General features: G+C 39.4%; 1 protein-coding gene across 3 annotated transcripts; it reads right to left on the minus strand.

The window, feature by feature from the left end:
• Window positions 1-2,129: 2,129 nt before the first annotated feature.
• Window positions 2,130-96,591, minus strand: Sec24d (SEC24 homolog D, COPII coat complex component). Of its 3 annotated transcripts, none has more exons than XM_063260709.1 (23): window positions 96,453-96,591; window positions 94,399-94,557; window positions 83,565-83,694; window positions 81,529-81,677; window positions 79,712-79,999; window positions 79,190-79,320; window positions 74,251-74,362; window positions 66,267-66,394; window positions 44,458-44,596; window positions 41,489-41,604; window positions 35,038-35,162; window positions 29,316-29,507; window positions 28,283-28,376; window positions 20,376-20,492; window positions 19,597-19,767; window positions 16,742-16,838; window positions 16,464-16,609; window positions 14,802-14,940; window positions 13,995-14,113; window positions 10,638-10,817; window positions 8,435-8,626; window positions 6,275-6,364; window positions 2,130-3,198 (listed from the first exon to the last, which is right to left on the minus strand). In XM_063260709.1, the coding sequence occupies exons 2-23, from the start codon at window positions 94,514-94,516 to the stop codon at window positions 3,058-3,060; spliced, it is 3,114 nt and encodes a 1,037-aa protein (XP_063116779.1). In that variant the 5' UTR covers window positions 94,517-94,557; window positions 96,453-96,591; the 3' UTR covers window positions 2,130-3,057. The 3 variants fall into 3 exon arrangements, with proteins under 3 accessions (XP_063116779.1, XP_063116780.1, XP_063116778.1); XM_063260710.1 differs by lacking the exon at window positions 96,453-96,591 and adding an exon at window positions 95,603-95,849; XM_063260708.1 differs by lacking the exon at window positions 96,453-96,591 and having other exon boundaries at window positions 79,190-79,317.
• Window positions 96,592-144,179: the final 47,588 nt, after the last annotated feature.

The raw sequence follows: 144,179 nt of genomic DNA on the forward strand, positions 1-144,179 counted from the left end.
GATTTTCGTGTACTAAGCTTGGATGCCACTGATTCTGGAAATGATGTTTATGAAGCTGTAGTTTTGGGAACTGGGAGAGGTTAGCCTGGATAAAGCATAATAGGGACATACATGAGATAGCCTTTGAACTGTCTGAAAAATCTCTTATCCAGTGAAGAAGGAACTACCCTTTGGCCATAAAACACAGAGCGTTTGCACCTACCAAAAGGAGTTTTCAGAGAAATAGCCTGCTAAATAAAATTTTCTAACAGAATTGTTCCTAGATGTCTGCTGGGGGAAGGAGACATCTCACTTTCTCAGGCCAACGCAGGAGACATGCGCAGAGCTGAAGACTGAGGACCTCTGTTCTCTGTCAGGACTGGTCAGCGTTCCATTTCTGTGTTTTTAGCAATTAGAATCTGTGTAATTCAATACAAGCACTATTTCCTAGAGAATTGCTTTCTGAGTTTACTGACTTCCCTTTCTGGAAGCCTTAAACAGTGGATACTGCCTCCTGGTGGAACTCAAAATTCAGTTTCACTTTATCTTTCCATAGTCAAAAATAGCAATCTAAAATTTGTCTTTGCTCGCATTATTTTAGTAGAAAAACATTCTTCCATATGGTTAAACATACAAAAAATTAATAGGCCATTCTTATTCCTGTCTGCTCTCATTAGGTTAGATTTCTGGGGAAAGTAAAGGCCCTGCTGTTTTAATAAACTCAAAAAAAAGTATCTTTCTGAGTGAACTATATTTTTTCATAATGGTTCTTCATTTGAAATAAAAGTTCTTTTGTATTTATATATGTATATGTACACATACATACATACCTGTACATACATGTATTTATGTATATATGTAAGTGCTGGTTTTTAACATTTGTCTGAGACTATAGGTTTCTCATTGGTAAGTTTACTTTGATTTCTGAAACTTACTGAACATTTATGTAGCACAAAGATTTTTTGTGGATGTCAATATACTCATTATAGCAGTAAACACGGTAATACTAGTTTTCATAACCCTTGGCAAAGTTAGTTTAAAACCCTTAATTAAGTAACAGTAGTGAATGCTTAGTTATACTGAGTGTGAGATACTAATTGCATTTATTACCTTAATCCTTGAAACAACTGAGTAGGAAACTGGGAAGCACAAGTGTGTTTTCCTTGTCTTGGTCACGGATCCCACAGTGGAGCAAGACTGCTGGTTCTGCAGCCTGTGCTGTCAGCCGCCAGCCTGCTGCCACTCAAGGTTTGAGGGTGGGGAGCGTATTTCATACCTTGTGCTTTTCTCAAGCATTCCCACAATTCACTGGATTTTTCCCACTGTCAGAATAGTTTGGGGTTATGTTTGCTTTCATCCCACTACAGATTTATAATGATGAATGCTTAAATTCTTTAATACCTGTTGTTTGCAGGAAGCATTTCCTACGTGAATATTTGGTTTTTGGACACAATTCTTGGACCTTATGGTTATTAAACTTATCCACGAGGGCTGGGGATATAGGTCAGCAGCATAAGTGCCTGCCTGGCAAGTGCTAGGTCCCGAGTTTCTCGGTACCAAAAAACAAACAAACTCATCTGTGCCAATCTGAAGCATCCTGCCAGTTGGTGAATATGGCTGGGATTTGTTATTCTACTCAACTTCATAGCATCTACTAATTTATAAACAATCCTTTTGAGCCCAGTAATCCTAGACAAAGTACTTAATTGCTTACAGATGTCTCTTCATATGTAAATGAGGCTATAGGATTAGTTTTGTTGTAAGGACTAAATATAAAAATGCTTACAGAACATTCAGAAAGTTCTTGGGACATGATATGAACTCGATTATGCATTAGCTGTTATTTAGCCATATTGTGGTACAATTGAATAGTGCAGATACAGGACACGTGTCACATCTCTGAAAACCATTCAGAGAGGTATATATATCCACCAATAATGGTCCTGTGTTGCCCTTATATTTTGCCTGAAAGAAGATACATACTTCACTGATACTTCCTAGATTTATTACCTAACACTTCTCAACTTTGAAAAACAGAAAATTTTATTATCCTGCTTTTTTGTGATCCATCCAAATTTTTTTTTTGCCAATTTTTACTATCCTTATTGTTGAAATCTCAAAATATGTAAAAATCAGTGGTTCTACACAGAGTATATCAAGTGATTTATTGATGCTGGTTAAGATCCATTATATACAAGTAGAAACTGTAAAATTGTACAAAGAACTATTATGAATATTGATAGTTTTATAGACCAAACAGCTGGAAAATAGTTTTGACATAGACAAAGTAGAACAAAAACTGTTCTATCAGATTCCAAGGTTACTAAAGGTTTGCTATGCAAACTTTAGACTGAAAATGTGTTTAGAGGATTTATATGGTTTAAAAATTAGGTAAACTGTAAAAATCGTTTTCTCCCTTTGTGGCAAATGGGAGAGGAACCAAAACAACTTTGTACCTCAAATCTACAGTTTGAAAAATAATTTATGTCTAGGACAAAGAAAGAATGTTGAGAATGTAAAGTATATATTATTGTTTGAGTCTGCAGTGTCCCGGAAAGTCTCAGGTTTGGGAGGTGACTATGTCATGGGATGCTGGTCCACTGAAGGGTGTGTGGTTGACCTGGACAGGAGATGTGGTTTGGCTGGAGGAGCTGGCTCACTGGGAACATGACCTGATCTCCCAATTCCTGGCCACCAGGACTGAAGTAGCTTTCCTGCACTGAGCCCCTCTGCTGTGCTGCTTCTGCCTTGGAGGTGACCACAATCATGAACTGTAAGTGCTGGGCATCTTGTCCCAGCAACAAAGAAAGGGACTAAGATACCACACTTTTCATGAAATGCAAACTGAGTTTTAGAAATTAAAAATTTTGTGCAGTCAGAAATAGACCGTTCTCTTTAGGGTACAACTGTACCTTCACTGGCTTTATACTTTAGCACCAAAGCTGAAGTTCTAAATGCCATCTTGGAAAGCTATTCTGAAAATGATCAGAAAAAGAAAATTAGCCTACTATCATGGGCAAAATTAGGCACCAAGAAGGAGATTGTCTCCAGAAATGCGACATCAGCAGCAGAGACGATTCAGTTAAGCAGCTGAGATATTTCCTTGTGAACACAACGAAGGAAATCCATATAAGATGATCCTCCGTAAAGTCCTTTGTCTTCTACCAGGAACTGTCGAAAAACCATTTCTGGCTGTTCTCGCTGTTTTACTATCGTGAGCTAGGAAAACATAACAGCAGCTGGTTACAAAGATTTCCTCAACTTTGCTCCAATTTCACCAAACAGTATAGGATGCCTATTACATGTCTGAGGCCTCGGAGGATGACGCAGAAGTACCTGCTGTCCGGAGTGGAAGAGTTACCCCAAACCACAAAACCATCACCCTCAATTTTAAGTGGCAAAAATGAAACACTGGCAGAATATTTTGGGAAAGCCTTCCCACTGGAAGCCACTGTCTCCTAAGCCTTAAATCATGGTGGTGGTAAGAGCATTCCATATTGGAATACCATGCACCAGGAATACAGGTGTGAGTGGTGTATAAACTATCAGGCTTTTATTTGCTGTTTTATTTGCTTTGCAGTGTTAGAGATCAAATCTAGGGTTAACACATGAGGCAGACACTGCCACTGAGCCATATTCCCAGCCAGGCTTACCACAGGCTTTGAAAAGGCAGCAAGCGACTAGGGACAAGTTAACGTAAACATGAGTTTGGGCCTTTGTGGGAAATATGGTAGAGGGAAGGTGCAGGAGAGTGAAACGAGGTAGCTGACTGGTAGCAGATGGCATAACATGCAGGGGAATGATGGAACTGGACGGGAGGCCGCTGGAGTCTCCAGGTGGGAGAGGACGGCACTGGAGGTGGGAAGCGGGTACACTGAGGTGCTGCCGAGGTGACACAGGCAGGACCATCCTGCCCATCATCCTCCAGGGCTGTGCTGTCAATACTATAGCTACAGCTGTGTGTGCTACTGGACACCTCAAACGTGGCTCCTCCAAATTTAAGTTACATCATAAATCTAAGACAAAGGATTTCTAAAACTTCACAGGAAAAAGAAAATGGGAAAAAACTCAGTAGCTCTGTAAACCGATTCCAAATGGAAACAGTGACATTTGCTTCTGGTGAGAGCACGCAGGGTCACTGCAGGTCCTGTGCGCAGAAGACCTGCAGCTTCCAGCCCCTTCCCCTTGGCGAGGAAGAGTGTGTGATTGCTAAGAGAGGGTCCGAGCCTCCCATTTTCACATCATGCTCTTCAGTAACGTGTGTTTCCTTTGGCACTGGCCCTTGGCTGATAAGCTTTACACTGCTCCTGACCTGGTAAAAATTGTAATAACATAGTAATCACTGCTCCTGCTACCACTGCACTCATAACTCTATGTGGATATGCCTTGATTTTTCCCTTTATTGTATCATTTCCACTTTTTGTCCTATTCATCTTGACTGTGTCGTTTCCTTCGTGTGGTTGCTTCAAATGTCAGAGAAAAAGATGTAATACTATGTGGAACGTGGCATGCTACAGCCCTCGGCTCAGTCCCCACATGCCTTGGCTTTCAGAGGTCCTGGAAGTGGCACCGGAATCACGGAAAGCACAGCGGATTCCGCTCCTCCAGGGAGAACGGCACTGACCCCGTCATGGAAATGTCTCCAGAGGAATGTTTAAGTGTCACATCCTGAAGGACCTGAAGGAAGGCCATGTGCTTAATACTTTTGTTTTATGCATCTCTTTTGATGTGCTACTGTCTTTCTCAAGACACAAGCGGCAGCAATGTGGTCCAGCCTCAGTGACTTGATAGTGATTGCACAGAATGCAACATTTGGAGGGAAAGATTGAAGTTCCAGTTTATTTAGAATGCACTTCGTGGGAATTAATGGGAGGAAGTTTGTAATTGCTTATCTTGTGGAACATTTTCTGTCGCTGCCTTTCACTTGTTTCATTTTCACGTGGTGCTCACTGTATAACTTCCCCTGAGGAACTCTGACTACCACCTGAACTGTGGTAAGGAGAACAGGGAGTGAATTTCAGCTCGGGGAGACAGATTTCAGATAAAATAGCTTTAGGTATCGGGCTACCGCCTGAGTCTGCAAAGTGACACTGCCGACCACCTGTGCCAGAACATACAGAAAGTCTGCGGGAAGGTCATGGGAGAGTGGATCCAGGGAAGTGGCTGGTGGGCTGTCCTGCTGCACCTACACCAATGTGTTCTCCTGAGGGGTCTCTGGTCATTTTCCTCCCTGACATTTCTGCAGGGAGGGACATGGTCCTCCTCAGGGGACAGAACGTTGAAGTGATCACTGCTGGCCTCTTTCCCTACTTTCCATGAGCCCAAAGGAAGTCCTGACTAATGCAAGTGGCCCAAAGGTTACCAGAGACCACAGATGCATCCATGAGCTTCACAAACCAACCTCATCTCTCATTGTCTGACTCGGGGAATAGTTTAAATGAGGACAGTGATCAGAGTGGTCTAGAAGGGAAATAATGAGTGGGAAAAGAAAAGTGAGGAAGAATCAAGAGCACAAAATATTTTGGAAGCTGACAGAAGAGATAACTTGAGGAAAGAGGTGGTCAACCTTGTCAACACCGCTAAGGATATTAAGACTGTTATCTTCAGCATTTTGGCAGTTTACACTGAAGTGGAGAGGGGAAGAAGGTACAAGCAGTTGGCAGAGACGACTCTTTCAAGAAGCTGGTGGTAAAATGTCTCTGGTACGTTGCTGGTGTTCAATCAGTATTTGTAGGATAAATGAAAAGAAAGAATTTTAGAGAAACGGAAGCTTTAACGAAGCTTGTAAACTATGGGAAAGAGCCTGTGGGGAGGGAATAATCCAGAAGGGAAGGAGAGATCAACACTTGGAGCACAGAGATGGGACCAGGGCCTGGACGCCCTGGATACCACCCCAGCCAGCCAGCACCAGCACCAGCACCAGCACCAGCATGGCGGCCGACTGGTGGATGAGGTGGGCGAGGCCGTGCAGCACTGCTCCCGGCTGCCTTTCCGTGGGATCAAACTGATCACGCCTCAATGAAAACGGTCACAAAAGAGGACTTTCAGAACTGCTTCAAAAACATGCAGAACAATGGGATAGATTGAAGCAGGGGACCTTATTTTGAGAGGGATGAATGGCAACATGTCTCTTCCTATAATATACCTTTTAGATTAAACACTCATCACATATTTCAATCACACCTTGTATCAAACACTTATGTAGATCACATGAAAATGCAGGACATGCATTTTTAAGGTCTTTAATTAAATAGTAAAATTAAATAGTAAATGAAAGGCATATGCTCATTTTTACCTTCATTGAATATGGCCACTTCTCCTGGATAACATTCATTATCATTCTGAGTTGTTGAGAATACGGATTTCCCACTTCAGGCAGCAGTGTCTAAATTTAAGAAAATTAAAGATTCAGTACAGTTTAAAGTATTTAGATGGAAGCAGCAATATGACATTATTAGAATGTTGTAAACATTCATCTGTTACCATCTAAACTATTGACTTAGGTCATTTACCTAAAAACTCGAAATGTAGAAAATGAACTACAAATTACTCATTTTTATTGACATCCATTCTCACCAATGATCTCTTGTTTTCTGCAAATAAAAATCTTTCTCTGAAATTTGATACATATATATCACTGAAATGACACAACAGGTAAACATTTTATGCAAAGGATGTCTTTGGACCATTTCCCATAGATTACTCCATCTTCTAGCTGTACATTCCAAAGCTGCGTTGTGAAAGAAAATACTGAACTTTATCCCATCTGTTGCAAGACTGATTTATTACCTTGTTTGGAAAATGCTATCCAAGTGCCACTGTTCCAACACTAAAACAAACTACCAAATGCTTATTTGTCAAGGGGAATGTGATCTCATAGACCTCCTTGAAATCTGGTTAGTAGTTTACAAAGCAGTCCAGCTGCATATGGCTTGCAGGAGATGTAAAAGATCAGCACTAGGGTTTCTTTCACTAAGGTGAATAAAACGCTAATGCTTCAAAAAGATTACAAGATTCAGCACATCATTTGCAAGTCAGTTACTGGGAATCTGAGTGAGAACATTCGACTATGATGACTTAAGTCTCAGGGAAAGTCAGTACCAGTGTATTTCACAGGAGTTACAAGAAAAGCAGGGTATTCATAGTCACACCTGTCTCCTTTGCTAGTACAGTGGATTCTTCTATCCAACAAGTAATAAATTGTTCCACATTTGGTTTTTAATTGTGATTCAGTTTTATGAGGAAGGTAAAGAGGTTTGCTGATACAAGCACAAACCTGCCGGTCTACTGCTTGGTGGTGAACAGACTGCTATTTTGTATCTATGTTCAGTTCAGCAAATATGTATTCAACTTTTACTATGTCAGTATATTATTATATAAAAAGGAAGTGTCCTTAAATTTTATATAAACATTCTCAGATTCAGTTCTTTGCCCACTGAATTTTATTTATAATTCTTAAAAAATTACATTATCATTCCTTAATTTCAACTGGGTGCAGGCATCTTACTGTTTCAAAGCTTCTTAATTTAAAAACTAATCTCTTAATGAGACATAGACACCCTTAATTCTTTCACAAATATACTTTTGATATTCATAATTGATACACAGCTTTCTAAACTGAACACTTAACTCTGTAGCATTAAAATTTATTCCTGTTCCTTCAACAAGATGCTGTAGATCTTTACGTTATACATGCATACCAGGAATTAGGTGCAACACCTAGACTGAAGCCACCCTGCCATAACGTAAGCAGGGCTTTGGAGAGCTCTGTAGAGTCCTGTGGAATCCACCTTGAGGCAAAGGAAGTCAATTACCGTCACCGTCATGGTGCCCACAAAATAATGACCCACAAGAAGTTCTGCAACAGAAGTTGACCTTCAAGAGAATTATAACTGCTGAGTTTTCCTAATATACTTTAAAAATAGACATTTGTGTTGCCACGTCAAACTCACACTTTCATCTGTTGTGACTGCAACAGAAAGTATATAACCTGTTTTTGTGAGATCATTACTTTGTAATTCCTCAATCTGATTTAGTCTGAAGTCAAAGACCTAAGAACGATTTCTGCATTCTTGTGGGTAGTCAGCTCAGAACCCAGCATGAATCCTGATGTTTGAATCTAAATCCAGTTTCCACCTGTGCCACTGCTCCCTGAAGGGACTGTTCTCTGGTCTTGCAGTAGTGCATCTGTAAAACTGAGACATCCAGATCACCAATGTGTTTGAGAATGGTGTGTCAGTATTTACAGCACAGTGACCAACTCATAGTAAATAATCTGCAAGTGTCAGCAATTTTTATTCAAGTCATGTATTTTGGCTAACACTTTACCCAAAATAAATCAGATAATTATTTTCTCATTATACATATAAATATTTTTTATATTTTTAAATATTTTTTAACATAAGATTGCCATGAAATTTATTTACTTACCATAAATCAGTGAAAACATACTTACCATATCTGTGTTGACGTGTGCAAAAGATGGCACATTAAATATTCCCTGGATCGCTTCGGGCGGGCTACCCACTCCCAGCCACAGGAATGTGTTCAGACCGTTGGTCAGGAGGAAGATGCCTTCTTCTGAGAGGCGAGACTCGGAGCAGCGCACAGCAGCAGGCAGCGCTGCGCTCTTCACGTCTAAGGTGTGCTGTGGGCAGAGCGGAGGGTCATGAGCGTCTTCCTCCCTCCTTCCCTTCTTTACCCTTCGCTTCTCTTCCCCTTCCCCTCCTTTCTTCTCCCTCTCTTTTCCTTCAAGTGCTTCTATGTGCCAGGTGTTGTTCTACTGGTTGGATAGAAATCTCTGTGCCTTGTGAAACTAGCAGTTTTTTGGAGGAGGAGGAGGTGAGACGTAATAAAATAAGTAAAATGCACAGAACTGTGGATCGTATTAGGCGCTATAAAGGAGCACTTGTGAAGCTGTGGCAGGAGGATCACCGCGGGTTCAAGGCCCGCCTGAACCACACTGCAGGCACCCACCCGGGAAGGGTGGAACCAGAAAGGTGGGAGGGAGTGCGTCAGCGGTGGGGGAATGGCGTTAGGGTTTCAGCGGGGATAGTCCGGAGACGCTTGGTGGGAAGAGAACTCTGAGTGAAGACCCGAGGAGAGCAAATGAGCTGTGGGATCTGTGGGGGAAAGCATTCCACAGAAAAAGTGACGGCGGAGAGAAGCTGGGGGCCAGGGCAGAAGGCATTTCAACAGAGAGTGTTAAACGGGACAGAAGCTGTGACAAGTCAGAATAGAGGACACACTTTCAAGTACACAGACACAAATAATAAAGAGGACTGACGCTCCCCTTGGGTTTATCAAGAGGTGATCCCTGGCCGCCTTCCAAAGAACTTCAGTGGAGTGCTCACGTTCTTACCCGTTAGAGTTCTCGTTTCTCTGCCTACAAATTGTTGGCAAATTAATTTTATCTGAACACAATCATTTGTAATAATTTACTTCTAACCTTCATATTGATTGAAAGAATTAACAACTTTTTAAATTTCCAACCTAACTTAAAGACTACACTGCACGTCCTGCTCTTTCTAAGAGGCTGAGTAGGCTTCTGTGTACCTCCCAACAGCCTTCCTCACTTTCCCTGACTGTAGGCAGTCAGGTCCCTGGGAAGAGGAGCCTCGTCACCGGACACAGGGGCACTCAAGGTCTCAAGGATCGACTTCAACAAAGTAGAGCTCCCTGTCATGCCGACGGCCAGGGGAAGGGTGGGCGGGCCTCCTGTACAGTGTAGAGACCCTTAAATGTAAAGCCTGATTACACTGGAGCAAGGCTAACTATAACCGACCTGATTAAATGTGGTGACCCTGAGGCATTACTGTCTAAACATAAACACGTGTGCCAATGAGATCCCATACGTATGTTGTCTTCCATGGTGTAGAGTTCATCAACAACTGAAACAGTTTGCTCCAACTGAGTTACAGACTTCTCAATGTGTCTGCATAGCTAAAGGATGCAGCTCAGGAGTGAGGCAGAGAAGCAGTCACTGAGCCATCCATTGAAGTAGGGGCTCCCAATCCCCTCTCCCCGCCACTCTGCCTACACACCAGTATACATATGCAACTTGTTCAGGGCGCCTGGGCTCTAATCCCATGCTGCATATTTTGAAGGCATTTATGACTCTGAATTTCTTAACAAAAGGTTTAAGCCCAAATGCCCATCAACCAATGAATGGATGAAAAATGTGGTTCCTTTATACAACAGAGTATTACTTAGCTATAAAGCAGGATAAACTTGAGACATCTCTAGGGTAAATGGGTGAACTTCAAGACCATTTTCTTAAGTGAAATAAATTGGACACACATGTATTTTTTCTCTGATGTGAGAAGCCAAAAGTGCAAACAAGGACCAAAATGTATAACAGATATTGTGAAATAGGGCAAGAAATGTTCAGTTGGGGAGAGGAACTAGGAAGCAGGCAGGGAAAAGAAAAAAATGAGAAAAGAAGGAAAAAATGGAAACCAATTTTTTTTTGTGAATAAGGGGAAGAGGGATCAAAGGGAAAGTAGGGGAATGGGAAAAAAACCAAGCTGTGTCATGCACAGGTACGAATTCCCTATGATGAATGAGATCACTACGAACATCTCCAAGGTACTCATAAAACTAACATGCAGAAAAGGGTAAGAGAGGACGCTCTTCCAGACTCCCTGGGAAATGCTTACTACTGGCAGGAGCTGTGGATAGAAGAAAAGCTGCGAGTCGGCCACGCCCATGGTCATGACCAGCTGTCTCTGGTACGCCCGCTCGTCTATGGAGATCTCTGGTCTACTGAGCAGCACACAGTTTTTTAACAAGCAATTCATGTACAACGGCAATACTTTCATGGAGTCTGGGAGAATAAGCTGAAAAAGAAAGATACCTGTTTCATATGCTTGAAAAGGATGTTAGGTTTTATCCATAAACATCATTTGCTTTTGAACTTGGGAAGGTATGTATGTTGCTCTCGTCTCTACTCTGGCTCACGGGTCCTCATTCAGCTGCTAAAAGCGCGGCCCATCAAGACACACTACAGACTAGCAGATGAACAATGCTGCAAGGCACCTGGACAGTTTAAAACATTCTAACAAAAGCCTGTTTTACCGAATCTTTGGTCCAGTCCTTGTCAGTAGAATAGCAAGTAACAGAATTCACCTGCCACCTCCTTCCTTTAACAGCATAGGTCAGTGAAAAAGAAAATATCCTCACAAATATACACAGAATCATATGATAATTTGAAAACATATTCCTGAAATATCTGGTGTACAGATACATGATTTCTTTTTAACTACACATCTGAATGATGGAAAAGAATGAATACTTAAGAGAATCCACAATGAAAAGAAAATTTCAGGGCTCTGTTGGATTTATTCATTGTCTTAACATCATACATCTTTTACTGTGATCTAAGTAGAAACTATGTATAAGGTACAACTTGCTAACTGATGCCTGCAACCATGTATCAGAAATATTCTACTTTACAATTTGTTTCCCTGTTTCTAATTTTTCAAAGAATAGTTGAACATGTTTCCTCATAAAAGAACAGTTCTTCCTAACTGTAATTTTTTTCTCTAGCATAAAACATTTTCATTTGATCACATTTAGTACTGGATTACTTTCTCATCCAACAATAACTATAACCCAAACTGCAGGATCAGATTACAGACATGCAATGCTCTGGCTCCTCCACAATGAGATTATTCTTGGTAAGGGCAGTTTGTGTAAGGATGTAGAAGGTCACATCTAGTTTGACTGAATTTGGAAAATTCTTCATGTTTCAGAATGACAGTCATACCAGACAATAACAACAACAACAAAACAACTGTCACTCTGTAGTTACAGTCGTTTGACATGTATCTTGAAGTTACTGTACTCCCAAATAATATGACATGTTTAAGCTCAGAACTGTGAGCTGTTAGATTTAAAGTAAGTAACAATCCTCCTAATAGGAGCCTAAAATGTGGTTTGCCATTGTTTCTAGCCAGTCATAACCTAGACCAACCGCATGCCCCTTGGACCGGGTACATCACGGAACTGCCCTCCCTAAGTGTCTTCTTGTTTCCCGCAGTCTTCACGCTAGCTCATCAGAGCAGCTCTGCTGAGGCCCAGTATCACACGATCAAAGTATGCGGCTCCTGGATGGTCCTGCTTGGGTCAGGGAAACGTGGGCTTTATGGTAAAATGGTGATAGTTCTTTAGGAACTTTCCCACAGATACTACATCCTGTAAGTGAATCCTCGGAAAGTATTGAGTTTGTAGTTACATTTTCTGAAGAGCATTTGGTTCTAAGAATTCTGTGTTTTCAGTTCATGATATGTTAATACAACATTATTTTTACCCATTTATAATCTTTACATTTTCTAGGTTCCACGGTGGTATCTAAATTACATCATTTCAAAAAATTATCACTGGTGAAGGGTGCACTTGAAATGTACTAATGGAGGAAAAACTCACACTGTGAGACCTGGAAGAGCCTCTGTGTACTCATCCAGAATTCTGCCACCATAATGTTTTTACTCAAGAATAATTAAACCACCTAAGCAGACGGCCTAGTTGTAAGACAATGCTGTTAACTTTGGAATCAGAGGGAACTGACAGATTTTACTATTTTTTCTTTAACAGGCAACAGAGTTGTTTTTCACTTAAGAGTTTTGAGTCTAATCGTTTTAACATGAGCAAATAAACTTCCAGAGAAGACACTAACTATACCTGTTCCACTTCAGCTAATCCTTCTGAAGGGTGAGATACTCCAGAGACAGAATAATGTCTTCCAGAGCCTAGAAGCAAATAATAAAAAGGGGACGCAGTCTCGCGGCTGGCCCACATCCAGCCTGGTTTGCAGGTGCAGCTGGTAGGCTTTGTGTAGTTTACACAGGCACACTGTGCAACAGAACTGATATTTGAGTTTACAAAGTGACAAATTTTCTGAATAATAAAGACAACTGAATTCGGTACTCATACAGAGCAAACTTTGCTTAAAGCATCATCAACACAGGAGATGAAAGACTAGAAGAAAAATCACTTTTTTTCTCTGTTTTTTTGAGACAAGATCTTGCTATTTGGTTCAGGCTGGGCTTGAGTTCACTTTCTGAGACCCAGCCTGTTCTCGAATTTGCACCGATCTGCCTCTCTCAGCCTCCCGAGAGCTGGGATCACAGGAATGCACCATCACGCCCGGCAACACATCACTTAGAAGTGTAATTAAGTAAATGCTTTTAAAAATTTTTCCTTTTCCAAGATTATGAATTTGAACCCCAAATTTATCTGCAACATGTTTCGTGCTGAAGGCTTCCTTTGAGGTAGGCTTTCAGATTCTTCTCAGTAATTGTTTCTGACAATGAACAGGCTGAACATTCTCTCATTCATTGTTCACCGCCTTCTCTCAATCAGAGCGCACTACTCATATGTTCCGTACATAACTACTAGAACTAGTGTCTATTTGTATTGACATGGGACAGTATATGAAAGAAGAAATGAAACATAAATGAGGACTTCAGGTTTTACTTTCTTGAATAGAAGTCTAAATGAGTATCACTGAAAGAATTTTCCAAAATTTCAAATCACTAGATGATGGCCAGAGACAATCTTTAAAATCTCTTAATACCTATTTATTACTTTTACATAGAGGACTTCCAATATTTATATTACATTTATGCTTATAAAACACAATGTTATTACTGCCATCAGCTCCTGTCAACATTGTTAATATGCCTAAAATGTATATAAACATATACATTTCACAACAAAATATCCATGACTATTTACAAAAGAAAATTCTGTTTTGACACTCCTTACATATAACACACTTCTGTTTATACGGAATGTAACGAGTGGCACCTGAATATGTATACACATTTTTGGTTCAGACACCCGGTCAAGGGCAGTTTTTAACACCAGCTATGAAGTATCACAGCGTACCCAAAGCCATGTTCTTAGTCTTTCTGGCTGTAGTTAGCTGCACAGACCTGAGCGCCTGCAGCATCCTCGGCCTCCTTCATGCTGCTGGTTTGAACCTTCCACACCAGGCACTGTATGTGGCTTACCTGTCTTGCGATAGTGGAAGTCACACAGTACTTCCGGTAACACGCCAACATGTGGGCAGTCTGATTGACCAGAATTTCCCGGATGACCTTCAAAGGCTGGTGTAAAACTGCTTTAAAGGCTGTATGTGGAAAACATTAGTAAAACAAACATCAAAAATTTAGAAACTGATCTCTTCAAATAAAAAAAAAAGAGAACAAATTACTACTATAGTCAAGCCACTCAACCAGAACAGCAGCACTAAAAACGTGTTAGTCCTCTGCAAGTGATCTACTACTAATAAACCATGACGGGGGGAACAACAGCCTGCCTACAGCAAAAGGTTATACTGGCCAAGATTTATCTGTATGATATTAGAAAAAGAATTCTATACACAGGGAAAAGAAAGGTCACTTGTTGTTTTCTGATGTCCTGAATTCCTATGGGCTGAACTACTACTACTTCTATATTTAGGTGTACAATCTCAGAAAGAAAGCAAAAAAAAAAAGTCACTTTTACCAAGATATGGGGTATGGAGGTCAATCCAAGGTCACGGACAGTCTCCCACTTTCCACAAGTGGCAGAGGGCACACTCCTACACCAAACAAGGGCTTAGGAGCACCTTCTGAAATTTCAACTCCAACTTCCCAGTAGGGAGGAAACTTTAACTCAATCTGTACAGTCCAGACCTGGACTGAGCCATTCCATTTAATAATGGAGTTAGAGACCCTAAAGCACATAGTACTTTTCAGACACTGACTCAACTGACCAGCACGTCTTGACTGAATTTAGGCAAGGTTTACTAACCTACGGGCTTAGCAAAGCGTTACCTGACTTGGCAAAGAAGTTGATGAGGGCATCTGTTTCACAGCTCTTATAAAGATCGGCTAACTGGGAGCTGCAGCTCAAGCCAAGATTGTGAATCCGAAGTCTTCTTTGGCCACCGACGGTGGTGTAAAGCACAGCACACTGCAGGAATGACACGGAGGTTGTGTTTTCCTGGTTAGCACCAACGACATATCCACCCAAGGTAGGCTGGTCGTACTTGCATTTACAAAACAGCGTGCACAGATAAAGGATCCCTAAATGTTTCTACTAACCTTTTCTACGATTTATTGTCATTAAAGATTGAGCAACGACAAGAGTAATGACCAGTGCATCGGCTGGAGTTTTCTGCAGCATTTCCCTGGTTTAAATTATTGGGCTACTCGCACATAAATCTTTGTTCATACTTTCATAGTCTCAGATTTTATACTCATTAAAATTCTTCCTCAACTTCCTGCCCACCTCTCCCCACCTTTAAGTGTGATGCTGTTGTAACTTAAACCTGAAGCCCCCCTCTCCACACCCCTCATGTGTTCACAGCAGGGCCTTTGAAGGATGACTGGACCATGGGGTGCTGCATTCATCCACGCAGTAACCCATGGAAGCATGCAAAGCTCCATGTGAGGTTAGGACGCGGGGCCTGGTGGACAGGAAGGTCCATCTCTCTCCCCTCCCCTCCCTTCACTCTCTGCTTTGTGGATGCCATGAATCTATTTCTCTAGCAGACTCTTCTACTGTGATGTTTCTGTCTCACAGTCAGCTGGCCATGGATGGAGTCTTCTAAACCTGATGAGCCGAACTCAACCTCTCTCTTTAAGTTGTGGGTGTCCAGTTTACATCTCAGCAATGAGTGACTAAGTGACTAAGGTGGATGCTGATGTCTGAAAACTAGACCATTTGACATGTGTTATTGTTTTAGCTAAAACGTAGCTACTCATAAATTTTATGTATTATAATGCAAAATCCTATTCCACTTGCTTATGATACAATAAAGTGCTCTACCTGGTGTTAGGGCTGAATTGTGACACTCCAAAATTCAAGATGAAATTCTAAACCCCCAGTCTTCAGAATGTAACTGTATTTAAAGACAAGGTCTTTAAAGAAATAATAACTAAAGTAAGGTCATTGGGGTGTCCTTGCGGAAGGCAGCCTTTCAGAATCTGCCAGGTAATAGTGAGAGACAGGAAGAGATGAAGACATGGAGAAAAAGATCACCTCTTAAGTTGAGAGACCCCAAAGCAGTTCTTTCCCTTATGACCCCCAGCAGCCCTAGGCTTGGACTTCCAGATCCACAACTGTGGGAAGAAGTTCCACCGCTGAAAATGCCCAGCGTCATTACGGCATCCTTAGCAAAGCAACTCACGTGGCAAGAGCAGTGTTCCCCGAAAGGAGTGAACGAATGTGGAAAACCTGCTTTCCAGGGCCCCCGGTACTCCACGCAAGCTTGCTGGGTGCACACGCAGGGACACCACCGCCACGTCACGTGAGTGGCCCAGCTGCATCACACAGAAGCCACGCACTGGCGCGCTCCAGCCCAGTGACTTCTGTCTTTGGAGAAAGAGCTGATTTCCTTAGTAGAGACTATACATTTGGTGGTAGTGTTTTAGTCTCACACTGACCACTGTAAGAAACCAGAAAGCAAAAGATGACGATAGAGACGCGGTCACCTGGATGAGGGCTCCGCTGTCCTCACTCAGCCTGTCGTCGTGCTTGAACTCCACCGTCACCGCCTTGTCGCAGTCAATGGCAGCCATTTCCACGTCAGTGGTGTTGTTCATACAAACTCCACCAAAGAAATCCGTGGCCCTGAAGCCTAAACAAAATGGAAAAGGGGTATTTGGCTTCTCCATATTTTGCTCTTATTTTTTTTTTCTTGTCCTGTTATTTCATTGGTAGAGCGAAAAAGTGCAAAAAGAGACTTGAAAATGGTATAAATGACAGTTACCTGTACTGGTACGAACCCTCATAATGGCATCAAAGCCTATTTTCTTTTCAATGTCATTTCTGAGGTCACTCAAAAATTGTTGGCTGTCCAAATGCATCTAAAAAATAAAGTAAGATCAGTGCCCACTAGATGGCAGCAAAATATTTAAAATAACAATTGTTTTTAAATTTGACTAAAAACTGTTATTTCTAATCTCAAAAAATTATGTGCATAACTTAGGTGTCTTTGGTTAAGGAAAATATAGGATCTTTGGACAGTGATGCTTAAATTTCCCAGTGAAATGCATCTTTTATTTTCTTCCATTTTTGTAATCTTTGAGAAAATCAATTACTGATTTTACTTTCCAAATGCGAAAACAGAGTATAAATAATCCCCTCAGGGGCTTAGTCTGAGAGCCTAAGACCCAAACATTTCATTTAACAAGCTGGAGAAACCCTGAAAAGTGGGTCCTTTCATCTGACCACATTTGGAAACTGAGTCGGAGGACATGTCACACATTAGCAAAAGCCTTTCTCTCAGCCTTGCTAGCGCCTCTGCTCTCCCTGTGTTGGTGACAGCTGCTCACAGTCCCTGAGCAGGCGACCATAACGCAGTAAGCCCGGATGCAGTGCTGCTCTGTGCGTTCACAGGGAGGGGCCCAAGCCGATCGGCAGCTTCCAGAGTGTTTGTAAGATCTTGTCAGGAAGTCGCTCTTTTTCTTTCTGGTGGTATTGGGGATAGATCTGGCCCTTTTTATTTACTGATTTTATTTTATTTTTAGAACTGAGTTTTGCTAAATTGACCATTCTGGGCTTGAATTCAGATCCTCCTGCTTTAGCCTCTCCGGGTGCTAGGATACAGGTGTGAGTTGCCACATCTAGCTTGGGAGGCTCTTAGAGAAATTCTCACTACTATATTTGACAAGTAGGAGAGAGGCAGACAACATACATCCCTTCCTATTCCCCTGACACAAAGGGGAGGAAGGAAAAATCAAATGGAAACCACAAGCAGTCTTTGTAATAAACTTCAGTTGTTTACATCCAACTGGATGTCTGCAAAGCTTTTGACCATCATTTTCCATTTCTTCCTTGTAATATTATTGACAAGACACTTAAAATCTTTGCTTCTGAAGCAGAGAAAGAAATGCTAGAGTAGGACTCAGTTTTACAATAATGAGTAGAAGATGCGTCGATGAACAGCAGCATAGCCACATCTAACACTCTTAATACTCTTGGACTATAAAATATTTTAGGGGGTTTGCTTCTGTTCGATCACAGCAGGATTCCCTTTTATAACACTAAGGAGTCAATAATAATCACTGGTGTTGAGGTACAAGGCATTTATTGCATGGAAAGGACACAGGGTTACCTTGTAATTCAAAGACTTGAAAAGTTCGTTTCCCTGGCCAGGAAAGGAGCTAACACTGTCATCACGGAAGACTTTTCTGTACCTCAATCTCCAGGATTTGGGCAGGAAGATCTCACTTTCTAGCATGCCTAAAAATACATACGTATATCAGGAAGCCTTCAAATGGCTCTTAAGAAGCCAGGCATGGTGGCTCATGCCTGTAATCTCAGCATTCAGGAGGCTGAGGCAGGAGGACTGTTGCAAGTTTCAGGTCAGCCTAGGTTACAAAGTGAGCTTAAGCCAGTTTAAACTGCACAGTGAAGCCGTGTCAAAAAGCCAAAAAAAAAAAAAAAAGGTTCTTAAAATTTTATTATAAAAATTAACTCATAATTAATAGGTTTCAATATGACATTTCCTTCTATGCCTATGTTGCACTTTAAATTTCTTCCACCCTTACTACCTTTTCTTGCCCTCCCTTTTAAAACATTTTGTTCACTTTTTGTTGCTGTTGTTACTGTGCAGCAGTCTTGCTATTTAACTCAGGTAGACCCTGAAGTAGCTATTCAGTAATCCAAACCGGCTTCAAATTTGTGGTTCTCCTACTTCTGTCTCCAAAGTGCTGGGATTACAGGCTTGCACCACCCACCTGGGCAATCATTTCTTGTTTTTGACAATGGCAGAGTTTGAACCCAGCACTGTGCCTGCTGGATAAGCTCTCCACCATTGCACTGTACCCTCAGCCCAACTTTAAATGTTTTGAATGTATTTCATTTGATATCTTTAGTCTTACTTTTTAAGTACTTTATAATGTAGACAAGTATAATTTTATCCATGACAAATAAAAATAGATGATGATTAACCAGCAGTCATTTGTGTTGGGTGAGTGCCCCTAATGACTCCTGTTCCACAGGGAGATGAAACATAAGAGGCCCACCGGCCCTCCTCCTCCCCTTCCTCCTCCTGGGGAGCCGAGTGACTGATCTGATTAGTGAGTCTGAAAGGGACCGGGTGGGACTGCCTGCCTGCACACACCGTCTGCCCCTCCAGACAGTAAGCTTTCAGTTACTGTCTGCAGAAGAATCATGAGACCGCCCACACTGTGCCAGGCTGGAGGCCCCCATCATGTTCAGGGAGGACTCCGAGGAAGCCACTTCCTGCGAGCTGGAGCTGATGCAGTACTCACATTCTGATCCTCTCTTGAACCCCTGCTTCCATTGAAATGTAGAACAGAGGGGTGTAATGAATTGTTCACCCCAAATTCCAACAATCTGAAATGTGCGGCTACCTTTTCAAACATTGTTTTAAGCATACTTTACGTAGTATGGCAGCTTAGACTGATATTTACTTCCCCTGGCTGAAAGAGACGTAGCCATGAGCTCCCCTAAACTACTGCACAGTGTAAGGTTCCCAGCACTCTTGAAGCTGCATCTGCCAGGTGCCCACAACGGGTACATCTTTCTTAACCCACGATCTAAGCATCAAGATTAAAACTGGGTGAAATGGAGAAGCAAAGGACTGCTAACGTCTACCTGGAAATGGTTGTATTTGTAAAGAGTTCCTCCAGTGAGCTGAGGAACAAGACCCAGTGAAGCCACATCCACATACTGACTGGGGAAGAGGAAGACGGTCACCGAGCAGCCGTGGGCCACGCAGTCCTTGGCCAGTGAGTCGTAGATGTTTGTTTGGGGCTGAAAAAGTATCTGAAGGAAAAGGTACAAGAAAGAAAGACGAAAAATGACAAAGTATTTTCAGTTTAAAACTGAAGTTTTAGACTGAGTTCTCATTGAAATGTTAAAATGGAAACTCTACACATATTTTCCAATTAAGTGAATTGGGCTAAAGAAATACTCCTAGGCCTTCAATTTTATCTGATCCTTCGTGACCAGGCTGGCGCTGACAGTGCTACTCAGGCTTACAGAACCAGAGGAGGCACTTGGGTGCTTCCGCCCTACAGAAGCCCCCCCCCCCCCCACTCTCCAGGGTCTGGGCAGAGGCACTTTGGGAGTCACTCCGAGCCTCAGGCCTACATGATGGACGGTGTCCCCTCTGCACTCTCTTCTTTCTGCACCCCCTTCTGTCTTCTCTAACATCCTCATCACTGGGTACCGCTCATACAGATTATGTATTAAAAAATATGGGGCTCTTATTTTAATTTAGGTATTTCCAGTGTCAGTTTTTTCTAGGAAAATAAAATTCCTCCAACTGCTTATAATCCAAAATATTCCTGTAACACGCAATGTACACATTAGATGTAATTTCTCCCCCTCTTTCTTAAACAAAGGACACAGAACCTTGAAAGAGTAATCACCTTCTCTTTGTCTGTATTAACCAGTTTTTTGTCATCCCTGTTTTTGAGCTTTCCTGGTGCTTCGGCAGTTGGCAAGGAGGAATGGAAGATGTACAGCTTCCCAGGACATTCTGCCGCCTGAAATAAGAAAAAACAAAATCACAGAAAATGCTTGGCTGGGAAGGTCTTAAGGAAACAGGAAATATAGTAAAATATGTAAGTTCTCTATGAGCCAAGCACTAACTTAATCTTCAGAAAAACCTTCATGTTCTTGAGCAGATGCTATTTTTCTCTGTTACAGGTTCGTAAAGAAACTAAAGTTTAGTAAGTGTAACCCTAAGGTTATGCAATTTTTAAATGAAAGCATTAATACTTAAATATGGGTTTGTAAAACACGGTGCTTTAAAAAGTCATTAAAAGAGGTGGTAGAGGGAAAACCCGTTCTAGTTTAGCAGTTTAGTCCAGTGCAGCAAACTATGGCACTGTGTGGGGCACTGCGGGGCCCTCTGTATCACTGACAGCACTGAAAGGCTCGCCCCCACTGGGTGCTTCACAACCAGGCCAATTCCATACTGCAGACCAGGTGACAGAATCCACAGGACCATAATGCAACAGAAGTGTTTATTTCAAGCCTTTAGTGAATCTGGGTCGAAACTAAATCAGTTTATTTCCAAGCACAAGCAGAAAACTGTGGCGGTGTCTCGACTATGGTGGACACAGGAACCAGCCCAGGCATGGCGACAAAAGGGAAAATGTATGATCAAGAATGTGTATCTTTTGTCTCAGAGACGCAGTGGAAAGGAGATTCAGCCTCACGAGTCACCTCAGCATTAAAGAAACTCAAAATCATAGGAATGCAATTCAGTAGCAACCTACCAAGCAGAATACAGCGAAGTGAAATACAACTCCACATTTAGCACACTGGACATACTTAAGCTCCTATCTATGATCTTTCATTTTCACTTCCTCCTCTTCTAGCTCCATCCAGCCCCATCTGTGGTTCGGCTGTCTCTGACTCAGTGCGTACTGCTGCCAGTGCAGAGCCCCGAACCAATCTCTGTATTTCACTCAGGTATGCACTTTTCTCTTCCAGAATCCTCAGGGCTTTGTAGGCCAGGATGAAGTCCACGGTCGCTATCTGGGCAGGAGCAGGCAGGTAAAACAGCTGCTTCAAGCAGCTTGGAGCCAGGCCCTCTGTAAGTGTCTCCCTAGCATTCTAAGGAGGCAAAGCTCGCCCATTTGCTTCAGTCACGTAGCCAGCAATGATACTGCACAGCCCTCTGAAGTGTAGTCTGAAATGATCTTTCCAGTCCAACAACTAACCTTCTCTCACCCTTGCTACCTTTCACACTGCAAGTTCAGCTGCACACATTCCTTGCTTTCCCAGAACACGCTGCTTCTTCAGTCTGGAACATTCTCTAATGCTTTTCTACCCAGGATCGTAGTGTGCAAAGACTGGGCAGAGTGGCACTCACGGCTCTGCTGAATCAGCTGTACGAGGTGCTTTTAGTTAGCGGGTACTTATTAATAAGGTACTCAGATTTGTGGCTAGTTTCTTTGGAAAATGAACAGAGAGAATTCAAGGCTCTCCCTGTTGTGATACGTCTCTCTTCAGTGACATGCTGATGTATTTTGTGGCATGGATCACAGGAATGAGGTCACAGTGGACATGTCTGTCCGGTATTTCATGTGGTCAGTAGTGAGGAAGAATTTGTGATCTGGGATCCTAATGCTGGATGTCTCCGACTGAAAGTTACACACAGAAATAGCATCAATAAGAAAGAAGAGCGCGGGCATGGAGGACATACCTGCAACTGCAGGCACGCAAGAGGCTGAGGCAGGAAGCCTGAAAGGCCAAGGTCAGCCGGGCACCTTAGTGAGAACCTGTCTCAGAATTTAAAAATGTGGAAAAGGGCTGCGGATGTAGCTCTGTGATAAAGTCACTGCCTCGGAAGCACCAGGCCCGGCATTCCATCCTCGTGCCTACTGAAAACAATGAGGCAGAGGAGGAAAGGGAAAATGAGAAATCACAGGCAGGACCTTCAGCAGCTCAAACGTTTCAATTCTGTGACTATAATTTTAAAATTTCTATCACTTTTATTACTATAAAAGCATTTTTATTTAAATATAATATATAATATATATATAAAATATATAAATATATAAAAATATTTAAATAGCAGAGAAGTTATAAAGATAAAAACAGCTCAGCTTTTCTTGCTTGACTGGGTTGCAGTTCTCCTAAGGAATTCTCTATCAATAATTTCTCTATGGATCCAGACATTCTCTTACCACGGAAGTACTATAATTTTACATTACAGTTTTTAAGAACACAGATCCTAGTTTCTACCGATCAGGATTAGAATCCTACCTAGCACTTTATCATTGGAGGAACTCCAGAAAATACTACTTGATGCTTCAATTACTGAATATATGATATAGGAGAAATAGTAACTACATAAAGTATCGTAGGGAGAACCTGATTCAGTAAATGCTATTAATCACGACTGAACATACAGGATCGTCTTGTTAAAATGGACCACAGAGTAAAACTGACAGAAAAACTCTAGAACCATTAAAAATAAAGTTCAATACTGCAAAAAACAAAACAAAAAGCAAACCCAAAGTAGTCATACTTATTTTTTCTACTTACATAATTACTGCTAATTTTAGATTCATAATTTCATTAATCACATACATAATATTTTACAAGTAGCAAATTTAAAATAGATGAGGCTCCATGGTATTATAGTTTATGTCTTTCCACAATTTATGCTTTGACCTATGTCCAACTGTGCCCACAGGAGCTAGTCTTATGAATGAGATGAATGATGTATAAAATCAATCTTACGGTGGAAAACGGGTTGAGAAAGACTGGCCTTGAGAATACACAGGTGGACACTCGGCCCCCGAGGCCATTCGTCTGCAGGAGGTGCCCCTGACACCCTAGGCACGGCCCCCACGCGCTCCGTGTCACACTCTGCTTTGAGCACCAGACTCTTCCGGAATTGATGACACTGTTTCAGACCCTCACAAGCTGCCGTCCCCACCTGTGAGCCGAGACCCCAGAAGAGGGAAGACCTCGGCTCTGAGTCCCAGCAGGTCTGCTCTTCTCACTCCACGGGCTCCACACGTGTCTATGGGGGGACTGCGGGAAGTTTTCCCTTTGAAATTGCATCTAGGTACAGATTATGGACAATTTACAGATAATTTCTCCCCAGGTAGTGATGTAATTTAAAGGTCATTAAAGGTCAACTGACTCCAATTATTTTTATATACCTAATTCTTATTCTCGTTTTTGTCTACTTTTATTGTGGAAGTCATAGCTAATATGGAAAATTATTCTTTGACCAAACTCAAGGATAGTATCAGTGGTTTACATATAGTTTGAGTCACAAGGGTCAGATTCTGAAATAACTACAGACTTTGAAAGATTACAAGATGCTGTGGCCCGGGTGTGTCCTTGGGCTGGGTCCAAGGCCTTGTGAGAAAGTGTGCAGAAAGCATTCTAGAAGGTGCCTATTTATCTCTGTGACAAGTCAGCATGTGGTTTTTGCTACTTTATGTCCACCCTCTTTGCTTTAAGAAGCTTACTGCTGCTGACTCTGTAAGATTTTACTTGGTGTCTATCTGACTGTAAGAAAGGCTGTAACTCCACCAGGGCAGTCTAGCTCTGAAAGCCTTCACTGCTCAGTGAGAGCTTTCACTGTGTTGCTTCCTCAGTTTCTGCTGCCTGTCCCCCGGGGATGTGACTCCCATCTCCGGTCCCATGAGAACATCCTGCGCCATCGGATGAAGCAGCCATGGCCTCACATTTCCCAAAGTTATCCTCTGCCTTTCCCCTACCCTCACCCCTTTCAAGACAGGGTCTCATATAGCCCCAGCTGACCTCGGACTCACTATGTAGTTCAGAGGGCCCTCAAACTTGTAGCAATCCTCCTGCCACAGCCTCCGAAGTGCTGGGACACAGCAGTGTGCCACCACAGCTGACTCCCATCCCCCTTTTTAAATGCAAGCGAGAAACACTTTGTCTTGTTTTACAGAGTTACCTCTTCTCTGCCACACTACATGGGGTTTCTGAACAAGATGGTAGTCCCTAAACTGCCTTACAAACATTACAGCCTTTGATACATTCTTATCGGTTAAAATGACAAGTGACAGAAGAACAGGCCTTTTTAATATTGTGATACCACCCTGCAGATTCTGAAACATCTTAGCTTATTGCCTAATAATGACTTCAGACAAGAATTGTGCATTCCTATATAAGTGACACAATTTAAGTATGATTTTCAGCTACACAGAGATTGAAGATACATGAAATAATATGACTCTGCCAGAGCTGGGTAAAAACACACACACACACACACACACACACACACACACACACACGCATGTACAAGTTCCCATGAGGCAAAAAGCATGAACTGTAGACAAGCGCCAATCGTCCTACAGCAGTTTCTGCTCTTAAGCACTGAACTAAAATCACTTGTTATGGATTAAGAACTGGTGGTCAACTTAACGCCAGCAAGATTACATCAGCATGGCACTGAGTGAAGATGCTCCACCTGAGGAAAGTTGTCAGCATAAATAGAGATGTGGAGAAGGAGAAGGAGGGCGTTGAGGAACTGATGCATTAATGTGTTGTTGCGTTGAGGCAGTGTGGGTTCTCCTATGAGTTGCTGTCTGAGCTGTTGGTTCTCCTGGAGAAGCTCTGGTCCTCACATTGAGCATTGCTTCCTGGCTCCAGAGGGGAAGACGTGTGCCACTTGGTCTCCAGGATGATGGCTTCCTGCATGTATACGACCATGCTTGTAGTTGGAGGAGTCAGGCCCTCCATGTCGCTGAGGATGGCTGTGGTGCTTTTCAGGACAGCCCTGGTCTTTGCTGTGAGTGTGACTTCTCGGCTCCAGTGCAGAACCCTCATCCCACTAGCACAGTTCCTTCACTCTGCTGGCATGAACTTTCTGACTTCCATCGCTGACTTTTGGGCCTTCCCAGCACAGATCCATAACAGAGACTGGCGTGAGTCCTTCTTGTGGGCTCTGGACCTCCAGTTGGACTCCTGGGAGGCATTGTCCTAAACTCTGGGTTTTTATCTGGACTCATGTGGGATACTGCTGTGGGATTTAGGCCTTGATTAAATATTCTACGTCTTTGGCGTTGCAGATAGATTTCCTGCATTTTCTTGTGTTAACTCCTGGTGACCATTATCAAAATAATATTATAAACTCCATGTCCTGATTCTAATTGTTCTCTGCACAACCCCTAACTACAACATCACTCATAATTTTCCTGATATGACACAGGAAAATTTTATTATTCAAAATAGCGACTTACAAAGGGATTTAGAGGAAACATGATTATACCCCCATATACAATAGAAAAACAAAACAAAAAGTAGAGGTCACTAAGAAGGACAGGGAAGAAAGATCCTTAAAAATTTACCTTAAATATTTTTCTTGGTAGCTATGGTCAAAAGAAGCATTATGAGATAGAATGACTTAGTGAGTGAGCAAGAAATAGGCTAGTGAATCTTTCTACTCATTACAAAGGTGAGGAACACTGGAGTAACCTCATAGAACATTCTGTAAAAGCAAGGAAACTTTCCTCATAAAGTTATTTATTTTAACCATAAGTTGAAAACTGAAGGCAAGAAGTTAAATCATGGCAGTCAAAGCATTCCTAGAGCAAAAGTAGTGCATGGAGTAGCCCTTCTCCCACAGACAGGAACTCTCAGAGATTACGCAACAAACGATTCTTCCCAGACATTGACAAGCATTAGAATAATCAGGGCATTAAGGATCATAACTTCTGGGTGGGGGATATAGTTCAGTGGCACAAACACCTGCCTGGCAAGTGCGGGGTCGTGAGTTCGATCCCCAGTACAAAAACATCAAATCAAATCAAATCAAGTCAAATCAGCACCTCTGGAAGTTGACCAGCCATCTGTATTTTGACAAAGCGCTTCTACTTCACCTATGCGATTCTATGACTCATAAGTTGAGATGAGACAACATTGAGCCTCGGTATGAAGACTGGTATTGGGAGAACAACATATTCTGCTAGTACTGACATGACAATAACTGCCACTGACATGGTGTCCAAAGCATCATTTTAGGATCTTCCACTCTGTAGGAAGAACACTACTGACCAGCTTGGTATTTATGATGTTTTCGGCATTGCTACATTTAGACAATAGTTTCTTCTCATATTCAAACTTCAAGGTAAAATATATATTAGGATAACAATAAAACTATTAATGTAGTAAAAGTAGAATGTAGAAGAAATAAAATGCTGCACTGACTGCAATGGACTTGCTCTGGGGAACTGACTGCGCTGGGAGCGCGGACGCCATCGCCACTGGACAGCTTGAGACCAAGGAGAACTCCGCGGTTATGAAGAACACTGTATTTTCAGGACTTCTCATAATTCAGATCAAATTTCTGATATAGGGAATGTATGTACACACATGTGACTGACATTTTTCTTTTGAAGCTTCCAAGCAGTCTCTAGACCCCGTCTGGACTGCTCCTGTGGAAATCATTATTACAAGACACTACTTAGATTCCCTTTCAAACATGAAGTGAGGGGTTGAGCTGGGATTCTGCTCCGCAGGCCACCAAAGGCCAAGACCATGTCCTCCTGTTCATTTTTCCCTCTTAAGTGATAGGACAGCGTGTACATGTCCAGCCATCTTTCCTCTCAGGAGCACACAAAAACAGTATGATTCCTAGGCCTGATGTAGAGTACAAAGAGTTGTGGAGTCACATGGGACTAAGGTATGCAGAAATTTACACATGGATTTTTAGATACTGTAATGGTAAAGAACAACATTCACAGCAACAAACAAACACATTGAAATTGAAATAGAAGACTTGTTTTTAACAATGTGGGATAAAAGAGAAATTTCCAAAGCTTTCTGCATCACCCAAATTTTTTACTACTGGATTCTTCTGGGCGAGCTCTAACGTCTTCAAGTCACTTTTATATGTAAAAGTTATAAGTAATTTAATGTTAAATCAACATGCATGCTGAGACTTTTGTGACATCCAAAACTGCATGATTCATAAGTGACTATTTATAGATAAAAACAAAACAAAAACTAAGCAAGAATCAATATATTCTAGAACCAAACTACAAAATCCGATATAAATTTTACATAGGAAGGTGTCCATAAGCTCAGTTCTGTACTATTGATGTTGCTGTCTGTTATCACTTTTACTGGTATTACAATTTGTCATTTTATTTTAAAAGTTAATTTGAACTTAATTTCAATAATAAAATTTAAAAACTAATTGTAAGAATTAGCTGTCCGAAAAGAGAGTTGCCTCTCTGGTGAGACTGCCTTAGGGTAAGTATTACTTTGCCATCTTCAGCTTACTGTTTTTATCACTCTGAAGATGGCTGGAGGGAGCCATGCGGGCTCAGCTTCCCAGATGGACACAGGGACAGCCAAGCCCCACTCACTCTGGCGACCACGCAGGCCCTCGGCAGCATTCCCGGCTCTGTTACTGGCTGGCTGAGGCCTTGCCCTTGCGTGTTTAAAAACCCCAAGGAAGAGGAGGGTGATGTGGGAATTTTTTCCTCTTATCTTGTTGAACTAATTTTAAAATGGATCATAAGAAGTTCACATAAAAGCCAAAGGGAGGAATTAAACTGGAAATCCTGACAAAATCAGTTGCTCAGAAGCAAATGGTGCTGGAAAGTAAACCCGGGGAGCAATCCCCGGTCCGGGCCATTTTCTCCTGAGAATCCTGGAGAAGTTTAGAGTGTTTTCAAGCACCCCAGACTCAAGTGGAGACGATATTCTTTTATAAATAAATTCTGCCTGCCTGCCTCTGTCCCTCTCTGCCTTCCTTTTTCTCTTCTTTTTCTAGCTCTCTCTTTTTAAAATTTATTACCAGCACATACAAGTGGCTTCTTCTCACCTTTAATGCTTCCATGCCAGCCTGAATGATAGGAACAAAGACAGTTTCATTTTCATTAGAGTCTGCAAACATCTCTGGAATCTGGTCCAATAAACTGTAAGAAATGAATGAGTGAAAGTGAAAGTTTTAAATCCTTAGTATATTTGTCATAAACTTCAAAAAATAAATCACTGAAATTTCAAACTTAAACACATGTGGTACTTATTTCGTGACCAGCACCTGTGGGTATTACTTTACAAGCACGTCTTAGTATAGTTTGGCACTAAAGTCTAGAATTTAGATTTAACATTTACTAAATTATACTTGGTAGGCATTTTTATGTTCACTATCACTGATCTCTTTTAGACCATAAAGTTCTTTTTTTTTTTTTTTTGCTTTTCCAATCTATTTTATTTTAAAGAGGAAAAAACCACAAAATTTCAAAACATAATAATTAGGGAGTAAATAATGGTATATACATTGTGTATTGTTATCTTCAAGTCAGTTACTTAGAGTATAAGATATCTGCATTTGATTGCTCAAATAATACTAGCGCAAACCTTTCTTTTCCATGTACTTAGAGAAATTGGTAGTATAACTATCTTATCTATCACCTATACAAACACATATATGTATATTGTTTCTTTCAGCTTCTCACACTGAGACAATACAATGTTTACACATGCATGTCTGATTTACTTATGAGTATGGTAGACTATAAATTCTCAACACAGTAGCTGTATCTCATATACAGCAGCTGTATCTTTATTAAGATCATCATTGAATATGTTCATTCACATGCAGGAAATAACTCCCATGAGTCACCTTTCCTGCAAAGAAAAAGAATTAATAGGACTGGAAGTACAAAAAAGTTCTCCTTCTTAGATACTAGTCTAGATTAAAAAAAGACACAGCTCATATAAATGATAAGAGTTTTACAATCCATGTCTTAAAATCCAGTTGCTAATGACAAACTGTGTAACTGAATCAAGACACAATGCAATTAAAAACAGACAACTAATCTGTATTTAATTGTAAAGCACATCATATTTACTTGTGAATCACAGACTGGGATTCTTGATAGTTGACAAGGAACCCATCCAGCAATGGAACGAAGACCTCCGCAACATCAGTCACCACCATCATCTGGGGCTGGGCCAGATTACTCTTCACATTGAAGAAATGGAGAACTTTGTTGTATGTGATAAAACCAACTCGGATTGCAGATGTCTCTTCTTGCTCCTCCCTATGCGAAAGAAATATGTTTGGGATCTGTTTATAAATTTAGAACAAGAGGACAGCTTCTCTCTGAAATTCATTATGTGTGCCTGCTGTAAAATACATGAAAAGCAGGTTTCTGTTACCAGAGTTAAACAGTTCTCAGTAGGGGATGAGAAGTTATTACAAAAATAAGCAAGCTGATAAAGAAAAAAAAAGATTCTAAAAAATTCTAGGTAAAATCAAATAGATATTATAATGAACATTTGCTTGTACGTTTTAAATATATTTATTTTCAATTTTCAGCAAGTTACAAGATTTTTGTTTTATTTCCATAAACAAGATACATTCTCTATATAAACAAAGTACCCTTAGAAGTTATCAGAAAGTCAGGAGAACAAACAGAGTATCTGAAGCAAGAAAACAGAAGAGAAAGCACATGCATATTATTGCTAGGATGGTTTTTTAAAAATTTTAAATCAAAATAGGATCCCCTACTTATATATCTTGAAAATCTTGATGGGATAATCAAATAAAAAGAAAGAAGGAAGGGGGAGGAGGAAGAGAAGCAGAAGATGAAGATGCAGATAAAGATGAAGGAGAAGAAGAAAGGTTGAGAAGTAGGAGGATGAGAAAAAAGCTAGATTTTGAGGACTATATGCCATATTCTACATGAAGTAAACTACATTTATAAATTGACAATATAATTCCTATTCGGTGACCATGTGTGATCATCACGACACAGCAACAGAAGTTCTAACACTGTGACACAGAGTGGATTTTTTATTTTAGGAAATCTAAAAGAAAGCCTTAATGTTCCTGAAAATACAGCACATGACTGCTCGCACTCCAGTCTACGGTAAATGCACTCATGGTTTAGTGGTCTGCACACCAGTTACACGCTAACAAGCACGCTACTCACTCTCCCCACCACCCTCGCTCCTGCTCTAAAACACTGAGATTCCACTCAACAAGAGCTATAATTTTTAGTGGCCGATGTTACACAGTGCTCAATGGTTTAAAGAAAGCCCCAAAAGACGCATGACATTTTCTTTGACCTTTAGTTGTAAATAAACATTATTCTTTGTAGGGGACAACTTTACTGAAGAAGAACTTGATTTCCTTCTAAATGTTCTGCGTGGCATACACAGTTGCCTGAGTTTAAGGAAAGAAAAATGGAAGATCTAGATGAGTTTCTCAAGTTCAAATACCTGATTCCATGGTAAACTTCTCAGTTTCTTTGATATTTCACCAGAGTGCAAGCCAGCAATGACTGACTTTAACTGTATGTACTTTATTCCTTCTCTGCCCCCTTTGCTAAATGAAGGGTATTCTTCATTGCAGCCTTGATAACTGGGTGAATGGACAGTTTAAAATGATTCTCAAAATCCCTTCCTGCCAGAAGTTTACATTTTGGATACTCTGAATGCTTTCAGAAGTGGAAATCTGTATCTTTTTGTGTCCATGTGACTATTTCTACATAGACACCCATGTAATCCCCAGTAGCTTCAACTGTATGGTTTTATCCACTAGCCATTCTCTTGTACTATATGATATGACACAATACAATACTATCCTAGTTACTATGCTATACTACACTGTATCTGGATTTCCCCTTCTTGTTCCTATTGTTGGAAACTCACTGTTTAAGACCAAGCACAAAACCTTTCCCTTGTGCCATCACCTGGAAATCACTTAGAATTCTTAGAATGTGGCAACTTCATTTAATGGCTCGTGAGTCTCTGCTGAATGTCTCTTGCTCCTCTCAGAAGCTAGTGAAGAGCAGCACCCAGGGCTTATGCTCTCTGTCCCTGTCAGTAGTACAGGGCCTACTGTAACCCCCATACCCTGGCAGAGTGGAACTCTGCAAGGACAAACTACACAGATGGTGGGCCCAGGACGTCTGGTTCTGTCTTCCACAGAGAAGGAGAGAAACGGAGGGCTGAAGCACGCCTGGAAGTGTCCACTGTCTCACTGTATTCCCTTTCCCATCTGTTGCTATAAACTGCCCCTGCATGCCAGGACACAGGAGATGGCGATTTGCGGTATAGGAGGCACTTCCATTTCTTCAGAGCTAGTTTGGAAAAAGTCTTTTTTCTTTTCTCTAAAATAAATGCCCTTCTGAGTGGCCAGTAACACCAGTACAATGAGGACAATTGGAAATTTTATGGAGGATAATTAACCTCAATATCCTTGGCAAGGCATTAGATTTGGGGTGGCAAGCTGGAGCCCAAACTAGTAAGTCAAGACTTGTAACTCTCCATAACTCTGGTTTAGTGATGCTATCTTAGGCTGGGCATGGTGGTATATTCATGCCCCTAATCTTAGTCCTTGGGAGGCTGAGGCAGGAAGATCACTACAAGTTCTAGGCTGTCCTGGGCTATACAGCGAGTTCAAAGCCAGTCAGAGCTATATACCAAGAGCCTGTCTCACCACCCTTCTAAAATAAATCACTCTAGCCAGAAGGACTGACACCAATGAATAAGCAAATACTACAAATCAAGACTTTGTGTACTTGAGAAATAGTTTACTAGCATTTACTAACAACTACAAATGGTTAAGAGTCCATTTCTAAATTAAGCTTCTGCTGCTGTGTGAGATAAAAATATCTCACTGGGCATGGTGCACATGCCTGTAATCCCAACACTCTGTGTGGCTGAAACTGCAGAATGGAGAATTTGAGCCCAGCCCGGGCAACTTAACAATATAGTGAGACCTTGTCTTAAAAAGTGGTGGACAATCTAGCTCAGTGCAAAGATCCTGGTTCTAAACCCCAGTACAACACATAGACACACACACAGGCATGCATGCAAGCACATACAGAAAGCCATGAACTATTTCATTGTCTTTAAACAGCTACTTCTGAGTATTTGTCGTCAATTAGAATAAAAGATACAAATGAAAAGCTATAAAGAAGAATCTGGACTGCTCTTTCCCATTGAACTTCAACATAGTAAAGCAGCAGGAAAGGAATATCCTGGGATTCATAGGGTTTACTTGAAATCTAAGTTAAAAGCATCGACTCAGAACATCTAACATCATTGCAAAATATTGTTGCTTGTCTCCATTGGAACATATTTTTTTTAAAAAATTGAGAAATGAGTGTCCTAATTTTTTCAATACTACAACTATTTTATTATGTTATATCAACAAGAAGAAAATGAACTTTTGCCTCTCCTCCATATTACTTTACACAAGTGTGGTAAAACCAGTGCTATCATGAAGTCTAACATGTTTTTGCTCAGTTGTCCTCCAATTACTTTTCTCAACACTTGCCCTGATCATCTGAATAGTTCGAAGCCGACAGGGCAGCATTGAAGACATTAGTAGGCAGATGAACCAGAAAATCTCAAGATCATGCATTTTAAACACTCTAGCTACAGCATCATTAAAAATAAACAAACCAAAAAGACTCAAAATAACCCAAAGACTTGATCTGAACAACAGGTGAACCATTTCAAAGTTTTTTCTTAGTGTTCCTGATTAGTCAGAAAAGTCTGGAAACTTGGCCAGGCCAAAGATATAAATTCAAAGTAAAATAGTAAAGAATGGAGCTTTTTCTTTTCGAAAGATTAGCTCAGAGATGAACGTAGCCTAAGACATTAATCAAGACTTCAGGCTGTGCTTTAAAAAGGTATTTGGCATGTTACCTGCTTTAGTACAAAGAAATAAATCAAATTGATGAGGAAATCTTACCATTAAGAAGGTAATATATATGCAGCCCCAAATAAATTTCTGAGGAGAATAAACAACCAGATTTGTTTTAAAAGATAAAAGAGGGAAAGGTAGTCAGTTTAAGAAGAAAAAAAAAGAGAACAGAGTAAGCAGCAGTGCTTCAGACTTGTGTCTGCTATCTTTTCCAAAGTCAAACATTTGCTCTACTGAAACAGTCATGGTGACACCAACAGGAAACTGTGACTTCAGCTTATACATCCATAGGGTATAAGCTGCCCATCAGCAGTGCATTGGAAAGTAACCACAAGTTGGTGGAGGAACCATCTAAGGAACAGGTTAGGCTAATTCAGATCAGGGTGAGAGAATGGGAAGAGGGAGATCCTGTTTTTAGAACTTAGAGGGTTTTGTTTCCTATGAAACAAGTTCAAACTTGAGCTTTAGAACTCCAATAACCCCGATATAATTGTCATTCGAAACAACATGTATCTTCCCACATCTCCCAAGAAGGGAGAGAGAACACCAGTCACAAGGCTGCCACCGCGGAGGCCTTTCTCATACCGCCTCAACTTTCTCATTCTTGGTTTCAAAGCTCAGTTTGAAATCATCTCAGTGTTTTCTAAACATCCCACAGCTTTTCCAAACCACCCCAGAGAATATTATGACTTAGGCTTCACAGATACAAACAAAGCCACTCCCGGGAGGTCCAGGGTGCATGAGTGTGAGACTCGCATAGACCGTGTCCCGGGCGGAAGCCGGCTGAGCCCGGGGCAGGGAGGGCTGGCAGCTGAGGACGGTCCCCGGGCCCCACACGCCCTTCCAGAACAGAGACTGCCTTGTACCCCAGGGTGAGAGGGAGGAGGAGGAGGAGGAAGGTGTGGAAACCATATGGTCGCCCCTCAGACAACACTCCCAGCCTTTATCTTCTTGAACCAGGCTGTGCCAAGGACAGTACAGGCTCCCCTTGCTCTCCAGTCTCTTTACAAGATGCAAGGTCCTGCCGCGAACAGCAAGTCTGTATAATACAGCAATGCAAAAAGAGCCATATGGGACATTAGTTTTAGAAGAGGAGACAAAAGAGAAAAATAAAGGTGTGCAGGTATTCAGTGCCACTTCTAAAAATCTCTCCTGTAAAAGTCCTTATTCAAGTCAAAATACCTTTATTTCCCTTTATCTTTCTAAACAAATCTGATTATGTTTTCTCTCAAGGTTTATTAGGGGCTGCATATGTGTGTAATTTTATATTTTTTATAGTAAGATAGCAGTTAGCTTGAGTTACTTTTTTATGCTAATACAAGTAACATTCCACATAGCCTCCTGAAAGCCAGGTCTGGGGTTACGACTCCATCTCATAACTATCACAGTTAGTCTCCCCTTCCCTGTGTGCTCTGTGCCCTTGCAAAAGGAGAGTCGACACAGAGGTAGCAAAGCTGCAAATGCCAAGTGCATTAGACAGTACATGAAGAGCAAAAGGAAATCTTCTAAAATGCTACCATCTTGACCAAATGTCCATGACAGTTCTCTTTTTTTTTCCAGCAGCACATACACTAAAATTTTCTGCCATGTCAAGGAACTACCAGATTCTACTGGAAAATCAGTTATTTTCAAAAGTGAACAGTCTTTCCCCCCATACTGTTGGGATTTTCTTTATAACTTAAATGCATTGTGAATACTTTTTACTCCTGGCAGTAATTTTTGTCAGTTTGTTTCTATTGCCTTATTTAAGAGATACTCTAATGTTTTAAGGACTCATAAAAAAATGGTGCTGTTTGATGTATCACTAATTGTCCAAGTCCTCATCAGTAAAAGCTATCAACCTGTTCTTTCCTGGCCCTTGTTCACTAAGCAGTATTTCACGAGTCATCAAGGGAGCAGTGAACTCTTACTTTGGAAGTTTTTCCAGCACAGTCTTCAGTTCTTCACATATAAGCTTGACAAGTCCATTCTTTATGTTACTGTATGAAACATCAATCATGAAGATAAAGGCTGGTGGATTCGGAGGCTTATTTTTCTGTAGGAAAGTAAACATCACATAGATAGATATAAAGTCAATGTATTTCATAATCAAATTAAAACACACTAGCAACTCTTAAAGTTATCAGATGTTTCATTTAATATTTGGATACAACAGCTGTGGAATCAAATTACTTTCTAAAACATAGACTCTGATGCTATAAAAAAGATAAAGGAAGCCATTTATTTTCCAGGATATGATCTGAATCAGACAGAATTAAAACATTTAGCAGAGAAGGCTCACTTTTGCAAAGTTTCAAAGACTTCATTACTACAAATTCCCAAAGTTCTATATTGTGGCCAGCCTTGCTATTTTAGAAGACAAAATGTGTTTGAAACCGTGAAAAATTGGACTAACACAGAGTATATGTAATAATTAGCATTTCTTTTTGAAGCTGCTATAAAACCTCACTAATTTAGACATCGCTATATTCAATTCTCTTCTTTTATCACCTTCAGTTTTAGACATGAAATGGCATGCTAAATAACTGCATACTTTAAAATCTTGTATCTTAGCTTAATTTATTTTATATTTATGGTAAGATGGCCTTTTCTGTGTGTGTTTAAAACAACTACTGTAACATAAAGCAGCTGCTATGAAAATGGTTTCTAGCAACCCATGTGTCTTTTCTGGCTGGTGTTCAAATAGCTCTTAGGAAGTAGTTCTTCAGTTAGGACTTTCAAAATATTTAGAAAAGAGAGCCTCAAGCAAACAGCGTCAGTGACCAAAACTAGAGAATAAAGAGTTAAGGCCAAATGAACTTTAACTTTATGATAAATTGTAAAAATGCTCTAAAGTAAAATAGTTTATTATAAAATCAGATGACAATATCTATAAATTATCTTACTGATTCATTCTATAGCTACTAGGAGGTAAAAACAGAACACTGTTCTAATAATAGTCCTTTTTTTGAGAAAAGATCTCACTATGTAGTTCAGGGTGGCCTTGGACTCATTATGGAGCCTGGCTGGCCCTGAGTTTGAGGTAATCCTCCTGCCTCACCTTTCCAAGTGCTGGGATTACAGACATGCACCAAAGGGGGGTTATATATCTCACCTCAAAGTCCTTCATTTTAGATTTTAAAATGTTGGAAGACATAATCATTAATTTGAAATTTTCATCACTTTGCCATATCCAAAATCAGAATGACAAAGAACTGAAGGAACTCTAATTCCACATAATTTTTATTGCAAATAATTCCTGATTCCCATCAAATCTATCTCATAACATAGATTACGACAACTTATATTAGAGGAAAATAATCATTTTCGTTAATTGAATCCAAATCTCTTTGTGACAAACCCCAACGTGTTTTACCCTTGCATTCTCTCCTACAGTGAATGTAATCAACTTCCCACTGAGCACTGTCCGCGTCTCCAGCCTGCACATGTGTCCGGGAACACTTCACTGTAATTTGTTTTCTACATAGGAAAAATTAATTTATCATTCTCCAAACCATATTCTCCTCCAGTTTCTCTATTAATATCAATGATATCACTACATCACAACTCTTTAAAACTTGAAATTAGATACAGCAGGTCCCTTTCCTCAATCACTGATTTCTATTGATTCATCTTTGAAAACAATTTTTTCACAATGTTTTACATCTTTTCCACTCTTAAACATTTGAAAGTTTATCATCTTGTATCTTGATAACTAAGGACTACACCAGTAACTTCCTTACACTAATATTCTACCCAATCAGTCCAGCTAGTTTTGCCAGCCAGGGTGAGCATGTAAGCCCTCCTCTCTTCCCTCAACATGAGCTCCGTCATGGAACGCATAATTCCATTGTAACCAGCACTCGGACATCAAACTCACTCCTCCTGGCTTCCTTCTGAGCTGTAATCTACCATTCCATTTAACTGTAGCACACCTCCACAGAAAGATCCTCCCAGCACCTCAGATTCAAACTTTTAGAAGTTATGACCTACTATACTGGTGAGGAATTTAAGAAACCAGGATCTCAAAATAATCCAGGCTTAAGATCTCACTTCCCCCATGGAACTCTCCATCTCAATTACCATCTGCATCCAGCTAATTATGAAGCTTTTGTGAACTGTCTCCTGCCAGTATCTGAATCTAGACCCATATTCTTTCTCTTTTATTATTCTTTATTTTACCAGAGGTAAAATAATAAAATAAGCTCATACAAGTTATCATAACCAGTTTTTGTTTTTGTTTTGTATCAGGGTTCAAACTCATGACCTCACACTTGCCAGGTAGATTCTTATGCCACTGAACTAAATCCTCAGCCCCACAGAATCATTTTTAAGTGTACAGTTTGGTGGTGTTGAATACATTCACAAGGTTACACTACCATCACCCTCTCCAAAACTCTTTTCATCATGAAAAACTGTACCTCTTAAATAACTTTCTATCCTGCCCCGTCTCTAGCTCGTCTAGCCCACCATTTGACTTCCTATCTGTAAGAATTTGACTACTTCAGATACTTTATATAGAGTCATCAATTTATCTTTTTCATGGCCAGCTTATTTCACTTTGCATAATACCCTCAACATTCCTTCTACTCTGTACCATATGTCACTTTTTTTCTTTTTAATAATCCCCTCTATGCACATGCCACATTGTGTTTATTAATTTATCTATTTATAGACACTTGTTTGCTTTCACATTTGAGCTTCTGTGAATAATCCAGCTATGAATGTGGATGTGTAAACATCTTTTTGAGCCTCTGCTTTCTATTACTTTACACAATTTGAAGTAGACTTTCTGTACCACACAGTAATTTTATTTGTAGGTTCTGGGCATAGTGTCACACTATTCTCATCTTCTCCCACTTGGGCCATCACATTAACCTTGAACATGCCCTTGTCTCCAGCCTCTCTCTTCTCATAAACAGTGTATCACAACGCTACCTCCCTGGAGAACAGGAAATTTACTGAGTTCCCAGATCCTAACAGAGTATGACACCAAAAAAGAGAACTTACTGACTGTTGAGTGAACGCTTGTGTGGACGGATGGATGCATGGACACATGATGAACAGACAGATGGATGAATTAATGGGAATTAAAAACTCTCTCTTCACTTTTAACTGTACTCATGGACTACTGAATTAAGTTTTTCTATATCCTGTCATTCAAGATGCTTGAAAACACTCAAGCATATATATGTTGTTATATATGTTACATAACAACATATATAAAAACCTAAGAGATCAAAGATACGGTGCTAGACTCAGCGGAAAATGAGATAGACTGCATCTCAAAACAATTTTCTGGACTTACTGCTCACTCTTTCTCAATATACATTCTCCCAATTTAAGTGCCTGTCGTTTTCAAAACATTTCTTGTTCAGAAGCCACAGCCTAGTGGGCTTGAACCAAGAATTCAGCTGGGAAAATGTTTTATTTGGCATGATGTTTTTAAAAATACTTGAATTTGAATGCATTTTGGGAGAGAGGGGAATAGTCTCCAATTTCCTGGTCCCCACATTAGATCCATGCTACTCATCCACAAAGGCTGCCCAGCCTCTGAAGAACACAGTCAAAACCTTGTCAAACCACCTCTGCTCCTTGTTCAGCCTCCGCTTTCATTTCCATGGATTAGTTTTGTACTCCTGGCTTAACCAGCTCAGTGTTACTGTTTTCTCCATGTTTTTCCTATCCTTTTTTTTTTTTAACAGCAGTCTGATTATTCTTTTTTACCTTTATAATTTGCACCATAATTGAGTTTCTATCATTATTTTATCTTTCTTACCAGGCATACTGATGGTAAATATCATTTGAAAATGTTAATCATCTTGCTAATTTTGGTATCCGTCACAGCACACAGACAAGTGCCTTAGACATGTTAAGCATGCACTAAATTTCAAAATGAGTTAAAATTCATTCAGAAAACAAAAGGATAGCATGTAACGAGACTTTACATTTCAGGTACACTTAATATACAGACATGGCCTGTAAATTTAAAACCACCAAACTCTTAGTTGTGTGATGAGCTGAGGTGCCCTTGATCCAGGGAAACTCCTTGGTGGTTGTTCTGTGTAAAGCCTGCCTACATACCCTCAGTGCAGTGACAGGAAACGGGGGGCAGTGCCCCACAGACACAGTTTCAGTTTGGCTCCCTTATTTCTACATGGATGGGCCGAGGCTGGTTCTCAAGCTCTCTAAGATTCCTTTCCTCATTTCCTGGTGGTGCTCACTGCACTGGGCTCACGGTGAGAATTAAACCATCGAGCACCAGAAACTTGCAGCACAGACCCTGACAAACAGGATGTTAGCATGAATATCTAAAAGTGACTTGGGCCAACTAAAATAAATAGAAAATGGAATTTTATCAGTCTCCTTTTGGTGCATCTTAAAAATAAGCACGCAAATCTTTTTTCATCATTCAAATCCCTGAGTCAACTCATTATTCTACTTTATTTACATTTTGTATCATTATTAAATTCAAAGCTGTTTATAGCAAATTAATTACTAAGTGTACTTGGAAAAAATAAAAGGAAGATTAAGCTTACAAAAAAATCTTCTTCAAAACGTATAATTTTTATTTGGCTCTTTGCTTCCTGGGTGACATTTCCCATCCATTAGATTTCTGTAATATTTCCAGATAACAGAGTTTGAAAATTCTAAGATTTTTGTTCCCAGAAATAGATTTGACTTTCTGCCTAAGTTTCTGCTAAAAAAGCATAAAATCAAGATAACATAGGCTTTTTCAGAGAACTGGAAACTTAGAGCTTGATAAGCATTTTTTAAGAACTTGATAATATGCAACTTTGTTGCATATGAGTGAATAAATTTTTCACCAGTAGTTACAATGGCTTTATCGTATTTATTTTTAATGAGACCATCAAATGTTTATGTTTTACTTTCTGCTACTGCTTCTGGCAATAGGAGGAAGGAAGAAACTCCCCAAATGAAACTCTACTTCAGGACATGCTTTTTGCTTGAAATGAAGCATTTGCATCAAAAATGATTCTATATATCCACAAATATGTTCAAACATTTTAAAACAATAAACCACTTTCTTTAGTAACTAGTTACATGTAATGTATTCCAAGGCAATCATATTATACACTAAAATAAATGTTAACTGAAAAAAAATTCAAGTCACCTGAAGAAACTTCAAGTTGAACAAATATGATCTGTTCTCAATATAATCCCCCAGAAAATATCTACGGAAGAAGTCTGTGGCCCAGAGGCTGTTTCTGGGAAGTGAAGTATTAGTAGGCATTCATTTTTGGAAAAGAAAGTAAGGAAATATACAACAGGATGCTACAGATACAAGATGAAATCTGAACTGAGGCCCAAGGAGTATGATTTTCACATCCCTGAACAACTGTAAAGCTCCAAAAGGCTCCCATAATGACGTAATCATGAAGAAAGGAAAAGACCAGTCCTGGGAAGAGTGATACACCTGCAAATTTACTCATTCATTCATTTTTTCCACATATATCAGTCAACTGCCTACCTATTCCAGATACTGTGAAAAATGTCACAAAGATGACTAGGACAGGACTGGGGCCATCAAGGATATCAGAATCTATAAAGAGTTTATGGTACGAACCTAGGGCCTTATTCATGCTAGCAAACTAGAGCAGTGGGCTACAGCCTCAGCTTTTTATAAGAATTTTTGTTTCAACTTTATTTTTAGGTAGCATTTGCTCAGTCACTTGCCTCAAATCTGTGACCTTCTTGTCTCAGTCTCCCAGAGCACTGGGATTACAGGGTAGTGCTGCCACAAACAGCTGAAAGTTTAATCTTTTAACTTGGTGTTTTAGACAAGAAAAAAGAGAAGGGAAGAGAAGGATAGAGGAGAGGAAGCAAAAAGGAGATAAAAAGAGAGGAGAGGAGAAGGGAGGAGGGAAGAGGAGAGGAGCAGACGAGGTTTACAGGAGAGTCTTATGGTTATATTTTAGAAATCCCGAGACCACGATCCAAAACCACTGCTGGTATGGGAACCACTCACTGGTCCTACTGACCATACTGGTTTAGCTTCACTTTGGCAAGGAAATTTTTCTGAGATAACTGACAAAACAAGCCCGGCAGAGGCCCTCTATGGATTTGTTCCATTAAGGAGCCCACATAGTCTATGTGGAAAAGACAAAACAATTACTGTTTCTTATTTCTGGCACCATCTTTCTGATTTTAAGAATGATTACTCCAGTGAATGGTTTGACAATCGAATCATGGTAGCAATACAGAAGGCTGGATCTGTGTCTTGGGCATTTCTATGTCCTGCTGGCACCACCGAGAGGCTTTGTTTATGAACCAACGGTCAGGTCAGCCCTTTACATATGAAAGTCATTCACTTGAATTTGACATCAGTGCATAAACATTTGAAATCCTGGGAACACTTACTCTGCAGTAATCCAAAGTAGCAACGAATTCATACGATCCTAAAGATAGCTCAGGCTTCTCATAGTGGTCCAATCTTCTTCCAATGTGGTCCAGATGTTGGAAATAGAATGGTGGAACTAATAAAAACAAAACAGGAAAGGCGATCTTTTGTTTTCACAAACTAAGAGCAATTTAATAAATTCTCAAAATTTATTATGGAAGGGAGTAAGTATAAAAGAAAAAGTACTTTAAAGCTAAGATAGAGTATATTCTAAGTATGAACTATTTTAAATGCATGTTTTGGAAAGTATGAAGGTTTTCTTAACAATCTTCTTGACCTTTTTACAAGTTATTGATGACAAAGAACAGCTATGATTTGAAACATCCTAAAGAAACCAGATAAAAGTACTGGTGTTTTAAAGTCATCATGACCCGAATATTTAATTGTCCCTGTTTAACCACCTTTTAAAAAAAAAGAATTCTGAGTTTTCCCATCTGAGCTTTCAATGTACCTAACAGGGATAAACACTGATTACTGGGACTGTACTATTAAGTACAATATTTATTACATGCTAATGCAGAAACACCTTCAGCCATGGGGAGTGCGCACAGTAATCTTTCAACATTCGGGCTTAAGAGTGCAGAGGATTACTGTATTAGGGAAAAAGCAGAGTGCCAAGATCTCAGCTGAAGAACTCTAATTTGATTCAAATACTCAGAAGGTTAGTTCTGGCAAAGACCTGGAAGTCACCCAACAACACAGCAACACTTATGAGTCACATACTGCGCTCTTGGACAAATAAGGCCTGGTATCTCTGTGAGGAAGAGCTTCTGTTGCCTGGAGATTGAACGGGCGGGCTATGCAATCCCTGCCAATACAAGTATTTTAAAAAACTGGCAACGTTCTTTGTTTAAGCATTGTGTAAAGAACAACATTTCTATTTGCAAAAGTCATAAAAGCAACTTTATTTTTAAATCAACAACTCAAAATTATTATTTTGTGACACTAACAAGAGAATTACAACAGGACTCATTTTCGAAGCTGGACTTTGTAAAAAACCAGAAAAGCTTGGCTTTTCTGCATTCTTACTGTATTTAGGCCATTTCTTTTAAAATAAACTTTATGAGATACATGTTTACATACGAACTTGGGAAATTCAATGTCTTGAAAAGATTACAGAAGTGGAAATGGACAGTCTGCCCTGAGTCCATAAACTGCTGTTCTGTGCCTTTCAGAAGAGATGCAGGACCCTGGGCTGGCTGCTGTGGGCTGTATGGTACAGCAAGTTCTACACAGCACAACTGGTAATTTGTTCACATTCATACATCTTCACAAAGTATGTAAACGTTTGCTTTTAAAATTTTATATTCATTAAAATGTAATGTTTTCATTAATATTTAACATTACCTGTCTTCTTTTATATGCCAAAATTCAAGGCAAGCCACGATCTAGGCATTGCCATATGAACTGTCTTGTCAGGGCTCCCACTGGGCACCCTCTAAACACTGCAGATGTTTTTCCCAGTAAACGGCTGGGCCTGTCAAGGTCCTGAGCTATGTGTGAACGGTGAGTGAGTGTGTATGTTTCTCTGTGTGTGAGACACCAAATTAAAGATCCCTCATGCAGTATATGCTGAATAAGTTTTTGATCACCTGCCTAGGAAAGCTAAGAGCTTGGGTGAGACACTGAGGAGCTGGTGGACTTGTTGGGAACTGTATCCATATGCTTTATGACTCCCCTGCCCTGTCCGCAACAAAACACTAAAAACCTAACAGCCAAAGAGATCAACTGTCACAGGGCTCCTGAAGTCCAAGTGCCAAATTGAACGATAACGAAGGATTTGGTCACCGATTTCATCTAGAATGAGACACCCGTATCATCTGTCTTGTCAGGGCTCCCCCTGACAGGGCAGCCTCTAAACACTGAAGAAGAAGGGTGGAAAACTAACAGACTTTGGTCTCACTGTGACCTCCAGTGTGCATTAAGTAGACGCTGCAGTTGGCAGTGGAGAGGCTTCCCAAGCAGCCCAAGGCATGGCCTTGGCGATGTGGGCCAGAGACCACTTCTTTCTTCTTCCAGCAAAGCAATTTTAAGCAGTGACCGGCTCACCAGGCCAGTCTCTGCCTTGCGACACTAGAGAAGGTTGTGGGCTGTGTGTGCTAAGAGGCAGGACAACAAGGAGATAGCAAGGAATGCGCAGAGCCAAGGGGCCAGGAATGCGATGACACTGACAGCAAAGTCAGACGTGGTGCACGGCAGCCGGGTGCATGCGTCCTCCAGACAGAACCGCCTGTCTAGGACAGTAAGGAACAGAGGGACAGCCACGAAGAGCTCACCTTGTAACCATCGCCCGGTTAACGACACAAATGTGAGCGTGGGAATGAGCTCGGCCTGAGCACGCTATTTACTAACGAAGAAAAGCTGAGAAACGCGAAAAGAAAGAACTCGTTGGCAAGTTTGCAGTGTTTTCAACATGTGAATTCATAAAAGGATAAAAAAGTGAAATTATAATGAATACAGGAAAGTGCTTCATAATATTGCTTCTGTCTCCGAAAGAGGTTCAGCGTTTCTATCAGAGGGGAAAGTCTGTAACACGTTACAGCATCTCCTAAATATCACTGTGCACCTATCCAACAGCTGAGAAAAGTCTCTAGGGTTTATCACCTGTAAACACCAGAGGCTTTTTGCTTCCAGCTGAGACTCTGTGGAAGGGGACTAAAGAACAAATCCTTCCCTTTGCCCTGCACTGTCAGTTTACTTTCAAGTGAAGAAACAGCACCACTTCTCTGTGGAGCTCCTGCAGCTTGTAAAGCCACGAGGGCCGTGGAGTTCCCAACAGGGAACGTTCTACTCAGTTTCCTTCTGGAGAGATTATAAAAAGGTTACAGCTACCTAGGGAAAAAAACTGTTTTCCCCTAAACCAGGAAGCATAATATATTTTCTTTTTAAGTAAAGCACCTTCACATAGAGCATTTAGTGGCACACTTACCATCGTTCACACAGTTGCAAAACCCACACTGGTACCTCCTTCCTCCCTCGATGAACTGCATGAAGGGGCACATGTAGGCCTTGCACCTGTTACATCGGACTGGCCCACTCTCTCCATGATTCACCAGGTAAAGCGGAGTCTGCAAGAAGCAAGCGAAATGAAATGAACAGGTTGGTGTAGTACTGCCGTTTTGTAATTAAAATTTGAAAAGTCTTCTAATGGCACTCATCAAGGGACTTCCAGCAGCTGACCTTTGCCTGGACAGCTGATGCCCCTGTTGATGACTTCAAGGTAGTACAAGGCTATCCACAACAGCCAAACAAAAGTAAACTAAAAATGTCATTTTAAAGTATGTACTCATATGTTATGTCCTTGTTCATATGTATATTTACTTATCTGAATATGAAAAAAGGAGAAAGAAAACATAGTATTACCTAACTACCCTTATGCTAAAATGTGCTGGTATCTTATTTCTTACATTTTCTAAGTTTACTTATAAACTACAAATAAAGAAATGAATTGGTTTGCTTTTAAAAGCCCTAGTATTGCATAGCCATATGCTGTTTATGTAGGTTTTTCAACGTACACAAAATATTTCTTCAAAAATTCAACTATCTGAAGAAACATGCAAGGATATCTGCTTATTAGGCCAGGAGCTGGCTTGTGCCTCTCTCTGATTTTATCAAATGTCAGACTGTTTCTGAGACTTTCAACGTGGCTGGTCGTGCTTTGCTAGAACCAAAAAAAAAAAAAAAAAAAAAAAGCATAACTGAATTGCGACTTCTGCATAAACACATGTGCAAAGCATTATATGTCACATTTGATAGTGAAAGGCTAGGCATTACAAAGAAAGGTAAGAAAAAGAAAGTTGCCTAGTTTCTCAATACCTCCAACTTTTCAGAATAAAACCACAAAGATCCATCTTATTTTATAAATCTCCTAAAGATAACATTTTTGAAAAGCTTGAGAACTACAGGGTTTGGCATGTCAATTTAAAAACAAATTAAAGATAAACATGTAAATAAAGCAGTCTGCCCTTTAATGGAGGCCACAGAACAGGAGGCAGGAGGATGGGGCGAATGGAGGGAGGTAGGGCCTAGGGGTCGGGGCACTTTCTACTGAGGCCTTAGAAAACTGAGATGCGCTGTTTGTCCTTGTGCAGATGTTTCTTGTGAAAACGGATCCACTGCTGAGATTTTAGAAATGAGCTAGGTCTCAGAGCAAGACAGGTGTTGGGGGGCAGGGGTGAGATTTAGTACAGTACACAAAAGAATCTGAGAAAGGATAAAATAAATACATTTAGAATCCTAGTTTATGGTCTGCAGATCCACTGCATGGACACAGCTCTGCGGCTGCACTGACAGGGTTGGGGTCAAATAATGTGGGTTGTGCAGCACAGAGCAAAGTCAGGTACAAATGCTTGGAAAAGGCAACTGTTACAATTTCTGCAGAACAATCTGTACTCCTTCAAAACCACTCAGCTCAGGAAAGTGTCATTAACAGGAGGGCTGCTGCAGAGTAAGTACAAGATGGGCAAAGTAAATATGAGTTCCTGTTACTGCAAAATGTTGGATGGTAAAATGATCCAGAAGAAAGAGGATTTACCTTTCAGGAGATTTTGGAACAATCTAATCATTAAATTGAAAAGCAGAACAGATTTTTTTAAATGCTAGGAAATGTTTTAAATATATATTCACACACTGACACCTACAGCTCTCTTTTATACAAACCTTTGATTTGAAAGGCATAAAAATCTTCTCTTTAGTTGATAGCAAGAAATGATGTGAGAAGACGACAGAAACAAAAAGATGCAGGTATGAAAAAATGATGATGATGATGATGATGATGATGATGATTCTTTGGACAATAAATGAAGAATACGAGTAAGAAGTGAAAGATAACAAAAATATATTGATCAGGTAGCTGTTTCCGGAAGGACAGTCTAATTAGCAATTATGCCTGTGGTTACTGTTCGGATCTACGGCTTCAAAACCTCTGAGATGGGTAATGTTTTCAGAAGTTGAAATAGGGAGAAGTTCTGCAATTTGCATTTATTCCAGCCAACTTTGCTTTTACCATTATTTGATTTTCATAGAGTTCAAAGACCATAATCAATACTCTGAGAGATTTTAGAAACAAAAATGGCACAATTATTTGACAGAAGAATCAGAAGTAATGCAAAGAGAATTGCCTTTATTTTTACTGCCATGATTTGCTCAACACAAGCCCAGCCCCAAATTACTATAAATTGTCAGCAACTAACACCTAAGCATTCTAGCCCTGGCAGATTCCAACTTGCAGAACTGAAAGTGAATGTCTAGCAATAAACTGGAGTCAAGTCTAAGACTATATCTAGGCTATTAAATACTTTCTTTTTTCAATTTTCACTCTTTTGGAAAGCAGATGATAGGTAGGTAAGGTTTTCAGATAATCATGGTGACAGCAAAGAATGTTAAAAGCTTTTTAACTGTTTATATTTTATTTTGGGGCACAGCGCAAGGGTTTCTAAGTGAAGCTGTCTTGTTTCATCTCTCTCAGGCCGTGTTGAAAACTATCAGAGATTTGTCTTTGCTCTCTGCAAATGTCTGCCTGCCTACGGAAGTGTGCATGAGCTCATAAACAGACTGAGCTCACTTCCATGCTGCATGTGATCTTAGTGAATACCGTGCAGCCTTTCTTGAATAATCAAGTCACTTTCCAAAAAGTGCCCTAAAAATGCCACAAATATGCCTCCCCCAGGAGCTCCCTGGTACTCTTTCTGCCTTCTTTCCCTTATGAATGTGAAAGGGAGAGGATGGTGAGCCTGGCTCTGAAGTCCTCATAGGCTATTCTTAGCTCCGGCTCTGTGCAGCGTGAGTTTATACAACATGAAAGTGCTGGAGAGCCGGGGAAGATGGAGGAGGAGGAGATATTTAAATCTCTTATTTCTGGATCAATAAGGATGTGTCAAATAATATACTGGTATTAATTTTTATTAAAATACTGTAACTGAACAAAATATACCTCTTTTGTGCATATACAATAAATAGCATGGTCCATTTTGGATCACAAGTGGAAGTATTATTGATTCAGTATGGAAATGATTATTGATTTAGTATGGAAATGATGCTTAAAAAGCAAAATGACTTTTGCTTAATGCTTTATATAAAAGAAGTAACTACACCAACTGAGCCTGGTGGTGCAGTCCTGTAATCCCAGCACTCTGAAGCAGGAGTTCAAGCCAAGCCTGGGGAACTTTGTGACTTAGTAAAATTCAGTCTCTAAACAAATAAGTTACTTAATTTAAAAATAGAGCTAAGGACATAGCAAAAAATTAAAAGGAAGGGAGAAAGAAAGAAACTACTTATGTTTTATGTTTTCCTATTTTAACTTATTATAGTTTTTAATATATTACCAGTTTTCAATCTATCAGATAACGTAACACTTGCCTAGTGGACACGCTGTTTGGCTTTCTGGCCTGACCGTGCAGTGCGATACAAACAAGTTAACAAGCACATGTACGTGCAATTAAAAGAACAGGGTATGACTAGAATGAAGGCTTTCCCAAGCAACAGTATCAGAAGATATTTTTAGCTTCAAAAGGCAATGTTAAAGTAGTCACAGACTGTATTTCCAAAACAAAAGCAGATGCTCAAAAAACAAAAAACCCTGAAATAGAATGTACAAAGACCCATTAGCAGAATTTTTATAAAGCTTTTGTATTTTTGTTTTGTCACTTATATTGTTAAGAGAAGTCTCAATATATAAATCTAGCTATAGACTTTCGGTTTTAGTACAGTGGAACTACAGAAAGCAGCTAAATACCAAAGCTGGAAAGCCAAAAGTATGAAGATGTTTTAAAGGGATCAGCCCAGTAGGTGGCACTGTGGAACTAAAAATTAAAACAAAGCTGCAGCTAATGTATCAGTGGGTTACACAATATGCCTGATAATTATGCTGCATTTATTTTATGTAACTCTAGCAACATTTAACCGAGCTAATAGTAGCAACTATCATCACAAAATTAAGAAACTTAACCTTTTATTAAAATTATTCAACCTATGATTAATAGTTTAAAATAGTCTAAGTGAAACAATGAAATTAAACAACATGCAACAGGTTATTTTGTGCGCAAATTAAATACACGCCAGACTTACTGAGGTACTGATGAGTAAGGAAAATGCATTTAAAATGCTTCTAATGCTCTTCAGATTCTTCTTTGTGTACATGTAGGAAAATGGGAACACTGGTAGGCCAGGTGGCTACAAAGTACAGCAGGCAACTTAAAAATGGCCTGAGAAGCAAGGGCACCGGTGTCACCATCCACCCCTCTCTCAGGGCAAAACAACAAATCAACCACGGTGATGCCTGCTGAATCGTGGTACAACACGCTGTGAAAAAGAAACGGTGCTTTACTGTGAGCTCCATCTTCCTAGTGGAATGTCAAGTTATAGCAACGCTGGTGACACTGGCGCAGGGGACACAATGGCCAAATTCCAGGTCTGAGGTGGACCTGACTCTAAGCCATCTATGACAGGATTCAGGATCCTGCTGGGTGAACTGCCCGCGCGTCCCTCCCTTACACTTTAGAACTAACCCTTATGGGGCTGGGGATTTAGCTCAGCGGCATAAGCGCCTGCCTTGCAAGCAGGCAGTCGTGAGTTCGATCCCTGGTACCGATAAAAATGAAAAAAGACAAAAAAAAAAAAAAAAAAAAAAAAAAAAAAGAACTAACCCTTATACAAGCACACACACACACTCTCTCACCTATTTTCTCACCTACTTCCCCCTCTCTTCTAACACTCATGTATGAATTTTGAAAAAAACCCAGACATTGTCCACTTTAAATTACTCTTCTCTCTTTTCTCTTATTTCCTCATCACAAGTCTGAGGAACATTAGCAGTGTCCTGGCTGACATCACTAATACCCTATCTTGCTGTCTACCTGAAGGAAACAGTGAGGTGATGGAATAGAAGATGAGAATATGCAACGTCAGACTTGCCAAAGTGTGACACAGTCCTCCGGCCTGACAAAGGATCCTATTCAGTATCAGATTACCCTTCCCAGATTACCCTTCGCAGTCCCTATGTGTCCCTAGCAGCTGTGATTTCATATGATCAGCGTGACTTTACACACATCTCTTTCTTGGGGTTGGAACCTTGCTTACTTTTTTGGAGCAGCCACACGAGGAAGCCAGGGTGATAATTTGGATTAATGGGGGACAGAGGCAGAAGGTGAAGACAGTATGGGAAAAGATAATCCAGATCCTGTGATAAAGCGTGAAACACGCAGCCCGTCGGGCACGCTGCAAGGCTAGCAGAGGCAGCCTCCCAGAGGATTACGGCCAGGAGCTAAAGCGATGCGCCTGTACCAACTTCTTAAAGACATTTTCATGTGAAAGAAATGAGAAAAGCAGCTTGTATTTTCTATTTTTAGCTTTACCAACATGGCTTTTGTCAGTCTGTGTTGACAAAAAAGATGCAAGTCAATAGTTAATGTATTGCAATACATATTTTTTAGAGAACAATGCTATTTTGATTTTTAAAAATGATCACTCCAAAACAAAAGAATATTTTCTGAATGTTAAAATTCATTTTACAATTTTTAAAAACAAACTTGAAGACACAATGCATTACTAACTCTAAGAACATTTTCCTGCTTTTTCAAGAATGTTTGGATTTGGTTCTCTTCATCTAGAACTCCATTTTTTAATTTTCAGAAAATTTCCCTCTTCCTATATTTTATTTTCATCTTTCACCAATGAATGCTTTTAAAGAGTCTATTTTGTTACAGATATGTCTAGAGCTTTTATTAGACTTAGCTATCCCTTATTGGGAAGTTATTTTTGTTGTTAGCACTGAAATACGATTTTTTTTTTTTTTGCTGCCACAGGCTTCTAATAATAATAAGAATGCACACATACACACACACACAAATGTAGCCTGAATAGTGACTCACAGTCTAAAATGCTTTCATCTATATGAAATCACAGTTTGATGCTCAGGCCCTGACCTCGGGAGTGAGATTCCATCCACGCTGTTCAGGAGGAACAGAAACAACCCATACAATAAATTACAGAACTGCAGCTTGATTCTCTACTGATCTCAGGTATTTACCTCCTCTGTGCTGTGTACAAGAAACTGCTTGCAGATGTGTAAGTCTTGAGCAGGAAAAAGCACAGAGTCATGAGAGAAACGGACAGTTCTCCAAGGTTTATGACGTGAATCCAACTTTTGTTGCTCCTTGCTAACAGCTGTAAACCTCTTGTCATTTCTCCCTCTCCTCTCATTTTATACCTTTCAAACTGTGTTTGGTCCTCCATATAAGCTTTTCTTAGCAGAAACTTCTGCCTCTGCCCTCAGAAGGAAACCTGAGGCCGTCAGACAGGAACACGGGCCCTTTCCCCAGGAGTAAGCAGCACCTGCACGCTTCCTTCTCTGACCTCCGGAATGAACACAACACCCCCTTTCTCTTTCCTGACTTCTCTGGGGCTTGATGCCATCCACGATCAGGTCTACACCTGGCCCCCCAGGACTCTCTGCCCCTAAGGGGGAATTCATTTGTCACTTAAATCCAGGCCACCTGCAGGAGGCTCCAGTGGGAACCCACAGCTTGTGTCTCACACCCCTTGCCTTGCACTGACAGCTCTCATCACACTGCTCTTCTTGGAGCCAGTGCTGCTCTCTAGGTCCACAGTTCACAGGTCAGTGTGCTTACTTTCCTTCCCCTGGACCGCAAGGACTGAGACAGTAGTCACTCAGTGGTTTCTGAATGAACAAACCGGTTCACTAGGGCTGACAAATGTATTCTGAGAACTCAGAGAAGCTTGTGACAGCTACTAAAGCAAGGTGCATGGCTGAAAGAAGAGATCGACTGTGGGAAGGGGTTAATAAAACGTTCATCCAAAACAGTAAAAAACCAAAGAGACACACAGTTATAAGGAGTTATATGTCCACCAAAAGCCAAAAAGAGAACTTCAGTAAGTGAGAAGGGCATAGCGCAGGATGAGAGGCCCAGGGTACCGGTGGTGGCCGACAGAAACGGAACCCAGGCCAGTGACACGATGGGAGAGCAAGGCTGGAGAGATTCTGTGGACAGTCTCTAAGGCTGGTGGGTACCTTAACTAGTCAGGGTTAAGACAGACGGAGGGAGGGACAGATGGACACACACAAACGTGCACACGCACACACTTCTACCTCAAATCTGTTACTGCATGGTAACAATTCTAGCAGAATATATTTAACACATTCCACCATTCACCAAAAAGATGTCCCTGGAAAAAATGACACACAGGACACAGGTTTTGAAATCTGCTTATAAATTAACAAATTCTTCCATATTTCCCAATTATAACAAAGGACTTCTAGAATTTGTTTATTTCATTATCTGCTATTTAATTTTTAAAATAAGTTCAATAGAGCTTTGAATGTTTATTTCTCTCTCTCATTCTCTCTCTGCACTAAATTTCTAACTAAAAGGTTCTATTCCACAGTAGTATGTAAGCTTTAGGGTCACCTTTGACCCCCACAGGCTAAATTACAGAGTAAATCCTCAATAAGTACATGATAAGGAAAGAAAGAGGAGAGGAAAGGAGGGAAAAACTGCAAGCTGAAAAAAAATATAGAAAGGGGGAAGGAAGAGAGAGGAATAGACTTTGAATTTAAGGGTTCCTGCAAGTGTTCAGTGTGAAACAAACCCTAATATTCTAAGCTCATCCCGAAATATATACCACCAACTGAACTATGAGACTCCTTTCATGGCCCAAATTGTTTTCAAGCAAACAAAACTGTGTCCTTTCTACCCAGCCCTCTAATGCCAGGAGGACTTCCGGTGGGAAGGTCACACTGGACAAAGCGCATGGAGGGCCGGAGGGCCGCACCTGGGGAGCAGCAGGGGGACACAGGGTGGTTCCACACCTTCCTCCCAGCTCGCCTGGGCGCCCGCCTCAGTCTCTAGGAACTCTAAATGGAAAGCGCTGATTCTTAAAGTACTCTGCTGGGACTGGCTTAGGCTGACAGGGTCCTTCAAGGGAAGGGTGTACCTACAAAGACCAGCATTGTTTTTTTTGTTAGAAAGTTTTCAGTAAGACGCTCGCTCTCAAGGGGCATCGTTAAGGAACTCTGTAACTGAGTGCTATTTCTCTACATTTCTTGGTTTCTTTTCCTACTCCTTCCCTCTTTATCTTCAAAATAGCTGCTCATACCATCAGGCATAATAAAATCAAACAGAATAGTACAGAATAAAACAAAACAATGGAAGCAATGGGGGACTTCAAAACAAGGTAATAGTAAAACAACAGTGGCTACCATAATGCCTCTTGTTATCTTCAAAGTAATTGCCTGTACAATCAAACAAAACAAAATAGAATAAGATCAATCAGAAAAAAAAAACAATGAAAGCAATACACAGGGCTTCAGAACAAGGTAACAGAAAATCAAAAGTGGCTACCACAGTATATTTTGTTATCTTTGAAATAGCCATCCATGCCATCATACTAAATAAAACTAGACAAACTGAAACAAAATAAAACCAAACTAAACAGAACAATGAAAACAATATGGCTTTCAAATCATAATAGATTAACAATGGGCACTTCTTCCCCTTTCCCTTCCACAGTATCTACTGTGCATTTTGGACCCCAGTAACTTCTTTAGTGTTTTATACTAGGGAGATAGCACGATAGTCACCCATGTGACTCTCAACTATTTCATCTACGAGCATGATTTCAAGTTGCATCCGTTTACCCACAGGAGCCTCAAGGTCATCTTCCTTTATAACTGAGTAGCTTTCCATTGTATAAAAATGCCGTGTCTTTCTTAACCACTCTGCAACTGATGGACAGGCCACCCCCACTTCTTTCTGGTTCCCTGTCACATAGAGCACTGTTTTCTCTCCTTGACTTTCAGTCTATGAATTTCCTTGCAAGTTAAATGTGTTTCTTGTATAAAGCATGCCGATGGATCCCATCTCCTGATCCACTCTGCCTGTGTTTCTTGCTGTCAGTGAATTGAGGCCATCTACTTTACTGGTTATGGCCAACATGCACTGCCTTGTCTCTGCCTTGCTATTTTCCTGCACTGGCTGCCTACTTTTCCCATCCATTCGTCTGCCTCTTTTTCTTTTTTTTTTTCCCAGTATGAGGGATTAAACCCAGGGCTACATACCCAGTTCTTTTCCATTTTTTTTTTTTTATTTTGGGACAAGGTCTTGCTAAGATGTCTAGGCTAGGCTTGAACTTGCAATCCTCCTGCCTCAGCCTCCCACAGTGCTGGGATTATAGACAAGAGTCCCCACATCTCTTCCCATATTTCCTATAACCACTAACTTATTATCGTTTGGTCTTTTATCCCCGAGGAAGAATTATATTCTGTTGTCTAATTTACAGGTCGCTGCAAAAGATCTATTTAATTGGGTAGTAACACACAAGTTCCACAGATGATAAAAATGTTTTAGACTTCAAGCTCCTCTGAAGCAAGTACGTTTCTTCTGTAACAGAATAATTTGTAGCTAGCTTTCTAGTCCTCAATGTCAAGTTATAAAATAACAATCCCAGAGGCAAACTCCTTTTCTCTTTCTGATAGAACTGCAAGTTACTGAAGTATTTTCTCTATTTGTCTCACACCTTTACCTGGCCATAAAAATAACTTCAGATGATTTTCATCTATGAAGCATCTTTATATAGAGATGCCTTGTCAGTCAGGTCTACGCGACCACCCCATTTAATATAAAATGTGTACACCCCTGCTGATACCTGTCACCCTCCAAACCTACTCTACTTTTCCTTTCTTCTCAGCATGAGACACTTAAACTTCATGAGGGAAGAGATTCTGTCTGCCACATCCACCTACATATCCTAGGTGCCAAGAACAGCATCTTATGCATACTGGTGAATAATAAGCATTTATGGAATTAAATAGGTGATTGTTTTTTTTAAAATCTTTTTGAAATAAGGTGATAATAAGTACATCAGTGGTCCTTCATAAAAACAGACACTATTAGCTGGGCGTGGTGGTGCATACCTGTAATCTCAGAACTCAGGAAGCTGAAGCAGGAGGATTATTGCAAGTTCAAGACCAGCCTAGGTTACAAGGTGAGCTCAAGGCCAGCCAGAACTGCATAGTAAGCCCCTGCCTTAAAAAAGACCAAACAAAAAAAACAACAACAACAACAACAAAAAAACCCAACCAGCCAACCAACCAGCCACTATTTATAAATTTCCAATCAGGAGACATTTGTGTTATTGCTGAGACTATAACATACCACATAAGATAACTGAAACACTGCTGAAGACGCAGTTATTCTGCAAATAATGCAATTCTAACTGCCATTTCTCTTCTCACAGTGGGCACCTATGGAAGCTATACTTTTATCTAAACATATCGAAACTTTTTCTACAAATCGCTTTCATAGTAGGAAAACATACTGGGCTCCAAGAGTGCTCCAGTCCAATCTGCTCTCAGTGTAAATACTGGTGATTATCTGTACCTGGTAGCCAGCCACTTGGACTGAGCAGGGTGCTTCTAGTTACTCAGGAATTCATCTTCATTTGATTTGGGAAAATAGCCAAAGTTATTTGCAGTAAAGAATTAAAAGACTTAAAACCTTGAGAAAAAATTTTAATTTAAAAAAGATGTATGACCAATTGGAAAGCATCTAGAAAAATAAATGTATTTGTATTTTTAGCATAAATCATTAATGAATTGGAATGGGAGGGATGACTTCTTAGTTTATCAAATATTTATTAAATACTGATAAATATGTGAATACATATTTTTCTATTCCTTTCTTGTAATGAAAAGTAACAGAAAAAATTATACATTTGAAGTAATTAGATAACAGTTTACCAACAATTTTCAAACTGTAAAAAACCAGAATGGATGAGACACAGTAAACTCAAAGAAACTTAATCTCATCTCTGTATTAAAGACTACAGTATACTTCAGTTTTCTCTACAGTTTAGGATTAAGAAAAGCAGTATTTTTGGTAGTTCCATGATACATAGTACAATCAAAGCTTTTCTCTTTTCTTTTCTTTTTTCTTTTGTAACTTGCAGACATATGGCTCAGGAAAGTCAATGATGGTTTTGTTTTCTGAAACCCTAAACATACCAACACTTTTTCTACAAATTGCTTTCATAGAGGGAAACCACTCCTTTTATATGAATCACCCTACACACACACGTGCACACATGTGCAAACACCACATGCCTGCACAAACTCAGGTTACACTGGAGCATTTGAAGAGAGAAGAATAAAAGTGAAATTGAAGCTAATTTATGAAAAGTTTTATTGTCCAGGAATTCTGTAAACAACTGCTGTTCTCATCAGCCCAGCTGTTCTTATCTGCTAGCAACACTAAAAGTAAGGATTATGCACAATGAATCCCCAAATGGCTATTTTTCATAAGAACATGTGTGGGAAATAAAATATTTTCACTGATACAGAACATGGAAAAACTCAAGAATATGGCAGTTGCCTGGATAGGGACGAATCCAAAATGCAGGCTCCTGGCCTTATCTTGCACTGTGAGTTCCTTTCTTATTGACTTTGTAACCCTTTCAGCTTCAGATACAGCATTTATATCCAAGATGTTCGATAGACATTTGAGTATATATCTTTATGGCAAAAATCCCATCAAACAATGTTCTAGTGTACTTCTATATATAGATAATGCTGCATATTAAAATATCATATTTAAATATTTAACATACAAATACTCTGACTACTTTTTTTTTTTTTTTTTTTTGGTACTGGGAACCGAACTCAGGACCTTGCACTTGCCAGGCAGTTGCTGTCCTGCTAAGCTACATCCCCAGCCCTCTGAATATTCCGTTAGGTCCTAAGATCAAAATTGTGAGAAAAACCAGACAAGATCCCTACCCTCCTATAGAACCTGGTAATCACACATACAAACACAAAATCACACATTGTGACCCAGGCTACAATGGAGCTAAGAGGGAGTACCAAGGAGGGCACTTCAAGCTGGAATCTAAAATGTGACTAAGAACTAACTAGGTTAAAAGGACAGGGTAGCAGAACAGAGTAAGAGGAGTTGGGGAAAACACTATGCCAGCAAGTGCCAAGGACATTGGGAGGGGAAAAGCTAATGGCGATGGTGACAGCTCGGTGGTAGAGCCCTCGTTCAAAATGTGAGGCCCTGCATTGGATCCCTAATGCCACACAGACAGACAGACAGACAGACAGACAGACACGTGCATATGCATACATGCAAACCCAAATTCAAGATGAAATTCAGAAAATAGTGATATAATATCGAACAATAGTATACAATATTCTTTAAAAATGTGAGGGACTCAGTCTCTTACCTATTGATGAACAGATTGTGTAGTCTCTAGTTTCTTCCTTCTAACACATCACCTAGAATCCCTAAAGAGGTTTAGTGATACGCCTCTTAAATGTTTACATCTCTGGTAAATATAAATTATCTGTATTTTCATGCTTCTTTGAACAAAATCAGCCTAGTAGATTAAAATAAGTTTTTTAATATTTAATATTATTTAGCAAATAATCAGAAGTCACAAATGATAATAAAAATAATTGTTATTCATTATACTATCTAACTTTTCAATATGTCATGTTTTATTGATAAGAAAAATGAGACTCAAAAAGTTAAGGTCACATTGCAAGACGCAGTACAGGCAATTTACACACCTAACTAAACTCCATTTGACTCTCAAATCCCTGTTCCTCTCAGGATACTCACGACAGCCTACACAGCTCATAAAAACCACTTCAAAAATAACCTGTGTGTCAGACAAACCTGAATGTCATTTTCAGACATTCTAAGAGACAACTGCAAATTATAAGTTGGACAAGTTTTCTTCCTCTACTTTCCTTCTTTTGAAAAAATGGGATGGTGGGGTACTGTGGATTGAACCCAAGATCTTTACACAGAGCTACACCCCTGGATCCTTTGTTTTAGTTTGTTTTTCATTTTGATAGAGGGCCTCACTAAGTCACTAAGTTGCACACAAACCTGGTAATCCTTATGCATCAGCCTCTCACAGTTCTGGGGTAACAGGCACATGCTGCATAACTGACATCTTTTAAACTTTTTTTCAATAAAAACTTTTTTGAAAAAAAGTTTTTTCCAATATAAAATTTTAAACTGTTTTATTTTCTAATTGATCACAAACACAAAATCACACATTGTGACCCATGCTACAGTGGAGCTAAAAGGAAGTCACAAAGGGACAAATTTATTGCATTTATCTTAGAGCTCTCATATTCTTTAAGTATCTATAGAAGTTGACTGAAGTTAGGAACAGTTAGCGAAGTGTAAATACTTCCTTGATTTCAAAACCTCATCCATTCTAAGAGACCCAAAGCTTCCAAAGCATCAATGTTAAGTTTTTGTTAAAAGGACACATTCCTGTTTTAGCAATGTTAAAATATAAGAAAATGTAGGTCTTAGCTCTGGTCGCCTAAACCCCTTCCTCTCCATGGCAGCTTCTCCGGAGCCATGTGCTGCATGGATGAGGATGGTCTGAAGGATGTATCTCACTCCCCAGGCCTTTGCAGGTCAGAAAGCCTACATTTGCATTTGCAAAAATTCAACCACAGCAGAATGTTTTAATTTTTATTCTTGTTTCTCCTTATTCTTACAGTTATTCTTCTCTTGATAAAAGATTTACTAAATAATTTGTGACTGAGAAAGTAAGCTTGATACATTTAGCTTCTAAACTGCAACCTAAAATAGAATTCTAATAACCTTTGCCCTGACAAATGTGACTCTCTGTCTGTCTCCTAGTGTTCTAACACAGTTCTAAAACAGGACAGCATTCTGTTCTTCAGCTGCCAAACCTTTTCATAGTACTTTTTAATAGCATTGTAACAAGAGTGACTGAAAGTCTCAAGGGACAAGACTCGGTTGCCAATGTAACTTTAAAGAATAAAGCTTCCTTAAATGTTATAGTCATCATTCTGCTTGAGGGCATGTATTTCATTTTTCCAAGTATTTAATAATGCTTTAAAATATTACAGTAAAGCTTAAACAGGATAATAAAGCACATCTTTAAAAATTAATCAGGACTTTTAAGTTTTTATTTAAAAATAACTTACACTGTAAATCTTTAAGTTCTTTACAGGCCATGATATAATGCAGTAATTAGTTTAACTTCAGGGGCTTTTTATTACTAAGGCTGCCTATAGCTACAAATGACTTTATATAAAAATGCATAGTCTCACAATCATGACACTGTAAAATGAACAATATGCTAAAAATACATTACTAGTAAGTATACCAATAGCAAAATACAAATAAAATCACTGGTTTGAGCTGTGTATTTTATTCACATGGATTACTAATAACATATGTGATTTCATAAACAGTAGTGATCCACATTAAATGCCCAAAACAGACTGGACCAGTAAAACAGACACTAGCAGATTTATGGGACAACAGAGCCAGCTTCTGCCCATGGGAATGGAGGCCCAAGGTCACACAAGGCACCACAGAGACCTGAAGTCATTTCCTGGCTCCTAATCCAGCACTCCACCCTTTAGTTATATATCATGCTAGGAAGACAGTTATTATTTCCCAAAATACCTTTATCAAAATTCTTCCAAAACATTTTCTGTCCTTTATAATGAACAGAACTTCTATCATTAATATGTGATAGAATAGTGCTGTCTCTCCCATTATACTAAAGAACTTGTACAAAATATAGCAGTACCTTGGTTCATGAATGCTTTTGTCTGCAAATAATTTGGTTCGTGAACAGAAGTGTTTGGAGAAATGTTTTTATTTGCAAACTCTTTATCAGGTAACTAATATGGCTGTCGCTATCTTTCCTCCGTGAACACAAATGCAGTCATCTTTGCCAGAATCATAGAATAAATTAAGTTTGTGAACTACTGAACATCAGTAGATTCTCAAGTGATTGTTTTACCCAGTTTGTTGGTGGTCATTTAAAACCATGAGCAAAATAGCCAAAGTAGGATAAAAGCTTTTATTTCATTAGCAACAGGTTCTCAATAGATACAATGATTGCCAGTGAAAAGATTCATTATGCTAAAAACATTAGAGTCCCAAGGTAGCTATAGCTAGAAACCAACCACCTTTCTTTTGTTTAGCTTGCCTTTCTATGCCTACATAGCCCTAAACACAGTCCATTTACCCAACTAAAACCTCTACTAGATGCCCAGTACTCTGCTGAGAGCTCAGGATGGTTGCTGGCCTTCAAGGAATATGAAGCAAAAGCCTGAAATCAAAAGACTTCAAGGAAAAACACTTAAATAGACACTTCTAAGATACCTTGCAGGCTCATAAGAGCAAAAGGCCCATTTCTCAAACCACAGCCAGCAAACAAAAGGGATGCTGTTTTATATAGTGCTTAAACAAATGGACTTCAGAAAGCCCATTTACCGCCCATGGAGCTAGAACAGAAGGATATGGTATGTGGAATCTCAAATTCCAGAAGCATCACTTATTAGCAACACGACCTTAATACGCACAGGACTTGTGGGGCTTCATCATCTTTAAAAGTAGAGTAAGAACTACTTTGTAAGTTGCCATCTTCCAAAAGGATGTAAGACATGGGGTCACCATGAAATAAACTATTACAGTCAGGCAGACTTTTTTTTTTTTTTTTTTAATATATTGAACAGTAGCATCAACTCTGGCAAAAATATGTCAAGTCATGCAAGCAAAATTTGCTACAAAGTCAAATGCATGACTACAATTTCTTTCATGGCTGATGGATGCGAAGGTCATCCCTGACAGAATGCACTGGTGGTGGACCTGTTCTCTGATAGTCTTTTCCTTTTCTGTTAACTCTCTCATCACTTCACTGACATGTATTCCTATTTCCTTCCAATAATATCTTCTTCATATTTACTGCAACTATCATAATAGGAACAATCACTAAGAACAAAGAATTGAAACAGCAGCTAATAATAGTGAGGTAAATCAAATAAATAGGACATTTATTTATGAAGTCATATCTCAGGTGAAACTCTCCCTGAACCTCAACTGTTATTCTTACTAGATTCTTTTTCTGCATTTTGGAAAAAAAATTAGCTATATACTTGCAAATTGTCTACAAGTTTTAGCCAAGAGTAGCTAGTTTTATTTTGTCTATATCTCTAATTTCTAGTTCAGCTCCTATCAAAATGTAAGTAAAGGTTAACAATCAGGTAAAATTTTAAATCTTGAATAAAAGTATATCATTGCTAATTCAATAAGCAAGCAAATTAATTTGCTTATCATATTCACATACAATCTAAAAGTACATATGTTCCTGAACACCGATGGAGTACAAGTTTCTACCACCTGCTTTATAGGTAAAAGTACCTAATGCATATAACTAAATGTACATGCTTGTACAAAATACAAAGATTTCCTAATTAAGTAAAAACTGCAAAATTAAATTAGTTGCAATCTTCAATCATTTGGACTTGAAATTTATAGGATCTCTACCTCAGTTCTTATACAGCACCCAAAAGTAAAACACAATAAATGAAAAAGCTTATAATATAACCAACAACTCTATATGAGTATCTCAATATTAAATATATTAAACGTAGGATTGGGTTGCACTGAAAACATAGTTTAAGAAATTTAAATTATGGTAAGAAGTATGAAGTGTTATACAATGCGGAGAGACTTGCCCCTGGAACCAGCACACATCTCCAAAGCAAACGCTACCAGGGAACAGTCTCTGATAATAACCATTTGAATAAGGTTTATTTTTATAGGCCGTTGCTAACACAATGGCGTACTTCCAACAGTTCTGTCAAACAATGGAACCAATTAAAAAAGCTGTACTTAATAAACTCTTTGGAAGATGCCAAATCAGGATATTGTTCAGAAAGATTTTTTAATTGCAGTAATATCACAGTATTAGTAAGGTAAGCAATACATTCTTAATAATTTACTAACCTGAAAATAAGTCAACTGTCAATATAAGTTGACTAACATGAAAATAAGTCAACAGAGCAAAATGTTAAAATGCTATTAATACACAAATACCAATATTCATGTAATCTATTTGATTTGAAGAGATAAAAAAAAGATTTCCTATATTATGAGGTTATAAATACCTAACCCAGTATGCTCTGTATTTTCTTTACTTAACTGTAATTGTTTAGTTTTTGGCCTCTAGCCTGAGCCATTAGATAAATAATATGCCACTTATTGATATGTGGAAGAATGAAGAATGTTTAAAGATGAGAAATTCACTTTGCATGTCAAGTTTGAAGTTTCTATGTGGTGGTGCTTGAGTAGAGGCCTGAGAGGCACCTGAGTGTGTGATGTGGGGCTGAACAGGCAGGAATGAATGGAGGAGAGAACAACAGCTAAGTGATTTTGGGTGAGGAATCTGGTGCCAGACTATCCAGATCTGGATTCTAGCTCGGCTACTAGTAACTTTTGACCTTAACAGGTTATCTAACTCTCTGCCTCAGTCTCCTTGCATTTAAAATACACAGACCGATGTGAATATAAATTGTTTTGTAGGTTTTCTGTTTTGTTTTAGAGACAGTCTTTTATGTAGTCCAGGCTGGCCTCAAACTCGAATGGATCCTCCTGTTTCAGCCTCCTGAGTGCTATGATTACATGTGTGCCAAAGTAAACATTTTTAGGAGACACTGCCACATAGGGGAAGTAATTCTTAATGTACATTCAGCGAAGTCCTATTCTTGAGGTTCTAAGGAAAAAGTAAGGAGGACTTTCTGGACAGAAAGCCTGAATGAAAAAACAGTGCTGTCAAAATACACTTACCTGCTCAGTATACAGCGTCTCTAGCGAAGGTAAAAGAACAGAAGGTACAGTACTGTTCTCAAGGGAGCTTCTAAGTCAGACTTGGAATAAGTTATCTGTCTAACTTTATCTGGTGATTACTTTAGAAAGCACAGAAATTTAATGCAGCACAACTTTTCAGAAAAGGAAGATTTCATGCTGGAGGACAGGCAGTATTTGGCTAAAACAAATAACTTTAGAAAACAGGAAGCATATTCATTCAGGCTGCATGAAATGTCGATGTGTATCTTGGGGAAGACATGGAATAATGTCTGCAGGGTTTTTTCCCCAACCAAAAAACTAAATACTGTATTATAAAGTTATATTTTCAAGAGCACATTACTGCATAATATCATAAAGTTGTATTTTCAAGAACACATTACTGCATAATTTCATTGTTAATACAGGATAACAAGATTAGAGTCTGGTTTCTGGTGTTGAGTTTCATACTATTTCATGCTTTCACAGACTGAGAGTGAAAAAAAGGATTTTACTTTTGTTTAATTGAAACCAATCCATTGCCATGAATTAGTACCAAATACTGACACTATCCAGCAGCAGAAATCCCAGATACCTACAATCTTGAAAGACCACAGAGTTACTGCCTACGATATTTTGTTATTCTATATATGCTTCAGGTTTTTTTTCAAGACACATTATTTTTCCTCACTAGGAAACTAATAGACCACTGCAAAAAGATCCAGACAACACATGAGCAAGTGACATGAAAACAGCAAATTGCTAGGATCCCAGTCCAGAAAGAAGCTGTGTCAATGTCCCCCCTGGGGATTATCTATAGCACGTATTTTCTCAGCCTTATGGTCCATACTATACAGATTTCCTAATCTGCCTGTATCTCAAAATTGACACATATAGTTACAATAATGTTCTTTTATCAGTATGTTTCAAAGTTGTTTTGTTACAGAGTGAGCAGCTCTTTTGATAGTAACCTGGAATGTAATTTTAAAAAAAGAAATCATGAAACAGTGTACATGCTACGCCATCATTTAAGATAGATATACATATGCTGCTATATGTATCTTTTATTTCTAACGAGAATCAGAAATAAAGTAAAGTTTGCCTGAAAAGCAGACTCGGACTCGGGGGAAGGCAGGAAGAGATCTAGTTGTCATTGTATAGCCTTGCATCTTCTGAATATTTACTTTTTACTTATTTAAAAGTTATTGTCTCTGAAAAGTATAGTGCTACATATTGTTATGGATACTTGCATATAAAGTCAGCATTTAAAAAACATTTAAAAAAAGGATATATATCAAATTTATTAGTGTTTCACACTGGAGAAAATGAAAGGAAAAAGTCTGCATAAAGAAAAACTTACAGCTATGAAATTTTAATTCTCTAAAATATTATTGCAAACAAATATGACAAAATATTAACATTTGGGGCCAGGGATTTAGCTCAATGGCACAAGCACTTGCCTGGCACAGGTGAGGTCATGAGCTAGATACCAAAAAAAAAAAAAAAAAAAAAACCCAAAATGAAGCAAAACAAAACAAACAAACAAACAAACAAACAAAATATATATACACAAACAGTTGTTAATGACAGATGGTGTGTATATGAATGTTATATTGGTAGGTGAACCCTTTTTAATTTAAATTTTCCAGCATAAAAATTAAAATACATCTCATAGATATCACTACTTATCTATTATAATTGTTAAAATTAAAAAGATAACAGTCTGGTACTAGACAGAAGTACATTAACTGTAACTGTAATACAAAATTTGAATGATTATAAAATGCTATAATCATTTTGGAGAATGGTCTGGCAATTTCTTATAAAACAAGCCTGCAAACTATTTGTAGGTATTAACTCAAGAGAAATGAACGTACATCTACCTACGTAAAGCATTATATGACAATGTTCATACTAAATTTTGTTTACAATAGTCAAAAAAGAATAGCATAGAGACTGGGTAAGAAAACTAGCATATCCATAAATGAAAAACACTATTCTGTAAGACTAAATAAATATACTACGGATACATGCAACCATAGAAAAGCTCTCTAAAACATTATGCTGAGAAAAAAACTTTGCACAAAACAATGCATAATCTGTGATTCTATTTATATGAAGTACTAGGATAGTATAACAAATCTATGTGGAAAAAGATCAGATTTTGGCAAGGGTTTATGTTACACAGTTGTATGCATTTTTCAAAGCTCAATGAATATTTATTTTAAGACATACACATTTTATTTCACATGAATTCTGCCTCAAAAGGAAGAGTAAAATGTACTCAAGTCTGCAACTTACCTTGAGAATCTAGCGGGGAGGAGGATAGGTATGTGACAAAACAAGTGTAGTTAAATGTCACAATAGTATTTAGATGATGGGCATAAAATACAAAATTCTTCTACATTTTGTTTGAACATTTTCATTATAAAATGCTGAATATAGTGTAAATAATTTTAGTAAAGCTATTCTTTACAACATACACACACTGTATACAGAAAGAGGTCTTTGTCAATGTATATTGGTTTGCCTTGTTTTTGTTAAGTTTAATTTTAAAGGAAAATTTGTAAGCATTATGTTAAATTGTCAGAATCATGATAGAAGAAAACATGGGTTTTTGGTTTTTGCTATTTATTATTTATGCAATGGTAATGATCAAATCTAGGACCTTACCTATGCCAGGCAAGCTTGATACCACTGAGCTATATTCTCTTCTTAGATCACATTTAAAGTAAGTAAGGTAAATGCTGACTGTGCTTGATTTGCAATCTGAAACACACCACAAGGATGGCCTCCCTCAGAGCCTACTCTAACCCAGTTCACTGTACCCCTGGAGAAGGAGATCTCAGCACTCCACTGCACTCTGAAGGAGAGGACATGGAGATCCCAAAGGGCCTGAACGCCACTTAGGCATGAACCCCACCCCTTTGCCTCTCCTTCCCTCCCTCAGGAGAGGTAGGCCCCGGAACCACAGTTCTATCACCCCTTCTCCACAGTGCCCCGCTGGTTGGTGTGGCCAGTCCAAAAAAGGGGACAAATCTGTTTTCTCCTGCAGACGCTCCCAGGCCTCTAATCAGACACTATTACTTCTTTGTGTGCATTAGGCCAGTTTTCCCCAAAAGATGCTAAGATCCAAGAGTGAGGTTTCTGCTGGGAATGGAGGCTGGGGCTTTGGCCTTCGAGCACAGCAACTGGCATCCATGGTCCAGCCTCAGTGGTGGCAAATCCACGGCAGGCATGCTGCAGTGGGCTGTCTGCTATCACTGCAAGCTCGGAAAGGTCTGCCACTGCTGAGATTATGGCAATGTGCAATGGCTCATGATCAAGCTTCCCAGAAGTATAGCTTTTCTCCCTCTCCAATTTAAGTCTCCCTGCTATGGTGCCTATGTCTTTGGGTAAAGTTAGATTATTTCTGGATACACTGATCAAATATAGCTTCCTAATACCGTGGATTTTAAATGTATACCACTTCTTTTTTTCCTCCTGATCACACATTTGGTGTATCTTTCCTCATCAATATAAACAGATTTTTCAACTGCATGCTCTCTAATACTTAGTTAATGAGTATTTTGGCCCCAGTATCAAAAAGTGTGTACAGTAAGACCAAGAACTACAGGGCATTTACCTTCTTCTAACAGAATGCATAGATTTTAGGGATCACTAGTACACAAGGGGCTCAACACAGGGCATGTGGTTGGTCCCAATGAGATGGTCCACATATTCTGTGTATGTTCATTGTTATAGCAAACCAGAAAGTGGGTTCAGTCTATCAATACTTGGCTATAGTGAAATTTTTGTTTTCCTAATGAACTAATCAACTAATTTCCTAATGAATTCAATGACTGTTTTTGCATTCTATAAGTATATTTCGATTTTATGCTTGCAATACTGAATAACATAAGAAAATAATGATGAAAAAGGAGGGGGGGGACTGGGGATTTAGCTCAGTGGCATAAGCGCCTGCCTTAATTGTGTGGTTGTGAGTTCGATCCCTGGTACCGACAAAAAAAGAAAAAAAGAAAAAGAAAATAATGATGAAAAAATAACTCTGGAATTGGTAAATTATCAAGTGACTACTTTACTCACTTACCTCATTGGAAGGAATTGTGGCAAAGGGCTTGATGACAGCAGCAAGGGGAATCTGAGCCTGTTTGGCCATATCTGACGTGCATGGGAAACAGTACGTTGTGCAGCGGATGTACCGAGGGCTGGCATTGCCTGAAACACAGACAGGATGTGCTTAGAGCATGGTTAGAAAAAGGTATCTTCTAAGACACTTAAATATTTATAAAGATGCTTCTAAAATATACTGCCTTATTTGCAAAATTTGCATTTCATAAAATGGAAAAGTAATATGCAATTCTGCAATCTATATCCTACAAACACTAAAATTTATTGTTAAATACCCCAAGTTATATACAGATATAAAAGAGATGCTTTAATTACTGTTATTTTCCATGAGTCGGGTTAGGGTACAGAGTGGAGAGCTGTTCAGATTCAGTGGGATATAAAATAAGAGCACAAAAATATGTGATCCAACAGTTTGGGTCAGACACTGCTCCTTCCTTTTTCTATCTCTGTTCTATTTATGTGAAGAGGACACATCTATACACCACTTCATTCCATCGAGTGATACTCCGTTAAGTTTGATTCCATTTTGATTATTTTTTCTAAACTTGGTAACTGAATTAGAAACAAAATTCTATTTGCAAAGGAATATTATTTTTAAAAACATGCTAATGTTTTTAATACCTTAGGTTTCTTAATCAAATATCTCTATTTCACAGCATACATGAATTCTAAATATCCAAAACACCCACAAATATTTTTTAAGCTCCACAATAATATCTAAAATCTTGGGATGGAATTATAGCATATTAGGACCAAAAGAATACAATCATCAAGCCGTATTCACAGAGTCTCAGCTGTGCTGTAGGTACTGTCCCAGGTGCTTCCCTACAGTTTATTATTCTAGCAGATAATAAATTTAACGAATGAGGAAATAACATAGTACGCTGAAATAGTGCATTAGAAAAAGCCCATCTGGCAAGAGGTGCCAAACACTGGGATGATGATGGCAATTCTAAATATGTACACAGTGGACCTTATTTAAAAAGGGCCATTTAAGCAAAGACTCTAAGGAGACAAGGCGTCTACACAGGCAGACTTCTGAAGGAAGGGCCCGTCTGGCCCAGCAGAGGAACTGCAGGAGGCCTGGGTAGATGCCCAGGGCCACTGTCAGGCACAGGGGCTGAAGACAAGCTCAGAGGAGGTAGCCTCCTGAGATGGCCCGCCCTCTGCCTATATTTGAATGAAATGGAGAGTGACTGCCAGGTTTGAGCAGTCTGAGTGCCACGCACAGAGCCAGGTCCCCCTCTGATGGTGGTTTGGAGAAAGGGCATAATGCCCAGCAGCAGGATTAAGGAGACCGAGGAGGCTACTGCAGCAGGCACAGCAGTGAAGTGTGGTGAGCACCGGCTGCCTGGCAATAGAGGTACGAAAAAGTGGGCACATGCAGGGTATATCTTGAGAGTACAGTAATATATTTACTGATGGGAACAATGTATGTGGTATGAAGCTGTCCAAGAAGGGAAATGGTCCAAGGTTTCTGGCCTAAGAAAGTAGCCATTCATAGAGAAGGGAAAGGATGCAGGAAATGAAGGAGTTCTTACAGAACGCGTGGGGTAGAGATCAGGAATGTGGTGTAGCACATGTCCACCTTGCGAATCTGTTACACAGCAAAATAGCAATGCCAAGTAGACAGCTGAGTATGGGAACGTGGACAGTGCACGAAGTCCGGGTGGGAGGTGCAGCCTTCACTTGGGGTCTCAGGGTATGGGCTGTCTGAAGCCATGCACCTACGTCAAAATTATCAAGGAAATAACTGTGGCTAAATAAGAGAACATGACCAATGACTGAGCAAGGAGGTCCCTAACATAAAGAGATGAGAGGTCAGTGGCTTATCAGAGTGAAGAGGATGAAACAAGGAGGGTCTGACACCACAGAGATGAAATTAAGTAAATTATGAAAAAGGCAACAGTGTCAGATGCTACTCTATGCTAGACCAGTGCAAGCTCAGAGGCTGGCAGTCTGACTGGAGACCCTGAGCAGAGAGTCTGGCTGGGCCAGCAGGGCGAAGCCTGCTCAGAGGGAGTGTGAGGCAGATGAAGAGCTGGTGACGGCCTTGCAGACTGTGCTGCACAAGGAGCAAAGTAAAGAGGGTCAGGAAAGCAGATCAAGGAAACATTTCTATTTTTTAGATAGGGATTTCTGTTTTAAAAGATAAGATTCATTGCATAAAAAGAAAAATACTGATAATATGGAAGAAAGAGGGGAGGCTTACAATAGTAAGTGCCCAGGGAGAGAAGCTCACATGTCCCATGATGGCCAAGAGGAGGAAGGTGGGCCTTAAGGTCCGTGTGGGGGTGAGATCCACACAACTTTCTTAGTCAGGAGGAGCAAAAAGCAAAGAGGGACGGAGATGCTACAGGTCTGGGCAGCACTGCGTAACTGTCACTAAGGAGAGCACAGATGTGAAAGGTCTTGGGAAGTGTAACGTGCAGCTGCAGTCCTGAGCTTAAACCCGGCCCGCAGCACCTCTGCAAGGCTTCCTCTGGCTGCAGTTGACTGGAAAGACCCACACCCAGAATGAACGCAAAGTTCTCTGCTGTTCTGTTCTAACCTAGTGTTGCCAAATTGTACATTTTTTTTAGGACAAGCTAGAAATCTGGATTTTTACATAAAATATTCTTAGTTTTACATAATTGTAGTAACTGATACAAAAACAAAATATTGTGGAGGACAAATTAACATGACTGTATGCCATATCCCGCTCCTCCTGCAGGAGTCTGAAAGAAAGGGGATACTGGTACCAACAACATGATGATGATGATAACAATGAGACTAATCATAATAATAATAATAGCAACTGCCTGTGTGTTGGGCATTGTTCTGTTTGTTACACATAAACTCACTTTAGTTCACAGTTCCCCTCGGGGATTGATACCTTTATGATCCTATTTTTCTGAGGATGGAACCAAGACATCAGGAGATTAAGGGATTTGTCAAAGATAAACAAGTAGCAAAAATGAGAATAGAATCCATCATAACTCTCTACAACATTCCAAGAAAACTGGCTATGAGTCATGAAGGCCTTGAATTCTGGACAAGTGAAAACTAGTCCTGTCTGCCATGGCCAACAATGGAACTTTTTTAAGCAAAAGTAAGATGATCCATCTTCACAAAGCAGAGCAACCTCTAGGAGTGGGACACAACCAGAGACAAGTAGACGGGCTGCCACTGCAAGAGTTCAGGTGAGCACTGAGAGAGTGAACCCCGGTCACGGGAACAGCAGTAAAAGACCACGGCTCTCGTGGCTTTCTTCATGACAGCCACATCCTCCAGGGTGTCCTTTTATGTTGCTTTCTCTTCTTTCACTCAGCCCAAGCTCACTCTGTAGAGCCAGTTTCTTCCTCATTTTACACTTTTAGTTTTTCAAATAAACTTTTTCACCATTTAAAAAAAAGAAAGAAAGAAAATAAAAAAATCAGGTAGTGAGTGCAAATATGTTGGAACTCCTATTTTGTCATATTTAGACAAATCCTTCCTTTCCTCATCACATAATGTCACATAGTCTATGAATTAAGAATTTTTTAATACTCTTTTGAATACTTTTATTTTCCGTTGTACTCAATGTTAACCAGTCAAAATTATATAAGATACTAATTTCATTAGTATATGAAATTGGGTATTTGTTACCTTTCAGGGCTTTGACAGTGAAATATGTATTTTAATGCTCTCATGAAGGTAGCTAAACAAATTTCATTTCAGAAAGATAATGTACACAAAGAATAAAACTTACAAAAGCAATTGAGAATTTATTTTTATAAACAAGTGTGAGATGGACATGGTGTGCACCCCTGTAACCCCGGCATTTGGGAGGCTGAGAGGCAGGAAAAATGCTATGAGTTTGAGGGCAGAAGAAGCTAAATTGTGGGTTTGAGACAACCTGAATGACAATCTCACAAAAAGCAATAAATGAGTGAATTAACGAGTAAATGAATGTATAAGTAAATAAGCAACCCTGTGGGGCTCAAAACTATGGCCATAGTGGGTACTTTAACAACTTAAGGAATTAAGATTCAAACTTCAAAATGCTTAGTAAAGAGCACTATGAAAAAATCTGGCTCTAAACACTTGACACATTATTTGTTCAACAAGCATTTATGAAGTAAGGCCTCATGCCAGGGTATTAGAGACAGAACAGAGTTGTCTGTGGCGTCACACATTAGTCGGAAAGAGTGATAATGAACACAGAGAACTGCAGTGTAGTGTGCTAAGTACTACAGAAGAACAAATCACTAGAAAGTGGCACAGGGGCAACAAGGGCTCTGCCACTTTGGGTCAGAGGCAACCACACAAGGGCTGAGGTGCTTCAGAAGGCTCCTACAAGACAGAGCCAAGGGACAAGTTGAATCTTTTTTGTGCAAATGGCAAAATTTTGTTCTTTTTATAGTTGAATAATACTCTATTATATATAGTACCGCGTTTTCTTTATCCATTCATCTTGATGGGCACCTAGGCTGGCTCTGTCTTGGCTCTTACACATCCTGCCATAGTAAACAGGGTATGCAGGTATCCCTGTGGTATGCTGACTTTAATTCCTCTGTGCATGGGGGCTGAGGAATTAGCTCAGTGGTGTAAGCTGCCTGCCTGCTAAGCGCAAGGTCGTGAGTTCTATCCCTGGTACCAAAAACGAAACAAAAACCAAAACTGTTCTCTGTGCATATATCAAGGAGAGGCATGCTGAATCAAGACATAGTCCTGATTTTAGTTTTTTGAGGAACCTCCTTATTCTCATGTGGCTGTACTAACTTACATTACCAGCAGTATAGAAATGCTATGTCTTCTGCTCCTAACACCGGCATGTATTCTTTTTTGTATTCTCAATAATTATCATTTTGACTAGGACAAAATGAACTCTCAACACAGTTTTGATTTAAATTTCCCAGAGCCAGTAAGGTTAAATGACTTGCCCAAGCCACCTTGCTAGTCAGTGATGGATCCAGTAAGGAAAAGCAAACACTTGCTACTAACCAGCTATGTGGCCACGGGCAAGTCCTTAACTTTCCTGGGCCTCAGTGCCCTGATATCTGAAAGTCAGAAAGACAAAGGAAGGTCAAGGCTCCCTTTGGCTCTGTATTCTATTTGCATCTGTGAATGTGTGCGCATGTCTGAGATCTTTGGGCTACATCCCAGAATGTGAACTAGTATTAGCTAATAAGCAGGGCCAAGGGAAGGGCTTCATGCTGAAGGGTGTGACCAGCCCTGTTTCAGAGCTCCAAGCCAGGGCAGCTCTCTCCTCTGGCAGAGCGGGGGTAAGGATGGCTTGGGCCCTCCCCAGGGCTGGCTCTTTCCTCTCTTCCTCCCGCTCCTCCCTTTGGACTTCCTCACACATGTCCAGTGTGAGCCAGCAATTCCACCTCAAGGTTAAACCCAGAAGCACCGGAAGCAGGAACTCACTGGATGTTTGTACGTCAATGTTCACAGCAGCATCATTCACAACAGTCAAACATAGGAAGATCCAAATATCCGCCATCAAATGAATGGATAACCAAAATGTATCATCCAACAGTCTACATATATGGATATTATTTAGTTTTAGAAGTAATTCAATTCCAGTAGGTACTACAGTGAGAATGAATCATATGAAAACATGCAGGGTGAAATAAGACAGACATGAAAGAGCAAATACTTTATGATTTCACTCGGGATAGCTAGAGGCAGCAAATTCATAAAGACAAAAAGTAAAATAGAGGTTGCCTGGGGCTAGTGGCAGTGAAGGAATGGGAAGCTACTGTTTAATGGGTACAGTTTCATTTTTATTCAGAAATAAAAATGCTCTGGGAATGAATAATCCTGATAGCTGCAAATACTTGAGTGTAATTAGGATTGCTGGATTGTACAGAAAATGGTTACTGAGACAAATGTTATGAAATACATGTACACATACACACATCCAGCTTTTAAAAGTGTTTCCCCTAAAGATCCTGAAAGTACGCTGTTCCATGACACACCTGCTCCCCTAACCGTGTGCCTCTGCCAAGCAACCATCCCCGTCTCCTCTTCCGGTTGGCACTTGTTCACCTCAGAGTCGGTTTAGATGTCTCCTACTCTGGCGGGATACTGGGTTAGCTAGCTGGTAAATTACCTTTCACTTAAATGAGGAGGAAACAAGCTCTTTATCTTTCTATTATAACATTTATCACACTCGTTACTTTTTGGGTATGTTTACAGTACATAATATTCACTTTCCTTGTGTAGAGCTGGTACGTAATTCTTTTCTCATCCCCTTCCCTTCTCCATCTTTGCTTCCCACTTGAGAAAGGTCTATCTCCCTGCCTCTTATTACCTATCTTTATTTTGTTCTTCATTTGTATTTTGAGTTTCTCATGTAAGAGGAATGTTATGGTTTGTGTTCCTGTGGTCCTGCCCCAAGCCGCATGCAATCGTGGCCATGACCAAATCTAGCATGTGTGGTTGGTCCATTGTCTAGCGTTTGGGTTGGCAATATGAGTGCTACACCCGCCTACGGGTGGAGCCAGCATACGACGTTAAGGTGAGAAGGTGGTGTGCCTCTCTACAGTCTGCTTCCAGCTTGCTGTTTGCTGTGGCCCTACCATGACACTATGCCACCTTGCTGGCTGGAGTCAACTGAATATGGACTGATACCTCCAACATATAACTAACTTTGGATATCAGCTATTTTGTCTCAACAATGAAAGAAAAGGAACTAAGACAAGGAACCAGGTCATATTTAAGCTCATGTGTCTGCTTTATTTCACTTAACTTTATGGTCTCAACATGCATCCATTTTCCTACAAATGACTCGAGTTTATCCATCTTCATGGCAGAGTAGCATTCCATTGTTTATACATGCCACATTTTTTTTATCCATTCACCAGTTTATGGACATGTAAGCCATTTCCAAGATTTACTTACTATGAATTGTGCTGCTATAATTTATGTGTAAGTATGGATCACTGTAACACAGTCTTTAATTTTTTAGGGAAATCACCTAAGAAGGTGATCAACTGGAATTTCTAGTTTTAGTTTTTGAGTAATCTCCATACTGATTTCCATAGGGGTTCTACTAGCTAACATTTCCACCAACAATGTAGAAGGGTAAATTACCTATGTATTTTCTGCCTCAATTTTCTTATGCTATAATACAAGGATGATATAAATAGCTATATTATAAAGCTATGGGGGATTAAACGCTTATAAATGCTTAGAAGATGGTTCTGATACAAAGTGAGCACCTATGAGCAACAATAATAATGGTAATTTATACATATTTTATTACTATATTATTAGTCACAGGCTTAACACAGCAGCCTCGTACATAACAGATACGAAATAAATATTTGCTAAATGCATGCATATGAATGACTGGATGAATGAACAAGTAGAACCCTGTTGGCATGTAGTTAAACTTTTGTGGGAAAGACAGACCAAATCATAGTAAAAATTAAGTTAACATCTGTAAAAGACGCACATGCGAAGTGCCAAAAGAAGAAATTAGAGAAGGTTTTAAAGAAAAAATTAAGTTGATTGGGAAGAACTAACGATTTCCCCAGCAAAGGGATAAGGATTATATAATCCAAAGATAATTGCTCAATGAATGCTTATTGGACAATGCTTATGCTTTAGATACCTGGTGATTTTCTAGGGATAAAATGGTACACAATAACAGTCTTTGCCACATTGCTGAGAATTGACACTAACTGAGAATCAGAGACATGACCAGGAGGAGGATGGCTCTGGTACGGCGGAGGTACTTGTAGAGGAGGAAATGGAATGGAGTGGAGGCTGGTCAGGCATATTCTTTAGCTACAGAACCTCCAATACTTTTATATGAATTTGAAATATTAAGTAATAAATTTTTTAAAAGTTTATGTCACACTATTAGATTGAAATGAAATCTCCATTTTTGTAGATGACAGGAAAAGAAACCACTAATTTCATATAGCTTAACCTACTGTACACGGTTGTAAGGGTTTATAAATACATACCTTGGTCTTGTATCACACAGTCTGTAGTGACCAGGGGGGGCACCTGGCCTCTAGTGTTGGTGGCATAAACTTGTCCCTCTCTTATAGCTCTGTCATTTTCGATCACCTCGATCTGGCAAAAGAGACACCAAGAGCAAGGGAAAGTACGTTAAGGCTCTTCTTACTCTGGGAGGACCCTGCTGGCTCACTGTTTTCCCCACCTTCCTTCTCCCCTTATTTCCGTTCACTCAGGCTAACAGACATTTTCTGAGTCCTTTCAGATCAGATTCTCACTGAGAACCCACACAATGTCTTCAGTTCCATCTTTGATTACAATTTTAGGTCAGCAGATTCCAAAATGTATCCTACAACACTAAACTTCAAAGAATTTTATTTATTTTTTCTTAATTTATTTGTTGAGACCAAAGGCAAGCATGTAGAATAACATAGTAGGAAAAGCAATTAAAACAACTCTTTAAAAGGAAATACATTTTGCAACCAAAATTCTAAAAAGCCAAAAATCATTAAATTCAGAAGAAATGACTTCAAAATGTGACCTAAATCTCAAATGTTCCCCTCAAAATTACTCTTGATCTTCAATTTTCTCATTTAAGTTTCCTCCATGACATGTAAGAGACATGTGAAAAATAAGGCAAACAGTATAAAGTATTCCAGTGTGAGTTTGTCTATTATATAAAAATCAACAGAAGCAAAAGTTCCCTGTATCATCATCTGATTTGCCAACAAATTTCTCTAGTAAAAATACTTGTTGATAAGAACTTTTTTAAAAAATAACAGACTCAGGATGAAAATTATGAGAAAAATCTAGTATGAAATTAATAAAGTAAGAAGGGATCCTATCACCTTCTTCTTTTTTTTCTCCCACCCTTCACAACTTTCTTCACAGAAAAGATAAGAGGAAAAAAATCCAAGAGTTTAAGAAAAGTGTTTCATTTTTTTTTTAAAGGAGAAACAAAAAGTGTGTCCCTTCTAAAGTAAAACTCCCTTAAGGATATGAAGATTTTAATGGCCCTTAAGAAACCATTAACAATGTAAAAACTATCTTTCACTAAACTCTAAATTGTTACCTTCTCTATTTTTTCATTTCATCTTATCTAGTCCACATGACATCGACAGCACACGGCATCAGTTTCCCTGAATGCGGGCAACAGATTTAGTCTGTGCTTTAGTGCACTTACAGCTGTCTTCCAAATTTCATTGAACTTTACTATTAGTATGTTAGGAACACAAAATGTGTTCTAAACATTAACTATGGTACAAAAATCACAGAGAGACTAACAGTCACCACAGGCAAGGATAAAAAGTAAATGGGAAACTCAAAACACCATGATCACTTTCTGTATTTTGATCACAAGGTGAATAGGTTCATTCAAAATGAAGGTAGCTTTCATATTATCAACATTTATTACAATCATTTTAATGAAGTCATCTTAAATATGAGATCAGTATAATATAGTTATATACTTAATATATCAAATTTATATATTGAATAATCTTTAACAGATTATACTTCCAAAAGTTTTCTTGAAAATTATCAAGCTGTAATTTACAAAGCCTTATCGCTGCACAAAAAATATTGTAAGTGATAATCAGCTTCGAAATCAATCCATATCTTGGCTGCAAAACTAAAGAGTGAGAAACATTATAGCAGTTCTAGTGATTGTTAAAAATATTCTAGAGCTTTATTATCTCTAAATATATTCTTGAAAAACATGCTTAGAAATGTAACAATAAGCAGGCATTTCAAGGAAATTCTGACCGCAACTAGACAGCCATAGGATCTGATGTAAAGACAGTGATTCCTGGTAATGCTAAAGCCCCTTGAGAAGTGAAAGTATCTTCTGGCTCCAGAGGCTGGGCCACTAGAATCACTGTCACATTTATTTGCTACAAGTAAAGTATTGCGATTCATACAACTGAATCAACAAGGAAAAAAACTAACTCTCTTGAGATAAATGAACAAGGATAAAGAGGAAGCAGGAGGTCAGAGTCACAGAAGACAGAATGTGAAGCATCTGAAATCTGGAGCCGTGCGAGGAGTGGGAAGAGCAGCCTTGGGCTTCTGAATACTCCTCCTGCGGGTACGCAGTACGAGGAGGAGTCTGGATGATGCCATCAGCTTTCTTACTTTCAAAGTACGGCTACAGTCACCACTTAAAAGGTTTGTAATATGCAGCTCACTCAGGACTAAAGGGCAGCAGATTAGTAAACATGATTTTACATCTTTCCAAAAAAGGGGAATTTAGTTAGAAAAAGCATGTTACTTTGGTAATAGGAACACACACAAGCTCCATCTGGCACTGCTATTTCATTACTTTTCAGATAAAAATAAATACAGGACTGACTTGTATGTATTTATTTGAAGAGTTTTAGATGAATCCAGCACCTATTGCTTCTTGTTTTTGTTGTTCATATTCATTCATTCCTTCACTCAACAAACACAAATGCATCCCACGGGTGAGGCTCTGTTCAAGGCATTGAGAGAGAGCACAGTAGAGAAAACCACTGCTATCGGGGAGCTGACATCCTTGTGAACAGGTCAGGCAATAATAAAATGAATCGCCCTGGGCCCAGCAGTGGAACGTGCTGTGAGCACACAGTGACATGAATGCGGGTGCTGGGATACCAAGGATGGGCATGAGTCAGGTCCTGGATACAAGCGGAGAGGAGCAAAAGCCAGAAGAAACACAGGTGCAAAAGGCCTGAGGCCAGCAGCATACTTGGCAGGCCTGAAGGGTTTGTATCTCAGAGGGTCAGGGGTGGCAAATAAACAGCATGTTCCAGGCAATTATAAGAACACAATATAAACATGATGCTTATTTATCTAGAATAATAAAATAACCGTAAGTCATAAAACTAGTGAGTAAAGTATGAAAAAGACAGAGTGGACCCTTGACTTACAAACCCACTTCACTCCTGAAGGCTGGCTGTAAGTCGTCAGTAGAAGGCTCAGACACCTCTACACAGCCTTCAAAGTCTCCTGCACACAGGCAGATCTGTGCCCTTAGACCTGGACCTAGGATTTCTCAGTTAATCCCATACCGGGAAGGACACTGTCCCGTACCTTCCAGAACTCTACAAAGTCTAAATCTCTACCTTAGACCATCTGGAAGCATGAGCAGGCAGCATTCAGACCATAATTCAAGACTTTGGTCGTAAGTTAAAACTAAAATTTCAGTCATAACTCAAATTGTTCATGTGTCAGGCTGGTTGTAATTTGAGGGCCCACTGTAAAAGCTCTGAGTTGTTAACATTTAATTTCTAACATGTTATAATGTATAAAGGGGGCAGAAAAAAAGCTGCCAAAGTCCCCCTCCTTTACTTTGCTCCCTTTTGCCCACCATGAATGTTTCTCCTGTGTGAGGACTGGCTGCCAGACCACCCTGCATTGGAGTCAGCTGACTGTGGACTAAACCTTTGCAAGCTGTAAGCTAAATCAACCTTTTCCCGGACTATGGTTTGTGTCTAGATGTCCCAACAAAGTCTCATGCAGTCATAAGGTTTCATTTTCAGAGGTTTGGCTAAATCTAGAGTGTGTGATTGATTCGCAGAACAATGCTGGGGTTAAGAGTGTGGGGATTAAGGCTGTGTGATCAGAAATCAGTCCACTGATGGGTCTGCCATAGCTCTGGACTGGCTTATGGGTGTGAGTGCTACACCCTCCCTAGTACGGGGAACCTGCACAATACAAATGACAGAAAGAGTCTTGGGTCTCCCTTGTTGCCTACCTACATTTTGCCTGCTGTGAACTGTTCTCCTCTGTCAGGCCACCCTGACCTGGAGCCAGCCAATTATGGTCTGAAATCTCTACAAACTGTGAGCTAAATGAATGTTTCCTCTTCTAACTCTGTGTGCTGGGTAGTTTGCCTCAGCAAGGAGAGAAAAGTAAGTAAAACACCACTTTAACTTTGGGTGTCGGGCATTTTGTATCAGCATTGAGAAAAATAAGACACATGGTATAAGCATTAGACTCTTCACCATAAATCTTTACATTTACATTAAGTACAGAATGAGCAATGTACCTTGCAAAAGTAGCCCAAATTCGCCACCCCTCCCTTCCTGTGCCCTTTCAATGTGACTTGAAGCCTCTCCTATGACAGGCAGTTAAGTTACACAGAAATTAATACACAGTCAGAGAAGCACTGTGCTCTCAATGAAGTTAGAAAAATGAAGACATCAAAAGGGACGGGTCAGGCATATCTAAAAAGGACAGGCCTCATGATAAGGATGGAATGAGGAGGTCTACATGCCTCCACGAGGGATAAGCAATAATCTGAGATTATATTATAACTGGTATTTCCCGGTCCAGTGAAGTCCAAATAGAGCACCTGGACCCATTCTTTCCCCAAAATGCCTTTTTTCTTTCCAGGTACTCTTGCTGCACAACCTGTACTGGTTCTGTATTGGATCAGTATTATCTGATCCAATATACTTGTATTCTTACTATACTTGTTTTCTTACTGGTTGATGACAGTTCCACCCACACTGTACTTACCTCATGATTTTGCTCAATAAAACATTCTTAGAGAAATTACCTCAGTGGCAACCCCCTGTCCAGACCCCTCTTGTCTCTCAGGAACTATCTCTCAATAAACCATTTCTCCTTGTAATCTCCCTTGTTCTTTAGAAGTTATTCTTCTATTTAGTGGCACAAAAACTTGGATTATCTGACATCTAGCAGGTCAGGGCCTCCTATTTTTCCCACCTCCATCGGGGCCAGTTTTCTCTGGACACCCCCAGGATCTCTTTAATCCTGGTGTGCACCCCACGCCCTCACCCTCCTCCCCACATACACACACTCAAAGAAGGGGGAAGAAGCCTCCTTGAGTGATGTGTCTCCTAACATCCAGAATCAAGGGCAGCTTGAGTGCTGCCCTCTGAAAGAGTTTCTGAGCACAATGGATGAAGAAAGGTCCCTGAGAAGGAGAAGAACACTTACAGGGCTGGGGATGCAGTCAAGATCCGACTTCTTCTGGGGTGGGAGTGGCCCAGCCATCTGCTCAGCATCCCCAGGGAAGCCTCCTGGGTAGGAGAGCTGTGCACCAGCCATCTGCGGGCCATAGTTGGCTGCTTGGAAAGAAAAATTTAAAAAGAAACATAACCCCAAATCCCAGATGTAAGACTCACTGCCAATACTACAATAGGTCTAGCCAACTTGTCTAGCCAAACATGTTATATTTTCATCTTATTAAATAGGTCAGGGAATTAAGCATGAATACCTAAGTTCTCTGTATTTTTGGTCTTACCACACTACTCAGAAAGTATCACTCCTCAAAGGCAAGTGATATAGCAATGAAGCTGATTTCCACTTCAGGCTTCCCCTGGGGTTTTTTTTTTTTTTCATTTTTATCAGTACCGGGGATCGAACTCATCACTACGTGCTTGCAAGGCAGGCACTTATGCCGCTGAGCTAAATCCCCAGCCCCCAGGCTTCCCCTGTTAAGCATTCTGGCCACCTTACCCTGCTGCTGTGGAGGATATCCAGCACCCATCACAGGGCCTGGCGGGGGCGGGGGCTGGTACTGGGCACTCAGAGGTGGTGGCCCAGGGAGGCCATCCTGTCTGTGCACGGGTGGAGACAGTGGTGAGGCACTGGGGCCATTCAGTGTGGTCGGCGGTGGTGGAAGAACCTGGGATCCAGGCTGCAAAATGGACGGCTGTGGAGGCTGTGGAGGTCGTGGAGGACCCTGAAAGGATGCTGCCAACGGAGGGCAAGGGGGCCCTTGGCCAGGGGGAGCCATGCCTGAACCTGTGCAAGAAAGAAGACCAGCTGCCTCAATGCCGACTGTGCGAATTGCTGACGTCTATGGCACACATAACAGGTATGCCTGCTTTCCACATGATCTCTCTTTTTTTTAAATGTGAATTGAAATGTTCCCTTAGGAGGCAATATAAATGCTACTTGGGGCATTTTATACAACTGGAAAATTTTAAAAAGGTCAAAGCAACATTCTTAATTTTAGTAAAAGAGAATAAATTTTAATTCAGTTGCACTAAATTTAAATGACACATTAATTAACGCATCTATATCTGTATAAGATCTTAACAATCATATAGTAGGAAAATTTATTATGTAACAAGCTTTATTCAGATAACTTATAGATTCAGTAATATACATGCTTTATGTGCATAACTTGATCAAAAAAGTAAGTAAAAATAATCAGAGAAAAAGTCTGGGCCATCTTCATGCTTCCTATTTCTAATTCTGCGAAGCTGAGTCATTTATTTATGACTGATCCTTTGGGGGTAGTGCTGGGGACTGAATCAAGGGCCTGGTGCGTACTAGGCACATGTTCTGACACTGAGCTCTACCACAAGCCCCAAGACAATCGCCTTTAAAACTTAGGAAATATTCTGCGAGAATTTTGGTGATACTTCTAAAAACTTAAGTTTAATTAACATGGAAATATCATTCATCAAGATAAATGACTCTGTTGTTATGACAATGGAAATCCCTATGGCTCTGGGAATATACAGCATTTCTACGGATGCAATTAACCGTCTGCTTTCTCCCCTCCTCTTTTCTGTCTTCTGACATCTGACTTTCATTCCTTTCAAGATCAAAACAGAATTAAATACACTGTGATGAAACAGTGATTAAAATATTTTCACTATTCTAATGTTTATTTCTGAAGTCATAATTTTGTTTTTTATTGCTCCAACATTGAATGTAAGGTACTCTGAGGGTGCTTTTTTCAGTAATCTTGAAACAAGTGACAACATGATCAGGAAAAAATTATATCCATATATATAATACCAATGACTTTAAATAAAGAATCTAAAATACTACTTCAACATGGTATGCCAGTTATGTCTACTATTTTTTGTTTTTTGTCTTTTCAAGGCAGGGCTTTGCTATGCAGTTCAGACTGGACTTGAACTCACTTTGCAGCTCAGGCTGGCCTCAAACTTGCAGCAATCCTCCTGCCTCAGCCTCCCAAGTGCTGCGGTTACAAGTGTGCACCACCATGCTTAGCTTTATGTTTATCATCTTTAAAACGAAGGAACTACATCTCATTAAAAATAATAATAATAGCTAGGCACAATGGCACACTTCTGCAATCCCAGCACCCTGGGAGGCTGAGGGAGGAAAATACAAGTTGTGGCCAGCCTGGCCAGCTTAGTGCCTTAGTAGGACCTTGTAAATGAAAGGATAAAAATAAATAAATGAGTAAATAAATGGTAACTCAGTGAAAAGTCCCTGTGCTCAATCCTAAGGACAAGAGCAGTCAATAAATACTACTGTGCAAGACAGTCAATAAATACTACTGTGGTTACCATAGCTGTTGACTTGCAGCTGACTGAGCTGACTGCCCAGATGGGTAACAGATGAAGTGGACACAGGACTTGCATAAGTGGACTGTGTAGAAGGCTGGTACTGTGCATAAGTGGGCGCCGCACTGACGACAGGTGGAGGGCCTGGAAATCTGAGAGAGAGAAAAAAGGATGCCAAACAATCTGATAGAATTTCTTAAGTAAGTTATCGTAAATGTCAATAACTTGTAAAATTATGAAACCATTTCTATGGACATTAGAAAGTGATTAATATCATATGCCAAGCTTGACATGAGATCAAACTGAATCATACAGCATCATCTCATATCCATGGTCACATGTTTAATATATAAAGACAGAAAAAAGAAAATTCCTAATGTGAACACAGAACCTGATTTGGAAATCAAGTTAGGAAGCTGAGCTCACCACAGCTTCATGTTTATTGAAGTTAATCACCAGTAGAAGAGAAATCAACAAAACTAAATGCCTTGAAGTTACACCTTTGTGATCTTTCTGCTTATATCTTGTCTGATTTTTAAACAAGCATCATTTGCACTGTAATCTGAAGTCAATTAGGGCATTTCCTACAAAACAGTACTTGCAAGTGAACAATTCAGTAACGTGTTTTGCAGCTTTATTTTAATCTAAAAAATTCATTATTCTTTACCTTTCAGTTAGAACTTGTGTGTTTATTTAAACCATGGCGCACAGGCATACACTGCAAGTAGGCAGTGTTCCTATTTGGTTAGGCGGCCTTCGAGTCACATTTTTTCTTACTAATTTAAATTTTATATAAAAATTAAATTTTCCCAGATAGTACACTCTGAGTTTAATTTCTCTGCCTTTACAGGTAATTATTTCTCTAGTGTCCTATGTCTTGACTCCCACTCCTCAGTGCCAACTAAGAGCTTAGCAACAGAGTCTGACAGAGGTCAGTCACCTGCCCACTGTTCCACAAGAAAGTTAACTTGATTTGTAAAACATCTCTGAAGAAGTTTTCTTATTAGCAGCTCTCTGGGCTTCTTCAAAGAGTTACTCAATGGCTTCCCAGTTGGCAAGGTCCTGCTTCATGCAAGAGTTACGCCCTGCCCTGCCCTTCTCCTCACCCCAATATAACAACCCATGGAGGAAGCCAGGAAGAGAACCCCGGGCATCCCTGGAGAAGCTCCAAGGTAAATGCTGCCAGAGCCTGACTCTGGTGGCAGCAACAGCTCACAGAACAATAATGGGATTTCTAGCATGGAAGGTATGACGCTGGCTCCCAGCCCAGGTGACAGTCCCTTGAGGGTTGCAAGCTGTAAATATCTCAGGCATCAAATATCTTGACTTTTCCTAGCCCGCCTCTACCTTCTTTTCTCAGTTTATTATTTTGAAAACCATGAGATTTAGGTCCTGCATTGCCTTTGATACCCCTTGGCACTGAGAGTTCCTCGCTGGCATCTGTGTGCCTGCTGCATTGGGGCGCTACTTTCCTTTTGGCCTCATCTGATTTATTTTATAATATTCATTAAGCACTTGTTGGCACTGAGCTCCGTTCTGCGAAGGACATAAAAGGACAATGATTTAAAGTTTTATGAACAAGATACTCATACATCATAGATGGTTGAAGAATTAATGATTCATACAAAATCTAAGTGAATATAACTCAAAATTGAAATGTGCAGCATTGACAGAAGTAATCTGTGATATATTTAAAATATGTGCTAATCGTTTTTTCCCTAGTTTTTCTAAATGCTTTGTTTCCTGGGGCAGTTTTCCAGTAGATCTTTTCAAATGTGGACATTTTTTTTAAAGGTTTATTTTATTTATTTATTTATTTATTTTTTGTCTTTTTTGTTTTTATCGGTACCAGGGATTGAACTCACGACTGCCGGCTTACAAGGCAGGTGGCTTATGCTGCTGAGCTAAATCCCCAGCCCCCTCAAATGTGGACATTTTAAAGAGGTTAAACTTTCAACTAGTAACACACAAATTTACAGGATACCTTTGAACAATTTTAGTAAAGTATATAAATGAGGTTTGAAATCAACTTAACTCACCTTTGGGGAGAAGGACCTGAGGCATGAGCTGCATTCGGGCCTAACTGATGGGGTCCAGGAAGTGGTGGACCAGGAGGCACCATCACCCCCGGGGCAGCAGCCCCCAGGTTCCCAACTGGCTTCATCATACCTACAGCAGAAGGGGATGGGTTAAGGGGATGGCAAAGAAAGATAAAACAAGGGAGATTAGCAATGAAAAGGGGGTGAAGGTAGAGAGAAAGAAATGAGAGCAACATGCCTTTTCAACTTTAACCATTTCCTACAGACTGTCAGTGCCAGGCTCTGGCATAGTGATTTGTCATAGTGATAAAAGAGTATATGACAAAGAACTAATCTTTTTTTTTTTTTTTTTTTTTTTAAATTTTATTTAAGGAGAAAAGAAAAAAAAGCAGAGAAAGGGTACAAGTTATACAGATTTACAGAAAAAAAAATGAACAGTAGGAAATTACTAGTTAATGGATTACATATTGTCATCTTAGAAATAATTGTTCAAGTCACAAAATTAAAGCTTGTAAAGTGGACATTCCATCAATGATACTGCAAACAGTTCTGTTCAATGATTCAATAAAACTCTGTGATATCATTTTCTATCTTATACACTTAAATATACATGCAGTTATATAGTATAGAGCACTTTCTTTTCCTCTCTTTTGTACAATGACTATTACACATTTTGGGTTTCATTGCTCCCATGGTTCTTATTACTTTTTTGGAAGAGAGTAAAACCAAATGTGACATAACAGAACAGAATTGGTCAAGTCAAAAGGGTGGACATAATAGATAATGTGAAAACATAATACAAGGTGATCAACAATGGTTACCATAATGCCTCCCGCTATCTCTAATAGAATTGCCTATATCGTTAGTTACAATACAATTGAACAAAACAGTAAAGAATAAAACCGACAAAACCAAAACATTGGAGACATTGTAGGTCTTCAAAAATAGATAAAAGTCAATGAGAATGGGCGTTATAATGAATCTCATTATCTTCACAGCTGATACCTAAATTTTCGAACCTGATACTATCCAGCAAAACAGAGTAGGGGAACATCAGTTAAAAACCAGATGGTGAGAGTAATACAGGGCTTTAAATCGAGGTAATGGAAAGTCAAAGTGGGTTACTATAATATATCCTGCTATTTTTTTCCTTTAATTAAAAGGATAAAAATAAAAAAGTAAATAATGGAGTGGAGATTGAGATAAAAGAGGGCATAACAACGAAACAGCACAGATCAAAACATAACCATTTAAGCAGAATAGTGTTTCACCACCAGATAATCCTGACCTAAAAGTAGTTACCATATTATCTCTTTCCTTGAAATCCTTGAGTACAACTTCGTATACTGTAGCGTTAAGTATATCAAAACAATGTAAAACCATTTAAGAGAATGACAGCATTACAGAGTATTTAGAATCGACTAACAGAAAATGAACAATGGTTTCTGTATAATCTCCTTGTCTTTAAAAGGTTTTTGCTTATACTATCGTACATAATAAAATCCAGTAAGATACAACCTATTTGGACCATTGGAGACAGAAGGACAAAAGCTAGATGAGACTTCAAAACAAGATGATACTAAATCAGTATTACCTATTAAGATGTCATTTTCTCCAAAATAGCTGTTCCTATCATCCAATCTTCTCTGCCTCATTTCTGTTGAGCTCTTATTCTGTCAGTAGCTGTCAGTTTGTCTTCTTCACTTTGTTCTCTGCTCCATTCGTTGTGGCCTCCATTATTTCTGGATTCTTTGTATTTTTCTTTTTTTAGAATATCCTGCAATACTCTCTGTAGAGTTGAATTGGTGGTTGCAAATTCCCCCAGTTCCTCTTTATCCTGGAAGCACCTTGTTTTTCCATCAATTTCCAGGGACAGTTGTGCAGGATATCTCAATCTTGGCTGGAGATTATTATCTTTCAAAGCTTGAATTATTTCCCCCCAAGCTCTTCGTGATTTAATGGTTTGTGCAGAGAAATCTGCTGTAATTCTGATGGGTGCTCCCTTGTAAGTGGTCTGTTTCTTGTCTCTGACAGCTTTTAATATTCTGTTCTTGTATTGAATTTCTGGAATTTTTATTATTATATGCCTGGGTGTTGCTCTGTTTGGGTTGTAGGTAGCTGGGGTCCTGTATGCCTCATACATCTGAGTATCTTTACCTTTTTCTAAATTAGGAAAATTCTCCTGGATTATTTCTGTGAGTAGCTTTTGTAGTTCATTTGTTTGTGTCCCTACTTCTTCTTTTATGTTCTTAATCCTTAAATTATGGATCCTCTTATCATCTTCTTGTCTTTGTATTATTGCTGTTTGTTTCTTTGTTATTTTTAAGAAGTTTTTCATTTCATTCTCCCATATTACAATTCTGCCCTCCAGTTCAGATAGTCTGTCCTTAGTTTCTTTCAAGCTGTTATGCCAGTCTTCGATAGACTTCTTAGTTTCTTGGTAGTCCCTTTGAACCTGCTTCACGTATTCTATGCTTTCCCTGTTTTCTCCATCAAACACTTCTCCCCTCTTTTTCTGTTCTTCCATTCCACCATCTGTTTTTTCTTGGATGGTGCTTAGCATTTCTCTAACTATTTTGCATACTTCTAGCTTCAGGTCGTTGATAACTTCATTCCTGAATTGGTCTATGAGGCTCTCTAAATGGCGCCTTATGTGTAATGGTGCGGTGTCTGCTATTGCCTGTTTCTCAGAATTGGGGGCCGAGGAGCCTTTCTTGTTGCTGCCTCTTCCCATATTCTCTGTTCCTTATATATGCAAGCTTATATGAGAGGCCCAGCTTCTCTCTCTGTCAGCCACAGCCTGATCGAATTGCGCCGATTAGGTGTTCCCACTCACTGCTGCACACCAGGCAGCCTACGTGGGGCCCGCCCCTCCCGGCCTCCGTCGGGCTCTGGGATCTGGGTTGGGCCAGCCTACGGGGTCCGCCGGCAGCGTCACGCAGGCCAGGCACTTTTCACCAATCCTGCCCGAGAGGGGAATGTGTGGCTGGAGTCGCCACCGCACCCTGCTCCCGCAGGACTGCCTGGGCCCAGAAAGTCTGCTGGAGTCAAACTGTGGTGGAGTGTCAGTTTCTCTCACTCACCTGGCCACAAGTCAGAACATGCCTCCCTGCCCGTCCTGTTTTTGACTCCGTTCACAGACTCCGGTTCTCAGAGTTTCCGTGCGTCTCTCTCCTTGCCGAGCCGATGTAGAGGCAGCCAGCCACCGCGCGGCGGGAAACCCAAATGGCGTGGGGTCCAGCCTCAGCAGCGAGGCTTTTCTGTTCCTGTTTTAGCACCAGGACTGCATTCCAAGTTGGTTTCTCTCAGCCGAGTTCGTTCCTGAGTCAGCAGAGCATAACTCCACCTGCTTATGTCTCTTTAGTCCGCACCATACCTGGCTTCTGAGCCTAGTTTCAGAGAGCCTCCGGTAGTTGCTGTTATCTGTCCGCCATGTTCTCCCGGAAGTCCAAAGAACTAATCTTACACTCAAAACAAAAACTAAAAGAAAGATATAATCTTTGTATGTGGTAGAAGCATGCAGATAGAATACACTATCACACAAAGAATATTAGATCACTGTCTTCGTTATTGTTCTTGTGGCTGAGACAAAATACCCCAAGTTAAAAGAGGAAAGGTTTATTATAGCTCACAGTTTGTAGAGGTTTCAATTTATAGGTGGCTGGCTCCAAGGCAGGATGCAGGGCAGGATGCACAGAGAAATCATTCATGAAAAAGCAAGGGCAGCAGGAGCAAGCAACCAACCATGAAAGGCAACAAGGGACCACAGCCCTCTTTCTGTCTCTTGTATTTTATCCAGGCTACCTGCCCTTAAGGAGGCGGCACTTACACCCTTAGTCCTAGGAATACACCATGCAACTGTCCTCAAATCTTCAGTCCTGGCATCACACACCCTGGGTCTAGTCACTTCTGAAAACCCTCACCTATGACTGCATGAGGCTTTGGAAGTACATCTAGACACAAACCATAACAATCACACAATGGGGGCTGGAGATTTAGCTCAGCAGCATCAGATCCTGCCTTACAATCAGGCAGTCGTGAGTTCGATCCCTGGTACCGATTAAAAAAAATCACACAATGAAAAATGTCATGTAGATATTAGAAAATAAATCTGAAAAGAAAACCAACAGAAAGAGGCAACAGTAGAGCATCCTATCTCTAAATAAAAAAAAAATTTTAAAAATCAAACCCAAAAATCTTTGAGTTACAGTATGAAGAAGCCAATAGAGTGGAGTTGGTTTCTCCAACACATCCTGAGAATATATTTGGGAGCTTATTATCCTTCTAGAATCCTAAACAACCGGGAAGTTCCTGACTCATTACATTTACATATAGTGTAGGGTCCTGTGCAATTAACCGGCACCCTTGGCAGTGATTGTCTTCATTCAAAAGGGCTCTTCTCTGACAGAGATCCTTAAAGGTTTATCTTTGGAGGGTTTTTTGATGCTATTTTCTCCTAAAGAAACTGTGGGAAAATGATAAAATCACTGGACGTGTTGAATTCAAAGTCACCTGCCATTTATTCTAGTTGTATGGACCCCAGAAACGTAGCTTTGAGCACTTGTTTCCATTCTGCAAATAAAAGGGGGAACACGTCTTGCCTCTTAAAAGAAAAAAAGGAGAGAAAATATTATTTTATTTGTTCTCTGCCTTTTTTTTTAATCTCTATCCTAGCCAAGTCACTTGCTTCTTTGTGGTGCTGAAGACTGAAGCCAGGGAGCTGGCCCTGAGCTACAATCTCAGCCTTCTGTACTTATTTGTTTTTATTCTGAGTTGGGGTCTCCCTAAGTCACTGACTGTCCAGGCTGGGTTCACATTTGCAGTCTCTGCCTCAGCCTCCCACAGTGCCGGACGCACAGTCTTGTGCTACCTGCCCAGCTCCAGTCAGCTCCCTTGTGGCCCTGGCCTCCTCTCTGGCAGTCATTGGTCATGGGTGACCCTGATGCCTGCCTGCACTCTTCCATGTGACCTGCTGGTGGCATTTCACATCAATAGCTCCTCCTCGACTGTCTTCCAGGAAGTTTATTCCCTCAGAGAGAAAGGAAATGCCCAGATGACTTCCAGCCACCTGGAAAGGGTTTCTTACACTGTCATCACACAGTGATGAACGTACTTTCACATACTTGGGTAATATGGAATGGCACGTGACCACTGAAATGGCAGTCTTTATGAACAGTATTGGCACTTTCTTCTAAAATAGGATTTCTTAATCTGAAGAATATTAACTTCACAGTTACAGTTCTGTTCAGCAATATTTCACATCACAAAAACCAATATTTTAATATTTTAAATTAACTACTTCATAAAAACATAAAGTTGTGTGTATTAATGGGGTACCTTATGGTGTTTCATCGTATAATGCTTAAATCTGGTTAATCATATCTATCTCTTCAAAATTATCTCTTTCTGTAAAAATTTACAAAATCCTTTGTCCCAGCTACTTAAGATACTAGCACATATCTGTTACCCACTTGGTCCCTTCTGTGCAAAGCACACCGAATCTCACCACTCCCACCGAACTGGACCTTAGTACCTGGATCAATCTTTCCCTGTCTCACCTTCTGCCTACTCTCCCCCATCGCTGGTATCTACCATCTTACTTTGGACTTCTATGACATCAACCATGTCTTAGATGTTGCATGTGAGTGTGATCACGCAGAACTTGTCTTTCTGTGAAAAAAAGTCTAACTCTCCATTTTTATGATGTTCTAAAGCCTCAAACACAGCAAAGTTGTGAGCCAAAGCAAAAATGAGCCTTGTATTCATGCAGGGTTTGACTCTTTCCCTGCCAATTGGTAGCAGGGACTCCGACAACATGTTACCTTCCAGAGCCCCAGCTTGCAATACAGTGTCAGACAATAATGTACTCTATTTCATTGTTCAGCGAAGTAAATAAAGCAGGACCTGTGAACATTCAGAACAACTGCTTCCTCTTCCCTGGCCATATTCCCATACTCTCTCTTTTCCTTTACTTTTTTTAAGAATCTGTGGTCTAACAAAGCATATATACCATCATTACATGCACACTTGTGTTTTTACTTTTAAAAAGTTAGTTTGCACAAAAGTAGAAAAAGCACAAATATTTTCAACTTAAATGATTACAGGGAGTATAAAAAAAAGACATTTTTGCTTTGTAAATAAGTAGGTTGGTAGCCATTTCACCAAAGTCCCACATTTGTGTCTAGGGAATCCATAATAGTTCTGATATACCCAAGCAGGACTGCTGTGCATGTCTTACTAAAATGTGCTCTTTTAGGTTTTGCAAATCAGTTTTGTAGCAAAGATGCAACTCATTCAACAAGTGATTAACATGAAATCGTACGTTTGCACACATGTATTAGTAATAAATAGATTTCTTGCCTTTGAAATGCCAAGGGCCCTTATGGAACAGACAACCACATAAACAAACAATGCTGGTGCCATGGTGAGCATTACACATGCAGAGGACTCCCTGCCTCTTCCCGGGGGCTCAAGCTCAAAGAGGAAAGAAAGCCTGAGCTGAACTTTAAGGACAAGTAGGACTGTCTTTCGGGTAGAAGTCAGGAAAGGGGCTTTAAAGCTTGTGGAGGGTCTGAGAGAGCACGTCATCATCAGGACCTGGCCAAAGGCCCCATATAAAGAACTTGTAGTGGATAATGGCAGCTGTCCAGACTGGCTGGGTTCAGACTTCAGAGTCCTCGGTGTCATGTGGACTCTGTCCCCAGGGAAAACGGAAGTCAGTATCATCATTATCTGCAAACTCACAGCCCTCTTCCAGCTTTATTACTGGCAGTTTCAGAAGTGATGAGACACACAGAGAATCAGGTTTTTGTATACCGCTGAATGGAAAGGAACACTTCATAGTGGGAATGAACTATGTTAATGCCAAAAGGAAAATTTCTAAAACCACAAAAATCATCTTTAAAATAGTGGCAAACAATATAGACTAACTGATTGAACACCAATCCAGTTCCTTTCTGGTTTGCTTTTCTGTATGGTCCTGAGCTGGAAAGAAAGACAGTATTTCACAGTCTCTCCCACAATGTGGGTTGCCCTATACTCTGAACTCTGCAAAGCAGCACCACGCTGGAGTCCTGGGCTCCCTTGGGCTCGGCAGACAGTGACGTATGGTACAATGATCTTACGTGGGGCTGCACAGCTCTGTGAACTGCACAGTCTTAGGTAGTACCTCGGTCTTTTTGTCTTTCTGTTTCCCTCTTGTTACCCTTTAACAAATCCCTTTCTACTACAAGGGATTCTGCTATTAGCAAAGGAACTCTGACCAAAACAACATCACAGGAAAACATACCCTGAATTTGGCTCTGGAGCTAAACAACTAAGACCAAAATTAAAACCATTTGTGAGGGAAAAGACTGTTATATGGGCAGAATCATAATGGCCATGCACCATTTCTGAAGCACTGGACTGAGTCATGCACCTCCGTAAGCTCACAATTTAGTTAGGGTCCTCAACACCACCCCTATAACCCTTCCCTAGTTCCGGGACAGTAATACTCTGGGGACGATTTTGCCCTTGGAAGGATGCTTGGCAATGTCTGGGACATTCTGGGTTTTATGTCTACTTGAGGGGGAGGAAGGCATCACTCACATCCAGTGGGCAGAGGCCAAGGCTGGTGCTAATTACCCCCACTGCACACGACAGCCCTCTCTGCGTACACACACTCCCCAAAAGACTTGCCAACCCCAAATGGCCACTGTTGGCATTGAGAACCTTCGCCTGCAAGGCAGTGCACTTCATCCAAATTCCACCTCTACTTTCTAATATGCATGTGGTCCTTTCTCAAGTGCACTGCATTGCTCTTCTCAGCTTTAGTTACTCATTGGCATGCCACTGCCCTTAACATGAAGTCTAAATTCCTTGACATGGGCCACTTTCCACTTCAGGTGCTCTGTTCACCAGATGCTATTCACTTAAACTAATCCATGAAGGATTTAATTCTGCAAAGACAGCTTTTAAAAACACTTATTTTGGAAAATATGAGAGTGTTATGCTGATGAATGCTGGAGCTTACCATTCACTTCACTGAGTGAATATTCATTGTTCCCCCGATTTAGGCATTCCACAATGTATACGTATTTCAAAAACAACATGTGCTCTATATAGATGGGATGGAGAGACAAGAGGGAGAGAAGGAGAGAGGGAGAGAAGCAGAAATGGAGAGACGGAAAGAAAAGAGAGAGGGAGAGAAAGAGAGAAGAGAGAGAAAGAGAGAGAGGGACAGAGCGAGAGAGAGAGAAGGAGAGAGACAGAAAGAGAAAGAGAGAGCCAAAAAATGTAGTGTACATATCTGAGCACTCTGAAAGTGAATGGCTGCTACTCTGAGGTCAACTGTACCTCAAACTGTAGAGGTCAAAGGTTAACTGTAGAGGTCAAAGGCAACTTGTATTAATCTTAGGATATCTCAATAAATTTAGTATAAAATAATGATACAAAATTTTTTCCTGGTCTATATATGTTTAGACTCCCTAAGTAGACATACATAGATAATCTGTCATTAAAAATTATTTAAATATGGATTTTTTTAGAACTGTTTTAAAGGCATTTCCAAATCAACACATGAGCTCCTTCTCTGCCTCGGCACATGTAAAGTCCTACAGTGCGGTGATGCGGAAAGGCCCACCCGGTTTGGAACATAGAAGATGGACTCCCAAGTAAGCTGGAGAAATGATCAGAGATGCCTGGAAGAGCCCTAAGGAGACGTGTGAGGATATTCTGGTTACAGACAATGAAAACTTGAAAATATAGATTGGCATTCTGGTAGAGCACAGTGTCAATTAGGCAGCAAACAAGAACCAATCTCCACACAGTAACAACAGTGCACACAGAGTAAAGGGCATGGATGTGGGGCACATGGACTGAAGAAAGGACAATGGGTACAACAACTAAGACCCAAGGAGTTTGAAACTTAGAGGAAATGGGAAGCCGTAACATGTCGTAAGCAAGGTCCAAACTACATTTACCGGCTATTAAAAAAAAAATCCCCTCTGGCTGAAAATTTGTTGGCTTCATGGAAGGCAAAGCGATAATGGTTCAGACCACACTAGTGTCCAGGTGAGAGATGGCGGGATTGAACAAAGGGTGCCAGGAGACAGAAAAGGAGGAAGCGGATGGGAAAGATGTTTGTAACTGCTCTGGAAAGATTTCAGAAACCAACCGGATTAGTCAGGAATAAAAGAAAAGCTTTTCTTATAGTAAAATTTCCACTGCAGATCACTAAATAAATAATACTAACATGATATGGAATGTCAAAAAATGGCTGTGAAGAGGAGGAGGAGGAAGGGTGAATAACACTGTTACACTTAAATCCATGTGAGAATTTATCACTTGCTTTCTGTAGGACCTGGATGTAGCTTTTGGGTCTACCACATGTCAGCTACCACATGTCATAATATTTAAGCCCTCATTTCCTTTGCTGCCAAAGAGAGTGATAGCATACTATAAAGCATTATATGAGGATTAAATAAGATAAGTACATCTTTCAGAACCTGCTTTTGAAATATGGTAAGCCCCCTAGACAGAATAATGTATCACTAGACATAAATGTTGAGGATGAACCATTACATAAAAGCTAGAGAAAGATGAGTTAACAGTTCCTACAGGATCCAGAAAGGCAAAGTTATAAACGTTTTGGGGAGAACTGGTCTTGAATAAGAGGAAAGGTGTTTCATTTGAAGGATTTGAAAAGTCAGAGGAAGACTAAACCGCAAGGTGACTTTCCTCAGGGAAATCATGGACTCAGAGCATCTTCTGCAGCCCAAACTATGGGTTGTTATTAACACGAAGCCTCCCATAGAGAGGGAGAACTCTATGAACTTTTCCCTCTACATGTGCCATCAAGTATGGCCTGAATCCTAGCCCCCTCTGAGCCCTGAGAGTTACTCATTGATTTATACATGGATCATTTCCACAATGGATTGTCATTATGCATAAAAGACATACAATTTGCAGGATCAATTCATAACATACATAATCTTGTGCTTGTGGATCCTGTAGGAACCCATCATCCATCTTTCTCTAGTTTCTCTAGTTTCTCTCTACTTGGTGGATCATTCCTGTTCAACATTCATATGTAATCTATCTACTTCATGCATTTGCGCTGCATCCCCCAAAAGCCCAGGAACTGTCTTGTTCAAGTATTTCCAGGAAATTTGGGACCATCAGATTTTAACAAAGCTATTATGAGCCTCCCTCCTGTCTCATGAGTGTGGACTCCTCAGAAGGCTCTTTGATGAAGGGAAGTTGCTTCCCGCTGCCCACTGTGATCAGAACAGTAGATGCCAGTCCCACTAACACTTCTCATTTATCCTCCTCTGTCTGTAACGACAAGATTCTTCACCAGGAACCATATTTCAAAGCAAACAACATTGTTCAATAATGGTTTCAAGGCAAGGCCACATTTTTCTTGTCAATTATCAGTGAATAATCTTTATTGTGCAAATCTAACAGTGTTTTTCTAATCTCAAAACTGACTTTACAACATTATGACCCAAAACTCTTTAACATTTACATTATTTAGTACATTCTAATTGAATGCAAACAATAACCTCTTCCTTTTTAGTAAGATCAAGAAGCAAATCTAACAGCAAAAATAAAACATCCCAGAAAGTTTCTTTGCTTTAGTCTATATTTCAAAACCAAACTTGTGTCCTGTGAAATAACCAAACTAGTGATGTTAGGTTCAGCTGTGAGAGCCGTTTCAAATGAGCCTAAAATCTCAAGACATCATGTCATGGAATGACCATCCAACTCTTTCAAGGCCCCTCTTTCTGAATGTCTTATGTCTCTGAGACTGAGATGTGAATAATCACACAGAAGCCAAAATAACACACTTTACCTGGCAGAGAAGCTGCATGGGAAGCATCCCCATAGTGCCCATAATGCGGTGGAGAGAGGCCTATCCCAGGCTGGGACTGAGAATAGGGCGGTGTGGCCACATAACCTTGTTGACTCATTATGAAAATAGCATTCCAAAGGACAGTTCCACAAAACAATCCTGCGACAGAAAAACAAAACATACATCAAGACGAGCTAGTTATTTAATTCTACTAAATGTTAACAAATATATGATAGTCTGAGGAAAAGTACAGGGATCATGTACAGGAGGTATCTACGGCTCTTCACAGCTCAGTCACATCACTTCCATAGTCCTGGGCAAATTCTTAGGCATAAAATTTTAAGAACAATTGCCAACCACCTTTTCATTGGAAGCCTGAAGGGTCTCACAAATAGAGATTTCTGCTAAGTGTCCCTGCCTTTCGTTTGCTTCTGATTTCCATGCACACGTCAGCACACAGAACACCATCCATTGAATGGTAGGCCACCAAAACCACAAGTGGGCTGCATCCCAATGACTTATGACTTTAGATCTATCTTTGTGCTCTAATTATTAATTTTAATCTACCAGTTGGGACAGACAAATCACAGTATAACAAACACAACAGAAGATAAAGTTGACAGTGGCCTTTTTATGTCACTTTAACTGAGCCCAGTGATGACTAAAAGAGCTTAAGAGTTAGCATTTGTTTCTCAGTTAAAGATGACGGAATTTCTTTCTGGTTTACTGCTATCACACCTCTAAGAACATATGCACCTATATTTAAGGAACTACAAAAAATGTAATTTCGTATACAGGCATACACACAAATACAACATTCATCTTGAGTCTACTTAGAATCCAAACTTCGATTTGCTTTAAATTTTTATTTTTCCAGGGTTTTACAAAATCTTATTTCATATAGGACGACTTTCGGTAAACATTTTATAACACAAGGGAAAGTTCTCTGAATTTTGACGAGAAGGTGTTCACTCTATATCTGCCAGCGCTTAGCTGTGTGACATCCAATAAGCTAGAAACCTCTGAGGGTTTCTCTTTTAGAAATGCAGCTTCCAAAACTCTTTACACATAGAAAGCTTCCTTTGGTTCTGTCATCTGCTCCTTTTAAAAGGAAGGGAAGCACAGGTAATCCCTGCTAAGACTTGAAATCCATCTATACTCAGCAAATGGTGTTAACAGTTACATTTTAAAGTCTAAAACTTACGATTTGGTTTAATTTTAATATCCAGTTATGTTCCTAGAATTAATGCAATCAAGTAAAAGTCTGATGAGACCGCTGCCTTCTGCCAGGACAGGAAAAACTACAAGGGGCCTTGAGGCAGGCCAAGGCTTTCGGGTCCACTTTGTTCCAGCTCTCTGCCTCCTCCCCCTTAGCGGAGAGAGACGTGGCAGCCCGAGCTTTGGTCCAGCTCACACCAGCGAGCGAGCGAGCGGGCGGGCGGGCGCGCGCGGGGAAGCCGGCTCCGGGCACACCCACGCAGCATCCTGTTGCTGAGCGACGCGGGCAGCCAACGCAGCGCACCACACGAGCAGGAAGCGGCCGGTCCCTCCGCAAGGGTCCGGGGAGGAATTCGCTTCCTCGGCAACCCGCTTTGCCACGTCAAACTTCCTCACCAGAGCACCAAGTTGTGGAAACCTGACTCAGCTTCGGGAGGCGACCTGGCCTCCGGCCACTTGGCACCAGCAGGCCTGGGAGCGGGATCCCGGCGCTCGCATCCCTGGGGGCCCAGCCCCGCCCCCCCGGGGGTCTTCCTCCCGGAAAAGGCCGGGACGCGGCCCAGGTCCCGTCCCCGAGTCTTGAGGCCGGCGCTGTCACTTCCACGCCGACCCCGGCGCGTTCCTCCGGGCGCGGGCTCGGCTGCCCCGGAGCGGGACCCGCGGGCGGCGACCTCCACGGCGGGCGGGCTGGGGTGGGGGCGATGCCCGCGCGCCGCTCCCCTCAGACCCGCGGAGCCCGCAGCGGGCGCGGGTCCGGCGCTGTATCCTCAGCTGCGCCGCCCCGGGTGCCCGGGGGTCCGGGCGGGACGTCCGGCCCGCGCTCGGCCGGGCTTTACCTGCTCCCGCGTCCGTCCGCACGCCGCTCCCGCTGCCGCAGCGCAGTGGCCGGGCTCCCCTGCGCCTCTGTCCCGTGCCCCCAGGCGGGGCGCGCTGAGTAGCAGCCGGCAGGGAACTGCCACGTCAAACCGCCTCGGCCGCGCGCCCGGCACCCGGCTCCACCGGCCGCGCGCTTCTGCCCGCGCACGCGCACAGGCTCCCGGCTCCGGGAGGGGAGGGGAGGAGAGGAGCGGGGCGGGCGCCGCGAGGGGCGGGGCTCAGATGGGTGGGCGGGGCCAGAGCGGCGAGGGCGAGGATTGATTGGCCCGGCGTTTTGCCTCTTTTGCCTTTTTCGGATTCTCCACCTCTCTCCGCACACACCTTTCCCTTTCCTGGTCCGCGACGCTTTCCCAACAGGTGAAAGACGTTAAGGTCGTTGCTAAATCAGTATTATTTCAATGTGGAGCCCTGTAGGGAGGAAAGGAGAGGATCGCCCACTGGGGGTTCATTCATTCTCCTGTAACAGGCTGCAGCTTCTGCGACCCTTCCCATCACGATGATGCTGTAGACGCTGCAGGGCCTGGGCACGGTTCCTCGAGGAAACTGCAGTGTAAAGGCGGATCTGGCACGAGTGTATGCGGGCAATTGAGTGTCATGTTGGCGTTGGTGCAGTGCATTACAGAGGACCTTCAAGCAGCCTAGGCAGGTGGAAAATAGGCGAGCGAAACGGTGTCCCATTGGAGAGTATGGGAGAGGCATCAGCGTGGAAGCTGGGATTGCTGGATGCTCTGTACTCCTTCAACATGTAGCCATGTACTCCTTGTTTGTGAAATAGGATAGCTAATTTCAATTCAAACCAGAAATTCCACATGGAAAAGCACCCAGTGTTTAGCTCACTGTCTTGAGAGATAACGGTTGAGAAATACGAGCGATCCTTATGAGAACTGAAGCCTTGCCTCTGTATCTCACCCTGATATCAGGACCATCTGGCTGGTTTCTCACCCATCCCTTGCTGGCCTTGCTAGACAGAAAGGCCATCAGCCTACCGAAGGGCTGGTGTCATTATCTGACACTTTACACAAAATAAAACCAGCCCAAAAGTTTTGTTTGCGTAATGTACTTTCTTTTGGGCTACAAAAAATAAAAGCTTATCAACTACCATTACTGACAAACTGCCTCGGTAAAAACTTACACTGGGAGGCTGCTGTCGCTGAGATGCTATATGCATTGAGTAGGAGTGTGAAGCTGATTCAGCAGTGAAGATTTATGGTGCCTTTCCCCCCACACGCAGTATTTTCAAGTGTGATACCCTGTCTACAATCCACTGTAACACTGGTCAGAGTTGGAAATGCATGCTAAAATTCTATTTCAACTTGTTTCTTATTTTCTACATGTTTAAAAAAATGGTGGAGAGCTAGGAATTTCTGACCTGGATTGAAAGTGCATGACTTCCAAGAGCAATGAAAGATATTGTCATGTGATAGCTATGAAAGGAAGGTAGAATCACTTAGAATCAGCCACACCAAGTGAGACCTGGTTGACTTCTTGCACCTAGATAACCACTAAATTTAAATTACAAATTCATCCTCACCCTTTGGTCAGGAAGCAAACTTGTTTGAGGCTAAACCAACTTGGTTTAGTTCTAAAACAGTCTTGAATTAGTAAGTGTTAAAACTGGAAAGATACAGAAGTATGAGTGTCCAAATCAATTTTCAGGAAACACTGAATTCAATCTAATCATGGAGTAGATTTAATAAACTGAGGCTTATTAAGAACACAAAAATGACGTTGAGTCTTACTGATAGTTGAAAGTCATGGCTTCCAATTCTAACTCTAAAAAGTGTTTTTCCTGTACAGCTTTTCCTTTTGACACTACTTTGAGCAGCTATACCTTAGTGTTTCTTCTGTGACTGCCTCATATTCAAGCTCTCAAATTGCTAAAATATTAACTAACTGCGTAATTCTACCATTGATGAAATTACATTGGCGTCTTTTGCTTATGAAATGGCCACCTGGTTGTCTTGGTTTTCTACTCCTGGCCCACAGTGTCTATATTTAACTAACCTCTGACCTTCTATTGTGGTTGCATTGCTGGCCTTCACAGATGGGCAGGTCACCATGAGCTCCCGGTCTTCTTTGCTCTATCTGGCCTGTCAACAAGCTTCTGATGTTTCATCTGTAATTAACTTCATTACCCTGGTAACCACATCCAAGTTGAAAAGTGAGATCACAAAGAATGCCCATGTGAGGGCTGGGGATTTAGCTCAGCGGTATAAGCGCCTGCCTTGCAAGCAGGCAGTCGTGAGTTCGATCCCCGGTACCAATAAAAAGGAAAAAGGCCAAAAAAGAATGTCCATGTACTCATATTCTGTGTTCCTCAGGGTTTTCTGTTCTAATTGTTAAAAGAGGAAGAAAGCAGAGAATCAAGTATACATAGGACTACATAGAAAGAAAATGTCTTGACAATACTTGAGGTTCTTTCTAACAGTTTTTAGAAGTCAGAGTTATGATGCTCTAAGAATATACATAATTTAAAAGGTCTGAGGGCATCTGATTTCAAAGCTGTCTGAGGGCATCTGAAGGCATTTTTTTGTTTTATGGAATTGAAATGACAAAATCTGAACTATTTAAACACTGCACACACAGGGAATAAGACCAAGTTATATAATAGTGACCAGAAGGATTCAGAGTGGCCTGATAGTAATAACAGTAATTGCAGAATTCAAGTGCTGTTGGAACTTATGATGCTGGGAAACCAAGCAAGCAGCTTGCCTCCCTGGTAAGTGGCTGTGGTGTGGCAGGCTGCAGCAGCCCCAGGGGGAGAACCACCAGCATCTCCTGAGATCTGCGCAATGTTGGAACTTAGGACGCTGTGAAACCAAGCAACCAGCCTGCCTCTCTGTTAAGCAACAGTGAGCCTACCAGTGCACGGGCTTAGAGTCAAACATCCCAGTTTCCCTGCCTCCCTTTAGCAAATGGGAACCAGAGATCTGAGCATCTCTTGGGAAGTTGACCATATGTAATATGGGGGAAATAAGGGGGATTTCCTTCTACCATCTTTTTGAAGGCAAATTTTTTACTACTGTTCTGCTTTATTCTGATTAATGGTATTGTTCTGTTCAATATTCTGTTTTTATAAGTTCTATAATGTTCTGTACTTCATTTTATTTTGCTATATGTGATTGAAAGAACTACTATTGTGAAGATAATGAGATATACTGTGAAACCTGTTACTGTTATCCTGATACCCTGCTGTGAAGTTCTGTACCAATTTCACTACACTGTCTCAATTGGCTTTGTTCTGTCTTGTTATTGTTGTATTTTACTACCTTCAAAATAATAAATAAGAAGAATTCAAGTGCTCTTCAGCTGCAAAGTGGGGAGCATGACATCATACTGTCAGCTGAACTTGAATCAGGACTGGATCCTGGCCCTGTTACTTGGCTATGATCTGGGCAAATTTTATTTATTCAGCAAGTCGTTATCTCATATCTGCTATTAGTTTGATACTATAGCAAGCATTGTAGATGCAAATGTCAGATGAGACACACCTGGCTGTTAAAAGTTTATGATATTACTGATATAAGAATTGGCAAGTCACAGCCCAAAGGTAAAATCTGGCTTCTCTGCTTTTTGTTAAAGCACAGTGGAGGTCAAGAGTAGGAAAGGTCTATTGAGAAATAGCCCCTGAGAGACAGGAGGAGTCTCAGAAGTGAATTGCCACTGAGGCCCTTTGTTAGGGTTATTTGGCACAGTCACAATGTGGATACAACATGGGTCAAAATGCCATCAACCTATAGGATTACACATGCAGCTACTTGGCTACTGCCGATTCAGTAGGGAAGTGGATCACATAGCAAGAGTATTTTTGAAAAGCAACAAGTCAGGATGCTCTGGTCACTCATCTGGACAACTGGGCCTAGTTGGACTTCTTGGGCCAGGTGGTAATTATAGTATAATTTCAAATTACAGCCTCTCCCTTAGGGAGCTGTGTAGGACTGGCTATTGCTGAAGTTTGGCCTTCTTTAGGTGCATCTCCAACCACAATTTTGATGTCATTATTCTTGAGAATCTAAGTCCTCTCTGACTACATATTAATTTTGTCTAATTTAACTGCATATAATGTCCTCCCACCCCTGCCAACCAAAGAACTGTCCCTAACTGTGGTTAAGGGAGAACGGGTGAAGTTTCGTTTTACCTGCTTTGAACGGAGAGAAGTTGATGTAGGGGCGACCACAATAAGAAGCCTTTGCCACAAAGATAATCTAATGGGCCTTGGAGAGACATCATGTTGAGGTTTAGCAGTTATGAATTCCACGTACAAGGTCAGTCTAGCTGGGTCCTGGGAGAAGGAATCTGGCAAATTTATCTGCATGAACACATGGAGTTTGACAGCCTCCAAGTCAGAATAAACAAATTTTTTTAAGAGATTAAAGCATATATAATTTAAAACGAGCACTAGAATGGGTAAGTAGATTGGGAGAAAGAGCTACATCTAGACACTGTTCTTAAGGGACTGGAATTCTAAACAGCTAACTTTTAAACCCTCCTGTTGACATAGGTTATGCATAAGTCTGTTTTCTTTGTCACAAGTTTCTCTAGCTTTAGCTTATAAGAAAATAGTTTGGGTTTCTTTATTTAAAAAAATAAAACGAAACGGATGAAAATGATACAGAATTTCAAAAAAATAGGAAACTTACACTTAATATATTGCATATTTTTATCTTGAAAGTAGTTGTTCAGATCATAAAATTTAGGCCTGAAAAATATGATTAAAAATCAGACAATGAAAATACAAATTGTTCTTTTTGATTAACAGGATTTAGTATAGTTATCTATCTGGTATATAGTTACATACACACACACACACCTATATATATATATATGTATGTATATATAACCTTTTCCCTTTTTTTCTCCTTTCCCTATCCAGGTCTTTCCTTTTGAGCACTTTTTTTCCTTTGATTTTCACAATATATATTGTATATTTTGGACCTTAATTACTCCTTTTATTTGCACTACAGAGACAATACAATATTTACACACGCAAGTCTGATTTATTTCACTAATGAGTATGGTCTGCAGTTACATCCATAAAAGTTGCATCCAGTTGCATAAAAGCCTCAAGTTTACCTTATTTATAGCTGAGTAATACTCCACTGTACAAAAATACCACACCTTTTTTATTCATTCCTCAGTTAATGGGCATTTGGGCTGTTTCCAAGATTTAGCTATTGCAAATTGTGCTGCTATAAACATGGGTGCACATATATTACTGTGGTGTGATGTTTTTAATTCTTATGGGAAAAATACCCACAAAGGGAATACCTAGGTTAGATGGGACCTCTGATCCTGGTGTTCTGAGAAATTTCCACACTGATTTCCACAGTGGTCTCACCAGTCTACCCTCCCACAAAAGTGGAGAAGGATTCCTTTCCCCTCACAACCCCACCAACATTTGTTATTCGTTGCTTTCTTGATGACAGCCATTCTTTCTGGAGTGAGATGGAATCTTAGTGTTGTTTTAATTTGAATTTCTCAAATGACTAGTGATGAACATTTCTTCATATATTTATTTGTTATTTGTATTTCTTTTTCTGTAAAGTGCATGTTTATCTCAGGTGCCCATTTATGGACTGGGTCTTTAAATTTGGAGGATCTGACTTTCCTCGATTCTTTATATGCTCTAAATAGAAGTCTTTTGATGAGGAATAGTTGGCTAATTTTTTTCCCAGTTTTTGGGTTTTTTTTTCCACCCTGTTGGTGACTTCTTTTGATATGTAAAAGCTTTTTAATAAGTTGAGAACCCTATTGTTGATTCTTTGAAGTATTTCCCGTACAGTTTACATGACTCTCTGCCGACACCTATGCCTTCAAGATTTCTATCTACTTTCTCTTGCAGTAGATTGTTTGCTTTAATATTTAGATATTTGATCCATTTTGAATTCAGATTAGTGCATGATGATAGAGTAGTGACTAGTTTTGGTCTTCAGCATGCAGAAAGCCAGTTTTTCCAGCACCATGTATTAAAGAGGCTGTCTCCTTTCTCAAAGATAAAGTGACTGAGTGCCTTTGCATTTGTATCTGCGTCTTCTAATCTGTTCCACTGATCCTCAGGTCTGGTTCTTTTTTCTTTTTTGCCAGTACCATGTTGATTTCATCACAGTACCTTTGTAGCATAATTTCAAGTCAGAGACTGTGATGCCCTCTGCCTTGCATTTTTTGCCCAGGATTGCCTTGGCTATCCAAGGTCTCTGATATTTTCAAATGAATTTTAGATATATTTTCTTTCAATCTCTGAGATATGCTAATGGTATTTTGATTGGGATTACATTAAATACATATGGCAGTTTTGGGACTATGACTATTTTCACAATGTTGGTTCTTCCTATCCAGGAGCAGAATATGTTTCTATTTTCTGATATCTTCTTTGATCTCCTGTTTCCAGAGTACTATAATTTTCAGTATAGGTCTTTTACTTCCTTTGTTACTGATTCCTAGTATTTCATTTTTTGGATACTATTGTGAAGAGTATGTTTTCTCTAATTTCTCTCTCAGTGAGTTCATTTTTTGTGTACAGGAATGTTATTGATTTTGGAGGGCTAACTTTGTATCCAGCTATACTACTGGGTTTGGTGATTAAATCTAGAAGTCTTTTGGTAGAGTTTTTGGAATCTTCTATTAGAATATCATGTCATCTGAGAATAATAATAATTTAATTTCTTTCTTTCCTATTTTTATTCATTTTATTTGTCTCTTTTGTCTAACTGCTCTGGCTAATATTTCCAGAACTATATTGAATAGGAGTGGTGATAGTGGATATCCCTGTCTTGTTTCTGATTTTAGAGTGAAAACTTTCAGTTTTTGTCCATTTGGTATGATGTTGGCTATTGCTTTGTCATAGATAGTTTTTAACAGATTGAGGTAAAGACCACCTATTCTAATGTTCCATAAGGCTTTTTTTTTATCATGAATGAGTGTTGGACTTTATCAAAAACTTTTCTGCATCTACTGAGATGATCCTGTGATTTTTGCCGTTGGCTTGGTTGATGTGATGTTTATTGATTTGCATGTGATGAACCATCCCTGCATTCCTGGGATGAATCCTCCTTGGTCATGGTGTATATAATCTTGATCTTTTGCTACATTCTGTTTGCCAGTTTCTTATTGAGGAATTTTGCATCTGTGTTCATTAGAGAGATTGGCCTGTAGTTCTCTTTTTTTTGGTTAAGTGTTTCTCTGCTTTTGTTACAAGAGTAATACTTGCCTCTAGGAATGAGTTGGGGAGGATAACTTCTCTTTCAATATCATTGAAGTGCTTGAGGTGGATTGGTGTTATATCATCTCTAAATTTCTTGTAGAATTCAACCATGAATCCATAAGGACCCAAGTTTTTCTTTGTGGTTGTTTTTAATTACATTTATAATTTCAGTAATTAATATTGGGTTATTCAAAATGTTTATATATTCTTGATTCAGCTTTGGTAATTCATGTTTCTAGGGATCTGTCCATGTCTTCTGTATTTTCCAGTCTATATGCGTAGAGATTTTCAAAGCAGATGTTCATGATTTTTTGAATTTCCACAGGATCTGTAGTGATTTCACCCTTGTCATTACTCATTGTCTGAATCTGAGTTTTTTTTTCTTTTTGGATAAGATTGGTTACTGGTTTATAATTTTGCTTATTCCTTCAAATAACCAACTCTTTGATTCATTATCTATATTGTTTCCTTAGTCTCAGTTGTGTTAATTTTTGCTCTGATTTTATAATTTCCTCCTTTGTATGGGTTTTGGCATTGACTTGCTTTCCCTTTTCTAGAAGCCTGAGGTACAGCATGAGGTTTTTTTTATTTGTGCTTGTTCTGTTTTCCTAGTGTGAGAATTCACTGCTATATATTTCTCTCTTAAGTCTGCTTTCACTACCACCCACAGGTTCCCATAAGTTGTATTTATATTTCAGTTTGACTGTAGATGTTTTTAAGTTCCTTCTGTAGTTTTATCTGTGACCTGTTGGTTGTTCAGGAGGGTGTTATTTAATTTTCATGTGTTTACAGAGTTTTTCCAGTTCCTTTTATTATTAATTTTCAATTTCATTGCACTATGGTCAGATACTATGCATGGGACAATTTCAGTTCCTTTGCATTTACTTAAGCATGTTCTGTGGGCTAGAATATGGTCTATTTTAGAAAACATCCTGTGTGCAGCTGAGAATAAGGTGTATTCTGATTTTGTTGAGTGGAACAATCTGTAAATGTCTACTAAGTTCATTTGTTCACAGGTTTAGCTCAGTTCTGTTACTTCTTTGCTGATTTTTTTGTCTAGTGGATCTATTTCTTTGTGACAATGGGGTATTGAGGTCTACCATTACAATTGTGTTATTGTTGCTTTGATTTTTTCACGTCTATCAATTTTTTATGATATAGTTGATTGCACTTATATTTGCTGCATACATATTTATAATTGTTATCTCTCCAAAGTTTTCTGCTAATAAGTATGTAGTGGCCTTCTTCATGTCTTCTCATCATTCTTAGTTTGAAATTTATACTGTCTGCAAACAGAGTAACTACCCCTGATTTCTTCTGATTCCTATTGCATGGGGGATTATTTTCCATAATTTGACTTTTAGTCTATGACTTTATTTTTTTATTTAAATATGTTTCTTGCATACAGAATATTGTTGAAGCTTGATCCATTTTACCAGTCTGATTTTGATTGGTGAATTGAAGCTATTGATATTAGTGGCTATCACTGATATGTACTGGTATATCTGTGTCATGATATTTTCTTGCTGTTGGTTTTCTATTTTTCCCCCCTGTTTAATAGCTTGCCCCACCTGGTGGTTTCTTTCTACTGTTGTTCTTGGAATTGTTATTTTTATTGTGCAGATTATCTTTCAGTACTCTTTGTAGGCTTGGTTTGGTGGTCATAAATTTCTTCAGTTGTTTTTTGTCATAGAAGTATCTTATTTTTCTGTTAATTGTGAAATATAGTTGTGCAGGGTACATCAATCTAGCTTTCAAGTTGTTTTATTTCAGAACATAGAAACACTTCACTCCAAATTCTTCAGGATTTGAAGTTTTGTGTTGAGAAGTCTACCATGATTCTTCTAGGCTTTCCTTTATAGGTGATCTGTTTCTTTTCTCTAAATGCTTTTAATAATCTGTTTTTGTGTTGAATTTCTGGTATCCTGTTTATTATATGTTGGGGTGTACATTTGTTTTGGTTATGCATAATTGGAGTTCTATATGCTTCAGTTATTTGTATGTCAGATTCTTTTCCCATGCTTGGAAGATTTTCTGCTATTACGTCTGGACATAGTCTTTTTATGTCATTTGTGTTGATTTTTGCTTTCTCGTTGCCATCTATCACGTTTCTATTCTCGATCTTTGCATTATCTTGCAGCCTTTGAATTGTTTTTTTTTTATCCCTCATTATTTCTAAGAGATCTTTCCTTTTATGATCACTAGTCACAGTTATATCTCCGAGGTCTCAAAGCCTGTCTTTAGTTTCTTTCAAGTAGTGTAGTGTTGCCAGCTTTCAATAGAATTTTTAATTTCCTGGATATCTGTTTCAATCCATTTCATGCATTCTGTTTCTTTCTTGCATTGATCATTCATGGTTTTCACCCTCTTCCTATGATCATATATTTTTTTTTTTGCATCAGGGATTGAAATCATGACCTCGCACTTCCCAGGCAGGCCCTTATGCCGCTGAGCTAAACCCCCAATCATCTATTTTTTAAAAATCTATCTCTATTCTAGATTTTCTGAGTATTTCCTTTATAAATTTTGACATCCCTTTTTTGAACCTGAGGGGTTATTTCTTCTCTGATTGCTTTTATACCCTCATGAATGTTTCTTTATTTTGGTTGCTGTCATTTCAGAAATTTCTGGCGTGCATCTTCCATTTTGCTCTGTGTCCTCTGGACTTGTTCTGGGTCATCTTGAGGTCTAAGACTGCATCTTTCTTTCGTATCTTGCCATTTTATATTTCAAAATTTTTTATTTTTTCTCTGTTGATCTTTGTAAGTTTTTGTAGTAGGTAGCTATATAACTATTATCAAGTCCTTTCTAGGAACAGTCTGTTCCTCAGGAATGTCTTCTGTGTGTAGGAGGTTCTCGGTTTGTATCTGTTCCAAAATCTTATCTTCCTAATTAATTATGAGTGAGATATTGATATCTGTTTTGTTCAGTCCCCACATCTTTGGTGCTGGGCTATGGTTTGTTTATTACCCTAGACCTCAGTGTTGTTAAAGAAGTGAGAACAATTGATCACACTAGCATCAAGCACATTTTAGAAATTGACAAATTGTGGTAGTTATGAATTTTGTACTTTAAACCATAGGAGCAGAATCTACAAGTATATCACATATCCAATTGTAAATTGGGAGCTTGTATTCAAAGTCGTTCCTCTTGGCAGAGTAGCTTCACCCTGTGGAGGTGAGATTTATGAAAGATATTGGATTAAAAAAGATAACTGAAAAGAAAGTAGAAGCAAAGCTAGGTGGATAAAGGATGATCAATCACACTTTGGGAGAGGAGAGGAGAGCCTGGAAGAGAGGGAGTAAGCAGTGGTTTGTCTGAACTTGATCTCTGAGTCTGGGGGATGGGATTAGTTTTCTGAGGCTGGAATGCTTCCCAGCCACTTAGGAAAGAAGGCAAGAAAAAAAAAAAAGAGACAGAAAAGGTAAAGAAAAAATTGAATCACAGAAAGAGAGAGAGAGAGACAGAGAGAGAGAGAGAGAGAGAGAGAGAGAGAGAGAGAGAGAGAGAAACAGAGGTGGCCCCACCTGCCTGCTTGTATTCCATTGTCTTTGTCCCCATGCACAGTGAGTTCACCTAACTTACCGCCTGTTGGCTTGTATTGTTATTGTTGCTTCTGACGGTTTCATTCCACTAGTCCCACCTGTCCGTCCTGTGCGCCCTAGCTGGGATGCTTCGGGGTTGCTGGCATTCCCTCTGGTCTCCAGGCTTCTTGAGCAGTTCACTGAGCACAGTAGTGGGGAGGGGAGGGGCCAGTGTAAGGCCCTTTCTGGCACAGTAAACCTGGGTACAGGGCTGGGGAGATGGCGGGAGACGGGAGATGAGGGGCTTCCTCCTCGCTGTTCACTTGGGCTGCAGTGAAGGTGGCAATGGCAGGGGCTGCCCTCTGCTATATCTTTATACGTACAGCATTTTTATATCCTCTTTTTCATCTTATTATCTTACTTTTTATAACAAGTCTGAAAGTGGCCATTTGTAGTTTAAAGTACCCCTCTTTGCTTCCTTTTGGTCTCGGGATATTAAACTTTAGCCTAACAGTCATAATCACATAATTATGCTATATTCTTTTTTTGGTACCAGGTATTGGACTCAGGACCTCACACATGCCAGGCAGGCACTGTGCCTCTGAGTTACCACCTGGGCCCTATGATTACATAGTTACATTAGAATCATTAGGATTTGTTGTCTCTGAAACATATTTAAATTTTTATTTTGGTATAGAATAATGTTTTAGTAAGTTATCTTTAATTACAAAACATTAAGTGACATAGAGAAACTTTTACTTAAATTTGTTATCTTTTACTAGCATGCCACTTAAGAAGAATCTACTTGCCTATAGGTATGCTGTATAGGTTATTAGTGTCTAACTTTTATTGTTTAGAGTAAAATTGCTTGGATCAGACAATGTTTGAGCATCTGTAAGTGTTGTAACACATATATGACATACACATAACAATAATAAATCACAAGCTTTGAAAAAGTATCTACATTATCTGGCTGCTTGGATTGGCACATACATTTCATCACAAGTAGCTGGAACACAAAGGAAAACCAGATGTTAAAGTGTAAATTGTTTTACCACCATAAACAACTTTAACCTGAAGGTTATCAGCATGATAAGATGTCTTTTAGCCTTGCATATTTGAAGGCTTGTATACTTGGGAAACATAAATACACCATGAAGTTAGCAACAATTGGCATCACGGCTTACACAGAAATCATTACATATTTTAATTTCTACTCTCAAGATCAATTTTAGACTCCTTTTACAGATTTTATAAGGCAAAACTATATTGGAAAGCATTAAGGACATCTTTACAGCTCTTGTATGTTTAAGAAACAGTATTAATGACTTAAACAGACCCACTCTACAACATCTAAGTGCATCCCATCTATACAACAACAAAGATGCCTGTTTAACCAAAGCAAACAGATGTAAATATAGTTCAAATGTCAGAACCAAATTTAAAGAGATGGCAGATGTTAATCATTTTGTATGTTTAAGGTCTAAATACATATTGTGTAAAAGAGAGCACCTATTAGCTACTTTGTATGTATTAAACTTATGTAAACTTGAACTTAACTCTATAAACATAACAAAAGCTTAGACTCAGAACATAGTTTGATTTTCGATGTACACATACATATATATTCAAATATGTAAGTTATGTCATAAGCTAAAATACTGTTAATTTAACCAGTCATGAACAGATTATTAAAAATCTTTTGTACATAAAAGGATTAAGGGAATTCAACATTAAGTTTTCCCATCTACAGTCAAATACTCTTCAACTCTTAAAGCTTACATTAAAGCTACTTTTTAAATCTTAAAGCTACACAAAAACCTAATGATGAGAACATAGTAAACTTTTTTTTTTTTCACATGTTTATTTGCTGTTAGTATTTCTTTATCTGGGAAACGTCTATTAATCTCAGATGCCCAGTGTTGATTTGGTCTTTAAATCAGAGAGGACTTACTTTTTCAGAGTTCTTTATATATTCTCAATAGTAATCCCTTGTCTGAGATACAGCTGGTAAACATTTTCTCCCACATTGTGGGTTGTCTCTTCATTCTGTTGGTGGTTTCTCTTGCTATGCATAAGTTTTCAGTAGGGAGAAATCCCAGTTGTTGATTCTTTGAGATAGTTTCTGTGCATTTGGGTTTTGTTCATAAAATCTTTGCCTACATCAGTGTCTTCAAGAGTTTTACCTATTGTATCTTTCAGCAGATTTAATGTTTCTATTTTAATATTAAGACCTTTGGCCCATTCTGATTTTAGCTTAGTGCATGGTGAAATGTTGGGGTCAAGTTTTAATCTTGTGCATGTTTAGAGCCAGTTTTTCCACCACCATTTATTAAAGGACCTATCTTTCATCCAGTGAATGCATTTAGCACTTTTGTAAAAGATAAAGTGGCTTAGTGTATCATGGTTGTTTGTGCATCTTCTAATCTATTCCATTGATCTTTTGGTCTGGTTTTTTGCTTTGTTTTCTGCCAGTTCCACACTGTCTTTTATTGCGCTATCTTTGTAGTATAATTTCAAGTCAGGGATTGTGACGCCCTCTGTCTTGTCTTTGTTGCTCCAGGATTGTCTTTGCTATTCAAGGTCTCTTCTTGGTCCAGATGAATTTTAGGATAATTTTCTCTAGTTTTGTGAGATATTCTACTGGAATTTTGATTGGGATTGAATTGAATCTGTATAACAGTTTTGGAAGTCCGACCATTTTCACTATATTGGTTCGTCCTACCCAACAGTGTGGGATATCTATACATTTTCAAATATCCTCTTCAATCTCCTTTTTCAGAATACTGTAGTTTTCAATGTAGAGATCTTTTACATCCATCATTAGATTTAATCCTAGGTATTTCAGTTTTTTCAGTGATTTCTCTCCCAGTGAGTTTGTTATTCACGTACAGGAATACTACTGATTTTTGAGTTTTGACTTCAGTTACATTAATGAATTTGGTTGTTAAATCTAGCAATCTTTTAGTGGAATCTTTGGGGTCTTCTATGGAGATTATTATGTCATCTGCAAAGAACGACAGTTTAACTTATTCCTTTCCTTTCTTTATTCTTTGTATTTCTTTCTCTTGTCTAATTTCTTCAGCAGAAGTTTCAAGGGCTATGTTGAATAAGAGTGGAGACAATGTCTTGCTCCTGATTTTAGAGAGCAAGCTTTCAGTTTTTGTACATTTGAATGAAAACATTTTTTGCAGTTTTGTGCATGTTGGCTATTGGCTTGTCAGAGATGGCTTTTATCAGATTGAGACAAAAACTATCCAGTTTCTGTAGGGTTTTTATCATGAATGGGTTCTATATTTTGTCAAAAGTTTTTTCTGCATGTATTGAGATGATTATATGATTTTTGTCCTTGGCTCTGTTAACATGGTATATTACATTTATGGATTACATATGTTGAACCATTCCTGCATTCTGCGATGAATCCCACTTGATCATGGTGTACAGTCTTCTTGATGATTTGTTGCAGTCTGTTTGCCAATACCTTATTTAGAATTTTTGCATTAATAATCTTTAGGGAACTTGGCCTGTAATTCTCTTTCTTAGTTGGGTCCTTCTCTGGTTTTTAGATCAGGATAATGCTTGCTTCCAGAAATGAATTTGGAAGTACTGCGTCCTTTTCAATTTCATTAAAGAGTTTGAGAAGTAATGGTGGTAAGTCCTTTGTAAGTTTCTTTTAGAATTCAGCTGTGAATCCATCAGGGCCTGAGATTTCTCTTTGTTGATAGGTTTTTTTTTTTTTTTTTTTTTTAATTTTTATTTAAGGAGAAAAGAAAAGAAAGAAAAAAAAACAGTGAAGAGGTACAAGTTATACAGATTTACAGAAGAAAAAAATGCGCAGTAGGAAATCACTAGTTAATGGATTACATATTTCCATCTTAGAAATAATTGTTCCAGTCACAAAATTAAAGCTTGTAGAGTGGACATTCCAACAATGATACTGCAAACAGTTCTGTTCAATGATCCAATAAAACTCTGTGATATCATTTTCTATCTTATACATTTAAATATACATGCAGTTATATAGTTTAGAGCACTTTCTTTTCCTCTCTTTTGTACAGTGACTATTACACATTTTGGGTTTCATTGCTCCCACGGTTCGTATTGCTTTTTTGGAAGAGAGTAAAACCAAATGTGACATAACAGAACAGAATCGGTCAAGTCAAAAGGGTGGACATAATAGATAATATAAAAACATAATACAAGGTGATCAACAATGGTCACCATAATGCCTCCCGCTATTTCCAATAGAATTGCCTATATCATTAGTTGTAATACAGTTGAACAAAACCTTAAAGAATAAAACCGACAAAACCAAAACATTGGAGATATTGTAGGTCTTCAAAAGTAGATAAAAGTCAACGAGAATGGGCGTTATAATGAATCTCATTATCTTCTCAGCTGATGCCTAAACTTTCGAACCTGATACTATCCAGCAAAACAGAATAGAGAAACCTCAGTCAAAAACAAGATGGTGAGAGTAATACAGGGCTTCAAATCGAGATAATAGAGAGTCAAAGTGGGTTACTATATTATATCCTGCTATATTTTCCCTTTAATTAAATGGATAAAAATTAAAAAAGTAAATAATGGAGTGGAGATTGAGAAAAAAGAGGGCATAACAGCGAAACAGGGCAGATCAAAACATAACCATTTAAGCAGAATAGTGTTTCACCACCAGATAATCCTGACCCAAAAATAGTTACCATATTGACTCCCTCCCTGAAGTCCTTGAGTACAACTTCATATACTGTAGCATTAAGTATATCAAAACAATGTAAAACCATTTAAGAGAATGACAGCATTATAGAGTATTTAGAATCGACTAACAGAAAATGAACAATGGTCTCTGTATAATCTCCTTGTCTTTAAAAGGTTTTTGCTTATACTATCGTACATAACAAAATCCAATAAGATACAACCTGTTTAGACCATTGGAGACAGAAGAACAAAAGCTAGATGAGACTTCAAAACAAGATGGTACTAAATCAGCATTACCTATTAAGATGTCATTTTCTCCAAAAAAAGCTGTTCCTATCATCCAATCTTCTCTGTCTCATTTCTGTTGAGCTCTTTTTCTGTCAGTAGCTGTCAGTTTGTCTTCTTCCTTTTGTTCTCTGCTCCATTCGTTGTGGCCTCCCCGCCACTATTTCTGGGTTCTTTGTATTTTTCTTTTTTTAGAATATCCTGCAATACTTTCTGTAGGGTTGAATTGGTGGTTGCAAATTCCCCCAGTTCCTCTTTATCCTGGAAGCACCTCGTTTTTCCATCAATTTCCAGGGACAGTTGTGCAGGATATCTCAATCTTGGCTGGAGATTATTATCTTTCAAAGCTTGAATTATTTCTCCCCATGCTCTTTGTGATTTGATGGTTTGTGAAGAGAAATCTGCTGTAATTCTGATGGGTGTTCCCTTGTAAGTGATCTGTTTCTTGTCTCTTACAGCTTTTAATATTCTGTTTTTGTATTGAATTTCTGGAATTTTTATTATTATATGCCTGGGTGTTTCTCTGTTAGGGTTATAGGTAGCTGGGGTCCTGTATGCCTCATACATCTGAGTATCTTTACCTTTTGCTAAATTAGGAAAATTCTCCTGGATTATTTCTGTGAGTAGCTTTTGTAGTTCACTTGTTTGTGTCCCTACTTCTTCTTTTATGTTCTTAATCCTTAAGTTATGGCTCCTCTTATCATCTTCTTGTCTTTGTATTATTGCTGTTTGTTTCTTTGTTATTTTTAAGAAGTTTTTCATTTCATTCTCCCATGTTTCAAGTCTGCCCTCCAGTTCAGATAGTCTGTCCTTAGTTTCTTTCAAGCTGTTATGCCAGTCTTGGATAGACTTCTTAATTTCTTGATAGTCCCTTTGAACCTGCTTCACATACTCAATGCTTTCTCTGTTTTCTCCATCAAGCAATTCTCCCCTCTTTTTCTGTTCTTCCATTCCACCATCTGCTTTTTCCTGGGTGGTGCTTAGCATTTCTCTAACTATTCTGCATACTTCTAGCTTCAGGTCATTGATAACTTCATTCCTGAATTGGTCTATGAGGCTCTCTATATGGCGCTTAATGTATATTGGTGCGGTGTCCACTATTGCCTGATTCTCAGGATTGGGGGCCGAGGAGCCTTTTTTGATGCTTCCCTTCCCCATATTTTCTGTTCCTTATAAAATGCAAGCTTACATGGGAGGCCCGGCTTCCCTGCCTGCCAGCCACAGCCTGATCAAATTGCGCTGGCTAGTTGTTCCCGCCCACCGCTGCGCACTAGGGAGTTGCGGAGGAGGCAGCCTACGCGGGAGTCAGTCGCTCCTCCGGGCCACCGTCAGGCTCTGGGATCTGGGTTAGGCCAGCCTAGGGAGTCCGCCAGCAGCGTCACTCAGGCCAGGCACTTTTCACCAATCCCGTCCGAGAGGGGAATGTGTGGCTGGAGTTGCCACCGCGCCCTGCTCTTACAGGACTGCCTGAGCCCAGAAAAACCTCCGCTGGAGTCAAACTGTGGTAGGGGGTCAGTTTCTCGCTCACCTCACCACCAGTCAGTTTTCGTGGACGCCTCCTTGTCCGTCCTGTTTCCGACTCCGTTCGCAGACTCCCGTTCCCAGAGCTCGGCGCGTCTCTCCTTGCCGAGCCGCTGTGGAGGCAGCCAGCTGCCGGGTGGCGGGAAACCCAAATCGCCGTTTCCAATGGTGCGGGGTCGAGCCTCTACACCGAGTCTTTTCTGTTCCTATTTTAGCGCCAGGACTGTATCCTAAGTTGGATTCTCTCAGCCCAGTTCGTTCCTGAGTCAGCAGAGCATATCTCTACTGGTTCGTATCTCCTTAGTCCGCATCATTCCTGGCCTCTGAGCCGAGCCTTTCAGAGAGCCTTCAGTAGTTGCTGTTGTCTGTCCGCCATGTTCTCCCGCTGTTCCATAGTAAACTTTTTTAGTAAAATATAGAGCCTTTGCCTTTAAATCTAGTTTTGTAAGTTTAACTCAATATTTTAGAAAATCATATTGTTTTATACATAGAAAACTTTAAACTTTTAATTATAGCCAAAACAATTACTTTAGATGACTCAACATAACAGTTAACACTTTTTAAAGCTATATATGTGTGTGTGTGTGTGTATATATATATATATATATATATATATATTATCTTTGACCAAGGAAGTATCTTAAGTCTTATGGTACACAGACAATAATAGACATTGCATTTATGCAACCAATTTTTTTTTACATTATCTTGGTTATCAAAGAGCCTGGCTGGCAATATGTTATACAAATTAACCTATTATTAAGCTATATGAATCACAAGCATTTTGAGACAATATTTTGAATGTTTATTTCTGTGTACGCTAATTTAAGCAAAATTTTTGAAGGATAATGTATACTTAAAAGTTAACACAGGGAAAAGCACATATTAAACTAAATCATATGTAACCTTTGTGGTATCACACTTTCAGGTTTTTGTTTCTGTGTAAGACTCAAATCTGTCAGTTTTTATCTGATAATGTTTTAACTTATTTTTCTACAGAAATTTCCAAAACAGCCAAAAAAAAGCGAGAAAGGAAAAAAAAGAAATATGTGAGTTAGAATCCACCCCCCACTATTTTTCTTAAACAAAACAGAAGCATGTACTTTAGCCAGTTATTAACAAATATTAAACAGACACACATACACAAGATAGTTATATTTAAACAAGAGTACAGTTTCAGGTGTATTCGGCTAATCTAATCTACAAGAACCCTTTTAGAAGTTTAGGTTTGTAACTATAGATAGCTACTTAAAACTTTTCTTATCAATTAACAGAGATCTCTTATAATAAAAGTCAGAAGAGAAAAACCTTGTTACACCCATGAAAGCAAAGACTGTTTCTCAGAAGTACCCTCGAGGCTGACCATTTAATTAAGTGAAACAGCCAGCTGTACAGGCTTCGCATTGGTATTTTGTTAGCTGTGGGTTGTTTGATAGACATAGCTGATGGCTAAAATGGCTGTTTTGATAGCTACCTGTAATTGTTCCCTCTAAAGGAACAGAATGTTAAAGATAATTCCAGCTATTTTTATCTTCAAGAGCTGCTAATATTTTTCCTGATTGAAGTTGGCAATTTAAAATAAGAGAAGGGCTTAGTTCTCATCCTTAGGGCACAGAGGACAAAGGAGGGCTCAGTAATGACAGATGCATCAGATGACACCTTAAGGACCATAGTCATGTGGCTTTTCAATAGCTTACATCTATACCTCTAGCACAAGTCAGAATTGTCTCTCAATGCAAAAAAAGTCTAAATATAAGGCACTGTGACCATCCTCCCTTTCTCAAACAGTACAACTCCAACTCCATCCGTAAAATAGTATCACAATCAACGGATTCCTCTGCATTCCATTTCGTCCCTATGGGCTATGGAAGTCATGTACAAGTGTATAAAAATATTAAACAGCTCTTCCTCACTGTGTGAGGGGCAAACAACTTCCAGTACTTAAGAATACACTCCAAAAGAGCAAGGGAATTCAACATTGAGTTTCTCATCTACAAAACAGAAAAGAAGGCATCCCTTTTAATCTCTCTTGGTTTTATATATCCACAGGGTATCCCCAGAGATTTCCCTGCACCAGAGTAGGTACCTGCTATCTGGAGGTCAGCCAGGAGATTGATCAGGCTGGACTAGCCACCATTACCAATGCACTCACCTACTTTCTCTAAAACTCACATTTCAAATACAGAGTGTGTTAGCAAAAGCACAAGCTGTATTTGATTCCATCTATAACAACCATGCTTAAAGAAGGAAGCATTTCCAGTGAACAATTAAACCAATATTCAAGAGATTTGAATGATCGAGTGTTTTCTCTTGCCTGCCCTATTGGTCTCAGAAGGAAATCCCTGCCCAGGAACCAGGTCAGCTAAAATCCTCCTGTGCGCCTTTCTGGATAAGCATGAATTTCAGTTCTCGCCTAATCCAGGAATGGGGTTGTGTGGTCCATAAGGGAATGCCCTTAGATGAACATTCATCTTCTTGTCAAGTTTGTGCTTCCCATAATTGAAGAATGAATTCCAAGTAATGACAGAGGTTAAGAGTAGGAAAAAATTATAGAGAAATAGCTCCTGAGAGACAAGAGAGGCCCCAAAAGTGGGTTGCACTGGGGTCCTTTGTTACACATAATTTATACAACAAAGTCACAATGTGGGTACAACATGGATCACACTGCCATCAACCTATAGGATTACAAGTGTAGCCACTTAGCTAATATTGATCTAATGGAGAAGCTGGACACGTTTAAGGATATATGGAAAGAATAAGGACATTCTGGAAAAGATATGAGTCCAGGTACTGTGGTCACACACCTGGGTGACTGATGCCTAGCTGGACTTCCTTGGCCAGGTGAAGTTAACTATTGTGCAATTTCAAGTTACTTCTTATCCCTCAGGGAAGCATGTAGGCCTGATCTTTATCTTGCATCTTTATGTTGATGCCTGGCCTTCTTTAAACGTACTTTTGACCACAACTTTGATGCCCTTACTTTTTTCTGCTGTTTTGAGTGCCTAATCTCTCTTGAACTATATATTAATTTTTTGTTGCCTTAGTAAGTTGCCTTACTAAGAGCCTGGTACAGCTCAAATATGGGTTTCTGGAGTAGGAGGCAGGTTTTGACCTCTAAAGAGATCAAGCAGGGGTATTAGGGTATCTTGTAGGATCTCTCAAAGTCATTGGAGAGGCAATAAAAGATTTTAAGCAAAGGAACAACACAATAGATTTTTTTTTTCTAGAAAGATGTGTTTAGTGAAAGGATGACAAAAAGGGCCCTGAATGATAGCATGGCACTGTTAGGACAACTTTGGCAATAAATTCAGGCTAGAAAACATGATGCACTGAGCAAAGCTAGTGAAAGTGAGGTGGAACAGAAGGCTGGCCAGGGATTTACAAGGTGGTGAAATAGACTGGGTAGAAGAAGCTAGGAAAGAAAGGCAGTGTAAGGACCACTCAGGCTTTTAATTTAGCAATTGATAGACAGATAGATGATGGTGCTGTTTTAGGGATTAGAGAACCAGGAATAGGAGTAGGTGTGGGACAGAATGAGTTTGGCTTGTGTTAGGGTGTTTGTAGGACTCTGTGGGAACATTGGAGTGCTGATATCCAGCTGCCTGCTGGAAGCTGAACATACCTATCTGGAGATAACAGCAGGTAATCAGTGGTGAAAATTTGTAAGTTATTGCGGCAGACAAGAGATTAGAAACTGCAGTCAAGCCAGATCACAACTTCTGCTTCTGCCTGTTATTTGGTGTATTAATCTCGTCTGTACCTCAGAATCCTCATCTATAAAATTAATTTCAAAAGTTCTCATGATGCTTATTGAGATTTTACGTGAAATACTTAGTGCTCTTCAATGTTGTCACAGCACTGTTATCATAATCATAATTATTAATAGCATATATGTGACAATGTGAGTAAAATCTAAGAATAAAACACCCAGAACCCTACAACAAATGCGTTTTCTAAGCTTACTAAATTTCAGATTACTCACTTAATACGGGGTGCTACAGTCTTCTTTTTGTGACCATGAATTAAATGACAATAAAATGCAATGGAAGAAAATAAAAGTAGGCAGGGTAAGGAAAGTTGGGAGTGCCAGTTTGGCTATGAGAATGAGGTAGCAGGGTAGGTCTGCTGTGGTCCTCACATCTCTGTTCAAGACAACTTGCTCTGAGGAATGTGAGTGGCTGATGGCTTTCAGCTGCTGTCCCTGTGGACCTGCCACATCCCAAAGCTAGACTCTCCCAGCAGCAATCAGCAGCTGACTGAGCACACTGAAAGGACTAAGATCAGAACAGTTTTGCCCAGCATGAGATACCTCTAGTGGGAACTCTTGCTCTGGGTTTCCTTTTGCACTGATTTTCTTGATTGATTTCATGAATAAGGCAGAAGAGCTGGCACTTAGGACAATTAAACCAAGTGTTACAGAAGAAAATGCTGATTATGGAAAGTACCCTGCCCTTCATCATCATGAAAGCTTATTATATGACTTTCTGTCACAAATATTTCCTCTTGAGCTGAAAAATAAAAGTCACCTAATAAATCACTAAACTAATAGGGGAAAGAAATAGAAATTGAGCTAAACATCTTTTTGCAGTGCTTAAGTCATGATTAATGATAGAAAGGATGTATGCTCCATTGAGTCTTTCCTCAAATGCACTTTCACAATTACTGGGAAAAAATATTGTGGTTGTAAATAAAAATATCTGATATTTATATTTTAGTATATCATATTTGTGTCCATTTTTCCAGAATGTCCACTGTTATGAGTTCAGTAGTTATGCAGCTGCCATACCAGAAACAGCTGCAGCCTCTGCTCAAGCTGGCTGTAGTTTGGTGGCTCACAAAAGAGTAGATGCAATGAATTCAATTTCTTGGTCTCATTTTTAAACGTCCACATTGACTCATTCTCCTGTGTCATGGCTTGTCAGTGGCTCCCAAGCCTCATGCAATTATGGACTGGACCAAATCTAGCGTTTGTGATTGGTTCGTTGTCTAGCGCTTGGATTGATGGTGAGTGCTATACCCGCCTAGGGGTGGAGCCAGTATTTAATGTAACGGCAAGAAAAAAGTGTGTCTAGTTTTTTTGCTTTCACTTTTGCTGTTTGCAGCAGCCCTGAAAGGCTGCCCTGCCATGCCACGCTGTCTCAGAGCCAACTGACTATGGACTGAAACTTCCAAGAACTTTTAAGAAATAATCCTTTCCTTCCCTAACTTTAAGCATCAGGTATTTTGTCCCAGCAAAGAGTAAAAAGTAACTAAGGCATTCTGTAAGCTACAATGTGGATGTAGTATGGTAAAAGTGAATTAATCATATAGATGAAGACAGTCTCCAAGACTGGTGAAAAGAAATAAAAAGAATCTCAGCCCTGCTTGTCTCCAAGAACCAGAAACATCTACCCATCTTGAACTTTATATCCTCCTCTGAGTTGTTACATGAGAGCAAAAGAAACTATGTACTTTGAGCAATTGCTCAAATCAGATCTGGAAAGCCAGTCTCAGCCATACTAAGGCAGATCTACCCCCAGTGCTTGTGTCAGCAGCGTCAACAAGAGTGGGACCCCACTTCTGCGGCAGCCATGTGTGGCAGTACACTGCAGCCTCAGAGGGCAGTTCCACATTCCACCTCCACTAAGAAGAGTCAAAAGTAACTCTTCGAAATCAAGTGGGGCAGGATTCTCAGTTTATCCCTGAGAATTGGAGGAGATGCAGCGCGCCGAGTGTGGTGGTAAAACTCCACCATGGTGGAGGGTTGCTGAGGACTGCATTCAGAAGCAAACATAATTCAGCACCTGGGGAGCCTTCAGAAATCACTGCCTCACCCTGAAGTGGGGAATGACTTCAGAGAGTGAGTGGCACCTTATCCTAGTTGGATACACACATTTATGTGTCTGTGTGTGTGTTACTTTTTACTTGTCTCTGAGACAAAATACCTGATGCCCAAAATTAGGGAAGGAAAGATTTGTTTCTTATTGTTCTTGGAGGTTTCAATCCATACTCAGTTGGCTCCAAGGCAGTGTGGCATGGCAGGGTAGCCGTTCATTGCCGGCTGCAAACAGCACCTTCTTTCCACCATTATGTTATATGCTGGCTCCACCCCTAGGTGGGTGAAATGTTTACATCACCAATCCAAGCACTGGACAATGAGCCAATCGTAAATGCTAGATTTTGTTGAGTCTATAATTCATGAGGTTTGGGGCCAGTGACATAAACCATGCCAATGTGCATGCTTATATGTGTGTGTTATTGTATTGCCTACTGAATAGACCTCTTATATTTATATCGACATGTTCAAGACATGTTTACAGGTTGAGATTTTTGTCATTTGGTTCAATATTTTGATAAATACTACCGTAAAGAAAAGCTACAAAAATTAATTTAGCATAATACTCTTGTCAAGATAAAAAAAAAATTAAAGAAAAAATACTAGCATTACAGAATTAAATGTGTATTTATTTTGGCAAATACAAATAGACTTTTCTTTTGAACAAATGGTGTGGGTACAACTGAGTAGCTATATACAAAAAAAAATGACACCATATAGAAAGTAACTAAAAGTGGAATAAAGACCTCACCACAACCTTAAAATTTAAAAGTTAAAATTGAAGATTTTCTCCTATTTTTGTTCTGAACACTTCACAGTTCCAAGAAGAATAAAAACATATGTTTATATATAAACTCATACCCAAATGTTCATAACTGCTTTATGTTCACTAATCATAAACTAAAATCCTTAATGTTAATGAGCAGGATAGATAAACAAATTTTGTTAAATTTATACGATAGAATACCCAGAAATGAAAAGAAATGAATTACTAATATAAGCAATGGATAATCTTGATTATGTGGAATGAAAGAAATCAGACAAAAACAAGAATATATTACATGATTACATTTACATAAATTTCAAAAAATGCAAGCTGATCTACAGGGATGGAAAGATCCATAGTTGCATGAGAATGAGAAGAGGGGAGAGAAGCATTACAGAAGACAAGGAGTGATGCAGAGGATAATGGACATTTAAAGTATCTTGATTGTGGTAGTGATCTTACACATATGCACACATACAAATATACTCAGGAGGTATCAAATCTCATATTTTAATTATGTGAAACTTACTGTTTCAATATTCCTTAATAAAGTTTTTAACATCCTTTCTTACAGAATCTTATTTTAAAGAGATTAAGACAAAGAGGACATAACAAAGCAGATCAGATCAGAACAATGCAAGTAACAGCATTTTCCACAAGACAACCCATAATTAACAGTAACTACCATAGTGTATCTTTCTTTGAAATAGTTGAGCATAGCTTCATATATGACAGTATCAAGCATAACAAAACAGTATAAAATCATTCAAGAGAATGAAAGCATTATAGGACTTTCAGAACCAAATAGCGGAGAACGAACAATGGCTACTATATTATCTCATTTTCCATAAAAAATTGTTTATATTATCAAACAATAATATGCAATAAGATATAACAGGATAGAACCAGAGGCAACAGAAAAACAAAAGCATAGCTGGACTTCAGAGTAAGATGAAGTCAGCTCTGACTATGCTGATCTCTTATTTTCTATAAAATAGCTGTTTGTACTATCAAAGATAATAAAGTCAAACAAACTAGGATAAAATCATTCCAACTAATGAATGCAGACATTATAAGGCTTCAGAGCAATATAACGGGAAATCATGATTACTATAAACTCTTATGTACTCTTACCATTTCTTACACTTGAGAGACAATTCAGTATTTATACATGTGAGTTTGATTTATTTTGGTAATGAGTACGGTCTCAAGTTGTGCCAATTTATTTATAAATATTTCAATGTGATCATTTTTTATAGCTGAGTAGTACTCCATTGTATAAAAATACCACAGCTTTTTTATCCATTCCGCAGTTGATGGACACTTAGGTTGTTCCAAGATCTGGCTATTACAAATTGTGCTGCTATAAACATGTGTGCACATATATCACTGTGGTATGATGTTTTCAGTTCTTCTGGGAATATGCCTAGAAGTGGAATAGCTGGAACAAATGGGACTTCCAATCCCAGCTTTTTGAGAAATCTCCAGACTGATCTCCACAATGTTTGCACCAGTCTACACTCCCACCAACAGTGCAGGAGAGTTCCTTTTCCCCCACAGCCTCTCCAGCACTTGTTGTTGGTAGTTTTCTTGATCCTGGCCATTCTTTCAGGAGTGAGATGGAATCTCAGTGTGGTTTTAATTTACATTTCTCTAATGAGTAGTGATGATGAACGTTTTTTCATGTATTTATTTGCCATTTGTATTTCTTCATCTGAGAACTGTGTATTTATCTCAGATGCCCACTTTTGGATTGGATCTTTGAATTTCAGGGGTCTGATTTTTAAAAATTCTTTATATGTTTTAGACAGAAGTCCTTTGTCTGAGGGAGAGTTCACTAAGATTTTTTTTTCCCAGTTTGTGGGTTTTCTTTTCACTATGCTGGAGATATCTTTTGACATGCAGAAAGTTTTTAATAAGATGTAATCCCAGCTATTAATTCTGGGAAATATTTCCTGTGCAGTTTTATTCCTGTTCATGAATTCTTTACTTACCAGTATGTTTTCAAGATTTTTACCTAATTTGTCTTCCAACAGATTTAGTGTTTCTGTTTTAATATTCAGATCTTGGATCCATTTGGATTTAGTTGAGTATATGGTGATAGGCATGGGTCTAGTTTTAGTTTTTGGCATTTGAAGAGCCAGTTTTTCCAGCACCATTTATTAAAGAGACTGTCATTCTTCCAGTGAACATCTTTGGCTCCTGTATCAAAGATAAGGTGGTTGAGTTCATTGGTAGTTGTGGTTGTATCTTCTAATCTATTCTATTGATCTTTAGCTCTGTTTTTATTCCAGTACCACATTGATTTTACTACACTTGCTTTGTAGTATAACTTCAAATCAGAAATTGTATGTCTCCTGCTTTGCCTTTGCTGCTTAGAATTGCTTTTGCTATTCTAGGTCTCTTCTGGTTCCAGATGAATTTTAGGGATTGATTTCTCTAGATCTATGAAGTATGTTGGTGGTATTTTCATTGGGATTGCATTGAATCTGTATAACAGTTTTGGGAGAATGGCCATTTTCACAATATTTATTCTCCCTATCCATGAGCAAGGGATATCTTTCCATTTTCTGAGATCCTCTTCAATTTCTTTTATCAGGGTATTATAATTTTCCCTATATAGATCTTTTACTACTTTTGTGAGATTAATTCCTAAGAATTTCATTTTTTTGGATGTTAGTGTGAAGGGTGTGGCTTCTTTTATTTCTTTCTCAGTGATTTTCTTGTTAGTGTATAGAAATGCTATTGATTTTTGAATATTGATTTTGTATCCAGATATATTGCTGAATTTATTTATTATATCTAGGAGTCTTTCAATGGAGTTTTGAGGGTCTTCTATGTAGAGTATCATGTCATCTGCAAATAATAATAATTTAACTTCCTCTTTTCCTATCTTTGCCCCTTTTACGTCTCTCTCTTGTCTTATTGCTCTTGGGAGTATTTCCAGTTAAATAGGAGTGGTGATAAGGAAAATCCTTGTCTTGTGCCTGACTTTAAGGTAAAGGCCTTCAGTTTTTGACCGTTTATATGATACTGGCTGTAGGTTTGTCATAGACAGCCTTTATCATATTGAGGTAAAGACCATCAATTCAAATTTTCTGTAAGGTTCTTATCATGAATGAGTGTTGGACCTTATCAAAAGCTTTTTTTGCATCTATAGAGATGATCATGTGATTCTTACTTTTGGCTTTATTGATATGGTGGATTACATTTATTGACTTACGTATGTTGAACCATTGATGCATACCTGGGATGAATCCCACTTGGTCATGATGTATAATCTTCTTGATGATTTGATGCATCCTGTTTGCCAATATTTTATTGAGGATTTTTGCATCTGTGTTCATTAGGGAGATTGGTCTGTAGTTCTCTTTTTTAGTTGGGTTTTTCTCAGGTTTTGGTACTAGAGTAATATTTGCTTCCACAAATGACTTAGGAAGGATTGCTTCCCTTTCAATTTTATTGAAGAGTTTGAGGACTGTGGGCATTAGGTCTTCTTTGTATTTCTTGTAGAATTGTGTAGTGAATCTGTCTGGGCCTGGGCTCTTCTTTGTCGGTAAGGACTTAATTACATTTTCAATTTCATTAATAGAAATGGGGTTATTCAGCAGTTTTACATCTTCTTGATCCAGCTTTGGTACTTCATATGTTTCCAGGAATCTATCCATTTCTTTTGTGTTATCAAACCTATGAGAGTAGAGGTTTTTGAAATAGGTATTGATGAACTTCTATATTTCCACAGAGTCTGTAGTGATTTTGCCTTTTTCATTCCTTATTGCATGAATTTGAGCTGTTTCTTTCCTCTTTTTAATAAGGTTGGTTAGGGGCTTATCAATTTTATTTATTCTTTCAAAGAACCAACTCTGATTCACTGATTTTTTGGATTGTTTTCTTAGTTTCTATTGTATTGATTTCTGCTCTGATGTTTATAATTCCTTCCCTTCTTTTGGCTTTGGGCTTGACTTGCTTTTCTTTTTCTAGATGTTTTAGGTACGGCGACAGGTTATTTGTATTTGTTCTGTTTTCCTGATGTGGGAACTCTGTGCAATAAATTTTCCTCTGAGGACTGCTTTCATTGCATCCCACAGATTCCGGTAAGTTGTATTTGTATTTTCATTTGCTTTTAGGTATAGTTTAATTACTTCTTTAATTTTCTCTGTGACCCACTGATTGCTCAAGAGTGTATTATTCAATCTGCATGTGTTTGTGGGGGTTTTGCAGTTTCTTTTATCATTAATTTCTTGTTTTATGGCACTATGATCTGATAACATGCATGGGATAATTTCAATTCTTTTGCATTGATTTAAATCTGCTCTGTGAGCTAGTATATGGTCTATTTTAGAGAATGTCCCATGTGCTGCTGAGAAGAATGTATATTCTGATGTTGTTGGATGGAACACTCTGTATATGACTACCAAGTCCATTTGTTCACAGGTGTGATTCAGTTCTGTTATTTCTTTGTTGATTTTCTGTCTGGTTGATCTGTCCCTTGGTGCCAATGGTGTCTTAAGGTCTCCTGTTAAAATTGTGTTATTGCGGGGGCTAGGGATTTAGCTCAGTGGCATAAGCGCTTGCCTTGCAAGCAGGCAGTCGTGAGTTTGATCCCTGGTACCGATAAAAATGAAAAAGACAAAAAAAATTGTGTTATTGCTAATTAGATTTTTCATTTCTATTAATACTTGCTTTGTATAGCTGGGTGCTCTGGAATTTGGTGCATATATATTTAGATAGTTATCTCTTCAAGTTTTTCCCTAACCATTATGTAGTGACCTTCTTTATCTCTTAGGATCATTCTTGGTTTGAAGTTCACATTATCTTCAAACAAAATAGCTACCCCCACTTTTTTTTCAGTTCCTGTTGCATGAAGTATTGTTTTCCATCGTTTGACTTTCAGTGTGTGAGTTTCTTTTCGGGTTAGATGGGTTTCTTGCAGACAGCATATGGTTGGGTGTTATTTCTTGATCCATTCTGCGAGTCTGTTTCTTTTAATTGGTGCATTGAGACCATTTACATTGATGGTTATAACTGTTATATATTGGTTTATTGTTGAAATATTCTTTCTTCAGTTGCATCTTTATCTTTCCAATCTGTTTAGTTGTCTACCTTGATTAATGATTTTTCCTATGTGTATCTATGTGTTTCCTATGTGTATCTTCAGTATTCTTTGCAGGGTTGGCTTGGTATTCATGAAATTCTTCAGCTGTTCTTTGTCATGGAATTATCTTATTTCTCCATCCATTTTGAAGGACAGTTTTTCAGTGTAGATGGAAAATCATTTTCCTTTAGGATCTGAAATACTTCACTCCATGCTCTTCTTGACTTTGTTTGTGCTGAGAAGTCTGCTGTGATTCTGATAGGCTTTCCTTTATAGGTGATCTGTCTTTTCTTTCTGAGAGTTTTGAGTATTCTAATCTTATGTTGGATTTCTGGGATGGTGATTATTATACGCTGGGGTGTAGTTTTATTTTGGTTATGGCTATTTGGAATTTTATATGTTTCACTAATCCTAATGTCAGTTTCCATTCTCATGTTTGGGAAATTTTCAGCTATGAGTTCTGTGAATAGCCTTTTGATATCATTTGTGCTATTCCCTTTTTCATTTATCCCTATTAATCTTACGTTTTTTTTTCTTTGCATCATCTTGCAGCTTTGAATTGTTATTTCCTGATTCCTTGTTTTTTTAAAAAAGATCTTTTCTTTCCTGTTCACTAGCTGCAATTTTGTCTTCGAGGTCTGAAATTCTATCTTCACTTTCATTAATTCGGTTTTGACAACTTTCGACGGAATGTTTGATTTCCTGTGTATCTCTTTGAATCTGCTTCATGTATTCTGTTTGTTTCTTAAATTGTTCATCCAGGGATTCTATCTTTTTGTTTTGTTCCTCTATTTTTTTAACTGTATCTTCTTTATCATTACTTTTATCTTTATCTTTTATCTTTACTCTTTCATTACTTTTATCATTTCTTCTTTTACCTGGAAGATTATTTCTAGTTTGAATTCCTTTAAGCTTCCTGGAGTTGCTTCTTTATTTTAGTTGCTATTATTTCAGGTGTATGGCATATATTTTCTTCTATGTACATGGCTTCTAGGCTTTCTTGGGATGGGCTGGAGGTTTGATATTGCATTTTGGTCTTTCATCTTGTCATTTTCCTGTATTTCTTTGTTTCAAGTGTTTTTCTAAGGCTTCCCCTGGATGTGTTGGAAATTGTCTCCCATGCCCTAGGCTCCTGGGGCTGAATGGAGGTTGTTGAGCATGGTCCAGTCAGACCTTCAGGCCCTCCCGTGCTACCCTCAGTGTTCCAGGTAGCTGGGCAGACACCTACCCACTGTGGATGATGGGCTAAAGCTCTCCCTTGGCAAAGACCAATGCCCTGGAACTCACTTCACCTGCTCTCAACTCCCGTAATTGAAGAAGGTCTCTGGGGGTAATCTACTCAGGCTGCAAAACCTCCCAAGGTGAGTCTAGCGTGGCTGGGCTCTGGGGGGGGGGTCTTTGAGCTCTGGGAGCAATGATCTTAACACAATGTCCTAGGGTCTGGATGGCATGTGGACTCACCCCAGCCTCCAGCTGAGTTTCTGGGTTCTGGGTTCCAGAGAAAGTCACTGGACGTGTCCTGGGCAGGCCTGAAATCTGCCAGGCGAGGGCAGTCTAGTGTGGCTGGGCTCTTGGGCAGGCCCTTGAGCTCTGGGAGCGATCTTTAACATCTTTTCATTGTATTTATTTTTTTGTTTCTGATGTCTTTGTGATAGGTAAAATTTCCCAATCCAGTTATATAATCTATTGTTCACTTTGTCTTGTAGCCCTTCAATAAGGTAGGATAAGTTGAACTTTTAAAAAAGCATATGTATTATTATGGTTTAGATCTAAAATGTCCAAAAGTTTCATCTGTCCAAAGGTGGGACATTGGGAAAGTGATTTGATCATGGGCATGGTACAGTTATAGTCATCTGTAGATTCTGCTGATGAGATTATTGCCAATGTACCATCAGAAATTGGTGTCTGGTGGGAGCTGGGGCCCTAGGGGCATGACAAGATGTATTTCTGCTCCCGTCTCCTCTCTCTCTTCTTCCCAGATGTTGAGTTGAGCAGCTTCCTCTGCCAGGTCCTTCCACCATGCTGTTTCTTTCTTTGGAGCCATTCAACCAGAGATTGAACCCACTAGAAACTGGGTGTTAAATAAATTGTAGGCATTTTGTCTCAGTGACAGAAGATTAACTAATGGATAGGTTCTATATTTTTCTTTTTAAGTTAAATCCTCGTTTTTATCTAGCTTATGTGGGTTTTTCCCTTTTCTACTTCTAATGTTCACTATCAGTAAAGAAAAAGCTATTTAAGATATATTTACATGAATAACTAATCAAATGATTAAACTTTTTATTTTATTAAATAAAACTGCATCTGGGGGCTTTTATAGATACATAATCCCATCATCCACATTGCGTTTTTGTGTTTTTTTCTATTCTAGTGTTTTACAAATTTTGTTTACCTTTTTTACTGTACTCATTGGAACTTCCACCATAATTTTGATGGATAAACTTGATGATGCAGGTTGGAAAAAAAGGAAAAGAAACAGAGGTGCGAGTTCAACAAGACAGGTTTATTTCAGAACCAACTGAGAAGGACTGCTCTGGGAGTAGAGAACAGACTTACTAACTCTTGTATGGGCTACTGGGTCTTTAAAGCATCATGACAATAAAAAGGGAGGTGCTTGGAAGGAAAAGGTCACAGTGAAACTTTGGAGGTGGAGAGTTCAGTGCAAAGGAGCTGTGGCTATCTGCCAGGACAGGGCGTGAGAACATACAAGGATTTGTATGTTGTTTGTAAAGAGCAGGGTAACAATGATTGGGAATTAGAGAGTATAGCTGTACTTAGTGGGCCTCATTTATGCACAGTGGTACACCTGCAGATATAAAACATAGCAGGGAAAGGGATTTAAAGTGGTCTCTGCTCAGGCCAGGCTGGTGATGGCTGGATTCCTTCAGTGAAATTTTCTGATTTTGCTCGTAAAGAACATGACTTTGGTACATGTATTAGAATGATTCTTTAAGTAATGGTGGATGATGATTAATTACATGTACCAGCTTAACTGAGTTTTCTGGGTTTGTGTGCACAGGTGTTTCTGGAAGAGAATGGCAGGTGGCCCTCTGCAGTGTGGGCAGACCTCAACTAATCCATGCAGAGGGGCAAAGAGCAATTTACTCTCTGCTTGAGTCCTCTGAGCTCGAGCAGGATGTTGGTGTTCTTGGTAATAAACATGCAAGCACAGATGCACCTGTTCTGGCTTACTTTCCTGATGATTGAGGTTAGAAAGCTAAAGCTACATTTTCCAGAATTTCTTGAATTGTGGTTTTTAAATTATATGATAATTTTCTGTATTTTCCAGATTTTCTCCAATGCACCTGTAGTTCACTTGCCCAAGTACTCATGCTGATAAGTGGCTGTCTCGTTTACTTTTCTCTCATTACTGGGACAAAACACCTGACACCCAAAATGAAGCAAGGAAAGGTTTATTTAGGTCAGTGTTTGCGGATGTTTTGGTCCATAATTAGCTGGCTCCAAGGCAGGGTGGCATGGCACTGGGGCAACGCCCCAAGGCAGCAGGCAGAGCAAAAGGAAAACAAGCCTCTTCCCCTCCCTTATAGTGTACACAGCAACCACCACCCTCTCAGGGTGGGCAGCACTCACAAAATCTTTGGGCTCTCCTCTTGCACAGGATGAGGATATTTACAAAGTAAGGATCCTGGCTGCTTCTGAGTCTTCCAGTTAAACTTCCAAATTTCTCAAGTTGATACAATGTATCAACCATAACAGTAACCAAACCAATGTGTGCAGCCACATCTGTCAAACTTTGGATCCCCAAACCATCACGCTTCCAATAACAGTGTCTCTCACTGGGTTTACTACCATTCTGTAAGTCAATTGTTTAATTTCCAATTTCTGTGTCTATTATCTCTTTTACCTAGAAGCTGTGGTAAAGTTGAAAACCCAGCACATATGCTGGTACTTGTCTTTTGGTGATCTAAATATATGTTCTTTGGCTTTGCTGCTTTTGGCTCTATTCACTTTTAACAAATGCTACACATTACCAGTAATAAGGTCTTTTGTTTGTTTGTATCCACTTAGTTATGAAACAAGCTACTTATTTGTTGAGTGGGCAATTATGTATTTCACAAACTGATCTTGCCTCTCTTCCCTTCTAAGTTAGCTAAGCCTCTAGTAGGTGTTAAATGGGCTCTGCGAGAGTCTCTCTCAGCTTAATGTGATTTGGGTTTCATCAGATAATCAAATGCTGCCTTAAGGATCATTCTAGCTCAGTATTTTCAATTCCCAGAGAGGCAAGCCGAGGTTCAGAGCCAATCTCCCCGTCTCATGGGTTTGGGACAAGACCTTAGATCTCTTGATTGTCCAATAGCTTTCCTGTGTTTCCACACTCTCTCTGTGTTTTCTTTATTTTCATTAAAAGCCTCTCTTAAGAGTTAAACAATTAGATTGTAATTGCATTTCAAGAGGATACTTAGAAGCCAATTTTAAATAGCAGAATAAGCTTAAGGTATATACACACATACACCTTAAGGTGCATTTGTGCATGCGGGTCCACCCCCCAACCTATCTCAAATCAGCTAAGTGAGGGGAGAGGAGGGGAGAGCAGAAGTCCATGGTTTATATTAACTCAACATTGAAAGGCAAGGAAGAAAAGGGAAAGAGATGAGGTGGGGTGGCAGAGAGGAGGGAAAATTTTCCATTTGTAGAACACTGCGTAGTCCTTTCTTGCCAGGGAATCTGGCTCTCAGCTCCTGCCTTTCCAGGCGCTGTGCCTTCTTTCTGTAGCTTGGATCCACTGTTCCAAGTTGCAAACCTGCTTTTGGAGCGGGATGACTTACCTATAAAAGCAGCTCGTCAGCCTCCAGATTTCAGCGTTCAGATGTGATCTTTACAAAAAGTAGGCACAAAGTGCTTCTGAGGGGGGAGCAGAATTTGGAACACCAAATTGTTCTTGGATGGGATCGTTTTGCCATTTATGCTCTCAGAGAGGCGAGACAGACTCCTCCTTCTCAGGTGGAGAGCCATCTTTCTTACTTAAAGCTATGTTTGATACCTTTTGCTCTTTCGTTCTCGCCACACGTTCAAGTCACTTGTTACTCGGCTAGACTGACCATATCCATGTCGCTTACAGCAACACAGCATATTTGAAATAGAAAAGTAAACGGAAAGAGTGATCTCACCATTCTCTTGTGACATGTTTTGTGCAGGAAGTCTTGGCTGTTCTCATTCTCCACATTAAGGATGGTGTCTTCTATACTCTTACATTCCTTCCACAATCACTGACTAATCTCTTAGACAACTTTTCATCTTTTTATCTTCTATAATTCCTAGTTGCTTGTCTCCTTTGCTTACTTCCTGTCTGTCTCTATTAGCCTTAAAAATCAACTCTCTGCTTTTATTCATATAGTACTTGCAAGACTGAAGAGCATCACCACTATCGAAGACTTGCTACAAATCTTACATCCTGAATCTTGTGGGTTACAAGTAAATGAAGCTTCTCTTGCCTTTATAATGATTGCTTCTGCTCTTGGCCTTAACAGATAAAACCTAAAATACATACCATGTGTAAAAGTAAGACTTGTTCTATATCTGGGATGTCTTTTTGACATAAAGTATAAAAGCTATGAACATTTTGTAGCTTCTTAGTAAATTAAATGTTTCCACCAAAATTTGTCTTAAATAAGTTATTTCTAGCTCTATGTTTAGGCAGAATCTATTGACTTGAACTCTAGGCATCTTACTAAGAATACTGCACTCATATTCCACCTTTAAGACTAGGAAACTAAGCATATCTAGAATTTAGACCTCTGTGCTGTTGTCTCCTGATGTAAATCTTTTCTTTGACAAAAATCTTCAAATAGATTACTGTTAGTTCATAGAGTTAGAAAAATTAATGCATTCATTAATTTCATATGCAATCTTAGATGCAAATAAGTCATTTAACTGAAGGTACTTTATAAACTGAGAATGTCTCTTTTCTTCAAATTAACATCATAAAAGTCCACATTCCTATATTTTTTACAGGCAACTAGAAATTCTCATTAATTACAGAGATTTGAATCCAATAATGAAGTGAGTTTCTGGCAGGCTTGTCTGTAACACTGATAGCACTTGAATTCAAGGGATGACAAATAAGGATATGATGTTACTGCATAAGAATTTTAATCCTTCTTATAATGAACAGAGAAAGACAGCTATGTTAAAATTAAAGACTAGAAATTTGGCTCTGGATAAAAATAAATGAATAAATGCCCTTAAAATACCTATTATCATGTAAAAAGAATGTCAAATTCATAAAAAATAAATTGTATATTCCAAGAATATAAAATCCAGCAATATAGAATTATTTTTGAATTAAGTTTTTAAAGAGCACACTATATACTTTTATATGAGCTATGTTTTATAAACCTTAGTCCTTCTTGGCTGGTTTACATATTGAAATGTTAAAAGAAAAGCCTAATTCGGTACCTTATGCTAAATTTTAAAATTTCCATTTCTTTTTGTTTAGCACAATATTTGCAATGTTCCCAACTGAAGTATTTTGTGCTGCAGAGGGGAGAGTCATTTCCTTTAGATGTGGAGAAGAGAAATCAATTATGAAAATAATTTCAGAAGTAGATTTCAAATGCAAATAATCACTTTAAAATATTATTGAAAGGAGAAATTTAATATGTTGTCTAGTCTAACGAGAAGCAAAAGCTTCTTAGAGAAATCTGGAAAAGTGAGTTGATGCTCTTTGCTGATGAAGGAGAAAATGACATTCTTAGAAGAAAAGACAACCTGATCAAGAACATAGAAATGTGAAACCACCGGGAGACATGAAGGGACCTGCAGCTCTTTAATATATGTTTGTCATAGACTGAGAAGGTCCCCGCAAAGAATGAAGAGGTAATGGAAGGCCAGATAATGAATGACGTTTCATGTTTTACTAAGATGTTGGTTATTCACTTATAGTGAAAGGGGCATCAAAGAGGTTCAGCTCATGAAAACACTATGATTATATTTTCTGTTTTTACTACAAGCCTTCGGATCAATGTAAAAGATGGAACAGAAGGTTGCAGGAAGTGGCAAAAACAATTTTTAAAAATGATGTATGTATTACTCTGCTTTCTGTTGCTGTAACAAAATATTGGAAGTGGGGTACTTTATGGAGAAAAGTGGTTGATTTAGTTTTAGTTGTACAGCTGAAAGGCCAGGAGAGGGTGGCCCTATTAGTTTGGCTTCTGGTGAGTATATCATGGTGGCTTTTTTCGTGTGTGTGTTACCGGGAATTGAACTCATGACCTCGCACTTGCCAGGCAGGCACTTGTGCCACTAAGCTAAATCCCCAGCCCTGTCATGGTGGCTTTTAACCATGATAAGAGCAAGTATGGAAGAGATCATGTGGCAAGACAGGAAACCAGTCAGGCATGCAGGAGCAAGCTTTCTCTTTTTATACTAATTTACACTTGTGGAAACTAACTACAGTCCTGAGAAAACTGCACTAATGCTTTCAAAGGCGCCACCCCCAGTGACTGAATGACCTGCCAGGAGGCATCACCTCTTCCAGATTCCATCATCTCTCAGAACTGTTACACTGAGAAATAAACTTCCTGCACATGTGTCCTTGGGGACACATTTAAACTATACCCAAAACATCATGGCATGGAAAGGAAAAAAACAAGGAGCAAAGGTAATACAGGCAGGTAAGGTACATATGGGATAGGATAGAATAAGCAAAATGGGACACCATGAAAGGGGGCCGGCGAAGAGAGGAGTTTTCAGGAAAACATTTATATACTTTGTTTGTTTTCCTTAATATATCCAGGACACAGAGTTTGGGAATTTAGGAGAGATAAGCATTTTGGTTACTTTTCATTTCTGGGACAAAATACCTGACACATCAAATTAAAGGAAAAATATTTAATTCAGCTTTTAGAGGTTTCAGTATGTAGCCAGCTTCAAGGCAAGGAGGCATGGCTGAGGAGCACTGTGGAGGGCATGGCGGAAGGGAAACAGTTCACAGCACGGCAGGCAATAAAGAGAGCTTTCTGTTCCTTTCCCTTTTCATTCCATTCAGGCTACAAGTCTATGAGTTGGCACCACCCACAAAAGGGTGGGCTTCCCTTTTCAGTAAACCCATCATTCACACCCAGAACTATGCTAAAACAATCAGTGGACTAATGCAGTGTCACACAGCCATGGTCCAGCCACCTCCTCAAAGCCCCACTTATGCATGCACGAGGCTTTGGGGGGACATCTAGATAGAAACCATAACAATGGGGTGAAGTTCGGAGGCCCAGCAGTGAAGTTCTAACCCTGTGGGTAGAGAGACACTGCTATATAGAATGGAGAGAGTGATCCAAAGGCAAAACTGTTTGAAACATTAGTAGTGTGTGTGTGTGTGTGTGTGTGTGTGTGTGTGTGTGTGTGTATGAAGAGAAAGAGAGAGAGAGAGAGAGAGAGAGAGAGAGAGAAAGAGAGAGAGAGAGAGAGAGAATATGAATCATAGACAGGCATCGTGTCTTTTTCAGCCAACTGATCATGTTATGAATATGTTTCTCCACTATTGCCTGAGAACATTGGAACCCCTTTTGATTCTAAACTTTTATTCACACCTTTATTCTTCCGAAAGCATTTATTTTAAAAGCCTATTTATTTTTCAGTGTTTAAGTGGAATATCAGGTCTTCTATGAAAAATTTCTCGATCATCACTGCCATGATGTCTGTTTCTTCTGTTTTCCCAGTAGCCTCCAGTGCCATGAAATTGAATCCAGTTGCATTATCTAAAACAATCTTTTTTCAATATGCTTATCTCAGGGCCCCTTTAAAAATTATTGAGGATTCCAGAGAATTTTTCCTTATGTAAGTTATAGCTATTAATATTACTAAGTATAAAATTAAAACATATATAATCGTTGCATTTTATGAGTGAGGTACAACACAAAGGATGACAGATTATTTGGAGTCCATGTCCAGTTTAACCTCTAAGGAGGGACTTCCTTAGCAGAGACCACTCAGTGCAAGAGAGTCTCAGGAAAAATAGCCCTGATCTGAAGTATCTGTGGCTACTAATTAATAGGTTCAGGAAACAAGAATCAAGGACAAAAGAAGGACACCTGTGCAGGAATCCATGTAGGGGACAGTGGAAGGACAAAGAAAGACCAGGCTGAGGTCAGAATGGTCTGTTATGTGACTGACCACTGGACCAGTATAAGTCAGGGGAGCATGGAGGGATAGACGAGGACCAGAACACGCATTCCTTAAGGCAGTGTGTTTTGATCCTAGTTGGTGTTGTGGTCCTGTAGGCTTTTACTTACAACCATGCTTTCCAGGAGGTTTGGAGCTAGGGTCACAAAAGTTTCTTATCTCCACTTATGCATTTCATACATACCTCTGGACAATGCCTGCACATATTAAAGTGTTTATTTTTAAAAGTTATTTTAAAAATAGCAGTAGTAAAAACATTACATAAAAATGTCAAGCACTGGATGGAAAATATATTTTCTAAAATACACAAAGATATTGGGAAGAATAGCATTATTTTATACTTTGTAAATCTCCTTAAACATCTAATTTAGAAGATAAGTAGATTTCCATAATCACTTCTATTTTTAACTGTTGTACACTAGCAAAAGAGCTTTGTTATATTTGTATTATACCAAAATACCTGTAATGTGGCCTACTGTTCTATATGCATGTTTCTTTTCTTCTGGGTGACCTAATTGATATGTTAATCAATGCTCTCCTCTGTAAAGGATTGTAAATTCCTGCGTGACTTCTCTGTCCTCTGCAAAGGGAAACAAAGGTCTTCCTCATTACTTAAGGATCAAGGATTTTCTCATTTTCTGATCCACGCCCATTACTCCTTACTTTGTAAATTGTCATATGTACTTAAGGGCAGCAAGTGTAGAGGAACAATACACAGCTTTTGCAATCTCCTACTACACTGTGTCGCTGGGCCCAGGATAAAATAAATCAGTGCTGCTTTTTAAAATATGTTTTTGCCTCATCTTTTAAAACTCGAGTTTGGGGGCTCGTTTGTGGATTACAAGACAACCTGTTGTGATGTGCTGTTTTGGGGAAAGTATGGGAAGAAAGTCTAAATTCATGCAAATATTGTGTATACTAAGAAAAAAGAGGGTCCCTCCTAAAAATCTTTGTACAGAACTAGGTATTTGTCTTTAACATTACACCAAAATTTAACAACAAGCTTTCTTAATGGTTATAATGTTGTGTTTGAAACCATATCAATAGTTTTCAAACAGTTTTATTGAAATTTATTGTCTGATTTTTAACCCATGCATGATTTTGCAGCATCACACATTGGCCACTTGGAAAATATTGATTTGCTGAGCTGGCAAGGCCTTAAAGTATTAAAAAATTTATTATGACATTTGTTAATACTGCCTTTCCAATCAAAAGCCTGTAAGCACTGTACTAAGAAACCGTCAATTTCACAGTAGTGAGTAGAATTGTTCCAAATTATCTTTTTTATTTAAAAGCTTGAAGTATTCTTAATGGCAACAAACTCTGTCAATTATTTTCTTTGACATAAGATTACTTCATTAATTTCTGAGATTATACCATTCAACTCTACTCTGAATATGAATATTTTACATCATGCCTCATACCTCTAGAGGTAAAAGAAAAGAATTGGTCTAATTCCTATTTGTCTTTTCCTTGCAATTCATAATTAAGTTTCTTGGGCTTTGTGGGTCCTCAAAGAATATATCAACTGTATTCATAAAGAAATACGCCAAGAAGCAAAATATACATATCACCATGGCTCATAATTTTGTGCATCCAACTTTATAACCATAGTCATCTGAAATTTGATGGGCAACCTAAGTTTTTGATGGGAGCAGTCAAGAACCACAGAAGGTCACATGTGTAATTTCCCAAAAAGCCAAGATCTCAAGAAATTATGTCTTTCACAAATGCAGATGTACAAAAAAGAACATCTTTCAGTATACTGATGAAGCTTCAGGGTTTTTATGTATATGCACAATGCTTGTAAAACAAAGTCAGTGTTGTGATATTCAACTTCATGAAGCCAGAGTTGCAAAAAAAAAAAAAAAAATGCATAAAATGAACTAAAACTCTCAAAAAGTCTTTATACACTTCATTTTTTCAGTATTGGAAAATATACAAACATAAAATATCTGGAATAGAAAATTGAAAAAAATAATGCTGTCAATTTAAAATAGTGGAAAGAAAAAACTTGCAAAATACATATAAAACCCCCAAGAAGATTCAATATGAAAAATCATATTAATTTATACTAGCTTTATACTACAGGTATAAATTACAGACAATTGCTGAGAGTGGGTCCACATAATTTCTCTTATATGAAAAACCCAGAATATAAAGAACAAAATGAAAGACAGATCACAGGCCTATGGAGGAAGATCTTTTGCAAATGAGAAAAGGACCACATGATGGAGGAGGAGAGGGAAGGGAGGGAAAGGGGGAGAAAAAGAATTAAGACGTGTTATGTACATGCACTGACTCCTCCCAAGGATTGTCATCATTACGTAATGCAAACTTGTACTGATAAAATATAAACTAGAAAGCCAAAAAAAAAAAAAAAAAAAAAAGACCCAGTTGATAAATGAGGACAAAAAGCTTTGAAAACTTAGAGATATCATATGGAATCTAAAATAATAAAAACTAGTATGGACAACCAATGCTCAGAAACTTAGCAGCTAATTAATAAAAAACAGCAACATTGCAACATGAAAGAGTTGGCTGGCTGAAGGATGATTAACAGTATTCTGGAATCCTGCAACACAGTAAGTACCTGCTCTTCCCACTTTTCCTCCTCACCATCCCCCCCCCCTTTTTTTGTCTTTCTTTTAGGCCTGAGTGTCCTTACATTCACTGTGGGGCAGCTCATCCTTCACTGGATCCTCTCAGACCCACATTCTTCCTCTTCGTCCTCCTGCTCCTGCTCCTGCTCCTGCTCCTCCGGAAATACCCTCACAGCACGCCCAAATCATGCTGTGCTGGGCTCCTTGGTATTTGTTTTGCTTAACACGATGTAACTGTACTAATACTTGTGTTGGTCCCTTTTGTGGTCACTGGGACATGACACCCGACACCCACAACGCCAAGAAGAATTTATTTTGGCTCACAGTTTGCTGAAGGTTCAGTCCACAGTTACCTGGCTTCAAAGCAATGAGGCGTGGTGGAAAGACCTGAGTGGAAAAAAGCTGCTCCCCTGAAGGCACTCGGGAAGCAGAGAGAGGGTGAAGGGAGGAGTTGAGCAGGGGAAAAAGATTTTCCAGACCGCACCCCCAGTGAGGTGCCTGTTGGGCCAGGCGTCTCCTAACAGCAGCTCAGCTGTAACACCTCCCAATCCTATGGCTTCCCAATGGTCTCGCCTATGACCGCATAAAGCTTTCCTGGACATCTAGGTGTAAATCATAATAACATCTAAAGCACAAGAATCTCATTCCATAATATGCCTTTCAACTGCTTTGTGTAGGATATTTTCTTCTTCTTTTAATTTATTTTTTTGTGGTACCAAGGATTGAATCCAAGACTTTAGTCTTTTTCTATATGATCTTTGGGATTACAGATTTCAAGTACTTGCATCTTCAGAGATGTTCACATTTGGGATTATGTTGTTATGATGGTGTCTTTCAAGATTAGGATTAACACGAGGTCATCATTATGTCCCAGTTTGCAAGATAACTCCTGTTTATGCCTATTTACTTAGTACATCATGCAATTAGAATTTTCTTCTGATTAGAACAAGTAGTATTAATCATTGTCTTAAAATGTCTGGGTCAATTTGATTTGCCTGAGCTACGTCCTTCCTGTTTCTGCTCAAGCCGCAGAAGTTGAGAGGAGTGCTCAGTAAACAGAATCCTCACCTTAATCTAAGCACTGTCTGTGAAGTCCACTTGTTATTCCAGCCAGCTGGGTCATGCATTGTGCTTCAGGTGTCAAGACTTGCAGCTGGCAGGCTGCTGATATGAGGTTGCTGGAAAATATGGGAAGTGTGGCTGTTAAGGAGTCTATAGAATATGTGGAGGAAACAGAGGCTGGATTCTCCGAATGTGCTGTGTATAGAGTGTTCTGAATATGCTTGCCAAGATAGTACCTGGTTTCTGATTCTTAACGATACAGCTATCACTTGGAAAAATGGTAAAATTTCCCCTCTGGCGATGGACTATAATTGCTAGCCATGTGACAACCAAAACATCTGCTTCAAAAATTGCTCTTCTTTTAAAATGATTGTGTCCAGGGATCGTAGTTTAACATGCCCAGCTGCATAAAATGTATTTACATAGTATTCCATGAAATACGACTTTTCACTTGGATCAAATGAATTTAGTGCTAAGTTTTGCTCATTCTAGCTTCTAACTTTTTTGTGATTATACAGAAATAAAACAATAACTATTATCTTATTGGATATATTAACAGTAATTCCACAGATAGTTGACTGTGAGAATATCATTAACAAATCACAAATGCAAATTTACAAATATACAGCTAATGAATTAAGATGGCCCAATATTTTCCCATACAAATCATGGAAGCAAAATAAAACTATTTGTAGTTCATTCTGTCCAAATAAAACATGTCAAAGCCACTATTGTTAAAACCATTATTGATTTATTTAAAAGTTTAACATTGAAGATAAAATTATTACTTTATATAATGAAATAAATACAAATATTGGTGGGACACCTTGTCATTGCAAAAACAATGTCTCATTAAATTAGAAAATACACAGAGCAGTGTAAATCGGTTGATTGTAATATACAAATTACAGACAAATTCTAATTGAATCCTAAAAGACCTGATAATCTAACAACTGAAAAAGTAGTAGTAATTGTCAAATTTTGTAAATACTTTGTATATTCAGACAGAGTAACCAAATTACATATTTTTTGCACACATTGTGACAAAATAAAAAATAATTCAGTTTCATCAGAGATGTAGGTACTTTCTCTGCAGTTAATTATTAATGAAATTTAGAAATGCTGGAGCCCTGAATTTCTTTGTAAATGGAGCTAAGTGTCATACAATAATGTTAAACTTACTTGCAAGTGGACATGATTTCTTAGAAACATTAAATCAAAATAGTCAATGGAGGAGCTCAAACTTTAACTTTTTAGCAAGTTGTAATTATTTACAACAATAAACAAACAAGTGGATATCCCAATTTATTTTTACTAATTCATAAAAAGAACTGAGTATATGAAACAAAGACAGCTCAAATAATGCTCTAGCTTGACTCTGAAATTTGATGATAGATTTTGAGTGACTAGTAAGAAAACTCTTTTGATGAATATTCTGTTTTTAGTGGAAAAAATATTCTGTGTCAAAACATGATAAAGTAATTTAAATTTGGTAAAACATTCAAAAGAATGATATAGACAATTTGCTTGATGAATTTGGTCTAATAAAAATGTGGTTTTTTTGAGTGAATATACTCCAAATGCAGGCAAATAGTATTTGTGAAAATATTTTCGTGGAAATATATATTGCAGTATACAGCATTCATTATTGAGAATATTCTCAATTTGGTATTCTTTTGTATGAACAGATGCAAATCAAGAGTATTATATTAAAAATAGTGTGACTGAAAGATAAATTGAAGATGTCAACAATTCAAACATATTGATTGTGAAAATGCAACTTTAAACATTGCAGGTAATTTTATGAAAAACATGCAAAATAAGGCCATGGTAGATGATAATATTTCTCAGAAAATTAAGAGGGGTATAATAGTTGAGGCACATATGGCTAAGTAATTTATTCAAATATATGAAGGAGTAATGGAATAATTATTCTGTCTATATTATTGACATTATTTATCAAAGTAAGAATGTAACTTATGTGCACTAATGTTTACCTATCTCCTTCCTTTCTTCCTTCCTTCCTTCTTTCCTTCTTTTCTTTCTTTCTTTCTTTCTTTTTTTTTTTTTTGTCTCTTTGAGACGAGGTCTTGCTATACAGTTCAGTGTGGCCTTTAGCTCACTTTGTAACCCAGGATCACAAAGACCCTCCTGCCTCAGCCTCCTGAGTACTGGGATTACAGGTATGCAACACCATGCCCAGCACATATTTACGTTTTAAGGCTTGAAAATTCCTTAGAAATGTTTATCCTTCCAGCCCCATCAGGATCTCCTCCCTCTCTCTCTGTCTCTCAGCTCAAATATGATTCATTCTTTTGTCAGTGTTCTATAAGCAGTCTTTTCATTATCATTTCCTACCCCCAAATTTTTTCTGAAATAGCATAGCAATGAATCTGATAGAGGACAGCTGTTTCCCCATGGCAGCCAGGAAGCAGAGAGAATAAGACGGGGGGAAGGGGACAAGAATGCATCCTTCCAGATCATCACCCTGGTGATTCTATGCATCTGACCAAGCCCTAGCCTCAGCTATCAACCCATCAGTGGATTAATTTGGTGATGAGTATGGTGCTCCCTGATGTAATCACCTTCTGACAGCCCCTCGTCTGAACACATGAGACCTTCAGGGGATATTTAAGTCTAAACTATAACAGTATATTAAATAGAGGGCAAGACAATGTCCTTCTGTCAGCTGTGCATAATGTATAAGTAGTCATCCTTCTGAATCCACAGAGGATTGGATATGGGACCCTTAGAGACACCAAAACCCACAGATGTTCAAAGTCCTCGTACAAAACTGCATAATATTTTGCTGTGTATACCTTTTCATATATATTTAATCATCTCCAGATTACTTATAGCACCTAAGACAATACAAATGCTAAGAAAGTATTCACCATGATATATTGTTTAGGGAATAATGATAAAAAAATCTGTACATGTTCAAGACACACACAGTATTTTTAAAATATTTTTGCTCTGTACTTAGTTTAATCCATTAATGCAGAACCTGTGGATTCAGAAGATCAACTGCAGATGGCAACCTCAAAGTGAGGCAAGATACTGTAAGTTAATAGTAGAATGGATTCCACTTGTCAGTAGAAGCTTTTGATGAAAAAAACCTGGAATGCAACAGTAAAGAAATACACAGAGCATATGGTTCATTGAAACAGTATAGATGTTTTGAAAAATCAAACCTTTTAAATCATTTGTGAAATTACTAAAATTATGCATTTCTTCAGAGACCATCATAACATAGCAGAAAATGCTATGCCCTCCAAGCCAGTACACTTCAGATGTCCATGTGATAGTTTCTGTTCCAGTGGAGTTGCTTCTGTCTCCTAGAAACTTCTGGTCACTGTGATATACAGGTGGTCACTATGAAGTATGTTGTAAGAACCAATCCACAATTTACAAGCCTCAGTATTTCCTTCTCACTTATCCCATGTAAGCCTTAGACCACCGGAGATCAGGGCCTGATGTTCTGGGATTGATCCCAATCGTGTGTCCATCAACAGAAATGAATCTGTCACCAAATCCTGGGTGTCTTTTCAGTGTTTCTGATTGCTATTGCATCTGGTGCACCAGCCAAGAAGACCAACTGTGCTGACCTGTCTTAGGTCACCAGTCATGGCCCCTGTGGACAGAGCAAGGACTTTTTCAGATCCTAATGGAAAGGTATACCCTCAAGATTTCTCAAGTCCCCTCGGAGGACTGGAGGAGGATTCCTGGATCCCTACTCCAGTGGCTCACATTGGATCCTAAAGGGAGGAGAATGCAGTCTGTGTGTCTTTCTGCCTGCCTGATTACAATAAGACTCCTGGGGATGCCCCAGTCAGTCTGTCAGTTCTGCTAAGTTTGAGCAGAAGAATTTGATCAATTCTTTTTTTTCCTGTGGGAAATAATTTTAATCAAAGAATTGTAGGTCTTCTCCCCACATATCCTTTGAATCAAGAATGACATTGCATTCCATTTCACTAAGAGTAGAATATTACAAAATATTTACATGAAAATATTAAAAAATAAACACAAAAAGTAAGATGAAACAAACTGGTTTTTGAGAAATCTCTGTTCCGTGGCCCACAGTATACAAGAAGAGAGACCAGCAAATAAGTAAGATGCACCTGGTCACAAATTTCCAAAAAATTGGAAAAAGGGAAGAAATGGGATGAAAATAGAGGTGGGAAGAGAATGGGTGTCAGCAGCACTGGTTTAATAATCAATCTTCTGGTTGAAAGACCCTCACTCATGTGCAAGAAATTCCAAACAAGGCTAAGTTCTAGAACATTCCTTGAGGTGAGATTAGAAAACCCCCTGACAGTGGAAGCAGCTCTTTCACCTAAGTTTTAATGAGTGTCTTGCTTCCATAAACTGTGAAGAGAAGCCTGTTTCAGCATCAGAACCTGTCACAATAACCATTCATTCAAGCTTCATAAACATCATCTTTAGTGTTTGTACTGAGACAGGAACAAAAGGACCAGATTTGGGGGCTTCTTTGGCAAGAAGCACAGCAGAATCGTCCTCTGGCTTTCTTTGGGGAGCAGCAGTGGCCCCTTTATTCTCCACTGTACCCTCACCGCAGTGGGCACAAATCGAGTAATCTCTGTCTTGAGATTAGTGATCTGTGACTTGGCACTGATGGTTGCTGTGGCTTTCTTTTCAATAGCGGCTGTACTCATGTCCTCCACCTTGGGTCACTGAATCAAGTTGGGTGGGGCACTCAACATCCCTGGGTTGGGCAGGGGAGCTGGTGGGAAAAGCCCAGGTGGGGCAGGTCAAAATGGAGGCACCAGAGGTGAGCACATCATGTCAGGATGGGGCTGAGGGATGCCTGGAGGTGCTGGGGGAGGTAGCCTGGATGGGGATCCCCAAGGAGGAAGGCCAGGGGGCCCTCCATGGGGAGGTCCAGGGGATCGGCCTGGTGCAGGTCCTGGAGGCAAAAGGTGAGGCAAAGGCCCTTGGTGTCCTGGCATCCCAGTGGTCTCAGGAATGGAGGAGCTCCTGGAGGTGTTCTGGGAGGAAGGCCTGTAGGCAGTCGAGGAGACTGTAAAGGTGGGGCGGGTGGTGGTCCAAGAGGCAGAGGTCCTGGCGTAGGAGGTGCCTGAATCTGAGAGGGAGGAACAGATCGTGGGGGCGCCTGCTGCTGTGAAGAAGCAGTAGACGTGCCATCAGGATGAGAATCTTCTCTGTGCTGTTTCTGTGATTGTTTTTCTGCTTCAGAATCATCAAAGTCATCATCATCGTCATCCTCTGAAAATTCCTCTAAATCCCTGTGTGTGTGTGTGGGGGGGGGTGACTAGGCAGGCATCTGAATGGTCTCTTTCTGTGAGGCACCCACCCTTTGTCTCTTGCACCACTGTTCAAAGGCACTCAACATTACCATGGCTAGCTAGAACGGGTGCAAGCCAGAGTAAAAATATAGTCCTTGCTTGTATACACAAAAACTTCAGAAGAGAATTTCCTGATGACTACAGAGTGAAAATAAAACCACAGAAGCTCCATGTCTTTTGTGAAATTAAATGATGAAATCTTTGCCCTGACTGGCCATCTGAAAGGCTATTAATGTTGAAATTGTTTACTGAGTTTGAACCAAAGTAACAGAGCCTGATGAATGAGGTCATCCTGACCAGTTTCCTTATACTGACCTCTGGCTCAATAACTGTCACAGGCTTTCTCCTTGGCTCTGCACCTGTGTCCTGCATCACAAGAAAACCACTGTAGTCATCAAAACAGACCTGAAAGGTCATCTGAAAGGCTGTCAGATTTAGCCCAAATAAAAAAACTTTATTCTGCTCTGCCAGAGGACCCTAAGTCCAACCTGTTTCCTCCTCACATCCATCAGCCCCAGGCTGCTCTCCCAGATTCTAGAGCTTCACCACCAGACCTCTTATATCACAGCCTCTGCTCCACCTCCTGATGTACCTCTTGAGCCCCATACTGACTTTCTCCATTGTGGCATCAACACTTCCAGAAATATTGACT

This window comes from Cavia porcellus, unplaced genomic scaffold (genome assembly GCF_034190915.1).
Source record: "Cavia porcellus strain 051 isolate PalLab524CR breed Dunkin Hartley unplaced genomic scaffold, mCavPor4.1 scaffold_14, whole genome shotgun sequence".
NCBI lineage: Eukaryota > Metazoa > Chordata > Mammalia > Rodentia > Caviidae > Cavia > Cavia porcellus.

Excerpts from the sequence above, each read along its gene's own strand:
- Sec24d (XM_063260709.1), bottom strand. The coding sequence starts at position 94,516 with ATGAGTCAACAAGGTTATGTGGCCACACCGCCCTATTCTCAGTCCCAG. Across the intron at positions 83,695-94,398 it reads CCATGCAGCTTCTCTGCCAG|GTATGATGAAGCCAGTTGGG; the intron begins GTAAAGTGTGTT and ends CTTCTGCTGTAG. Across the intron at positions 29,508-35,037 it reads GTGCTGGAAAAACTTCCAAA|GGAGGAGCAAGAAGAGACAT; the intron begins GTAAGAGTTCAC and ends TCTTTCGCATAG.